The sequence below is a fragment of the Oncorhynchus tshawytscha genome, linkage group LG04, assembly GCF_018296145.1.
Source record: "Oncorhynchus tshawytscha isolate Ot180627B linkage group LG04, Otsh_v2.0, whole genome shotgun sequence".
Taxonomy (NCBI): Eukaryota; Metazoa; Chordata; class Actinopteri; order Salmoniformes; family Salmonidae; genus Oncorhynchus; species Oncorhynchus tshawytscha.
In genome coordinates, this window is record NC_056432.1 from 61,304,607 (window position 1) to 61,448,785 (window position 144,179).

The 144,179-nt window shown below is 42.4% G+C and overlaps 6 protein-coding genes and 1 long non-coding RNA gene across 11 annotated transcripts; all 7 read left to right on the forward strand.

Annotated features, from left to right (window-relative positions):
• Positions 1–49,008: 49,008 nt before the first annotated feature.
• LOC112235738 (neuronal acetylcholine receptor subunit beta-4-like) lies at positions 49,009–60,038 on the forward strand. Its single transcript, XM_024404257.2, has 6 exons — positions 49,009–49,337; positions 55,733–55,878; positions 56,759–56,803; positions 57,266–57,375; positions 57,538–58,615; positions 59,184–60,038. Exons 1-6 carry the CDS (start codon positions 49,289–49,291, stop codon positions 59,346–59,348), a joined length of 1,593 nt encoding a protein of 530 aa, XP_024260025.2. The 5' UTR covers positions 49,009–49,288; the 3' UTR covers positions 59,349–60,038.
• Positions 60,039–61,800: 1,762 nt separating this feature from the next.
• Positions 61,801–69,651, forward strand: LOC112235758 (neuronal acetylcholine receptor subunit alpha-3-like). Its single transcript, XM_024404278.2, has 6 exons — positions 61,801–62,083; positions 63,034–63,173; positions 65,832–65,876; positions 66,851–66,960; positions 67,440–68,691; positions 68,784–69,651. Exons 1-6 carry the CDS (start codon positions 62,023–62,025, stop codon positions 68,907–68,909), a joined length of 1,734 nt encoding a protein of 577 aa, XP_024260046.1. The 5' UTR covers positions 61,801–62,022; the 3' UTR covers positions 68,910–69,651.
• A 128-nt stretch (positions 69,652–69,779) lies between these two features.
• Positions 69,780–75,730, forward strand: LOC112235739. Of its 5 annotated transcripts, none has more exons than XM_042320977.1 (13): positions 69,780–71,293; positions 71,420–71,455; positions 71,593–71,895; positions 72,571–72,897; positions 73,064–73,159; positions 73,340–73,364; positions 73,458–73,507; positions 73,591–73,621; positions 73,916–73,944; positions 74,128–74,166; positions 74,632–74,657; positions 74,796–74,838; positions 75,354–75,730. In XM_042320977.1, the coding sequence occupies exons 1-13, from the start codon at positions 71,269–71,271 to the stop codon at positions 75,434–75,436; spliced, it is 1,113 nt and encodes a 370-aa protein (XP_042176911.1). In that variant the 5' UTR covers positions 69,780–71,268; the 3' UTR covers positions 75,437–75,730. The 5 variants fall into 5 exon arrangements, 4 of the variants coding, with proteins under 4 accessions (XP_042176911.1, XP_042176912.1, XP_042176913.1 ...); XM_042320978.1 differs by having other exon boundaries at positions 74,128–74,151; XM_042320979.1 differs by lacking the exon at positions 74,796–74,838.
• Positions 75,731–92,777: 17,047 nt separating this feature from the next.
• On the forward strand, positions 92,778–94,466 carry LOC121846424. Its single transcript, XR_006083314.1, has 3 exons — positions 92,778–93,083; positions 93,415–93,726; positions 93,944–94,466. It is a non-coding gene; the product is annotated as an uncharacterized LOC121846424 (long non-coding RNA).
• Positions 94,467–97,368: 2,902 nt separating this feature from the next.
• On the forward strand, positions 97,369–113,901 carry LOC112264043 (neuronal acetylcholine receptor subunit alpha-5-like). The gene is made up of 8 exons (XM_024440647.2): positions 97,369–97,813; positions 98,034–98,189; positions 103,313–103,464; positions 104,622–104,666; positions 108,404–108,513; positions 112,080–112,257; positions 112,424–113,155; positions 113,459–113,901. The coding sequence occupies exons 2-8, from the start codon at positions 98,111–98,113 to the stop codon at positions 113,615–113,617; spliced, it is 1,455 nt and encodes a 484-aa protein (XP_024296415.1). The 5' UTR covers positions 97,369–97,813; positions 98,034–98,110; the 3' UTR covers positions 113,618–113,901.
• Positions 113,902–117,051: 3,150 nt separating this feature from the next.
• LOC112235760 (UDP-glucuronosyltransferase 2A1-like) lies at positions 117,052–119,785 on the forward strand. The gene is made up of 2 exons (XM_042321286.1): positions 117,052–117,128; positions 117,555–119,785. Exon 2 carries the CDS (start codon positions 117,559–117,561, stop codon positions 119,155–119,157), a length of 1,599 nt encoding a protein of 532 aa, XP_042177220.1. The 5' UTR covers positions 117,052–117,128; positions 117,555–117,558; the 3' UTR covers positions 119,158–119,785.
• Positions 119,786–136,042: 16,257 nt separating this feature from the next.
• On the forward strand, positions 136,043–138,589 carry LOC112235740 (UDP-glucuronosyltransferase 2C1-like). The gene is made up of 2 exons (XM_042320981.1): positions 136,043–136,225; positions 136,603–138,589. Exon 2 carries the CDS (start codon positions 136,638–136,640, stop codon positions 138,216–138,218), a length of 1,581 nt encoding a protein of 526 aa, XP_042176915.1. The 5' UTR covers positions 136,043–136,225; positions 136,603–136,637; the 3' UTR covers positions 138,219–138,589.
• The last annotated feature ends 5,590 nt before the right edge of the window (positions 138,590–144,179 follow it).

A 144,179-nucleotide genomic window follows, 5' to 3' on the forward strand; every position in this document is an offset into this window, starting at 1 on the left:
TGTGTCCAAAATCACACTACCCAAATCACTGGGCAGATTGAATTGCTCTTGATTAATTTGGAGAGGAACTGAATGGGTTTGGAGTGGATGTGGCTGGCGGGGGATGAATAATTAGCATCAACACACTTGGTCCCATTCCTACATTTCATTACTTACTACTCCCGTGGTGCTGTCCTATTGATTGGAATAGCAATTTTTGAATTGACCATTCAACAGAAGGTATGTAAAGATCATATATTTTTGTTGCCTTGGGTAGGGAAAGGGGGTGGTAGTGGTCCTTGGTGTGTACATGTTTTCCTACATTATCAGGACCAGCATTTCCTGACAAGTCACCAGAATGTACTGAAAAAGTAGGAAAACAAGATCAAATCCATTGAATTTTGAATTTGTTAAAATTATATTTTAGACTTAAAGGTTCAGGGTTTGGGGTTAAGGTTAGGAGTTAGGGAAAAAGTCCAGAGAATTCGCATTTTAAAAAAGCTGTGTATGTGTGTGTGTGTGAGAGATGAATGGGCTGAAGAGGTGAGGATATTGGTCAGATAATAATTCATTTTGAGAAGGTCTTAGAATTATTACATGGGTTTGTGGGTCAGTTGAAGTAGGGGGTTTGTATTTTCCTTTTAGTTTCTCTATTCACAAAAATAATATTGGTGCCTTTCAAGAGAATCTCAGCTTTAATATTGCAGATAGATTTGGGATTTTATCAATTTAATAGTTTGCATAATTTCTAATCCCCCTTATTTTTTGTATTTTCCCAACCCTACCAACCCTACCGCCCAACAGCAATACTTCTACTGCTACTTAAATATATTTTCGCTCACATATGTATAATTATACATATATTTCTCATTTTCTCTTCCTGCAAGTGCTGGATTTTCATCTACAGTGGCCAATCCACCATTCATTCTCATTGTAAATCCAACCCTCCGATGTCCACAGATTAACCCACCTTTCCCAGTATAAGGCCATTTGCTATTTTCTCAATACATCCCTCCATTTTACTGTAATGTCTTACGAGGGTCTTGAACCTCCCTATTTGTAACATTTTTACAGATATTGCCCTAAAAATAAATACATTACCCAAGAGTATAATGATATTTCCCATTAACTGATCGTGGTTTTTCAGATCCCCTAACGATACAGTCTGCAGGTCCATCTGAACCCTGATATTATGACACAATATACAATAAGTACTGCAAGGATTCATTGATGTTGGAAAAGGTTACAAATATATGCATTCTTTTGGTGGTATTTGAGGTCGTCAATACCTTCTATGTCATGGAAAGCTGAGGTGTCCTTAATGATTTGTACGCTCAGTGTATATGGAACAATTTTCCTCTTATGTCATAATCGATTTCTTTCCTGTCTTTCACATTTGGCTGATCTTTCCAGAGACATAATAAGAAGAAGAAGAATACATATTGTGCTTCTCATTACAAGAAGAATCTCAAAGTTGCTTTAAAAACAAAACAAACAAAAACAATTAAACAAAACAAATGTAGGAGGATCGGGTCGTTGTTGGGTGATGGTCTTCTACCGATTAAGAAAATAGGCAGTACATTATTGACATTTTAAGAAAAGGTGACATTATTTGTTGCAGACGGTGAAGCCAACAGTATTTTTTTGTCTAGTTCTGCGATGCATGAACCAATACAAGTTTAAATCTGTAGGTTATAAATATATCTTTATATTGTATCACAGGGGCATCATGTGCTTAGTCTCTCACTCTCATGGTCAGCACTCTACCCCTCTCTATCCCTTTCTCACCCCACCTTTCTCTGACAAGTCCTAGAGCTGACCTGTGGTTACGGGGTGACTCAGTTGCAGGTCAAATCAATAATATTCACTCCTTATTACCATGTAATTACTCCCCATTGATCGCAGAGTAAAGGCCACTGTTCAGGAATCGGACTCCTCTGCTTGGCTTGTGACGGCTGTGGGGATACAATGTTCTTAAACCAAACAAGACCAATATAACACCATGCTTAAGCCATTTCACCTAACATGATCCCTTTTCCCTCTTCCCACTTAATCACATTTGTAGCAGCAAAGAAAATGCCCCCCACCCACCACCACCCAGCCTATACTAAAAGACAGCTTTAATGATCGCAATATTTCTCCCTCTCTTGAGCACACCGTAATTGCATGTGACCATGAAACCACTGAACCATTTGTTGTTAGAATATATGCATGACTGTGTTGGTTTATATGCTGGTCATGTATTATTTTTCCTGTGGTGTGTAACATACAGCTCACCTCTTTCCCAACAAGAGCAGATCTCCAGATCAGCACATCATTTTTAGGCAATTTGAGCCAGCAGAAAATATAAAAGTGTATTGCGAGACCGTCAAAGTGCAGACAAAAGAAAATTAATGTCTTTCTTTATGATTGAGGAGCTGATGTGTAGTTTGTCAAAGGGTGTGCATGGCGTGCTCTAATAAATAGGCAGATTGGTGTTGTCTCTGGTGATTTATACTGGGCTTCTGTGTGTACCGGAGGAGAGAGAAGTTAATTAAAACACAGACACTCGTCTCCTCATTTCAGCCTGGACAGGCTGTGCAAATCACAACCCCAGCATTTACGGTCTTTATTATTTTTTTTATGACAAAGCCCAGTACTGCTTGCTTTAAAAACAAAAATGTTATTGAGGGCCTGCGATTCCTGCTTAGGCCGTTTTCTCACCACCAGCCTATAAGAGAAGGATGAAAACACACTTATTGCTGTCCAACTCTTTTTGGTACCACAAATTCCCTTTGCTTGTGTGTAGTAATTAAAATGCTGCTTTTGAAATAGGTGCCAGCATCATTCTTGATAAACAGCTAATGACCTGGCTCAGTCTCAGTAAGTGGAATTAATAACATGGAAAAACTGCCCTGTTCATCCATTTGTCACATCGAGTCTACAGTGCAACCTTCAGGAGACTGTATTCATCAACAGGATCTGCCACAACTAAAGGATTAAAGATCATCATTCAGACAAAAAAATCTGTTCTATCACACAAGGTTAAACTCCTGTGGGGAAAGATATGATTTCTCATCACCGGAGGTGTTTCGAGGCCTGACTGTGGGTCACAAAGGCTATTCCTCAAACTTTAGTCTTAATTACTGTGGCCTGTCCTGCTGACTGCATATTCTAGAGCAGTTTGTCACAGGAGGCAGCCCCATTCCCAACAACAAGGAGGAGCAATATCCATTTTTCTTTGGGGGAGCAGTGAGAATACATCTCCCAGGGAGAGTCCAGGAGAAAGCACCCAGCGGCATCCAGGACACACGACACAAGTGTGTCCTGCTATATCCCAGGCTTGGCGTGGTGCTGCTGCCTGCACTGTGCATCAGTCTGGTGATAGAGATGGCAGCTCATTTACAAGAGAGGCTCTCAATTACTTACTCTCAGTACGGGAGCACCACCAGGCAGCGCTGTCTGGCTTCATTAGGGCTGTACATCACCAGGTAATAAGATTGATGGAAATGAACTAGCATGATTTAGAGAGAAGGCATGCAGCCTCTCATGTTGGCAGAATGGACACAGCCTGTCTTGCTGTCATGTTACTCGTCAAGAAACCTGACCTTGAGCGAGTTAAGGTTTTTCTCAGTAAATGTGATTATATGTGAGGTTTTTTTTTTTACCTTTATTTTACTAGGCAAGTCAGTTAAGAACAAATTCTTATTTTCAATGACGGCCTAGGAACAGTGGGTCAACTGCCTGTTCAAGGGCAGAACGACAGATTTTGTACCTTGTCAACTCGGGGATTTGAACTTGCAACCTTTCGGTTACTAGTCCAATGCCCCCGCCTCCGGCTACCCTGCCGCAACAATGCAGGTTGTAAGGGAAAGAGAAAGCAGGATACCTAGTCAGTTGTACACCTGAATGCATTCAACTGAAATGTGTCTTCCACATTTATTCCAACCCCTCTGAATCAGAGAGGCGTGTGGGGTTGGGGGGCTGCCTTAAATCGACATCCACGTCTTCGGTGCCCGGGGAACAGTGGGTTAACTGCCTTTAGCCTCTGTTGTATATCTTGTGCCAGGGACTTCAAATTATTTTGGAATATAGTTGAACACGACCCAGAACTGTCAGGCATTTCAGGATTTACCATGAGAATGTCTTTCACCTACTTATGTAAATAGAGAACCAGTTTTTGTTCCTGAGATCTGACATGCCCTGAAATAGTAGACTCCTGAGGGCGTTAGTTCTACTTCTAATACATTCTAACATGTGGACCTCCAGATGACCTGTCCATGCAACGACAACGTACCTTGTATGTTTTTATATTTATTTAGCCAGGATAGTCCACTTAGTAACAATTGCCACTGTTTTCCAGGGAGTATCACTGTCTGACCTGAGTGCAGGACTTATACTCCTTATACTCAAAGCACAAAGTATCTCACTCAAAATCCACTTAGAGCACCCTGTGTTTGTGATGAGCTCTCCAGAACTGGATGACAGAGGCTTGTGAGAGAGCAAGGGTCATAGAGGAGCTCAACCACCTACCCATTATCATCAGGCATTCAGCATGTCTCAGGAAAACACCCAGATCACTTGGCCAACAGTGAGAGCCAGCTGTAACGGTACTGTACCCGACCTTCTGAACCAGGATCCTCTTCACCTGATACCTAATTTTATTTTTTAACATTTTTATTTTACTAGGCAAGTCAGTTAAGAACAAATTCTTATTTTCAATGACGGCCTAGGAACAGTGGGTCAACTGCCTGTTCAAGGGCAGAACGACAGATTTTGTACCTTGTCAACTCGGGGATTTGAACTTGCAACCTTTCGGTTACTAGTCCAATGCCCCCGCCTCCGGCTACCCTGCCGCAACAATGCAGGTTGTAAGGGAAAGAGAAAGCAGGATACCTAGTCAGTTGTACACCTGAATGCATTCAACTGAAATGTGTCTTCCACATTTATTCCAACCCCTCTGAATCAGAGAGGCGTGTGGGGTTGGGGGGCTGCCTTAAATCGACATCCACGTCTTCGGTGCCCGGGGAACAGTGGGTTAACTGCCTTAGCCTCTGTTGTATATCTTGTGCCAGGGACTTCAAATTATTTTGGAATATAGTTGAACACGACCCAGAACTGTCAGGCATTTCAGGATTTACCATGAGAATGTCTTTCACCTACTTATGTAAATAGAGAACCAGTTTTTGTTCCTGAGATCTGACATGCCCTGAAATAGTAGACTCCTGAGGGCGTTAGTTCTACTTCTAATACATTCTAACATGTGGACCTCCAGATGACCTGTCCATGCAACGACAACGTACCTTGTATGTTTTTATATTTATTTAGCCAGGATAGTCCACTTAGTAACAATTGCCACTGTTTTCCAGGGAGTATCACTGTCTGACCTGAGTGCAGGACTTATACTCCTTATACTCAAAGCACAAAGTATCTCACTCAAAATCCACTTAGAGCACCCTGTGTTTGTGATGAGCTCTCCAGAACTGGATGACAGAGGCTTGTGAGAGAGCAAGGGTCATAGAGGAGCTCAACCACCTACCCATTATCATCAGGCATTCAGCATGTCTCAGGAAAACACCCAGATCACTTGGCCAACAGTGAGAGCCAGCTGTAACGGTACTGTACCCGACCTTCTGAACCAGGATCCTCTTCACCTGATACCTAATTTTATTTTTTAACATTTTTATTTTACTAGGCAAGTCAGTTAAGAACAAATTCTTATTTTCAATGACGGCCTAAAAACAGTGGGTTAACTGCCTGTTTAGGGGTAGAACAACTTCTCAGCTCGGGGATTTGAACTTGCAACCTTCCGGTTACTAGTCCAACGCTCTAACCACTAGGCTACCCTGCCACCCGTAATGGCTACCGTTTTTACGGGCTCCTAACCAACTGTGCTATTTTGTTAGTTTTTTCATATTGTTTGTAACTAATTTTGTACATAATGTTGCTGCTACTGTCTCTTATGACAGAAAAATAGCTTCTGGACATCAGAACAGCAATTATTCACCTCGAACTGGACAAAGATTTTTCTTTAACTTCTTCGATATAGGGGGCGCTCTTTTAATTTTTGGATAAAAAAACGTTCCCGTTTTAAACAAGATATTTTGTCACGAAAAGATGCTCGACTATGCATATAATTGACAGCTTTGGAAAGAAAACACTCTGACGTTTCCAAAACTGCAAAGATATTATCTGTGAGTGCCACAGAACTGATGCTACAGGCGAAACCAAGATGAAATTTCAAACAGGAAATGGCCCAGATTTTGAAGGCGCTGTGTTCCAATGTCTCCTTATATGGCTGTGAATGCGCCAGGAATGAGCCTACACTTTCTGTCGTTTCCCCAAGGTGTCTGCAGCATTGTGACGTATTTGTAGGCATATTATTGGAAGATTGACCATAAGAGACTACATTTACCAGGTGCCCGCTTGGTGTCCTCCGTCGAAATTATTGCGTAATCTCCAGCTGGGTGCATTTTTCCATTTGCTCCAGAGGAGAAACCCAACTGCCACGAATGATTTGTCATCGAATAGATATGTGAAAAACACCTTGAGGATTGATTCTAAACAACGTTTGTTTTTGTCGATATTATGGAGTTAATTTGGAAAAAAGTTTGGCGTTGTAATGACTGAATTTTCTTTTTTTTTTTTTTTGCCAAACGTGATGAACAAAACGGAGCGATTTCTCCTACACAAATAATCTTTTTTGGAAAAACTGAACATTTGCTATCTAACTGAGAGTCTCCTCATTGAAAACATCCGAAGTTCTTCAAAGGTAAATGATTTTATTTGAATGCTTTTCTTGTTTTTGTGAAAATGTTGCCTGCTGAATGCTAGGCTTAATGCTATGCTAGCTATCAATACTCTTACACAAATTCTTGTGTAGCTATGGTTGAAAAGCATATTTTGAAAATCTGAGATGACAGTGTTGTTAACAAAAGGCTAAGCCTTGTGAGCCAATATATTTATTTCATTTCATTTGCGATTTTCATGAATAGTTAACGTTGCGTTATGGTAATGAGCTTGAGGCTATGATCACGCTCCCGGATACGGGATTGCTCGACGCAAGAAGTTAACGAGTCCGACTCGAAGGATATACTGGATAGACCAGGACCAAATCCCCGTCATTCGCGTGAAGAAAATATGGATAAAAAGGGGGCGGAGGTGGGGGGGCCTTGTTAGAATTCGTAGGCGAGTGAGTAAACCTCCACTACCATCCATACTATTGGCCAACGTGCAATCATTGGAAAACAAACTGGATGATCTATGATTAAGAATATCCTACCAACGGGACATTAAAAACTGTAATATCTTATGTTTCACCGAGACGTGGCTGAACGACGACAAGGATAATATATAGCTGGCTGGCTGGACAGAACAGCTACATCTGGTAAGATGAGGGGCAGTGTGTGAAAGCTTCCGCTTTCAAGGAGCGGGACACTAATCCGGACCCTTATAAGAAATCCCACTATGCCCTCAGACAAACCATAAAACAGGCAAAGTGTCAATACAGGACTAAGATTGAATCCTACTACACCGGTTCTGACGCTTGTCAGATGTGGCAGGGCTTGCAAACTATTATGGACCACAAAGGGAAACCAAGCCGCGACCTGCCCAGTGACTCGAGATTACCAGACGAGCTAAATACCTTTTATGCTCGGTTCGAGGCAAGCAACACTGAAGCATGCATGAGAGCACCAGCTGTTCCGAACGACCGTGTGGTGTGATAACGCTCTCCGTAGACAATGTGAGCAAGACCTTTAAACAGGTCAACACTCACAAAGCCGCTGGGCCAGACAGATTACCAGGACGTGTACTCAAAGCATGCTAGGACCAACAGGCAAGTGTCTTCACTGACATTTTCAACCTCTCCCTGACTGAGTCTGTAATACCTACATTTCAAGCAGACCACCATAGTCCCTTTGCCCAAAAAGCGAAGGTAACCTGCCTAAATGATTACTGCCCTGTAGCACTCACGTCGGTAGCCATTAAATGCTTTGAAAGGCTGGTCATGGCTCACATCAACACCATCATCCCGGGAAACCCTATACCCACTCCAATTCGCATACCACCCCAACAGATCCACAGATGACGCAATCTCAATCTCACTTCACTTGGATAAAAGGAACACCTATGTGAGAATGCTGTTCATTGACTACAGCTCAGCATTCAACACCATAGTGCCCACAAAGCTCAACACTAAGCTAAGGACCCTGGGACTAAACACCTCCCTCTGCAACTGGATCCTGGACTTCCTGACGGGCCGCCCCCGGATGGTAAGAGTAGGCAACAACACATCTGCGACTGACACTCAACACTGGGGCCCCTCAGGAGTGTGTGGTTAGTACCATTCTGTACTCCTTGTTCACCCACGACTGTGTGGCCAAACACTACTCCAACACCATCATTAAGTTTGCTGACGACAAGAGTGGTAGGCCTGATCACCAACAGCGATGAGACAGCCTATAGGGAGGATGTCAGAGACCTGGCAGTGTGGTGCCAGGACAACAACATTTCCCTCAATGTGAGCAAGACAAAGGAGCTGATTGTGGTCTACAGGAAAAGACGGGCCGAACAGGCCCCCATTCACATTGACGGGGCTGAAGTGGAGCCGGTCAAGAGTTTCAAGTTCCTTGGTGTCCACATCACCAACAAACTATCATGCTCCAAACACGCCAAGACAGTCGTGAAGGGGGCACGACAACACCTTTTCCCCATCAGGAGTCTGAAAAGATTTGGATATTACCCAGATCCTCAAAAAGTTCTACAGCTGCACCATCGAGAGCATCCTGACCGGTTGCATCACTGCCTGGTATGGCAACTGCTCGGCATCTGACCATAAGGCGCTACAGAGAGTAATGCGTATGGGCCCGTACATCACTGGGGCTAAGCTTCCTGCCATCCAAGACCTACATTAATAGACTGTGTCAGAGGAAGGGCCAAAAAATTGTCAAAGAATCCAGCCACCCTAGTCATAGACTTTTCTCGCTACTACCGCACGGCAAGCGGTACCGGAGCGCCAAGTTGTTATGAATTTTATGAATAATGACTAAATGATGTGTACATTTAAGGTAGAACTATAACTAACAGAATTCTACCCTGTCTCTGTATAATGATAAATAATGTTTGCCCATAAGAAAGAGGGACTGTTAGCAGGCAAGGAACTGTGGCAGACAACTTGTGACCACTGTGAAACTGATAACAGGGAAGGAAGTCTCCCCACCTAGGGAGGGGAGAAACCTTGGGCTTGCAGTAGATTGTGTAACATGTTGTAGGATGTGATAAGCAATGTATGAAGACTTGTAAACTATATCGTCATTGTCTTAGAGGAGGAGGGACAGTTATGACGAAATGAGAGGTATATAAACCAATGTACATGGAATGATTGGCAGAGCTCTCATAAATAAACGTTGCTGACTATTGTAGACGGGCCTCTGTCTGTTTCATTTCAACAAGAATCTTACAAATTCTTGGTAGCAGACCGAGTAGTTTAATTGAAGTTCAGTTTATGAACATTGAGAACATAATTCTCTTAACACAAGTCTATGACCAAAATGCTCCTTAACAGCTTACAGCAGATAGTAAGTTATGCCTTCTGTCTACATAAGTCGTTTTTCATTGACCTGAATCCCCCTTTACTTCTCATTGGGAAAGCATACATGGGTTAGACCTGGCTACCATATAATGAATGGCAACAAAGAGAAAAGCTACATCCCAACTATTCAAAGTCATCGCATGCAACAAAATTCTGGATGGACATAAGAATTGAAGTACTATGCTATCTATCTATGACAAAGTTAAGGCAGTGATTTGGCACTGAGAATATCATCCACAGAGCATTAAAATGGTAAATAAAGTTTTAAAGAGATGACTCAAGGCACTGATATTACACAAGCATAGCAACAACAAAAATACAATTAGAGTAAAAACCCACTAATCATTCCAAGTATCACCCGGTCGGCTTAAGTGCTTCCCCAAATGGCCCCCCAGAGGACCATTACTCTGTTAAAGTACATAACTAAAGACTGTCACCTTGAACTGCAGTGGCACTATAGCTGGTGCCAACTGCCAGACACCTTTTCAGAGCAGCAGTTTTCTCCAGTTTTCTGCTTGCTGTTTGGGGTTTTAGGCTGGGTTTCTGTACAGCACTTTGAGATATCAGCGGATGTAAGAAGGGCCTTATAAATACATTTGAGGGGTGAAGGAGAGCTGTTGGTGAGCTAGCTAGTTTATAGCTTTGGTAAGCTAGCCTTTATTTGTACATGGCAAATAAAAACAGATCAGTAATCTGTATGGTGAGTCCATCAGTTGACTACATAAAGATGATCAACCATATGAACAACTAGAGAGCATAAATGTATGTACCTATTATTGTTATCCAACCTAATACAATGTCAGAGTATAAACACTGGTTAAAAACATGCATAATGCATTTTTCATGATGCCACCACCAGTGTAATGGATAAATGGACTGTGCTCTGCAGCTCTAATTGGATAAGGGTTATCTAAGGATCAGCATAGTTTAATGGGCTCTCCCTGCTGCTCCTGATCCTCTATCACTAACCAAGTAAACTGCTGCCTAATCAGATTCCAACCAAAGTCCATTTACTCTCTTGCCGGGCAGTGGCGACTGGGCAGTGGCGACTGGGCCCGGCTGTAGGGATGGGCTTCTGCTGGATAGGAGTGCAGAGAGAGCAGTGTGGACAGTGTTGCCAATCTATCAGTTATATGCTAATGCATTTCTACAGGGCCAGACAGAGGACCTGATAGCCTGACAATAGGGGAAGGAGGCCCATCCTAAATCAATTAGCTTAGAGCACAAATATAATCTAAATCATAGCCTGCATGCCCCAGCTAGGCCCCAGGCAGTAGACCTGCAAATGAAAAGAGCAGGGAGGCACAGAGGAGAGTGCTTACTCAGGCCTGGCCAGAGAGTTATGACTGTAGAGCTGACATTTAAGCACATCGCCACTTTTCCACCAACTCACAGGAAACTCACAGCAGCAGAGAGGAGAGAGCAAGACAGCAGCCAACCCTGAGATCAAACTTCATGTAAACCTTTCCCTCTGTCAATCAAGGTATTGTTAAAGTCTGCTGCAGTACAGCTTAATAGGTATAGTAAGATGCAATGAAAAGGCAGGAGATTGCAATAGAGGTCCCCCACTTACTGTATTTTGCAAAGCTAAGCCTTACTTTTCATTTTTTATTTTTTTTATTTTTTTTATTTCACCTTTATTTAACCAGGTAGGCCAGTTGAGAACAAGTTCTCATTTGCAACTGCGACCTGGCCAAGATAAAGCATAGCAGTGTGAGCAGACAACACAGAGTTACACATGGAATAAACAATTAACAAGTCAATAACACAGTAGAAAACAAAGGGGGGAGTCTATATACAATGTGTGCAAAAGGCATGAGGAGGTAGGCGAATAATTACAATTTTGCAGATTAACACTGGAGTGATAAATGATCAGATGGAAAAGAGCAAGTAAATAAATAAAAACAGTATGGGGATGAGGTAGGTGAAAATGGGTGGGCTATTTACCAATAGACTATGTACAGCAGCAGCGATCGGTTAGCTGCTCAGATAGCTGATGTTTGAAGTTGGTGAGGGAGATAAAAGTCTCCAACTTCAGCGATTTTTGCAATTCGTTCCAGTCACAGGCAGCAGAGTACTGGAACAAAAGGCGGCCAAATGAGGTGTTGGCTTTAGGGATGATCAGTGAGATACACCTGCTGGAGCGCGTGCTACGGATGGGTGTTGCCATCGTGACCAGTGAACTGAGATAAGGCGGAGCTTTACCTAGCATGGACTTGTAGATGACCTGGAGCCAGTGGGTCTGGCGACGAATATGTAACGAGGGCCAGCCGACTAGAGCATACAGGTCGCAGTGGTGGGTGGTATAAGGTGCTTTAGTGACAAAACGGATGGCACTGTGATAGACTGCATCCAGTTTGCTGAGTAGAGTGTTGGAAGCCATTTTGTAGATGACATCGCCGAAGTCGAGGATCGGAAGGATAGTCAGTTTTACTAGGGTAAGCTTGGCGGCGTGAGTGAAGGAGGCTTTGTTGCGGAATAGAAAGCCGACTCTTGATTTGATTTTCGATTGGAGATGTTTGATATGAGTCTGGAAGGAGAGTTTGCAGTCTAGCCAGACACCTAGGTACTTATAGATGTCCACATATTCAAGGTCGGAACCATCCAGGGTGGTGATGCTAGTCGGGCATGCGGGTGCAGGCAGCGATCGGTTGAAAAGCATGCATTTGGTTTTACTAGCGTTTAAGAGCAGTTGGAGGCCACGGAAGGAGTGTTGTATGGCATTGAAGCTTGTTTGGAGGTTAGATAGCACAGTGTCCAATGACGGGCCGAAAGTATATAGAATGGTGTCGTCTGCGTAGAGGTGGATCAGGGAATCGCCCGCAGCAAGAGCAACATCATTGATATATACAGAGAAAAGAGTCGGCCCGAGAATTGAACCCTGTGGCACCCCCATAGAGACTGCCAGAGGACCGGACAGCATGCCCTCCGATTTGACACACTGAACTCTGTCTGCAAAGTAATTGGTGAACCAGGCAAGGCAGTCATCCGAAAAACCGAGGCTACTGAGTCTGCCGATAAGAATATGGTGATTGACAGAGTCGAAAGCTTTGGCAAGGTCAATGAAGACGGCTGCACAGTACTGTCTTTTATCGATGGCGGTTATGATATCGTTTAGTACCTTGAGTGTTGCTGAGGTGCACCCGTGACCGGCTCGGAAACCAGATTGCACAGCGGAGAAGGTACGGTGGGATTCGAGATGGTCAGTGACCTGTTTGTTGACTTGGCTTTCGAAGACCTTAGATAGGCAGGGCAGGATGGATATAGGTCTGTAACAGTTTGGGTCCAGGGTGTCTCCCCCTTTGAAGAGGGGGATGACTGCGGCAGCTTTCAATCCTTGGGGATCTCAGACGATATGAAAGAGAGGTTGAACTGGCTGGTAATAGGGGTTGCGACAATGGCGGCGGAAAGTTTCAGAAATAGGGGGTCCAGATTGTCAAGCCCAGCTGATTTGTACGGGTCCAGGTTTTGCAGCTCTTTCAGAACATCTGCTATCTGGATTTGGGTAAAGGAGAACCTGGAGAGGCTTGGGCGAGGAGCTGCCGGGGGCAGAGCTGTTGGCCGAGGTTGGAGTAGCCAGGCGGAAGGCATGGCCAGCCGTTGAGAAATGCTTATTGAAGTTTTCGATAATCATGGATTTATCGGTGGTGACCGTGTTACCTAGTCTCAGTGCAGCGGGCAGCTGGGAGGAGGTGCTCTTGTTCTCCATGGACTTCACAGTGTCCCAGAACTTTTTGGAGTTGGAGCTACAGGATGCAAACTTCTGCCTGAAGAAGCTGGCCTTAGCTTTCCTGACTGACTGCGTGTATTGGTTCCGGACTTCCCTGAACAGTTGCAGATCCCGGGGACTATTCGATGCTATTGCAGTCCGCCACAGGATGTTTTTGTGCTGGTCGAGGGCAGTCAGGTCTGGGGTGAACCAAGGACTGTATCTGTTCTTAGTTCTGCATTTTTTGAACGGAGCATGCTTATCTAAAATGGTGAGGAAGTTACTTTTAAAGAATGACCAGGCATCCTCAACCGACGGGATGAGGTCAATGTCCTTCCAGGATACCCGGGCCAGGTCGATTAGAAAGGCCTGCTCACAGAAGTGTTTTAGGGAGCGTTTGACAGTGATGAGGGGTGGTCGTTTGACTGCGGCTCCGTAGCGGATACAGGCAATGAGGCAGTGATCGCTGAGATCCTGGTTGAAGACAGCGGAGGTGTATTTGGAGGGCCAGTTGGTCAGGATGACGTCTATGAGGGTGCCCTTGTTTACAGAGTTAGGGTTGTACCTGGTGGGTTCCTTGATGATTTGTGTGAGATTGAGGGCATCTAGCTTAGATTGTAGGACTGGCGGGGTGTTAAGCATATCCCAGTTTAGGTCACCTAACAGAACAAACTCTGAGGCTAGATGGGGGCGATCAATTCACAAATGGTGTCCAGGGCACAGCTGGGGGCTGAGGGGGTCGGTAGCAGGCGGCAACAGTGAGAGACTTATTTCTGGAGAGAGTAATTTTCAAAATTAGTAGTTCGAACTGTTTGGGTATGGACCTGGAAAGTATGACATTACTTTGCAGGCTATCTCTGCAGTAGACTGCAACTCCTCCCCCTTTAGCAGTTCTATCTTGACGGAAGATGTTATAGTTGGGTATGGAAATCTCTGAATTTTTGGTGGCCTTCCTGAGCCAGGATTCAGACACAGCAAGGACATCAGGGTTAGCAGAGTGTGCTAGAGCAGTGAGTAAAACAAACTTAGGGAGGAGGCTTCTGATGTTGACATGCATGAAACCAAGGCTTTTTCGATCACAGAAGTCAACAAATTAGGGTGCCTGGGGACATGCAGGGCCTGGGTTTACCTCCACATCACCCGCGGAACAGAGAAGGAGTAGTATGAGGGTGCGGCTAAAGGCTATCAAAACTGGTCGCCTAGAGCGTTGGGGACAGAGAATAAGAGGAGCAGGTTTCTGGGCATGGTAGAATATATTCAGGGCATAATGCGCAGACAGGGGTATGGTGGGGTGCGGGTACAGCGGGGGTAAGCCCAGGCACTGGGTGATGATGAGAGAGGTTGTGTCTCTGGACATGCTGGTTGTAATGGGTGAGGTCACCGCATGTGTGGGAGGTGGGACAAAGGAGTTATCAGGGGTATGAAGAGTAGAACTAGGGGCTCCATTGTGAACTAGAACAATGATAACTAACCTGAGCAACAGTATACAAGGCATATTGACATTTGAGAGAGACATACAGCGAGGCATACAGTAATCACAGGTGTTGAATTGGGAAAGCTAGCTTAAACAGTAGGTGAGACAACAGCTAATCAGCTAGCACAACAACAGCAGGTAAAATGGCGTTGACTAGGCAACGGGGCCGACAGATAAAACATAAACAAGCAGAATGGAGTACCGTGATTAATGGACAGTCCAGAGTGCATCAGCTATGTAGCCAAGAGATCAGTGTCCAGGGGGCAGCGGTGGATGGGGCAGGGAAGCTGGACTGGCGAGTGTTATCCAGGTTGAAAAAAAGTTAACAATGACTAAATAGCTTGTAGCTAGTTAGCTGGTTAGCTTCTGGAGGTTCTTGAGTGTGTTCTAAAAATTAAAAATAATAGCGATTCCGTATCACATTGGGTGAGGCAGGTTTCCGGAAAGGTATAAACAGATTAAAAATCAAGAAGAGATAGAAAGTAAATATGGGTCCGGTGAGTGTTTGGGACGCGGCGATTCAGACGGTTAGCAGGCCTGTGCTAACAAGCTAACAGTTCGTAGGCACGGGCTAGACAAGCTAGCAGTTAGCAGGCCTGTGCTAACAAGCTAACAGTTCGTAGGCCCGGGGTAGACAAGCTAGCAGTTAGCAGGCCTGTGCTAGACAAGCTAGCAGTTAGCAGGCCGAGTTTAGCAAGCAGGGAGATAGCGAGGGCTAGAGAGTTGGCCTTTAGGGGACGTCGCGATGGATCACCAGTATTTCATCCCTTCTGAAAAAAAGATTGTAGTCCAAAATACTGCAGTTACTGCACTTTTACTGCAGTTTCAAAACTGTAAGGGTGTGTGTTCTTCGGGGAAGTGCAATCCCCTGTGTTGCAGCCCAAATTAATGTATCATTAGGCCTGCACAAAGAGTCATGATAAAATTTCATGCTAACTTTTGTTTTGGATTTACATTTCCAAGTGAACAGCCTTGCTGACAAATGTTCGATATAAAGCCACTGACTTGAACCGAAAAATGTTTAAAAAGAAAGCTGTGTGAGTATTTGTTAGTTAGTGTTATTGCATTGGTGTGAGAGTGAGAGAGTGTCTAAGTGTGTCGGGATGGTGTTGAGGGCCTTGCAACAGGGATTGGCAGGAACATATGGTGAATATGCTGGGAAACGATATGTGGCAGATAGTATTTTCCACATATAATTCAGATCTCAGTGGAGGATGTGAGGAGGAGAGGCCAGTCATGTGGGTCTTGTGAGTCCTGGGGGCATCACTCCACCATCTGGAGCCCAGAGAGCTGTGTGACACATTCAATTTACCTCTGCTGCTTAGCAGTACGACACCGCTCCACCTCTCCACCCAGCACACAGACAGGGCAAAGGACTATGGAACACGGACGCTGTCAAAAATTATAAGACAGACTCGTCAGCTTGGCCCTGACAAATCCTGTCATAATTCTCCTGTGACACTCTGAAGGATCAGGTTACAGTGGGTCCGATCTACAGCGTGTTCTCTCTCATAGAGAGGGAGAGCGGGAAGTCGACTGTTTTATGGTCGGTCATAAAATACGCTGCCCCTATGCTCTGTTGTGTTCGAGATTGGAATGTAAACTGTGGAACACAGAGATCATTTGGTGATCTCATGAAGGACAGCAAACACACATATCTGTATATCTTAAAGTGTACATTTCCCAGCTGTCTTGTTTACATCTAAATATTGTGAAACATATGGGATTAAACTACTCCCTTGTTTAAGGGGACCTATGTTATGCTTGAAACGAGATGCTAGAGCTAACAAAGTTGAACAGCCATTTTGTTTTTTTCTGTGTCATATTGAAATTCCACCGTTTTGGGCGACGGAAGTCCGCCTCTCTTTACTTCGGTTTGCTTTCAGCTTTCTGCGATCAGTGACCCCTAGTGGTGAAGAATCGACAGTTATATAATTTAAAAAAATAATAATTAGTTTTATGTGACATCGACCATATGCTCACGTCTATTGAAACGGGGTACACTGTATGTTATCCAACCAATTTAAACTGATTGGATATCGGTCTCATTCAATATAACTAAGAAGTTAAAATTGTCTAACAAATCTTTTCAGGTGGATCATTTAGATAATATATATATATAATATATAATAATATCCAAAGTGATTTGTTTCTACAAATGAGACAATTTAAACTTTTCCATTTTAACCTAGAACAACAAGGCTGTCAGGTTAATCAAAGTGAAATTCCCAAATAGCTTATACAGGTTTGATTTATCGTTGACATTAATTTATCAGTAAACTTAGCTTTTGCCAAGCTCATTCAGTACAAACCCACAGTACTGACGGAAGTCCCGCCTTCACGGGAATCCCATGTGGCTTCGGGCCTTTGGGATAAGTGAACCTAGTGGTGAATGTACCATAACATTTGCTCTACTGGTTACACTTATGATAACCCAGACAATCTCAATTGATTGGATATCATCGTCTCATTCAATTTAATAAGTTAAATTGTTGAACATACCTTTTCAGGTTCTTCCAATAAAATGAGACATTTTAAACTTTCCCATATTAACCAACTTCTCAGGTTAAATAATTGTTAATTCCCAGTTGCCTATACAGGTATGATTAATTTTTATAATTGATTAATCAGGGCAATTTGCTTTTGCAAATTCATTCACATCCAAATCCCACATTACTGATACAGTACTGATGGTTCATTAACGTCTATAAATACATTAAAATAGTCTTTGCAACTTCCAAAGAATCCAAAACCAAACTTTGGAAAAATAAACATGTTTCTCCTTTCAAATGTTGTAATAATGTGCAAGCTATCAGAGTGGTCCCCACTCCCTCGTTAATTAGTGAACCCTCAAATCAAACCACAAAACGATTGATCTCTGACCTCAGCTGCGATACCAATCCTAACTATGCCATTAGCAGAAAAACTCACGAAAAATGCTCTCCATAATCAATCATCGGGCGCAGGTCTCAACCATCGGGCGTAAAGGTTCTGTCCAGTTTAGCCCTGATGTCTTGCCATCCACGATTGGCATCGGTCCTGTCATGTATTGTCATATTATGTCTTGTTCCTGTTCTTTCTCTTCACTCCGTTTCCCTCTGCTGGTCGTATTAGTTTACCTTCTCTTCCTCTCCTTCCCCCAGCTGTTCCTCATCTTCTCTAACTACCTCGTTCACCCTTTTCCCACCTGTTCCCTTTTTCCCTCTGATTAGGTCTCTATTTCTCTCTCTGTTCCTGCTTCTTTCTTTGTCTGATTCTCGTTTGAGTTTCTCATGCCAGAACCAAACTATCGTCTCGTTTGCCTCACCCTTGTCCCATCCTGTCGGAATCTGCCTGTTCTTCTGATGCTACGTGTGATCAGGTACCTCTGTCCGCTACGACCCGCGCCTACCCAGAGAGACCAGCAGTCTGTCGCCGCAACCCAGCTATTCTCCTCTGCTGCTAAGAAGGGGACTCTTTTGTAAATATCAGAAGGACTTTCTGTTTCATTTGTCGCCCTCTCTGAGGGTTGTCTATTTTGCCATTTTCTACATCTGAAGAGGATCTATGTCTTCCCTGTGTTTTTACATTAAAGGACTCTGTTTTTGTTAAACCGCTTTTGGGTCCTCACTCAAGTGCACAACAGAAGAATCTGACCAAGAATGGACCCAGCGATTTCGGATCCTTTCCACTCAGCCGTCGAGATCCAGGGAGCGATGCTAGGCAGACACGAGCAGGAATTGTCTGTTGCTCGACATGCCGTTGAGACCCTGACCGCCCAAGTCTCCGACCTCACAAGACAGGTTCACCATCTCCGCCTCGATCCACCGGCCACTTCCAGGGCTTCCGAATCTCCGGAGCCCAGAATCAATAACCCGCCGTGTTACTCTGGGGAGGCCACTGAATGCCGCTCGTTCCTCACCCAGTGTGATATTGTGTTTTCTCTCCAGCCCAACACTTACTCCAGGAGCACAGCTCGTATCGCCTACGTCATATCTCTCCTTACTGGACGGGCTCGTGAGTGGGGCACGGCTATCTGGGAGGCGAGGGCTGAGTGTACTAACCAGTATCAGGACTTTAAGGAGGAGATGATACGGGTTTTTGATTGTTCTGTTTTTGGGGAGGAAGCTTCCAGGGTCCTGTCTTCCCTATGTCAAGGTAATCGATCCATAACAGATTACTCTATTGAGTTTCGCACTCTTGCTGCCTCCAGTGACTGGAACGAGCCGGCTTTACTCGCTCGTTTTCTGGAGGGTCTCCGCGGAGGTAAAGGATGAGATTCTCTCCCGGGAGGTTCCCTCCAGCGTGGATTCCTTGATTGAACTCGCTATTCGCATAGAGCGACGGGTTGATCTTCGTCACCGAGCTCGGGGAAAGGAGCTCGCGTTCTCCGTTGCCCCCTCTCCGCATCACTACCATCTTCCTCCGCCGGCTCGGGTGCTGAGCCTATGCAGCTGGGGGGTATCCGCATCTCGACTAAGGAGAGGGAACGGAGAATCACCAACCGCCTCTGTCTCTATTGCGGTTCCGCTGGTCATTTTGTCACTTCATGTCCAGTAAAAGCCAGAGCTCATCAGTAAGAGGAGGGCTACTGGTGAGCGCTACTACTCTGATCTCTCCTTCAAGATCCTGCACTACCTTGTCGGCCCATCTACGCTGGACCGGTTCGTCAGCTTCCTGCAGCGCCTTGATAGACTCTGGGGCGGAGGGCTGTTTTATGGACGAGACCTGGGCTCGGGAACATGACATTCCTCTCAGACAGTTAAAGGAGCCCACGGCCTTGTTCGCTCTGGATGGGAGTTCTCTCCCCAGGATTCAGCGTGAAACGCTACCTTTAACCCTCACTGTCTCTGGTAATCATAGCGAAACCATTTCTTTTTTAATTTTTCGTTCACCTTTTACACCTGTTGTTTTGGGTCATCCCTGGCTAGTTTGTCATAATCCTTCTATTAATTGGTCTAGTAATTCTATCCTCTCCTGGAACGTCTCTTGTCATGTGAAATGTTTAATGTCTGCTATCCCTCCTGTTTCCTCTGTCTCTTCTTCACAGGAGGAGCCTGGTGATTTGACGAGGGTGCCGGAGGAATATCACGATCTGCGCACGGTGTTCAGTCGGTCCAGGGCCACCTCTCTTCCTCCGCACCGGTCGTATGATTGTAGTATTGATCTCCTTCCAGGAACCACCCCCCCCCGGGGTAGACTATACTCTCTGTCGGCTCCCGAACGTAAGGCTCTCGAAGATTATTTGTCTGTAGCTCTCGACGCCGGTACCATAGTCCCCTCCTCCTCTCCCGCCGGAGCGGGGTTTTTTTTTGTTAAGAAGAAGGACGGGTCCCTGCGCCCCTGCATAGATTATCGAGGGCTGAATGACATAACAGTTAAGAATCGTTATCCGCTTCCTCTTATGTCTTCAGCCTTCGAGATCCTGCAGGGAGCCAGGTTTTTCACTAAGTTGGACCTTCGTAACGCTTACCATCTCGTGCGCGTCAGGGAGGGGGACGAGTGGAAAACGGCGTTTAACACTCCGTTAGGGCACTTTGAATACCGGGTTCTTCCTTTCGGCCTCGCAAACGCTCCAGCTGTCTTTCAGGCATTAGTAAATGACGTCCTGAGAGACATGCTGAACATCTTTGTTTTCGTTTACCTTGACGATATCCTGATTTTTTCACCGTCACTCCAGATTCATGTTCAGCACGTTCGACGTGTCCTCCAGCGCCTTTTAGAGAATTGTCTTTATGTGAAGGCTGAGAAGTGCACTTTTCATGCCTCCTCCGTCACATTTCTCGGTTCTGTTATTTCCGCTGAAGGCATTAAGATGGATCCCGCTAAGGTCCAAGCTGTCATTGATTGGCCCGTTCCTAAGTCACGCGTCGAGCTGCAGCGCTTTCTCGGCTTCGCGAATTTCTATCGTCGTTTCATCCGTAATTTCAGTCAGGTGGCAGCTCCCCTCACAGCCCTTACTTCTGTCAAGACGTGCTTTAAGTGGTCCGATTCCGCCCAGGGAGCTTTTGATCTTCTCAAGAATCGTTTTACATCCGCACCTATCCTTGTTACACCTGACGTCTCTAGACAGTTCGTTGTCGAGGTTGACGCGTCAGAGGTGGGCGTGGGAGCCATTCTTTCTCAGCGCTCCCTCTCTGACGACAAGGTCCACCCTTGCGCGTATTTTTCTCATCGCCTGTCGCCGTCGGAACGTAACTATGATGTGGGAAACCGCGAACTGCTCGCCATCCGCTTAGCCCTAGGCGAATGGCGACAGTGGTTGGAGGGGGCGACCGTTACTTTTGTCGTTTGGACTGACCATAGGAACCTTGAGTACATCCGTTCTGCCAAACGACTTAATGCACGTCAGGCTCGTTGGGCGCTGTTTTTCGCTCGTTTCGAGTTCGTAATTTCTTATCGTCCGGGCTCTAAGAACACCAAGCCTGATGCCTTATCTCGTCTCTTCAGTTCTTCAGTAGTCTCCACCGACCCCGAGGGGATTCTCCCTGAGGGGCGTGTTGTCGGGTTGACTGTCTGGGGAATTGAGAGGCAGGTAAAGCAAGCACTCACTCACACTCCGTCGCCGCGCGCTTGTCCTAGGAACCTTCTTTTCGTTCCCGTTCCTACTCGTCTGGCCGTTCTTCAGTGGGCTCACTCTGCCAAGTTAGTCGGCCACCCCGGCGTTCGGGGTACGCTTGCTTCCATTCGCCAGCGTTTTTGGTGGCCCACTCGGGAGCGTGACACGCGTCGTTTCGTGGCTGCTTGTTCGGTCTGCGCGCAGACTAAGTCCGGTAACTCCCCTCCTGCCGGCCGTCTCAGACCGCTTCCCATTCCCTCTCGACCGTGGTCTCACATCGCCTTAGATTTTATCACCGGACTGCCTTCGTCAGCGGGGAAGACTGTTATTCTTACGGTTGTCGATAGGTTCTCTAAGGCGGCTCATTTTATTCCCCTCGCTAAGCTCCCTTCTGCTAAAGAAACGGCACAAATCATCATCGAGAATGTTTTCAGAATTCATGGCCTTCCGTCAGACGTCGTTTCAGACAGGGGTCCGCAATTCACGTCTCAATTTTGGAGGGAGTTTTGATTGGAGCTTCCGTCAGTCTCTCTTCCGGCTTTCACCCTCAGTCTAACGGTCAAGCAGAACGGGCCAATCAGACTATTGGTCGCATCTTACGCAGTCTTTCTTTTCGTAACCCTGCGTCTTGGTCAGAACAGCTCCCCTGGGCAGAATACGCCCACAACTCGCTTCCTTCGTCTGCGACCGGTCTATCTCCTTTTCAGAGTAGCCTCGGGTACCAGCCTCCGCTGTTCTCGTCTCAGCTCGCCGAGTCCTGCGTCCCCTCCGCTCAGGCTTTTGTCCAACGTTGTGAGCGCACCTGGAAGAGGGTCAGGTCTGCACTTTGCCGTTATAGGGCGCAGACTGTGAGAGCCGCTAATAAGCGTAGAACTAAGAGTCCTAGATATTGTCGCGGTCAGAGAGTATGGCTCTCCACTCAAAACCTTCCTCTTAAGACAGCTTCTCGCAAGTTGACCCCGCGGTTCATTGGTCCGTTCCGTATTTCTCAGATCATTAATCCTGTCGCAGTGCGACTTCTTCTCCCGCGATATCTTCGTCGCGTCCACCCGGTCTTCCATGTCTCTTGTGTTAAGCCCGTTCTTCGCGCCCCCGTTCGTCTTTCCCCCCCCCATCCTTGTCGAGGGCGCACCTATCTACAGGGTCCGTAAGATTTTGGACATGCGTCCTCGGGGCCGTGGTCATCAGTACCTAGTAGATTGGGAGGGGTACGGTCCTGAGGAAAGGAGTTGGGTTCCCTCTCGGGACGTGCTGGACCGTTCGCTGATCGATGATTTCCTCCGTTGCCGCCAGGTTTCCTCCTCGAGTGCGCCAGGAGGTGCTCGGTGAGTGGGGGTACTGTCATGTATTGTCATATTATGTCTTGTTCCTGTTCTTTCTCTTCACTCCGTTTCCCTCTGCTGGTCGTATTAGGTTACCTTCTCTTCCTCTCCTTCCCCCAGCTGTTCCTCATCTTCTCTAACTACCTCGTTCACCCTTTTCCCACCTGTTCCCTTTTTCCCTCTGATTAGGTCTCTATTTCTCTCTTTGTTCCTGCTTCTTTCTTTGTCAGATTCTCGTTTGAGTTTCTCATGCCAGAACCAAACTATCGTCTCGTTTGCTTCACCCTTGTCCCATCCTGTCGGAATCTGCCTGTTCTTCTGATGCTACGTGTGATCAGGTACCTCTGTCCGCTACGACCCGCGCCTACCCAGAGAGACCAGCAGTCTGTCGCCGCAACCCAGCTATTCTCCTCTGCTGCTAAGAAGGGGACTCTTTTGTAAATATCAGAAGGACTTTCTGTTTCATTTGTCGCCCTCTCTGAGGGTTGTCTATTTTGCCATTTTCTACATCTGAAGAGGATCTATGTCTTCCCTGTGTTTTTACATTAAAGGGCTCTGTTTTTGTTAAACCGCTTTTGGGTCCTCACTCAAGTGCACAACAGGTCCAATACCACAGTGGATAACTGAAGCATGAGCAGGAAATGGTAGACATAAGGAGACAGTTGGAGAGAACTGGAAAACTAATGACAAATGCAGAAAAGGGAAAAATCCTGCTAGCTATGGAACTGCGTTTGAAAACTTTAATTTTTAATTTTTTAATTTCACCTTTATTTAACCAGGTAGGCTAGTTGAGAACAAGTTCTCATTTACAACTGCGACCTGGCCAAGATAAAGAAAAGCAGCTTGACACATACTGTACAACAACACAGAGTTACACATGGAATAAACAAACATACAGTCAATAATACAGTAGAAAAAGTCTATATATAGTGTGTGCAAATGAGGTAAGATAAGGGAGGTAAGGTAATAAATAGTCCATGGTGGCGAAGTAATAACAATATACCAATTAAACACTGGAGTGAATAGATGTGCAGAAGATGAATGTGCAAGTAGAGATACTGGGGTGCAAAGGAGCAAGATAAATAAATACAGTATTGGGGTGAGGTAGTTGGATGGGCTATTTACAGATGGGCTATGTACAGGTGCAGTGATCTGTGAGCTACTCTTGACAGCTGGTGCTTAAAGCTAGCGAGGGAGATATGAGTCTCCAGCTTCAGTGATTTTTGCAGTTCGTTCCAGTTATTGGCAGCAGAGAACTGGAAGGAAAGGTGGCCAAAGGGGGAATTGGCTTTGGGGGTGGCCAGTGAGATATACCTGCTGGAGCGCGTGCTACGGGTGGGTGCTGCTATGGTCACCAGTGAGCTGAGATAAGGCAAATAAGGCGGGGCTTTACCTAGCAAAGACTTGTAGAAGACCTGGAGCCAGTGGGTTTGGCGACGAGTATGAAGCGAGGGCCAGCCAACGAGAGCATACAGGACGCAGTGGTAGTATATGGGGCTTTGGTGACAAAACGGATGGCACTGTGATAGACTGCATCCAATTTGTTGAGTAGAGTGTTGGAGGCTATTTTGTAGATGACATCACCAAAGTCGAGGATCGGTAGGATGGTCAGTATTACGGGAGTATGTTTGGCAGCATGAGTGAAGGATGCTTTGTTGCGAAATAGGAAGCCGATTCTAGATTTAATATTGGATTGGAGACGATTAATGTGAGTCAGGAAGGAAATGTTTACAGTCTAACCAGACACCTAGTTATTTGTAGTTGTCCACATATGCTAAGTCTGAACCGTCCAGAGTAGTGATGCTGGACGGGTGGGCAGTTGCGGGCAGCAATCGGTTGAAGAGCATGCATTTAGTTTTACTTGTATTTAAGAGCAGTTAGAGGCCACGGAAGGAGAGTTGTATGGCATTGAAACTCGTCTGGAGGTTAGTTAACACAGTGTCCAAAGAAGGGCCAGAAGTATACAGAATGGTGTCGTCTGCGTGGAGGTGGATCAGAGATTCACCAGCAGCATGAGCGACATCATTGATGTATACAGAGAAGAGAGTCGGCCCGAGAATTGAACCCTGTGGCACCCCCATAGAGACTGCCAGAGGTCCGGACAACAGGCCCTCCAATTTGACACACTGAACTCTATCAGAGAAGTAGTTGGTGAACCAGGCGAGGCAGTCATTTGAGAAACCAAGGCTGTTGAGTTTGCCGATAAGAATGTGGTGATTGATCGAGTCGAAAGCCTTGGCCAGGTCGATAAATACGGCTGCACAGTAATGTCTCTTATCGATGGCGGTTATGATATTGTTTAGGACCTTGAGCGTGGCTGAGGTGCACCCATGACCAGCTCTGAAACCAGAGAATTTTCGGTGGGATTCGAAATGGTCAGTAATCTGTTTGTTAACTTGGCTTTCCAAGACCTTAGAAAGGCTGGGTAGGATAGATATAGGTCAAATCAAATCTAAGTTTATTTGTCATGTGCGCTGAATACAACAGGCTGTAACCAATAGTGCAAAAAAGGTATTTGGTGAACAATAGGTAGATAAAGAAATAAAACAACAGTAAAAAGACAGGCTATATACAGTAGCGAGGCTACATAGAGACACTGGTTAGTCAGGCTGATTGAGGTAGTATGTACATGTAGATATGGTTAAAGTGACTATGCATATATGATGAACAGAGAGTAGCAGTAGCGTAAAAGAGAGGTTGGCGGGTGGTGGGTGGCAGGTGGCGGGACACAATGCAGATAGCCAAGTTAACCACTGTGCGGGAGCCCTGGTTGGTCAGCCCAATTGAGGTAGTATGTACATGAATGTTTAAAGTGACTATGCATATAAGATAAACAGAGAGTAGCAGCAGCATAAAAAGAGGAGTTGGGGGAGGGCGGCACGCAATGCAAATAGTCCAGGTAGCCATTTGATTACCTGTTCAGGAGTCTTATGGCTTGGGAGTAAAAACTGTTGAGAAGCCTTTTGTCCTAGACTTGGCACTCCGGTACCGCTTGCCATGCGGTAGTAGGAAGAACAGTCTATGGCTGGGTTTAAAAAATATTTTTAGGGCCTTCCTCTGACACTGCCTGGTGTAGTGTACTGGGCCGTACGCACTACACTCTGTAGTGCCTTGCGGTCAGAGGCCAAGCAGTTGCCGTACCAGGCAGTGATGCAACCAGTCAGGATGCTCTCGATGTTGCAGCTGTAGAACCTTTTGAGTATCTCAGGACCCATGCCAAATCTTTTTATTTTCCTGAGGGGGAATAGGCTTTGTCGTGCCCTCTTCACGACTGTCTTGGTGTGTTTGGACCATTATAGTTTGTTGTTGATGTGGACACCAAGGAACTTGAAGCTCCCAACCTGCTCCACTACAGCCCCATAGATGAGAATTAGGGTGTGCTCTGTCCTCCTTTTCCTGTAGTCCACAATAATCTCCTTAGTCTTGGTTACGTTGAGGGATAGGTTGTTATTCTGGCACCACCTGGCAAGGTCTCTGACTTCCTCCCTATATTCTGTCTCGTCATTGTCGGTGATCAGGCCTACCACTGTTGTGTTGTCTGCAAACTTAATGATGGTGTTGGAGTCATGCCTGGCCATGCAGTCATGGGTGAACAGGGAGTACAGTAGGGGACTGAGCACGCACCCGTGGGGAGCTCCAGTGTTCAGGATCAGCATGGCAGATGTGTTGCTACCTACCCTCACCACGTGGGGGCGGCCCGTCAGGAAGTCCAGGATCCAGTTGCAGAGGGAGGTGTTTAGTCCCAGGATCCTTAGCTTAATGATGAGCTTTGAGGATACTATGGTGTTGAACGCTGAGCTGTAGTCAATGAATAGCATTCTCACGTAAGTGTTCCTTTTGTCCAGGTGGGAAAGGGCAGTGTGGAGTGCAATAGAGATTGCATCATCTGTGGATCTGTTTGGGCGGTAAGCAAATTGGACTGGGTCTAGGGTTTCTGGGATAATGGTGTTGATGTGAGCCATAACCACTCTTTCAAAGCACTTCATGGCTACAGACGTGAGTGCTACGGGTCTCTAGTCATTTAAGCAGATTGCCTTTGTGTTCTTGGACACAGGGACTATGGTGGTCTGCTTGAAACATGTTGGTATTACAGTCTTATTCAGGGACATGTTGAAAATGTCAGTGAAGACACCTGCCAGTTGGACAACACATGCCCGGAGCACACGTCCTGGTAATCTGTCTGGCCCCGAAGCCTTGTGTATGTTGACCTGTTTAAAGGTCTTACTCACGTTGGCTACGGAGAACGTGATCACACAGTCGCCTGGAACAGCTGATGCTCTCATGCATGCCTTAGTGTTGCTTTCCTTGAAGCGAGCATAGAAGTGATTTAGCTCGTCTGGTAGGCTCGTGTCACTGGGCAGCTCGCGGCTGTGCTTCCCTTTGTAGTCTGTAATAGATTGCAAGCCCTGCCGCATAAGACGAGTGTCTGAGCTGGCGTAGTATGATTCCATCTTAGCCCTGTATTGACACTTTGCCTGTTTGATGGTTCGTCGCAGGGAATAGCAAGATTTCTTGTAAGCTTCCGGGTTAGAGTCCCATACCTTGAAATTCGGGCAGCTCTACCCTTTAGCTCAGTGCGAATGTTGCCTGTAATCCATGGCTTCTGGTTGGGGTATGTACGTACAGTCACTGTGAGGACGATGTCCTCGATGCACTTATTGATAAAGCCAGTGACTGATGTGGTGTTCTCTTCAATGCCATTGGAAGAATCCCGGAACGTATTCCAGTCTGTGATGGCAAAACAGTCCTGTAGTTTAGCATCTGCTTCATCTGACCACTTTTTTATAGACTGAGTCACTGGTGCTTCCTGCTTTAATTTTTGCTTGTAAGCAGGAATCAGGAGGATAGAGTTGTGGTCGGATTTACCAAATGGAGGACGAGAGAGAGCTTTGTATGCGTCTCTGTGTTTGGAATACAGGTGATCTAGAATTTTTTTCCCTCTGGTTGGACATTTAACAGGTTGATGGAAATTTGGTAGAAATTATTTAAGTTTTGCTGCATTAAATTCCCCGGCCACTAGGAGTGCCGCCTCTGGGTGAGTGGTTTCCTGTTTGCTTATTTCCTTATCCAGCTGATTGAGTGGTGCGGTCTTCATGCCAGCATCTGTCTGTGGTGGTAAACAAACAGACACGAAAAGTATAGCTGAAAACTCTCTAGTTAAGTAGTGTGGCCTGCAATTTATCACAATATACTCTACTTCAGACGAGCAAAATCTAGAGACTTCCTTAGATTTCGTGCACCTGCTGTTGTTTACAAATATGCACAGACCGCCGCCCCTCATCTTACCGGAGTGTGCTGTTCTATCTTGCCGGTGCAGCGTGTATCCCGCTCAGCCACGATTCCGTGAAACATAAGATATTACAGTTTTTGATGTCCCATTGGTAGAATATTCATGATTGTACCTCGTCTAGTTTATTATCCAATGAATGCACGTTGGCGAGTAGTTTTGACTGTAACGGCAGCTTTCCAAGTCACCTTCGCCGGGTCCTGACCAGGCATCCGGCTCTTTGTCCTCTGTACCTGCGTCGCTTCCTCTTGCAAATAACGTAGATGTAGGCCCTGCCAGGTGTTTGGAGGATGTCTTGTGCCTCTTGTTTGTTGAAGAAAAAATCTTTGTCTAATCCGAGGTGAGTGATCCCTGTCGTGAAATCCAGAAGCTCTTTTTTGCTGTAAGATACGGTTGCAGAAACATTATGTACAAAATAAGTTACAAATAATGCAAAAAAAATACCAATACATAATAGCACAATTGGTTGGGCGCCCGTAAAACCATTTCTTCCGGCGCCATTTGTGTAGCAGTTTGGGTCTCCCCCTTTGAAGAGGGGGATGATCGCGGCAGCTTTCCAATCTTTGGGAATCTTAGACAATACGAAAGAGAGGTTGAACAGGCTAGTAATAGGGGTTGCAACAATTTCGGCAGATCATTTTAGAAAGAGTGACCAGAATGTCTAGCCAGGCAGATTTGTAGGGGTCCAGATTTTGTAGCTCTTTCAGAACATCAGCTATCTGGATTTGGGTGAAGGAGAAATCGGGAGGCTTGGGTGAGTTGCTGTGGGGGGTGTAGGGCAGTTGACCGGGGTAGGGGTAGCCAGGTGGAAAGCATAGCCAGCCATAGAAAAATGCTTTTTGAAATTCTCAATTATAGTGGATTTATCAGTGGTGACAATGTTTCCTAGCCTCAGTGCAGCGGGCAGCTGGGAGGAGGTGCTCTTATTCTCCATGGACTTTACAGTGTCCCATAACTTGTTTGAGTTTTTGCTACAGATGCAAATTTCTGTTTGAAAAAACTAGCCCTAGCTTTCCTAACTGCCTGTGTATATTGGTTCCTAACTTCCCTGAAAAGTTGAATATCACGGGGGGTGTGTATTTGATGCTATTTGATGCTAATGCAGTATGCCACAGGATGTTTTTGTGCTGGTCAAGGGAAGTCAGCTCTGGAGTGAAACAAGGGTTCTATCTGTTCCTGGTTCAGTTTTTTTTTAATGGGGCATGCTTATTTAAAATGGTGAGGAAGGCACTTTTAAAGAATAACCAGGCATCCTCTACTGACAGGATGAGGTCAATACCCTTCCAGGTTACCCAGGTCAGGTCGATTAGAAATGCCTGCTCGCTGAAGTGTTTTAGGGAGCGTTTGACTGAGATGAGGGGTGGTTGTTTGACCGCAGACCCATTACAGATGCAGGCAATGAGGCAGCGATTGCTGAGATCTTGGTTGAAAACAGCAGAGGTGTATTTTGAGGGCAAGTTGGTTAGGATAATATCTATGAGGGTGCCCGTGTTTACGGATTTAGGGTTGTACCTGGTAGGTTCATTGATAATTTTTGTGAGATTGAGGGCATCAAGCTTAGATTGTAGAATGGCTAGGGTGTTAAGCATGTCCCAGTTTAGGTCACCTAGCAGCACGAGCTCTGAAGATAGATGTAGGGCAATCAATTCACATATGGTGTCCAGGGCACAGCTGGGGACAGAGGGTGGTCTATAGCAAGCGGCAATGGTGAGAGACTTGTTTCTGGTAAGATGGATTTTTAAAAGTAGAAGCTCGAATTGTTTGGGTACTCTGCAGGCTATCTGCAGTAGATTGCAACTCCGCCCCCTTTGGCAGTTCTATCTTGTCGGGAAATGTTCTTGTTAGGGATGGAAATTTCAGGGGTTTTGGTGGTCTTCCTAAGCCAGGATTCAGACACAGCTAGGACATCCGGGTTGGCATAGTGTGCTAAAGCAGTGAATAAAACAAACTTAGGGAGAAGGCTTCTAATGTTAACATGCATGAAGGCTTTTACGGTTACAGAAGTCAACAAATGAGAGCACCTGGGGAATAGGAGTGGAGCTAGGCACTGCAGGGCCTGGATTAACCTCTATATCACCTCAGGAACAGAGAAGGAGTAGGATAACGGTATGGCTAAAGGCTATAAGAACTGGCCTTCTAGTACGTCCGGAACAGAGAGTAAAAGGAGCAGGTTTCTGGGTGTGATAGAATAGATTCAAGGCAAAATGTACAGACAAAGGTATGGTAGGATGTGAATACATTGGAGGTAAACCTAGGCATTGTGTGATGATGAGAGAGATATTGTCTCTAGAAACATTTAAACCAGCTGATGTCACCACATGTGTGGGAGGTGGAACTGAAGTGTTGGCTAGGTCATATTGAGCAGGGCTAGATAAGTGAAATAAGACAATAATCACTAACCAGAACAGCAATGGACAAGGCATATTGACATTAGGGAGAGGCATGCGCAGCCGAGTGATCATAGGAGTCCAGTGAGTAGTTAGGCTGGCTGGAGACACGGCGATTCAGACAGCTAGCAGGCCAGGGCTAGCAAGCTAGCAGAAGGGCCTTAGAGGGACAATGCGACAGAGGAAGTCTGTTATAGCCTCCTCATGCAGTTACGTCGAATATACCAGTCGTGATGGAGTAGTAGGGTTCCGTGTAGCAAAGGGGTTCAGTCCAATTGGCAAAATAGATATAGTGGCCCAAGAAATTGGCCGATGGATCTGAACAATTAAACAATTAATTGAACAATTGAACAACAATTGAACAATTAGATGTAATTGCAAAAACTTATGACAACGAACGTGCACAAAATCTTCAACAAAATCATCTTTTACAGTAACAAAATCGTATTCTACAGGAACAACTCAATTTAGCCAAAACTAAATACGACAATGTTCACGCCAAACTAGATAAATCTGACGAGTTATCTATTAACAGGAAAGCTCAACTTGATAACATGCATGCAGTTTTATTGAACATTACTCAAAGTAACACTGTTCTACTCCAAATTCTGCAGACCAAAGACGATCAAATAATGAACACAGTGACAAAGTTGGATGACAAATCAGCAGAACTCATTGAAGTCGCTGACCCAATGAATGATGAGAGAACTCAGGTGATGAAGATGGAAATATTGATTTCTAAGCTGGATGAAATCTCATCACTGAATCTCTCGCTCCAGACTCAAGACCTCTATCTGCAAACCATGACAGATACGTTTGAGACTGAAAGGAGCAAGTGCGACACTCACGTGTCCATAACTCTAAGCGCTCAAGTGGACTTTGTAATGCAGCAGAATACCACCCGTAGGTACAATCTTACTATCATAGGCTTCATTCAGCTTACTTTGGCCTAATCACTGAAACAGGAATGGATGAGCTGTTACCATTCAAACAAATGTTTTGTCGAACATGTATCCCACCTTCATTACATACTTGGGCCCTACAGCCTAAGTTGGCTTGCCTACCTTACAACTCAGAGAGCTTGCATGCACAGCTTTTAAGGCATCAAAAGCTCACAACGCTAAGAGCCCTGACATATCGGTTTTGAAGTTTGACCAGGACCACTCACTCCAGTTAGAGGGTGCATTATCAGGTATTGGAGCGTTGAAAGATGACGTACAACAGTGTTTTCTACCACGAAACCATGGATCCAATAACCACCGTGGTCGAAATAACTGTAAAGTACGTCGCCATCAAAATGACAACCGCTACAATCATCCTGTTCGCTACGTTCCTGCACCAAACCCACACAAAGTGTCAGAGCACAAGGGTAACAAATGGTTAAAGGACGATCAAAACATAGACCAATGTTCTCTAGGAGTTCCACTATGTGAAGAACTAAAGCTAGAAAAAATTGAGAAAAGGTTCAAAGATAAGTCACAAGGACTAGACAGGGAATTTCCAGACACCAGGTCCGCAGGAATTAACACCCTTAGCAAGGACATTAAAAATCTAATTTCTCCCGCAAGACCCTATCCAAGGCCCACTCAATCAAGAAACAAACCCACAGGCTTTGTCTAAAGACTCTGAAACAAAGGTTGCAAAGAAAAAGGTCAAAAGCTTCGCTAAAGCCAAGCCAACTCAAAATCCAAAAAGTTGATCTGCCTTCACCTTGAACAGAAATGGCACATCACGTCATGTGAACGACCACTCCACTCTGTGGAGAATATGTCCACTAAATTCAACTCTAAACGGCCATACCTGGAAACAGTCCTGGAGGACTGCTTAACTTGTCATGCCCTAAATGATTCGGGTGCGAAAATATCGCTCATCTCTCAAACATCTCGGTGATCTCAAAAGGACTTTGAAGCCAACTGAACGTTGGTTAAAAGTGGAACGATGCGACACTACACTTTGAGGTTTCACTCAGACTATCTCGCCTCTCACATTGAGAGTCATGCAAAAACTACACTTCCAGGACGTATCGCTTGTTCCCCCTGTGTATGTTACCAGCCTCGAATCTGAACCCCTGCTACTCTGAGCAAACTTGATGGATCGGTTACTCCCACTGATGGATTGGAAAACCAACCATGTATGGTCACAGGTCACAGCGCCTTCCCCACTGACCACACTGTCTTCCCCTAACGCTAGCTGCAACGCAGTCATCCTAGAGGAGTATTTGTCGAAACTACCCCCTTGGAAAAAGACGTTTTGAAACTTCTTGGTGCAGAATCCGATCCAAGGAAATATTACAAAATCTCGACACATTCAATCAGCAAACCTGATTGACCATTCTCTTCATGATTTCGAGCCAGCAGTCTCTGTGGATGAGCAACTTCTCTCCTCCTTGCAGCCGTGCAAATCTGTAGTTGAGATGAACTTCTCTTGCCCTTTGGACACTTCCGTAAGCATTACGGCAGTCTCAGCAAGTAAAACATTGAGGCGCAGAGTGTACTCTGCTTCCGATGATACATCTTCCACTTTGTGGGGGACTGTCACCCCTTACAATGACACTAATGGTGCCAGTCCCGCAACTGACCAGATGACTCCCACTGGTGAAACACTTTGCGATATCACAGACAGATATCCTTGTCTCAGTTCGCAGGTACTGAAGAGGTTGCCACACGCGGACACTGTGGTGAATGACAAGCCTCGACAGCCACTGAGCGTTTTGAAGCACAAACATAAGAAGATTTGGTTGAAAGGTTACAGCCATTCTCATAATGACAACTGACACTGACAACTCGTACAATAGGGTTCGACCTTTTCATTCACGCCTCGAATGTCAACACCACATGCTGGTGGGGGTGTCGAGACTACATGCAACACCGTATGAGGTCGCCAGAGCAGAAAACAAATCTAGTTGTAAACTCCCCGATGAGAATAGTGAGGAGCAGACAGGCCCCTAGACAGGGATAATCTTAGAACACATCTAAGATATTACTGAGGTGTACCACACTGGTCGTATAATAAGTCCAGTGGACTTCCACCTCCAAAACAAAGGAAAAAAATAATGATGCCTTGCCATGTGTAGGTTCAACTACAAGACAACTAGTAAAATTCTCTAATCATGTGTTCCGGTAGGATAATATTTCAGAATAAATCAGTAGGATAACTGATCCCCTAGAGTACCAGTACCAATGCCAGCACAGTCAGTCCAGCAACAATCAGTAAGAGGATTAGAGACCTCACAAATCAAATTGCTATTGATAACAGCGACAGAGGAGTTAGTAGTCACTCAGATTGCAACACATGTAAGGGAATCTCCAGAACACTCTTCTGATGGTCAACACACATGCCACTAATAAATAGAACCCTCCATTCAGGAGGAAAGTTATTAGAAGTCATGAACTATAATCACACCGAGTACGACTGGTTCAGTGCTTAAAGAGTACTTCCATCGTGAGGTTAGCTCCTCCGTGGATAACATCATTCCTATCACCGCTACAATAGTGTAAGACACATTGACTTGTAGTAAAACTACTACAGGTCCCCTTAACATATGTCTTGAGGTCGACATCAATTCTTACTGACCTCCAGGCATCGACCTGGAAATGATCTGATTATGTCATACTCATTCTGAACAGGTTGCAACCTACCAGGATACTTGGTTCTTTCCCTGGCATGTGCGCTTATGTAAACATGAACGCACACGTACAACAAAACATTTAATGAAGATTTATGCTCGGATCACTTAAGGGTCCGAACAAAATACCAGCCTTAGTAAAGTAGAACATTTACTCTGAGGCCTTTGACTCTACAGGACTCACCAGTTTCTCCACAGAGGTCCATAGGTCATCCCTGTAGACTGCCCGAAGCTTGTGCCTTACAGCTGTAGACTTATCATGTAGTTATCAACTTAGGATAGTGACCTAAGCAACACACCTCAAATTAGGAACGCCCTAGATATGACTTTAGACAATGCCATGATAGGGTAATTTTGCCCGGAACTTGTACGTATATAGAATACGGCCCAATTAGATGATTTAGGTGTGATAACTATTTTTTTGTATATCTTTTGTTTATGCTTTCATTCCTTTTCGTTTCAGTTCCTTTGACACTTAGGAAGTGCATTGTTAACATCTGCCTAAATTACTGCCCAGATCTTCCAGTCTGGTCGACCAGACGACAGGTACGGAACAGCGATCACCAACCGGACATCCACTGCCCATTCTTGTGGTGGACTGCTCCGCTTTCAGAAAGCCTGCCAAGGTCAACCACCAGAGGGGGACTGCAACGATGACCCACAACCAGGACATCACATGGTAGTTATTTTTATGTTGGTTTGCAACTTGCAGAATCCTTCCATGTCGAATCCTTCCAGGTCGAATTCACCAGAGGTGGACTGTCATAACTCTCCTGTTACAATCTGAAGGATCAGGTTACAGTGGGTCCGCTCTACAGCATGCTCTCTCTCAGGGGGAGAGTGGGAAGTCGGTCATAAAATACGCTGCCCCTATGTTCTGTAGTGTTCGAGAATGGAGTGTAAACTGTGGAACACAGAGAGACCCTTGAACATCAAAAGTTTGAATAATTGAACAATATTTATATTTTTGAGAATGTGGGAATGGTCTGTGGACACTTAAGGGACAGTCATGTTAAGTGTGTTTCATTTGGTGATCTCATGAAGGACAGGAAACACACATATCTGTATTTTCCAGCTGCCAGGTTTACATCAAGTATTGTGAAACGTATGTGATTAAACATGAAACTATTTGTGAAAAGATGTAATGTGATGTTAACCTTCTAAATGAGAATATGGATTTTCATATAAAGTTTGACTATTCAGTGACCACAACCCAGACATCACATTAGGCATCATAGAACCGCCCTTTTTTCCACAGAGTAGATAACCACTTCCTACAAAATTTACAGTCAGAGAATGCCGGGACGGGGTCCCCACGTTGGAATGGTTACAATTCTATAAATCATTATACCAGAAAATATGGAGCTGACGCTATATGTTGAAATGGTTGAGAACTACAACTCTATAGGCCACAGAGACCATACAGCTGTAGTTTTGGCTACATGGCTGTAAATGTTTAAACTCTGAGACTATCGATCACTACAGAATAAGAGCAAATCCTAGACGTATAATTACTAGTCGGCAGCTAGAAATTACGCAAGTCGAGTACGAGAATATCGACAACCGCGGAAGCATCTATTCTATGCAACGACCATCTGTAGGTCTGACGTATCCATTACAACAGACACTATCCAGATCCACAAAGAAAGCTACAACCATGAAGGACATTGTGACTTCTGGGGAACCAGAGACTCTCTGATGAACTGACCCTCCAGCAGACGGACAGGCGATTCCAACAGAGAAGACAACGACATGTCGGCGTAAATATATACATTGCAATTATTCTCGAATTAGCGGCCGTGCAAAGGATTAGCATTTCAGTGAATATAATTATCACCTGTGTGTCGTGAATCCTTTTAGTCTTTCCTGCTCTTTCTCAGTCCCCACCCCTTTCCTTTGTCGGCTTCGTCCGCCAGGGACTCTTTTTTGTATCATGTAGTAGCCCAAATATCTACTGTTTGTTTGTTATGTATTTTTGTGATTATTTAGGTGGTTAGTAAATAAATAATTAAGCCAATTTACATATCGCTTTTCTTCTTTTGTTATGATTGAATGCCTCAGTCAATTTGGTTCATCCTAAGACCCAAGTTATTCATTGTTACCTTACAGTACCTTCTCATTGCGGCATTTTTGTTAATGGAAACTTTTGTCTTTAGTTGGGTAACACAACTGGATAAAAACATAGTCAAGCCATCAGGTATTTCATAACATTATTATTTTGAGTAATATCTTGCCAAATGGCTCCATTGCTTCCAAACGGACCCTTGTTATTTACATTAGACTACCACATAGACTTGGATGTCCTCCACATCAGCAAACCAGCAGGTAATTCACCTCTTGATTGGCAGGAGGACCTAGCAGGTTAGGAGATGGCAGGCATCCAACACATCATGACCCAAGCCAAGGAGACGGCCCATCTCTCTGGTCAAGAGCCAATACTGGGCTGTTTGTATTCCATGTCACAGACAGATCAATAAGCACAGGATAAAATATTAGAACTTTCAAGGAATCGTGGGAGGGACAGAGAACATTAAAAACAGATTTTATGGAGGGAATGTCTCTAACCTATAATGAATCGAGGCTGGCAGAATTAGTATTCATTGAGGCAAATGTCTCCATATTGGAAGAATAAATGGACGCTAATGCAATAAAAAAGAAGAACTGAATCAGCCGTGAGCTGAATTAAACGGGGAAGTGAATCAAGGCAATAAATTTAGGTACAAGGGCATGTACCATATGCAATTAAATATAGAGGGAATGACTTCCACCTGCACTTGAGAGTAAACAGCCAACATTAGCATAAACCCTGGGATAATGACTCACAGGACATGGAAGGAGAAACTCATTGCGTTTGTTGTTGTTGGTGACTGTGGTTGTTTAGGGGAAATCCAAGCCCCATGACATGCTTTGTATGGTCAGTTGATTCTCTCTGGCATACATCATTAGTGGTCAGTCCAGATCCACAGCTATCACTCACATAGTGTAGCCAACCCCATCTGTACTGATGAGATCCCTAAAGAAGGCTTTGCCTGCGGACTTCCCCTCACTGTGGCTAACAAAGGGCCTCACCTCTCCAATCACACCTCCCTGGGGAAGGGTAACATGGACACCAAATTGAATCACGAAGATGATGAAACTGTCCAGATGATGTCAGGGATAGACTACTACTATCCACACTCCCTTGTTAACTGTAAACAAGTGGATAAAAAGATACTGTTGCATCATTGACAGCTGCTGTGGGTCAGTCATGGGGGAATATTACAATCTGTGTTTCAGTTCAATTAAGGTTTGTGTTACTCCAGATTCTTGGTCCAGTGGTCCAGAGTTCCTATGGGGATATAGAAATACCCAGACCCATTTGTTTGTAACATAACACTGTGATCATGACTTTGACCAGTTCACCCAACTTCATCGTAAGTACCTGTGTTCTCTCAACTGGTGTAGTGCTACCTAGAAGTTGAGTGCAGTCATTAAAATGCACTGTAGAAAATTATAGGAGAGCATCTATTATTCTGCATATGTACTTCAGTAAAGTTGTCACAACCTGATCCATTTCACCTGTCTTTGTGCTTGTCTGCACTCCCTTCCAGGTGTCGCCCATCTTCCCCATTATCCCCAGTGTGTTTATACCTGTGTTCTTTGTTTGTCTGTTGCAGTTTGTTTTGTTTGTCAAGCCTACCAGTGTTTTCCCCCCTGTTGCTGTCTGTTTCTAGTTTCTGTTTTCTAGTTTTCCTGGTTTTGACCATTCTACCTGCCCTGGTTCTATACCTTGTCAATTCACAATGGATTACCGACCTCTGCCTGCCCTTGACCTGTCGTTTTTCCTGCCCCCAGTTCGAGTAATAAACTTTTGTTACTTTGACTCTGTCTGCATCTTGGTCTGTCCTAAAACATGATAAAAATGAAAAAAATCTTGATCATTGAAATGTATTTTTACAGTTATTTTCATAGATCCACATGAAACGGATTCAGAGCTGATTCCAGTTGCAGTTGTCCCATACTGTTCTACACAACTCTTTTGTTCTCTCTCCATCACGGAAACATGAATAATGGTGGGTGAGAAAGTGCAAATACAACCAAAAACCAATTAAGGGTTAGCAGCACTTCGTAAAACCCAATCTTAATCTTCGTAAAGCAATATTCCTTTGCCAAGCACACTATCGATCTGCCAAGCCTTGGTTTTGTGTTTTAAAGCTTTATGTCAAGGTTCACCCAAACACACAATGGAGGCCAGATTCATCCCACATTTTAATGACTCCTATTCCTCTAGGTTGTGTTGTCAGTGATGAAATGTATCTCTGTGGTAGTAGATAATGTGCAGCGGTGCTTATCATTTCTTCAGGCAACGTTGGTTCACCAGACCACCTGCTAACACCTCAGTAATAGTATACATCCATTCCTGGAGTGTATGAGTGATAGTATATGTTTTCCTCCAGATGTATCTAATCTCTGTTTGGTATCAGTCCTGTTCCCCCCCAGACAGATGATTCCACTGGGATCCCATGGCCCCAGGGTTACCCCTTCACTCTCCAGACCAGTGGATCAGGACCTTGGAAGGTAATTTTCATGTCCAACATTGATAGGCATTTATTAGATATGCACAGCCCGACCCCCATGCACTACGAGCCCCAGAAAGGAGCTGCCTGGGTTCGATTAGGGCAACAACCACACCAGTCACACATATACAGCATGGACCAAATTTGCGAATGTTGTTTCACCCAAGCATCCCAGATGTTTCCAGCTATGCCATTATCCAACCCTGATAATGTGCCGTGTCCTACATCCCGATGATTTAGACCAGTGATGGGAAACTCCAGTCCTTGTGGGCCTGATTGGTGTCACACTTTTGTCCAAGCCCCAGCTAACACACCAATAATCAACTAATCATCATCATAAGTTTAGAATACAATTAGTTGAATCATATGGGTTTGCTAGGGAGGGGGTAAAGTGTGACCCCACTCTGGCCCCAGGCTCAAACTTCATTTAGACTTTTTTGTCTTAGATTCACACAGTGTTTTGAACTCCATCATAATTAGCAACATGCCTTGTGAAGGCCTTCCTCCTGATTTCTCTGTCAACTTCATCTTCATACACTGTCTAAATAAACTAAGTTAAAGAACTGCAAACCTTGTGATGTTATGGGTAGGCCAATAGCCTGTGATTTCTTCTATCATCAAAGCAATGTCTTCGTCCTCAGACAGCTGAGGTTAAGCAATGAAGAGCTCTATCTGCCTCCGTCCCATTCAGAACGGGTAATTAATCACACACATACACACATGTACAAGCATAAACATACACATAGTCACACTCAGGATTGAACCCCTGATCCTCAGAGCCGGGTCGCGGCTTACGCCCATCCGCCATCCCCGTCCACAACGCCCCAGCAAGCTGCGAGCCTACTTGATGGTAATATCGTTCACGGTTGCCCCTAGTGGCTGGTATTGAAGGTATCTCCCAATGTCCTGGGGACCTGGACGAATGTTGAATACTGCATTAGATCTGGTGGTGACCTGGCTGCATTAACACCTCAACTATAATTTGCATAAACAGTGATATAGTACTATTGCTCAATTCATACAACAATGGCCAGTATATTTACATTTTTAACATACACATTTATTAAAACAAAGACATATGCCATAAACATGAGCATTTCCAAGAGAATCTGAAAACACCCCTAAACGAGGGAAACCAACAAAAAGGAACGCAAACTATGGATAAACGATAAATGGATCGTCGCTTCGCTAGCCTGGATACCAGTCTTTTTAGCTAACATTCTTTACGGCCAACTCTGTAGTAGAAGTTGTGGAATGGTAGCTAAAAAGACTGGCACCCAGACTAGCGCTTGGCAAGGAACAGCGTTTAAAGTTGAGTAGGCCTAAAACAGTTTGACGTTTCAACAAAAGGAAGACAATGCTAAACATTTATAAAGAAATTGTATGACAACCAGACTCTGGCGTTTGTTGTTTTGTGATACAAAGCAGAAGGTTTTAGCATGACTAGCAGCATAAACAAACTTTAGAAAACAATGAGATCATCTGGAGAGAAAATGAAGGGAAATAGGCTATCCCACATATAATACAATTTGATCTATTAATGAAACATTCCTTGAATTAAAATAATGCTGCATAAGTGATTAGTGTCCTTCTTATGCATGACTGCATTGATAATGAACATTTTCTCATTGACAATGTCAATGTCCTTGAAATGCATGTGCTGAATGAGGAACCGTCATTAGGCTATCCCAAATGAGTTGAATGATTCTTAATGAATCTCTCTCCTTGGCCTGTCAGCCAGATGTGGCCTATGTACGTGAGGCATGAGAGACCGCTGGGCCACTTTGCTCCATTCCATCTGTAAGAGTTAAAGCTTCCTCTACTCTTTTTTTCCCTTTACCAGTATAAGGCAAAGACCCTCATTTGCTAGAGAAAACTGTCCCATACAATATTTTACAATTAGTTACATGTTTAAATCCAGTGGATTTCCAGAATTCACCTTCACTGCATTTGATGGCTGCATGGAACCTAAGCTCTCTACTTAGAGGACCATGGTCCATGTACATTGTGTAAGACAGGCTACCTCCTCTAAATCAGGTTCCCTGATGACAGAGGATCATGGACGGGCTTCTCCCATGATCCCAGGGGGATTTGTGGGCTGTGCTTCAAGGCAGGTGCAGTTTTATGTCTAGGCTGAGGCTGAGCAGTAAAGAAGGGCCCTGCAGAGCACCAGTCATCAGGTTATGGAGAGTTCCATCCCATCAACGGGTGTCCCCCAGGCCCACTCAGCCCCACCATCCATCCAACTCTCCCTGGGTGAAATACAGGCCACCTGCCTGTCTATCAACTAGGACCATGGCACATTAACGATGAGGCTGGTCTATCTGTCTTCTTTAGGGGCTGTTCATTACTGCTTACCTGGATGTATGGCAGAATGTTTCAAGTGTCGAGTTTCAAGTTTATTTGCTGTGTGAAATGAACAGATTTCTAAATCTTACTCACTCCAGCTGTAGGTGAGTCAGCATGAATACAAGGATCCCAATATGTTCCACTCATGGTGCCATTAGTAACAGACAGTGATGTCACGGGAGGTTGGTGGCACCTTAATTGGGGTGGACAGGCTCGTGGTAATGGCTGGAGCGGAATCAGTGGAATGGTATCAAATACATCAAACATGGTTTCCATGTGCTTGATGCCATTCCATTTGCTCTGTTTCTCCCTTCAGCAGACTCCTGTGAGTGACGTAGTGTTAATGAGTCTGGCAGTAATAATACACACTAATGCATTTCAAATTGTGTTTTTACTGTAGTGATACCATGTTCATTGCATCAGACAGACATCGATGAGAGCAGGTGATCTCAACAAGCACATACTGTACCTGCACACACAAACACACACTCTGTAAGAATATATTCACTGACCCCAGCAACATTACAACACCCAGGAAAGATATGAAATGGTCGTCCCTCTGAAGGTAATGGACGAGGGGCAATCAATACCTTCACATGCAGCTGAAACGCTCCACTATAGGAACCAAGCACTTCAGGTGACGATCTGCCTGGTTGCAGGGTGGGACTGCAGCGGCGCAACACGGCAGTGCTACAGCAGCAATTCTTTGATTAGTCATACTGACAAATCACCTGTCCTCACTGTCCCTCCATCCACCCATCAACCCCTTCCCCAACCTTACTTTCCTCTGAGTCAATGTGTGCACATCCACACTGTCATACATACCACTGCATGCTGCCTCCCATAACTCATCTGACACTGACAGGCCTTCATTTGTTGAGTGACTAGACTGTACAAGTCCCCAGACCGTTTTTTATGTACAGCAAGGCCGCCCTCCTGGGCTTTTCATGCACTACAGTGTCTAGGGATAACCGAGAAGGATGCAACAAACAAAAAACATCCAGTCAGCGGCAGTCCTAAGGGTGAAAACAGCTCTCTGATGAGAAAGGTTGAAGGAGAATGGCAAGAATCATGCAAGCTAACAGGCGGGCCACGAACAGACAAATAACACCGCTATACAACAGTGGTGTTCAGAACGGCATCTCAGAATGCGCAACTTGTTCATCCTTGTCACGGACGGGCTATTGCAGCAGACGACCACACCGGGTCCACTTCTAGCAGCTAAAAACAAGATGAAGCGGCTCCAGTGGGCACGTAATCACAAACATTGGAGAATTGAAGAGTTGAAAACATTGCCTGGAACATGACAGCGAGTTCAGTTTACTTGAGTGACCTGCGCAGTCCCCAGACCTCAACCCAAAAGAGCATCTTTGGGATGAGATGGAACGGGCTGTTCGCAGCATGAATGCACCGCCGTCCAATCTGCAGCAACTGCGTGATGCCATCGGGTCATCATGGACCAATATCCCTGTGGAATGTTTCTGACACCTTGTAGCATGCCCCGAATAATTCAGGTTGCTCTGGTGGCAAAGGGGGTCTGACCCGGTACTAGATGGTTGTACCTAATAAACTGTCTGGCTGGGTGACTGACTGACAATGAGAATATGTTCAACTGATGGACTCACACTATATGAGAGTTTCCAGTAGGTGTGTGCTTTTAGCTGGGCTCTTCTGAGGTTTTGCATTCTCATCTAGTGGCTTGACAGCCTAGCATCCTGGCTGTTCTCCAGCGTGGGCTTGGTTAAACGAGTGTAAGGATGAGGTCCACTGATAACCCAGAGTGCTCCTCTACAGCCCTGCCAAAACCCCAGCATCACAGAGAAATTAGACGCGGCTAGCCATCTATATATTTCCCCTCCAAACAGTTTAGAGTTTAGACAGTGGTCTAAATAAAAAATCAGAGACACACAGATCTACATTATGAATGTAGACAGAGAGAGAGAGCGGGGGAGAGCGGGGAGAGAGAGAGAGAAAGAGAGAGAATGGGGGAGAGAGAGGGAAGAGAGAGAGAAAGAGAGAGAATGGGGGAGAGAGAAGGAAAGGGAAAGAGAGAGAGAAAAAGAGTGGTGGGAGAGAGGGGGAGAGAGAGATTTTAGCTAGGTTAGAGAGATCCTATAATCAGCAGTATATCTCATTAACTCCATGCCTGTTCTTTGTCAAAAGGCAAATCTAATCAGGAAATGTTGTTTTTCATTTGAGGTTTTACTGAAACATAAGACATGCGATTAGGAACTGTCCATGGTCCCGAACGAGTATAATTGGAGGTAGTGCTGGATGAAAACCCATTCAGCATGTGTTTTCCTTCCATTTGAGCTTAAAAGTGTTTTACACAAATATTACAGGTATCTATGTTAGTTCTTCAGCTGGGATATGTTTTTGTTATGGGCTGTGATGTTTTCATCCTGCTTTGTGTCAAAGCATTAGTACATCATGGCATCTGAAATGGTCAAAGCTTTCCTTTTGTGGTCAGGCCTTCACTCCCAAGCACTCAAGCGTTTAAAATATCGGGGCAGTTTGATAAGAACCTGTTATGTAATTCAGAAAGAGCAGAGAGTATTTCTCCCAAGGGCCTTGTTACTACGGTTTGAAAAACGGAATACCAAGCAGTCTTGCTAAACTATAATTCACCCAGAGATAGCACTGCCTCTAAATGTCCATAAAAGCCAACCCACTGGGCACAGATGTCGATTCAATGTCTTTTCCACATTGGTTCAACGTCATTTCATTGAAATGATGTGGAAGCTGAGTTGATTCAACCAGTGTGTGCTCAGTGTGTGGGAAATATGATCTATCAGCAGGAATATGTTTTATGCATGACTACACCCTCTGACAGTGATGTATTCCAACCAGATGTCTCTTCTACCGTTCCAGAAGTTGAAATCCATCACATATAATGAACTTCATAAAGGATTACTTTCACAAGATGTTGGACATCTCCGTATGATATCCAGAAAGGAAGGTTAACACAGAAACAGAAAGTAGGGGAAGGAGAGTGACTGAATCAGGCCTCTAATGTAAAGGAGAATTCCTGACTGGACACCATTCAGATCTTGAGAGACAACAGGCTCGGGTCTTCCAGGAAGCTTATGGAAATTAGACCCAGGAAAAACAAACATAGCAAATCAGGTTGAACACATTCTCTTGGCCCTGGAGTAGTGCGATTTCATCCAAAGAACAAACGGTCAACCTAAGAACATTTTGAGTGAGAGAGGCGTTGTCACACAGATACTACCAAGGTGTGCGCTTTCAGACTTCTTGTTTTACTTCAGTTTCAAGGTAGAGCTCTAAATACACAAAGAAACAGGGTTTTTATTGAGTTGAAGAACATGCCAAGTGTTACTGGAAATGAGGGCAGTAGACTTCCCTGTCACAGGGAGAGGGGGAAGGGGAGAGAGAGAGAGAGTGAGATAACAAAAACAAAGCGTCTTGTAACCATTCTCAATTGCATAGATAGAGCCATGGATGTAAGGACTGACCATCCAAATTAAATGTATAGTTTTAACCATGTTTTGAGGCAGTACATTGTTTGTTTAAAATTATGTTGTTTACAAACATTGGAGTAAAACAAGCTTATATTTTAGGTTCTGATTGGGTATAACAGTTTAGGATGCATTTATAAGTTATATTCCTCAAACATCCATGGGTATATATATATCATTAATTTAAGTCCAAAAATTGATGAAGCCACTAAGGATTCTAGCTTTAACATAATTAACTATGGATCCGTTTGTAAAATGAACTGGCTCGTTTTGGGGGACACCCATTTGGTGGAACCTCATAATCAATCAATCAATCGTATTTATAAAGCCCTTCTTACATCAGCTGATGTCACAAAGTGCTGTACAGAAACCCAGCCTAAAACCTCAAACAGCAAGCAATGCAGGTGTAGAAGCATGGTGGCTAGGAAAAACTCCCTAGAAAGGCCAGAACCTAAGAAGAAACCTAGAGAGGAACCAGGCAATGAGGGTTGGCCAGTCCTCTTCTGACTGTGCCGGGTGGAGATTATAACAGAACATGGTCAAGATGTTCAAATGTTCATAGATGACCAGGAGGGTCAAATAATAATAATCACAGTGGTTGTCGAGGGTGCAGCAAGTCAGCACCTCAGGAGTAAATGTCAGTTGGCTTTTCATAGCCGATCATTCAGAGTATCTCTGCCGCTCCTGCTGTCTGTAGAGAGTTGAAAACAGCAGGTCTGGGACAGGTAGCACGTCCGATGAACAGGTCAGGGTTCTATAGCCGCAGGCAGAACAGTTGAAACTGGAGCAGCAGCATGGCCAGGTGGATTGGGGACAGCAAGTAGTCATTAGGCCAGGTATTTCTGAGGCATGGACCTAGGGCTCAGGTCCTCCGAGAGAGAGAGAGAATTAGAGAGAGCATACTTAAATTCACACAGGAAACCGGACAAAACAGGAGAAATACTCCAGATATAACAGACTGACCCTAGCCCCCCGACACAAACTACTGCAGCATAAATACTGGAGGCTGAGACAGGAGGAGTCGGGAGACACTGTGGCCCCGTCCGTCGATACCCCGGACAGGGCCAAACAGGCAGGATATAACCACACCCACTTTGCCAAAGCATAGCCCCCACACCACTAGAGGGATATCTTTAACCACCAACTTACCATCCTGAGACAAGGCCGAGTAAGGCCCACAAAGATCTCCGCACGTCACAACCCAAGGGGGGGGGCGCCAACCCGGACCAGAAGATCACGGCAGTGACTCAACCCACTCAAGTGACGCACCCCTCCTAGGGACAGCATGGAAGAGCACCAGTAAGTCAGTGACTCAGCCCCTGTAATAGGGTTAAAGGCAGAGAATCCCAGTGGAGAGAGGGGACCTGGCCATGCAGAGACAGCAAGGGGGGTTCGTTGCTCCAGTGCCTTTCCGTTCACCATCACACCCCTGGGCCAGACTACACTCAATCATAGGACCTACTGAAGAGATGAGTCTTCAATAACAACTTAAAGGTTGAGACCGAGTCTGCGTCTCTCACATGGGTAGGCAGACCATTCCATAAAAATGGAGCTCTATAGGAGAAAGCCCTGCCTCCAGCTGTTTGCTTAGAAATTCTAGGGACAGTAAGGAAGCCTGTGTCTTGTGACCGTAGCGTACGTGTAGGTATGTACGGCAGAACCAAATCGGAAATAAAGGTAGGAGCAAGCCCATGTAATGCTTTGTAGGTTAGCAGTAAAACCTTGAAATCAGCCCTTGCCTTAACAGGAAGCCAGTGTAGAGGCTAGCACTGGAGTCATATGATCACATTTTTGGTTCTAGTCAAGATTCTAGCAGCCGTGTTTAGCACTAACTGAAGTGTATTTAGTGCTTTATCCGGGTAGCCGGAAAGTAGAGCATTGCAGTAATCTAATCTAGAAGGGACAAAAGCATGTATGAATTTTTCTGCATCATTTTGGGACAGAATGTTTCTGATCTTTGCAATGTTACGTAGATGGAAAAAAGCTGTCCTTGAAACAGTCTTGATATGTTCGTCAAAAGAGAGATCAGGGTCCAGAGTAACACAGAGGTCCTTCACAGTTTTATTTGAGACGAATGTACAACCATCAAGATCAATTGTCAGATTCAACAGAAGATCTCTGTTTCTTGGGACCTAGAACAAGCATCTCTGTTTTGTCTGTTTAAAAGTAGAAAGCGTTTCATATACATTGTTTGTCTTCAGGAAGGCAGTGAGTTGCTGCGCAACAGCTTTTTCAATTTTTGGGAATGGGAAATTCGATATAGGCCGATAGTTTTTCATATTTTCTGGGTCAAGGTTTGGCTTTTTCAAGAGAGGCTTTATTACTGCCACTTTTAGTGAGTTTGGTACACATCCGGTGGATAGAGAGCCGTTTATTATGTTCAACATAGGAGGGCCAAGCACAGGAAGCAGCTCTTGCAGTAGTTTAGTTGGAATAGGGTTCAGTATGCAGCTTGAAGATTTAGAGGCCATGATTATTTTCATCAATGTGTCAAGAGATATAGTACTAAAAAACTTGAGTGTCTCCCTTGATCCTAGGTCCTGGCAGAGTTGTGCAGACTCAGGACAAACAAGTTCATAACGGCTTCACACAATGCTGGTGTGAAGTGTAAGGTGTAACTATTGTGTAAACAGGGGTCTCATGTTTTATCTTACCCACCTAAATGCTAAAATGTCTTGTATACCACAGTATATTCTGATTTACCAGGGACGTAGAGTGCATTCAGAAAGTATTCAGACACTTTGACTTTTTCCACATTTTGTTACATTACAGCCTTATTCTAAAACGGATTAAATAAAACATGTTCCTCATCAATCTACAAACAATACCCCATAATGACAAAGCAAAAACAGGTTTAAAAGTACAGAGAGATCCTTGATGAAAACCTGCTCCAGAGCGCTCCGGACCTCAGACTGAGGCCAAGGTTCACCTTCCAACAGGACAACGACCCTAAGCACACAGCAAGACAACGCAGGAGTGGCTTCGGGACAAGTATTTGAATGTCCTTGGGTGGCCCAGCCAGAGCCCGGACTTGAACCAGAACGAACATCGCTGGAGAGACCTGAAAATAGCTGTGCAGTGACACTCCCCATCCAATCTGACAGAGCTTGAGAAGATCTGCTGAAAAGAATTGGAGAACTCCCCAAATAGTGCTGCGTAAAGGGTCTGAATATTTATGTAAATGTACATTTCTAAAAACCTGTTTTTACTTTGTCATTATGGGGTATTGTGTGTAGATTGATGAGTGGAAAAAACGATCTCATCCATTTTAGAATAAGGCTGTAACGTAACAAAATGTGGAAAACGTCAAGGGGTCTGAATACTTTCCGAAGGCACTGTATATATAACAGCTCCATTCTCCTTATGTCCAGATCATCTATGGAACAAATGAAGGTTGTTGAACTCTTATCATCAATAATAAGGAAAACAATACCAGGATGTTACATGCAGTGTGTTTGTCGTTCATTACAACGAGGTCTTGCTCTCTCTGATACAGCTTCTTCATTGGCCATAATAATGAGGGGTTGAGCAGTGTGCAGACGGTAAATCTACTGGGCTGAGAATGCTCTGTCATTGGACTGACTTGGGTCCACTGCTGTAATTCTGTCCCATCCAGAGACACAGGGTTGTGTATCACCCACCAGACCTTGTAAACATCCTCACCAAACTTGTGTGACGTCCCTGAATCACCCAACTCATCACACAACCACCATGGTAGCCAGAGAAGATATGTAGGAGGAAACAAACAATTTGAATTAGCTGTGGTTATCTGGCCAGGGCATCCAGACATGGAAGCCATGGAACTGAGGTCAGAGTCTGTGTCAGTGTTGGATTAGTGAGTGTTTGTGCTGTGACTGAAAGAGGCAGGTAGGCTATAGGCTGGTACAGCTAAGTGCATGTTGGAAAAATCAGAGACAATGAGAGATGGGGGAGAGAGAGAGTGTGAGAGAGCGAGAAAGAGGGAGCGAGAGTGAGAGAGCGAGAGGGAGAGAGAGCGAGAGAGAGGTCCCACCAAGTGCAGCACACTCATGCCATCTGATGAGGGGACAGACACTCTTCTGATCGTCTAACACAATATGGACACTAATACAAAGTGTCATAAAGGGCTCCAGTCCACTTGATTGTCAGTTAAGTGAGAAATACTCATTTAGGGTAACTTACTGTAGGTCATCCTGTGACCTAATTGGTGTTTTGGTGACTTATGTGGCAGGTTTGATATTGGGAAAATAATATAAATATATATTTTTTTTTTAAACTAGCATACATATAGTGGTCTAGATTCAACCCATGGCACTATGGTCACATATGGTCATATGAATATAGATTTGATAGAGGACTGGCTACCCCTCATAACCTGGTTCCTCTCTAGGTTTCTTCCTAGGTTCCTGCCTTTCTAGGGAGTTTTTCCTAGCCACCATGCTTCTACACCTGCATTGCCTGCTGTTTGGGGTTTTAGGCTGGATTTCTGTACAGCACTTCGTGACATCTGCTGATGTAAGAAGGGCTTTATAAATACATTTGATTGATAGATTTTGTTGTGGATTAATACATGAAGAAAACAAAACATTTTTATTGTCATAAATGTTATTGTTTATAGCCTAAGTAGTATCACCGAAATCTGCCTATAACATATAACAGATCACATGGTTAAGTATCAACATTGAAGGAAGAATGGAAAATAGCAATTAGTCGATCCAAGATTTGCGCTCAGGAGATCATGGTGTGTGTGAGAGCGATGCGCAACGAGTAAGGAATGTGGAACGGTGTATGTTGGGGAAAGGGTCTCGTTTCTATCGCAACGCTGCTGCAAATCTCAACCTGGTACAGACACACCGTTTTCAGTAAACATTTGTTCTAACTAATGCGGGTGTCGTTATTTGTAGAGCCGGACAGGCGCGCGTGTCTGGAGCTTTTTAGGAGTTGGGAATGCTCGGTAAATACGTTAGATCCTATTATTATTATTAGGCTTCCTGAATGAGGACACGGATGGATTTCGTGGCACTGTTGTCAAAATGACTCGGACTCTCACTCTCCTCGCTTTCCTTTTCACTTTGTTAAAACGTAAGTATGTAATGTATGTGACTTTCGATTGCATAGTCAGTTCAGTTGAAAAATCTCTCTACAATGGGTTGTTGTTCTTGTTGTTATAACTGTACATATTCAGAAAGGAGGTTAACTTTTGTAATTCACCAACAGTGCATGTAAGAAATGATTTAATTTAATGCCAAATGTCCATGAGTGCATAAAGGTGTTTATTTTATTATCAAAGAGGAACATCGTTCAACATGTATTGATGCATTAATTTCAACAATCATATGTCTTAAATAAATTAGATACAATACTGTCAAGAGAATAAAACAATATTTGTATTACCCTTTATTGATTCGCACATAGGACAAGCAGTGAAGAACATTCACAGGCTAATCAGCCAACCTGGCCTAAGAGCGTTTCTTATTATTTACTTTAATCAGATACACTCCATTCAGTATGATACATTACGTTTGGTATGGAATGTATTAATTTATGGATATCCATCCTCCATTTCAAATGATATATTATGAATTACAATGTGTATGATATATTACCAATATTCAAAACCTACAATATGATACGATTTTGCAAATGTACAAAGTGTTACGAATCTTCAAAAGGTATGATATGTTACGAATTCCAATTTGTTGTGGTAACGTAGCTAACACTAATGCTAGCTAGCTGGCTAACATTAGCTACGCTAGGGGTTAAGGTTAGGAGTTCGGTTAAAGGGGAAGGGTTAGGTGAAATGGTTAAGGGAAGGGTTAGCTAATATGCTAAGTAGTTGCAAAGTAGCTAAAAAGTAGTAAGTAGTGGAAAAATTGATAATTAGCTAGTTGTTCGTGATGAGACTGAAAATTCAACCTTTGGGTTGCTAACGTAAACTCATACATCGCCTTGGTCCGTACAATTGCCCTTATTTTAGCGCCCCAAAAACGTAATACTTCCAGATCAACTGCAATGTCAATACCATTGTAAAGCACAATTTATCCCCTTTCCAACTAAATCAATTACATGACCTAAACGCTGCCCGTTTCTGCACAATTCAAGCAGGCAATGAGCCCCAAATATCGGGTGGGGAAGCGAAACTAATGTGTGGTAGTGAGAAGGAGAGATGTGTGGGAAAATTGCTTTTTTTCACTCGATCTGTCCAACTTATCACCTTATCGCCTCTAAAATGTAAATACAACACTATAAAGAGTTTATATAATGTGTCATTACATACCTATTTGAAGGTTCGTGTTGAATTTGAATCGGGTTTTTGGGGCGGCGCTTTGAGAATGATGATCGCATGCAATGATGACTCAAAAATGTCGATCAACGCTTGAGTAGAAACCTAGTTCACACCCCCGATTTTGACGTCAACACAGTCGCTACAGTCCTATTAGTTTTCTTTTTAGCCTCGTTTGAATGTTGCGGTTGCGCACATTTGTACAGAATGGGGTGAGTTTATGTTAGATGTTCGCATTATATGCCCACCCACCTTTCATTTTTTTGCCTTAAATAACCTTCTGTCTTATGTAACCATACCACACATAACATATATATATATATATATATATATATATATATATATATATATATATATATATATATATATATATCCCCCCCCTTTTTTCGTAACATCACTTCTCAAACATCTCATTCCAAAATCATGGGCATTAATATTGAGTTGGTCCCCCCTTTGCTGCTATAACAGCCTCCACTCTTCTGGGAAGGCTTTCCACTAGATGTTGGAACATTGCTGCGGGGACATGCTTCCATTCGGTATTAGTGAGGTTGGAGGCCTGGACAAGTCTCTGAATGTCCTTGAGTGGCCCAGCCAGAGCCTGAACTTGAACCTGATCGAACATCTTTGGAGAGACCTGAAAATAGCTGTGCAGCAATCCCCATCCAACCTGATAAAGCTTGACAGGAACTGCAGAGAAAATTTGGAGAACATCCCCAAATACAGGTGTGCCAAGCTTGTAGCGTCATACCCAAGAAGACTTGATGCTGTAATCCCTGCCAAAGGTGCTTCAAACAAAGTACTGATTAAAGGGTCTCAACTTACCTGGTAAAATAATGGTAAAATAAATTAAAAATTGTCAAAGACTCCAGCCACCCTAGTCATACTGTTCTCTCTGCTACCGCACGGCAAGCTGTACTGGAACGCCAAGTCTAGGTCCATGAGGCTTATAAACAGCTTCTACCACCCAAGCCGTAGGACCACTGAACATCTCGTCAAATGGCTACCCAGACTAATGGCATCTCCATAGACAAACATTGGCAGTAGAATTGCCTTACTGAAGGGCTCAGTGACTTTCAACATGGCACATTTCTGCCCTGCTATACTATTTGCATTCCCCCCTCTCTCTTTTATACTGCTGCTACTCTCTATTGTCTATGCATAAGTCACTTTAATAACTCTACCTACATGTATATATTACCTCAATTATCTCAACTAACTGGTGCCCCCGCACATAGACTCTGTACCGGTACCCACTGTATATAGCCTCGCTATTGTTATTTTACTGCTGCTCTTTAATTATTTGTTACTTTTATTTCTTATTTTCCTTTAGGTATTTTTCTTAATACTGCATTGTTGGTTAATGATTTGATTTGAATTTTAAAAAATTATAATATTTATTTTCTTCTAAAAACCTGTTTTTGCTTTGTCATTGTGGGGTATTGTGTGTGGATTGATGAGAATAAGGCTGTAACGTAACAAAATGTGGAAAAAGGCAAGGGGTCTGAATACTTCCAGAAGGCACTGTATATTGTATATTTCAATGCAAATGCTCTCTCTTATCCTGAAGCACAAACCTGTTACAGTAGCCTTTACAACCAGTCAGCAAATATAAGGGCATTCTGGGTATTATCATAGAAAAAACGTGTGTATTCACTGTGCTGTGGTTAGAGGTGGAGTTTGGTTAAAAGGTTTCCAACAAATGGGCATCAATTGGCCACAATAACAATGATTAAGGAGCTCTGACCGGCCCTTCTCAAGAAGAGAGGGAAGTCACTGGGAGAGTAAAGGATCATATATCACACTTTGCCTATACAGTACACTGGCCATTTACAGCACCTTCTTGCAAGCGAATTTGACAGCTGGGATAGATGCTATGTGTAGCATTTTACTTGTCCACTCTGTCTTGTTTGGTTCGTTGTTATAACATGTATGGCCTGAAAATAAAGCCAGGGCAAATGGCTAAAGCACACAGACCTGGCTGGTGACCAAGCTACATAGTCTGTCTGTGCTCAGCGTGGAGAACCTGGCAGTAATATTCTAACCATACAGCTAAATGCCACAGTGTTCTGTAATCAGTAGGACCTCTGGCATGTCTTGAGGGCCAACACTGAAATCCAGATAACAGGATGTTTTTTGCTTGCTGTTTTCTATTGGGTCAAAAGACAGGGTGCATTATGCACCTCCAAATCTCGTCATAGATGCAATATTTGAGAATGCAGTATTCTGGAGCGTAGAGCAGAGTAACCTTTTTAAAAGTCAACCATTGCTGATTCAGTCACTCTATTAACACCGCTGCCCTCTCCTGCCAATCAACATAATGTCAACGCCACACTTTTAAATGGTTGCCATTAAAAGGAATGTATATTCAAATCAAATGTTATCTGTCACATGCGCCGAATACAACAGGTGTAGAGCTTACCGTGAAATGCTTACTTACAAGCCCTTAACCAACAATGCAGTTCAAGAAATAGAGTTAAGAAAATATTTAAAAAGTAAAATAAAAAATAACACGAGAAAATTACATAACAATAACGAGGCTATATACAGGGGGTACCAGTACCGAGTCAATGTGCGGGGGTACAGGTTAGTCGAGGTAATTTGTACATGTAGGTAGGGGTAAAGTGACTATGCATAGATAATAAACAGTGTCAATGTGAATAGCCATTTGATTAATTGTTCAGCAGTCTTATGGCTTGGGGGTAGAAGCTGTTAAGGAGCCTTTTGGAACTAGACTTGGCGCTCCGGTACTGCTTGCCGTGCTGTAGCAGAGAGAACAGTCTATGACTTTGGTGATTGGAGTCTTTGACAATTTTGGGGGGAATTCCTCTGACACCGCGTAGTGTATAGGTCCTAGATGGCAGGAAGCTTGGCCCCAGTGATGTACTGGGCCGTACGTACTACCTTCTGTAGCGCCTTCTGCTCAGATGCCAAGCAGTTACCATACCAGGCGGTGATGCAACCGGTCAGGATGCTCTCGATGGTGCAGCTGTAGAACTTTTTGAGGATCAGGGGACACATGCAAATCTTTTCACTTTCTTGAGGGGGAAAAGGTGGTGTCGTGCCCTCTTCACGACTGTCTTGGTATGTTTGGACCATGATAGTTCGTTGGTGATGTGGACACCAAAGACCTTGAAACTTTTGACCCACTCCACTACAGCCCGACAGTGTTAATGGGGGCCTGTTCGGCCTTTCTTTTCCTATAGTCGACAATCATCTCCTTTGTCTTGCTCACATTGGGGGAGAGGTTGTTGTCCTGGCACCACACCGCCAGGTCTCTTACCTCCTCCCTATAGGCTGTCTCCCCTTTTCAAGACCCTGTTGATACACGCACGCACACACACACACACACACACACACACACACACACACACACACACACACACACACACACACACACACACACACACACACACACACACACACACACACACACACACACACAGGGACAGTGTAATAGCCCTTCTCAGCAGGTAGTGATTATTAGTTTGAGTTGCCTGCTCTCCCACTGGCCAGTGCCCTTCACCTCTGGGTAAGGAGTGTGGATGTTTGACAATATGGCATCTGTCTTGTAGAGGACCCATTGTGTTTGATGGGAGTCCAGCCAAGTGACTAATGATAGGGTACCCATGAAAACATGCACCAGTCTATTGTCTGTTGAACACTCCTGAACTCTCAACTCTACATGAAACTATTCCTCAATAATTAGGATTTATGGTAATTGCCTGGCACAAACTGGCACATGGGCCTGTCTGATAATACACTATTGGGAAGAGATCTATAGTATAAACATGTATCTTATTTTTACCTACCATAATCTGTACATTTGAAACTATACTATGCATGCCAATCTCCCTTGGCTAAAATTAGGGGAGAGTCTGACTGCATCACTTCTTGTTTTTATAAGAAACAATGTGTTCAAAATTCCAAATGGTTTGCATAGTCAATTTACACATAGCACGGACACACACACACTTACCCCACCAGACATGCCACCAGGGGTCTTTTCACAGTCCCCAAATCTAGAACAAATGTAAGAAAATGTACAGTATTATGAAGAGCCTTCCATCCAAGATTGCTCAAGTAAACAGGTTTTAAACAAACCTGGTTTTAAAAAAAACAACTCCTCTCCCCTATTTGATATTGATATTGTGTGTATGTCCTAAAAATCTAGGCTACGTAACATTTTAAATGTATGTATATCTGTCCTTGAGCAGTTCTTGTCTATTAATGTTCAATATTATTTCATGTTTCATGTTTTGTGTGGACCCCACGAAGAGTAGCTTCTGCTATCGCAACAGCTAATGGGGATCCTAATAAAATACCAAATATCAAACCATGACTCTTCAAATTAATATTTTTCAGTGCAACAGTCTTAGCAGCTATCGTAAAGATTACTTCAGGGTATGTACCATTTGACGAAGCATTTTTCTCCAAAACAATTTCTCCTGACTGTTCTACTCAGCTACTCTCTGCTACTGTATGTCAGAGCATTACTCACTATAGAGGAGGGCTGGTGGGGGAAGAAAGGGTTGTTGGTGGAAGAGAGAGCGTTTTATCATCTATGCCTCCCTGTCCTTCCTCTTTCGGGGAAGGGGGGTAAACTGACTTGCGCATCGTGGTGGTATTCATGGCTGGAGCTCATGGCTGGAGCTCATGGCTGATCATGTGGCTTTAGGCTCTGGCTCTGCAACAGCAGAATTGTTAACATTCTGCAGAAACATCTTCCCTCCCATATCGTGGATATAAATGATTCTGCAGAAAAGCTCCAAAGCCCTCATATATTTTGTTCTTATCTATTTAACACAGCCCAAGCCCTATCAGACATTCAGTTTGTTTGGAGTGATATTAAACACTTCCAGGTGAAAGGGTATAAAAACCAGGAAGTGTCACATTAGGTGTTTTGATCTGCTCCTCTTTGTCCTGGGTTGGGGAGCTGAAAGACTGAAGTCAGCAACACAGTCTTCATCCAGTCCAAACAGGGCTATGAAACATGCTCCATTAAACAACATAAAAAGACAGGCGTGACAGTCCAGCTATAAAACCAGTGACTAAACACAACAGATACAGCCAGTGGGTCTTTTTTTAATCACACAGTAATCTAGTTTTTTCATTGTCATACCACAATTGCAATAAAGGTACCAACTCTGACTATTTCCCGCAATTATCTCCAAATCACTGTTGAATCTTTCCACAGGTTGCAGTTGTGCAGACTCAGAGGAGCGTCTGATGAACTGGCTGCTTAGAAACGATCGCTACAACAAGCTGATCCGCCCAGCTGTGAACAGGACAGAGCGAGTCACTGTCAAACTACAGGTGTCCCTGGCCCAACTCATCAGTGTGGTCAGTCTCATGATAGCCATTCCATAGAGCCAGGTAGAGGCCCTGAGACGGAGAGGAGAGATGGGGCAGATGAGGGAGACCACAGAGGAGAGGAGAGAGCAGAGATGAGAGAACAGAAAGGGAGAGCAGAGCTCAGAGGAGTCAGTGGCAACCATGTTAATTACTTACACACATTCTACTGAAAGGCCCTGGCCCCTAATGACAGCATGGGTATAGGATGGATCTGGCAGGGCTCTCCGTCTCTGTCATGTCCAGATTGAAACTTCAGCACATTGCCTAAGAAAGAGCTGTAAAGCTGCCTCAGGAGAGGACGTTGGGAGTCCCACACTGATTTACAGGGTCCTCCCTTCCTCCCTGCCCTTGCATGGCCCAGAGAATATCACCAGAACACATACATTCTCTGTTTATGGCTTCTTATTGTCCTTATTGTCCTCCTCTTTGGTAATTGAAATTTGAATGTCCTGTAAAGTGTAATGGTATGAGAAGTGTGACATATTTGTTTTAAAGCATTGTGCTGCTGCGTGCATTGGAGGTTTGCCCACTCTGCTGCCCACTCCTATTTAGGGGTGTTCGTTTTACTTGCTGTTCAGAGTTGATGCAAGCGCTCTGTGGATTTATCAACAGGTCCAACGGCGCTCAGATGGCAGATGTGTCCCAGGCGAGGGTGTCATTTATCTTAACAATTGACCCCATGTGCAGGGAATTTATTCAGCGTGGAAACACATCTCTCACTTTTACTCTCTTCTAAATCAAGCATGTGCACTAGAGGAATGTGTGCTGGAGTCTGTATGTGTGTTTTGTCATTCAACATGCTTTGTGTATTGTATAGTAAATAATCTGTTTTTAAATGAAGCTAACACTCCGCCTTTTTAATTTCCAGAATGAGAGAGAGCAGATTATGACCACCAATGTTTGGCTCACACAGGTAATTGTGAAGATTATGGTCCTATCCTATTAATCATTCATTACTTAGTCTGTCCCCCTCGTCCGTCTCCAGCTCCAGTGTCCTTCTCATTGAACCTGAATTGAAGCAGAACTATGCCTCTGACTCAGACAATCCGGAACAGAACAGAATGATAATTGTGCCCACACCCTTCACCACTTTTCATTTCAATGATAATTAATTGTGTAATTGGAAATGATCTGGCAGAAAGTCCTTATGTGACTGAGTGTAACAGTCAGAACAGTGAGGGTAGCCTATCAGTTAAGAGCGCTGGGCCAGTCACCGAACGGTCGCTGGTTCGAATCCCTGAGCCGACTAGGTGAAACACATCTCTATGTACCCTTGAGCAAGGCACTTAACACTAATTGCTTATCTAAGTTGCTCTGGATAAGAGTGTGTGCGAAATAACTACAATGTAAAATATGTAACCCCCTGTCTCTCCAGCACTGGGATGACTACAGGCTATCATGGGACCCTTCTCAATATGATGGCATTGACAAGCTTCGTATTCCTTCCAGACACATCTGGTTACCTGATATTGTGCTCTATAACAAGTAAGTATTCATTGTCCAGATATATTTTCCAAATGATGAACACATTTTCTCATGTAATTTACAGATCACGAAAATCTAACTTGTGATTGTAATACATTTTCTCATAAAGACATAATTCGTTTCTGTCCTCTCCCCCTACCTCCCTCATCACTCTCTCCATAGTGCGGATGGAACCTATGAGGTAACAGTCTTCACCAATGCCATTGTCCAGTTCAACGGCAGCATCGTCTGGCTGCCTCCGGCCATCTATAAGAGTGCCTGCAAGATCGAGGTCAAGCACTTCCCCTTTGACCAGCAGAACTGCACGCTCAAGTTCCGGTCATGGACCTACGACCACACCGAGCTCGATTTGGTCCTGAAGACAGGGGTGGCCAGCATGGACGACTTCACTCCCAGTGGGGAATGGGACATCTTGGCCCTACCGGGCAGGCGGACGGTTAACCCTCTGGATCCTACCTACGTGGACCTCACCTATGACTTCATCATCAAGAGGAAGCCGCTGTTCTACACCATCAACCTAATCATCCCCTGTGTCCTCATCACCTCTCTGGCCATCCTGGTGTTCTACCTGCCGTCTGACTGTGGGGAGAAGATGACACTGTGTATCTCAGTCCTCCTGGCCCTCACTGTGTTCCTCCTCCTGATCTCCAAGATCGTCCCTCCCACCTCGCTGGACGTGCCTCTGATCGGGAAGTACCTAATGTTCACCATGGTGCTGGTGACCTTCTCTATCATTACCAGTGTGTGTGTGCTCAACGTACACCACCGCTCCCCCAGCACACACACCATGCCCTCCTGGGTCAAGGTAGTGTTCCTCAACAAGCTGCCCCATCTGCTCTTCATGAGACGCCCGCAGAATAACTCTGCCCGCCAGCGGCTACGCCAGCAGAGACAACTCCGAGCTCGCAGGTCCATCCTGGCGGACCTGGGCTACCCTGCCACCACCACATCCAAAACAGCCACCGCTGCCGCCATGTCTTCCTCTTCTGCCTTCCTCTCCTCTGCCTCGGCCTTCGCCTCCCCGGGACACTTTTACAACAAAGTCACAGCTCCGCTGGGGTACACCCACACCTTCAGGAAGGGGGAGGCCCGCTCCACCGAGTTCCTGCCCAACAGCTTCCCCTCCTCCCAGGACCTCCGACAGAGAGGCAGCCCAGACTGGGGGGGAGATGTCCAGGAGGCAGTGGACGGGGTCCGCTTCGTGGCTGATCACATGATGGGGGACGATGATAACCAGAATGTAAGTGAACCATGACCGTGTCCATGGGGTTAGTGTTGTGAAAGGAGCTCAAAGCAGTTTTTTTTTATCCTTGGTCCTGGAGAGACGTAGTGTGTACAGCTTAGTACTTTAACACCTGGCTCCACTAATGATCATGACCTTGATCAGCTGGACCAGTTGTGTAAGTGCTGGGCTAGGACAAAAGCCTGCACACGCTGTGGTCCTCAAAGACCAGGAATGAAGAATACTAGGATGTGAGGTAGTTGAGAATAAAATCCAGTAAAATAACCCAGACTGTTGTAATAGGTCGTTTTCTTAAACAAATCAATGTAAAAGTGAGGTGACCAGGCTTGAAAAATGTCCACTTTCAAAAACTGCTAACAGCAGAGGAGAGGGGTGAAAGGGTCAATAGCTTCTACAAGGTCTGGCTCAGTAATATTTAGACTGGTGATTTCGCTTTGTCTCTTCATCTTATATTACATTTGCATAATTTTTTACTCAATCACATATTGTGCTCCATACCCAATTTCTGCATGTCACAGGTGCATGACAGTAATGTGACCATACCTTGTTCTCTGTGTGTTCCCAGGTGATTGAGGACTGGAAGTATGTGGCAATGGTGGTGGACCGTATGTTCCTGTGGATCTTTATAATAGTGTGTGTGACTGGAACCCTGGGTCTCTTCCTCCAGCCTCTATTTCAGCATTCAATAGTCCCCATCCAGCAGCCCAGCTCAGACACACCCCGTACCTGAACCCCACCAAGAGGTATGGGGGTCATAGAACATAGAAACAAGGGTCATAGAACATCAACCAATGCCATTTGGCCTACAGCAATACAAGTCTCTGTATCTCTTTCTGTTTCTATTTCCTGGTCCTAACGTGACACAACGGTACAATGAAGACTTTTTCATGTAGCTGAAGCAGAGATACAAAGATGTCCCTCGAAAACTAGAATGAAAAGCATTACCTGGGTGGAGTAATAACCCACATAATACAGAGAGATATGTCAGATATCATTTGACTCCTATCCATGTTATGTCACCCTGTTGTTGAGATGTAAAAGTGTCATGAAAAAAAATCTATAAATGTATAAAAAAAAGTTCAGTGAGTTTGATTAAATTCATTAACACCCAATCAAGTCTAAAGTGGTGGAGTACTTCATGAAATTATGTTCAGTGTGATTAGATAAAATAGCTTGACTCAGTTAAAGCAATTTTCAAAGTGCAAATTAGAATATTAGGTCACATTGATAAGATGGATATTGGGCAAAATCATGTAGCTCAGAACATTATGACTCAAGCTAGGGTGTTATAAAGAGGCCTCCTAACTGATACACCCCATATATAAAATGAGTTGGTGTATGAGTTACAAGTCTATAACCTGTGAATTACGGGGGATATTCCCCACAGATGTAGGATTTTGATGCAATAAACAGTTCCAGTTTAAAAACATATTTGTACTTTTTATTTGGTTATATGTAAGTTTCCTGATTTATCCATGGACAGAAACATAAAGACAGAAGCATAAAGACAGAAGCATAAACCTAAAGGCAGTAAGCCTAATTGTGAAACATTGACAGCCACACGAGAAGTTACATATTGTGCCATCTACTGGCCACATTGTAGATGCCCACTCTGGCAACACATCCGTTGACATTGCACGGACTCTCTTGCTATAGGTATCAATCTCTCCTTTGATCAATCGCCAGAGCGCTGTTAATCACCGACTTTCTATCACATCAGCTGCTAATGACAAGGCAAAGCAGCTTTGTTCCTGACTCATTAAACATGTGAATCTCCTACCTCAACAGATGATATGTGATTACACTAACAGTTTAAACAGCAGCCTGCCTGCTGGGGTGTTTAGGTATATCGCACCGACTTCTAGGAAGTGTGCAAGCTGGGTGCTTTTGACCTAATGACGTATATATATGTTTTATGCCAATAGAGTTACTTACACCTCTCCGAAAGAGTAGCCTCTTTTATTAAATGGGATCTTTATCATCTTTGTTGGTCTGTCTTGCCAATGTTTGTAGTATTATACCTATGTCCTGATGTTAATCTTTCTGGTGTTTGTTTTGTCTGAATATTTGGGGGTGGAATTACAATAATAGTGTTCAAATAACTGTAAATAATGCTTTATCTATACAGCCACACTGGCATGACAATAACATAACAGCACACATCTGCTTCATCAGCTCGATAAGCACAGATGTAACATGTTAACACAGCACACAGAATTGTTTACAGCAGCAGGCCATTGTTATTTTTGACATACCTTAGGAGAGACCTTGGCAATAGGCAGGATTCCTACTCTTAATGAAGGTGGATTGATAGTTTGAAGCTGCATCCAAAGTAATACATTAAAATGGGGTTGCAGGTTAATGGAAGTCTAGCCTCCGATATGAGGTGTGTGAAGGTTGTTTGTCAAGAGGGGGTTGGGGGTGGGGGTGGGGGGTGCCTGGCCTGGGCTTTGTGTGGGCTTTGGTGTGAGTACAGTTGAGAGCGTCTTTCAGACTCAATCGATGACCTCTCTTGGAACTACCCCCATCATATTTTTCCAGGAATTTTGCTTGAATACCTTGCACACACTTTAAAACACATTGGTGCGTTGTACGTGTTTTATCGTAACGCTGCTGTTTCATCTTTTTCTTCTGTCCATTGTGACTTGAAGAACAATAGTAGATTGTATAATGCCCGTAAAAGGTTAACAGTCAGCACAAGACGTCGATGACTGATGGTGCAACAGTATACCCCTGTCCATGGTGAGGAAATCTTGCTTCGCGTGAATTGAAGTGGTCTTGCCTTTGAAACCCCAGATACTGTACTTTTCCCCTCAGTTCTAACACTCACATGGTGTGCCACTTTACATTATACAACAGACTACACCAAGTCTGCCAGGTATATTCAGCTGCTTTCATACATCTGAACGAATCATTGATTCACTGTCAACAAGAAATTTCGTTTGAATTTGTAAACTTAACTCCAGTAACCTCCTCATACCTCCACCCAAATAGTCTCCTAGCCCCACCCAAATAGAATTGAACGATCAGTTATCGATTCTGTTGAGTTGACAGACTGCATTCTACAGGCCTACGCCAGAAATCAAATACATGACGTTCGTTATTAGTGATACATACAGTATATACAAACGTCGAATATGAAAGCAGTCTAATGGCTTGGTGACTCCAATTCCTGAAATTACCCGGGCGTGGGGGTTAAAGTGGCGACGTTATGATTGACTACCCTGGTCTCGCACCCTCCCTCTCCTGCATCCCTCCCTCACTCGTTGCTCCCCAGCATCTGTAGCAGCTTGTCCGCACCGCGCGCTTTTATTACTTCCACTTCCCACTTTCTCTCTTCTTCTGCCTCCTTCTGTCGTCCGTGTCCTGATAGATTGAGGATTCATTTTCTGCAATCCTTAACAATGAACGCCCCATTTTTCTTCATTTTTTCCTCCTGTTCGTTCTTTTTCCCCCTTTTGTCGGGTGAGTAGTGTATAGTTTACCTTGATATGAGCCCTCTACTTGTTGCTTTAAGTGCAATCATACTGTATTCAATTCAAGTAATATCAGATACCGAACATAATGATGGCCAATAATGACAATGATAAAACGGAGTATTTGTTGCATGGATAGCCCATACTTGGAACGCCTATAAAGGGCACAATTAATATAAATTAAATATTATATTTTAGTTATTGGCCTATTGTTTTTTACATTTGTTGGCGTGGATGTCATTGATTAAGAAGTAGACATTTTAAATATATGATTTGTGTGGTTTCCTGATGTTTTTAGTGAACCTCAAAATCAGGAGAACTGACGTTTTGTTCGTCATGGGCTATATCCTAATACTTTCAGCAAAGACGTCAACGTTATAAACCATTCCCATATTTGTCGCACCTATTTTATTTTATTTTAAACGGTACGTGTCATTCATTATATATAAACCATTGATGGTTGTACATTTATTTGTTTCATTGAAAAGCAAAGCATGTTGCTGACATTTGATGTAAATCTACGGTCACTCAGATGTGTGATATCTTTGATTCCAAGGTAACCTACTGTCTGAGTCGTTTGCATTAGGCTACTGTATGAAATCTGACCTTCAAAGAAAATAATGCCACTCTCCCTGCTTGGCAATCTACGCTGGGAAAAAACTGTCTAACTGAAAAATAATAAACTAACCAACCTGTTGAATTAACTCAGGGACGAAAATATAGTATATAGTTAGAAAATAAGGACAATTGAGGGATTGTCATTGGCTAAGGAGAACACCAAATAAGGCCAAAATAATTAGTCACTCAGGATCAGTCTACTCTACAACAAGAATACTGAAAGATGACTTGTCCACTCCATCACCATAGGCTACAACAGGTGCTTTAAGTTTTACTGATGCTGTCTATGTCTAACCCTCCACCCCCACCTCTCTTATTCAGGAGGCTCCTGCTCTGAGGCAGAACACAGGTTGTTCTCAGTGATATTCTCCAGCTACAATCAGTACATCCGCCCAGTGGAGAATGTGTCTGAACCAGTTATCGTGCAGTTTGAGGTGTCCATGTCCCAGCTGGTCAAAGTGGTGAGTGTGTGTGTGAGCGTGTATGTGTGTGTGAGAGAGAGAGTGTGTGTGTGTGTGTGTGTGTGTGTGTGTGTGTGTGTGTGTGTGTGTGTGTGTGTGTGTGTGTGTGTGTGTGTGTGTGTGCGTGTGTGCGTGTGCGTGTGTGTGTGTGTGTGTGGGTGAGAGAGAGAGAGAGAGAGAGAGAGAGAGATGTTGACTGCGTCCTCAGTGCCTCTGCTGTGCTGTATGTCTCCCTGGGGTTTGAGAGTTCCACTCTCGGACAGTGGAGCGTATATATCACACAGTACAGTATGTGAGAGGCCAGGCTCTGACAGGGAGAAACAATTCATTCCATAAATAACGTATTGAGCACAGAGCCTCTGTGCATTCTCTTAAATGAATATGCATTGATTCAGGGTGATGAAAGCCCATGTTGAGAGCAGCTGTATGGGAGGATGCAGGGGTCAAACTCAACTATATGTGAATGGTCTCATATGAGGGACCAATGTGAAGAGTTGTTCATGGTTCGGGTGCTATCCAGGACACCTGAGATGTGTCCTGCTGTAAATGAGACTCTCTGGGGCCAGTGGGTGATATCAGCCTGAGCCTGGACCCAACGGAGCCTGTTTACAGCGAACGGCTGCGTGGGTGTGTGGTTGGCCAAGAGAAGATGGGAAATTTCAGCTCTTCTCTCACTCCTCCCATCTCTGAGTAGGCAGCCCCTTTCACTCAATCACTGCCACTTCGAATGAGTGCCCCTGGTTTTAATGCCTGGTTTTGGCCGGGCGCACTGTGAGGAGATTGGACGAGGAGAGCGGCAGCTGTTTCGCCAGCCTCAAACTGCCCCAGAGTGGATTACTTTAATTACACAAAAAAGGGGAGGGAGGAAGGGCGTCATTCACAAATAAACAGATGTATTATTCTAGCACAATACTGTCTGGACCCTTATGTAACAGGGATCTTGATGTGCTGGGTATTGTCACATAAAATTACTCAGGAACTTACTCCCTGTGTATACTTTATAACATAGAAGAACAACACATTTGGGCCACTTTGTGCTACATCAAGCCTTATACAACTAGCAGTGGAATAACCTGTGTGATTAGTGTAACAGATAGAAGCTAGGTACATTCAGTCAAGGACCACTTATCCATGTCTTGTCAAGATCTGTGTTTATTACGGTTCCACATTGTGAGCAAGTTCATGTTAAATATAGAATAAAACAGGACCATAACGAGTCGATTTCATTACAATAAAGATCCTCTGTAGAGCTTTCCTTTGGAGGAACTGGGCTCCAAGCCAGAACCTCTCTTTACTGAACATAACACAGAGATAAGAGTATTTCTCATATTTCCCTGACCTCAGCCCATTTAACAGCACAGAAGAACTTCCTGTTTTGATGGATTACCATTATTTCCTCCCCACGCCTCACACCCCTCTACAACTGGGATACTTCAGTCTACTTACAGCTGGACTATTAGCTTATTTAAAACGCCCATTCTTCCAGGTGGCTCAGACATAATCTCTCATTTAAATAATATACAGTCACTGGTTCCACAGTCTGCCTGGAGGGACATACAGGGCTGGCCTAGTTCTGCTACCCCAGAACCACCTGTACTGTATCGACCTGCAGCAGTCTTCCTCATCTTAGAGCCAACACCTGGAGTGTCTCCTGGGAGCTCATCAGGACACATGAATGGTTAATGTTATGAGCTGGGTTCTGTCTGTCTGTTTGGCCGTCGGTCTGTTGGTCTGTCTGTCTGTCTGTCGCTGTCTGTCTGGGAAAATCGAATATGTTTTTGTTCGCCTCCTCTCCTCCGTCCTCAAAGGTAATTGAGGAGCGAAGGTGAGGAGAGGAAACGTGGAAACAAATGCGCTTGTATGAAATGAGACTCGCCTTCTCCACTCAGGCAAATAACGTTTATAAGGGTGGAATCTCTAAATACATGTGTAAAGTGGTCAAAACTGATTAAGATGGTTGTAGAAAACATTTTATAGATAAGAAGATACTTTCCTCCTTGTAAAAAACAGCAGATGATTCAAAGGGTGTGTCACAGATTCTAAAACACTTCCACACTAGCCACCGAAAGGTATCCTCTGTGAGAGGAGGATATAGAGGAGTAGAGGACACTTCTGCGTTCGCCTACTAACCTATTGACACTCTCCTCGACCACTCAACCATTTATCGGTTTCTGGGTCATGGAGGAGAGGAGGACAGGAGTCGAGGAAAGGACAGACTTTTGCCCAATTGAGAATCTCCCTCTCTCTCCTTCTTTCTCTATTTTTTTCTTTTTCCATACTCCCCTCTTCCCTTCCACCTGAGCTGAGACAGTGTCAGGCCCTAACTAGCACATCCTGAGAGACAGCCTGGAGCCTGAGGGCCTAGAGGTTGAAGCCATCATATAGTGTATGGCATGCCTCTGGGCTGGAGGACCCAGGTGTTCCTCTCCTCTTAGTGTAGTGTCCTCCTCCCTGTGTAACTCCAGCCAGAGTTAGACCCAGGACAGAACGCTCTGTTCACCCTGCCATCCTGTATGGAAGATGATTTCTCCTGACAGTGTGCCCCCTTTCTAACTCTGAAATATTCCTACAGTTCATGAACCCCCGCATTTTGCCTCTGGTCAACTTGTCCTTCTGAGAGTAAATTCTGAGAGTAAATTCTTCTTTTCTGTTTCTCAGGATGAAGTTAACCAGATTATGGAGACAAACCTGTGGCTGAGACATGTAAGTACAATCTTCATCCATCTCCTACTGTAGGTGTATATGAATTACTGTTTAAACAAATCACTCCACTACATCTACCTGACCTACTGGGCTCTCTACTGGGCTCTCGAGTGGCTCAGCGGTCTAAGGCACTGCATCTCAATGCTAGAGGCATCACTACAGACCATGGTCTGAATCAAGGCTGTATCACAACCGGCTGTGATTGGGAGTCCCATAGGGCGGTGCACAATTGGCCCAGTGTCGTTAGGGTTTGGCCGGGGTAGGCCATCATTGTAAATAATAATTTGTTCTTAACTGACTTGCCCAGTTAAATAAAGGTTTCAAAAAATAAATTAATAATAATAATTAAATTAACTATCATACGTGATTCCTGGAGGCCATAATGATTTCTTACATTATTCAACAGGAAAATGCTTTTAACCCTCCGGATATTAACCTCATGACAAAGGTTTATGAGCCATAGATTTACCCTGCCATGACTGGGTTACATTTCTATCCAGAGATGAATTGAATGGTAAATTAGATAAAATAGTAGCTGTGGACCTGGAGGTCATGGATCAGGTCTCAGGGGAGACACAACCTCTCTGCTGTGGGACTGTGTCACTTATATATTCTCCCTCTTAGGTCAAAGGAAAGCCATAACTGTTTCGTCTAATTAACCATTCAATTAACGGATGGCCACATTTTTCGATTAAGTGGTTCTTCACAACCCTCTTGTGACTGGCTCGGCTGTATTGACTGTGACTGAGTTGTTACCATATACACACGGTCCCTTATACTAGGTATGTTGACAAACAGATGGTCATGTATAAGATGAATGAGGGTTAAACACAGATGTGGATATGTGGTTCAAAAAAGGTGACCATCCGTTAATTGTCAATGGATCAAACATATAGAATGTAGAATTTGAAATGTGTGTGGCTTTTATAAAATACTATTATCTAATGATATGAGACAACCTATTACCTCTTCAGATCTGGAATGACTACAAACTGAGGTGGGATCCCAAAAACTTTGGAGGAGTGGAGTTCATTCGAGTGCCTTCTAGCAGGATATGGAAGCCAGATATCGTGCTGTACAATAAGTGAGTTAAACAAGAGTTACGTCTACACAACAATATTGATCCATGCAATTGCAATAATAATATGTACCGTGCATAACTGAGTTCCAAGGATTTCTTTGATGACGTTGAAATGACAGAGTAGATGATCCAAAACCAGGACATGACACTAATTTCTTATATTACACCATCATATACTGTAGATCATTTATGTAGTTACTAAATATTCTTAATGGTGTGCATGTAAAGTCTATTAGACAGTGTTATCAAATGATGGAGCCTCAGGGCTTCTTTCTGATTCATTTAGCTGAGGGACAAGTCTGTTGTCTATATTACATCCTTCCAGTGTAATCTTCAATGATTCATCCACCCTCTTCCATCCCTGTTGTCTCTCTCTCTCTGTCTCTCTCTCTCTCTCTCTCTCTCTCTCCCCCCCCCCCACTGTTTCTTTCTCTCTCTCTTTCACTGTCTCCTCCCCCATCCCCTCTCTCTCTGCGCCACAGTGCAGTGGGAGATTTCCAGGTGGACGATAAGACCAAGGCCCTGCTTCGCTACAATGGGGATGTGACCTGGATCCCTCCGGCCATCTTCAAGAGCTCCTGCAAGATTGACGTTACCTACTTCCCCTTCGACTACCAGAACTGCACCATGAAGTTTGGCTCTTGGACGTATGACAAGGCCAAGATAGACCTGGTTCTGATTGGCTCCACCATCAACCTCCATGACTTCTGGGAGAGTGGCGAGTGGACGATTATCAACGCCCGGGGTTACAAACACGACATCAAGTACAACTGCTGTGAGGAGATCTACACAGACATCACCTACTCCCTGTACATCAGACGGCTGCCTCTCTTCTACACCATCAACATGATCATCCCTTGTCTACTCATCTCCTTTCTCACTGTGCTGGTCTTCTACCTGCCTTCTGACTGTGGGGAGAAGATCACCCTCTGTATCTCCGTCCTCCTCTCCCTCACTGTGTTCCTCCTGGTCATCACCGAAACCATCCCGTCTACGTCTCTGGTCATCCCCCTCATCGGGGAGTACCTCCTCTTCACCATGATCTTCGTCACCCTCTCCATTGTCATCACCGTGTTCGTGCTGAACGTGCACTACCGCACGCCCAAGACCCACACCATGCCGTGCTGGGTGCGCAGTGTCTTCCTGGGGCTTCTACCCAGGGTCATGTTCATGACCCGGCCGGAGAGGGACCCTGAGAGGCTGCCTGGGGGGGTGGTTCAGCAGCTGATGCCCCCAGCCTCGCGGCCCTGTGTGGTCTACACCACAGGAACCATTCAGGGGCAGCAGAAGCCCCAGGCCCTGGTCTCCACCGTGGCTGCCAGTGTGCTCCCAAGCCTGGCCCAGCGACAGCGCCTCTTCATCAGCACGGAGCTCACCAACCTCAATAACCTTAGCCTTGGTGGGGGTGGTGGTGGTGACTCGGTTAATGCCGGCTCCAGCTTCCTGTGTCGCGAGGGCCGCTGCAACTGCTGCTGGCGCCAGAGGTCCACCAAGCTGCCCACTGAGACGGGAGGAGGGAGTGGAGGGGTGGGGAGCATCGGGACCCACAGTGGAGGAGGGTCTGTTGGGATTGGGGTGGTTTGTGGAGGCGGTGGAAGCTCCTGCTCCAGCTCGGAGTCTCTGGATGGCAGGCTGAGGACTCTGTCCCCTCACTTCTCACCGGAGGTCAGGGAGGCCATGGAAAGTGTCAAGTATATCGCAGAAAACATGAGAATACAGAACGAAGCCAAGGAGGTAAGTCGAGACGTATCACATGTGTATCATTCGCAATAGCTAAGAAAATATTCAAGGTCTATCATTTAGTGTCTCTGACAACTGTCTTTCAGGTCCAGGATGACTGGAAGTACGTTGCCATGGTGATCGACAGGATATTCCTGTGGGTGTTCATCTTGGTGTGTATTCTGGGGACCGCTGGGCTCTTTATCCAGCCCCTCCTATTGTTCAATATGTGACCCACTCATACACACAGCAATTACACAGTGACTGAGTGTTTTAAATCATACATGCACAGTCATGTTGTGTATCACCCAGTGATGCGGACCAAAGAAGCTGAGACGAACCAATACTGTGAACGGAAGGGAACCAGATTATGGAGGAAGGCAAGCTGCTGCCAGCTGTTCCATGTCACTTCTCAGTATGTAGATACGTTTCTTATTGCTAAAGTGTGGTGTAGTAGTGGTCACTTAGCTCCTGAGGACCAGACTCTGAAACCATGGCAACGTATAACTCCCGTACTGCTGCCTACCCATTCCCTTTTTGTTTGCTTTGTGTAAATGACTTCATCATAGTGTCACTTGATTATGACTGGCACAAAGAACCACACTATCGTCAACAAAAGGACCGTGGCTAAAGGAACATCTATTGGACCAAAGGATCCCAAACAATGACTGCTTAAAGGGGGCTTTCTAAAAGTACATAACAAGTATCTCAAGTCAATTTCACAGCTTATTGAAGTCATATCATGTTTTCAAATGTTGAATATCACCGAGTCATTTTGATATTGTTTATTTGTGAAATATTAATGTATTTCTAAAAACACATGCTGTATGTTCTTATTTACTACAACTATACAGCACCATTTCAATCTGATTCTAATGCTCATTAAGGTTTCAATGAACCACGGTGTCATATAATATACAGATAAGCTATTCATAGAAATCACAAACTGTTGAACATTAAAAGGCTATGATGCAGGATGGGTAACGTTATTACACCATATGGGTGAATGTGGAAAAACTCTGAAAGCAACCTGAAATGATTTTCATTGTGCTGTGAGGGGTGACACCATGTGGTTATTATCTGCTACTACAAGTGACCACAATATGATCCAGTGGTCACTTAACATATGTTGCAATCAAAGACACAAGATTTTGTATCTTCATTTTCAGTTTTTTAAAATTTGGTCTGGAGAAGCACACACAACTTTGAAAACAGCTCTCCAAAGGCTCTTTCAACAGAAACATCTGTCTGCCATGATCCATGGTCATAGGATGAAGTGACTTCTGCAGTGGACTGAACACATGTTTACCTACCTGTAAACTCATTGCATTCCCAAATCGATATTTCTCTCCCTTATGAAAATTGAGTTTGGAGGTCCAGCTGGCAGGCAGGATGTAGATGTGATTATCAGTAGCAACAAGGCCATGTAGAGGTTGGGTATAACCCTGTTACATCCTCCCTGCCTCTCTGCCTCCTAGCCTGGCCTCCCATCCCTGCCTCTCTAGCTCCCTGCCTGCCTCCCCTCTCTGCCCTGGGCCCCCTTCTGCTTTATTGGACCACAATCAATATGGAGACCTGGTGATGAAGTACTTCATTAGTCTGGGGCCTGGGCTACGGTCTTCATCTCACCATCCTACCGCTATGCCAAAGAGCACTTCTGCTTTAACTTGACACTACTTATACTCTCTGTTAATAAGGAGGATGTGGTTGAGATCTCATTATGTTGTACAATCATTCAAAAAACAGTTGGGTGTACAAGAGGAGTAAATGCACAATTATGAGTTATAGATATCTATGGCCTGTGGTATCTATGATAGAGAGCGATACATTTTAAAGAGGATTTTTGGGGAGCATTTCAATCCCACATTTGGGCAGACGAGGAATCTCTGGATGTTGTTTCTGTGGCTGTATGTTGTAGTCAGTAAACTGTAATCAGGTTGTCACTGAATCATAACTGGATGTTAGCCAGGAAGCACAGTCACATACTGTAGTACTCCATCCCTTCTGATAACATTCCCCCTGCTGATTGATTGAATTAAAGCTCACTCAGGGCTCATTTCAGTGAACTAGTTATCTGAGGGGGAGATCTGTAACAGACACAGTACTAATGACTAAAGGTTGTGTGTGGGGCTGAGGGGATGAATGCATTTATAGAACAGCGATGGTTCCATGACCACACTTATGTGATGAGCATCCTTGTCTGAGACCTGAAGAGTTGCATTGCATGCAGGTATACATGCATGTGTTCTGTCCCTGTCGGTCACACTTAAGAATTGTCCCAGTGTTTTTTTTAGTCAGTATGATATCATTTAGCATATTTTCATTTGAGAGGAAAGCAAGTTGAGATCATTGATTCCGTGCACCTGTTGTTCTTTTGAGTTACACACAGTTAATGTTAAATAATACATACCATCCTCCAGGTCTGTGGCGCAAACATATCCTGTAGCTGCGACAGTCCTACAAATACAGGAAATGACGTCATTCGTATTCACTGTTCTTAGTTAACATGTCTCAACTAAAAGAATCCCTGTCTAGTTTCAGGTCCACAAAGACACAAGGTAGAAAGAAGTGTTTCAACAAGGCTTGAACACAATGATCATGTTCATCCTCATCCTGTGTGAGTATATTTATGAAAATGAACCTGATATTGATTTAGTTTGAATTGAATTCATGTGTATTTCACATTTTGCTATTTAAATTGGTCTATGTTGTATCTTTTGAATGTGTTTTCTCCTCTTTTAAGGTGCCTTGTCAAGAGAGACCATGGTCCAAACCACAGGCAGGTCAAAGTCCATTAATTATTGAAGATGATTGAATTCTCTTTTAGATAATTACAATATGATACTCTACACATAAACGGTTTACATGTTGCAGATATTTTATGAGCCAAATACTTTTTATTTTCTGAAATATTAGCCAAGAAGATTTTTCCAGCAAAGATCTATTGGACTTCTACAGGAACGATAGTGGAGGGAAGTGACCTTGTGGTAAAATGTAGTACACATGGGCGCAAGGAAGACAAAGTGGCATATGTTTACTTGTGCATTAACGGGGTTGCAGTGGAACAGAAGAGAACTATACAAGAAGACACCTCTTTCACCATGAAAAGTGTTACTGGCCAACAGAGTGGCAATTACAGCTGTGTGTTCTCTAAAACCCAATATCCACTCTCTGAAATGCAGGGAAAAGGAGATAATTCCCTTTCCATCCAGGTGATGGGTAAGGATCTTTTCACTGTCTGGATATGTTATTGCTCTTAGACATTATTTGACACACATTGAGTGGACAGAACATTAGGAGTTGCACAACCTTTTGCCCTCAGAACATCCTAAATTGGTCAGGGCATGGACTCTACAAGGTGTCGAAAGCGTTCCACAGGGATGCTGGTCCATGTTGACTCCAATGCTTCCCACAGTTGTGTCAAGTTGGCTGGATGTTCTTTGGGTGGTGGACCATTCTTGATACACAAACTGTTGAGTGTGAAAAACCCCAGCAGTGTTGCAGTTCTTGACACACTCAAACCGGTGTGCCTGGCACTTACAACCATACCCCGTTCAAAGGCACTTAAATATTTTGTCTTGCCTATTCACCCTCTGAATGGCACACATACACAATCCATGTCTGAATTGTCTCAAGGCTTAAAAATCCTTATTTAACCTGTCTCCACCCCTTCATCTACACTGATTGAAGTGGATTTAACAAGTGATATCAATAAGGGATCATAGCTTTCACCTGGTCAGTCTATGTCATGGAAAGAGCAGGTGTCCTTAATGTTTTGTACACTCAGTGTATATGGATATACTATCCTTTTCAATGTTTTTGATACATGTATATTTCAATGTGACTGCAATATTTTACACCTTACATGATTCCTGTCTCTTCCTGCTGATACAGACCGTATACTCCCTGCAGACATATCACTTGCAGGCTCAAGAACTGTGAGAAAGGGAGATGGTGTGGAGTTTAAGTGTACAATCTCAGACCCAAGTTTTCAAACAAAAAATACCAGTGACTTAGTTCACGCTTACCTCTGCAAGTATGGCTCTGTTGTTCAGATCCAGGTGTTTGACGTAAAGAGCACGGAGGTGACTTTTACGATTAAAAGTTTTAATAAGAATGACGCAGGTAACTACAGTTGTGTGATTGATCTGCAATCAAAAACCCTCAAAGATAAAGACAGAACATTATATGGAAATAATGCAGTATTTCTACAGGTTAATGGTAAGAATGTATGGTGTTTCTCTAAATACTTCTATATTTAAATAATATCGTCACTTCATACGTAACTAATTTTGTTATTAAACAATCATTGTTGATGGTTCATGGTTGTAGTACGTTGTTACTATAGAAGTGAGATGTTTAACAACATACCTGTTTTGCTTTCCAGTGTCCTGGAGTCACTTAATCACACTCGTGTTCTGCGTCTGTTTTCTTCTGGTCTTATCACTGATAGTGGGCATATGGTGGCTGTTCATTAAACAAGGTCAGGCCATTTAACATGGACATTACTCTGGATATACAGGTCTAATTCATATAGAATGATGTTTATCAAACTAATGCATTCCGTATCTGGATTGAATGCACTATCCGGAGCTGTTCTAATATCATTGTTATGATAGTTAGCTTGAGTTTAACCAATAATGTTCCATTCATTTTATGACAGGAGCTTTACAATGTTATTGTGGAAGGTAAGCGTATAGTTTTCATTACATTTTCATAGCTAGTTTGTTTAGCATGATAATGTATAATGATTGAACGGTTCACATGTATATTTCCTCCAGAACACCACAACAGGAGGAGAACGATGCGCCAATGACAGGGGAGGGTGACGGTATGTTTTTTAACCTTTCCAAAATAACTATTGTTCTATGAATGAACATTTATTTCACATTCTGAGATATTTCTTTGTCTTAGACGGAACGTCAAACATGGAGGAAGAATCCAGGTAGGAAAATCATGTATATTTGACATTTTACTTAATTATATCAAAATTATGCATTTGTATCTATTTGTATTAGTTTCTTTGAATATAAATGTCACAGACTACATTCTGTATTTCTACTGCAATGAAGCAATGGAGAAACACAAAGGTGTTAGATTACTTAAATACAAAAACAATCATGTAAAGTGTGCTGCTTCTATATAAAGGTGTATATGAATTAGATTAATATTTCATGTAATATGACAATCTAACAACAACAACCAATGTATAATAATCTGTATCTCGTTTATTTCTCAGTGATGAATTTGCCTGTGACAGTGAGGCCAGTAAGATAATCTTTTTTTGTTTGTTTGGATAATGGTTAGCTGCATTAACTATGCTTTAAATTAAATGTGTGTTTTAAAATACTGATGCTGATACTAAGTAAATCGTCATGAATTTAGTTTCAGTGCCTTGCTTTAAAACATTTCTTATTTTAAAATATAATTTGAATCTTATCCCCCAAACAGGTGGGGAGGAGTACCAGAATCTGGGTGAGAAATGTTTAGGTAATATGATGCTGCACAAACATGTACTGCTTATGATGAAAATTAAAAACGGGTATGTTTTTTCATTCTTACATTTGCAATACTGGGTAAAAAAAAAAGGATATTTAAATACATTGCTTTGTTAAGAAAATAAGATATTTAATCTTCTAATCTCCCAAACAAATGATTTAATGTACCAACATGTGGGTGAGAAATGCTTAGATAATGGTCATGACTGAAATATTATACCAGGCCCTGAGTGAAAATAATTAATTGTTTTAACATCTTCTAATCAAGTGTTGAGATTGAGACATACCATGAGCTGGGTGAGAAATGCTTAGATATTATGAAGCTTCATAGAAATTCAATGATTATATTGTGACATTTACAGTACTGGGTGAATGGTGATCTAACAGATTTCAGGGCCTTGGGTGATTGTTTTTGCTAAATAACTTGTTTTAATGATATATATTTAACTTCCATCAGAGGATACCACCTACCAAGAAATTCTGGTGAGTTGTGAGTTCCAAATGAGCTTTGACTAACGATAACTAATGATTATAATGACTCTTAGTTATAGAGGCTTACAGGGCTACACTCAATTTCTTCCTCTTTTACTTTTCCACGCCTGTTGTAATTTTATATTTCAGTTTGAAACACGGAAAATTAAACACGTTTTGGTGCGTGTTCAAGGTGAGTTCAATATGTTGAAATAGTAATAATAGTACGTTAGGTGTATTTTTGGGATTTCCATACGTCAGGCAGAACGAGTCAGGTTTTGTTTCACGGTATCTATCTGACCATGGAAAATATCTTGTCTCACTTTCTATGTCAATGGTGTAATTTCTGATGGTTAGTAGTAGTTTGCATATGAAACTACAGACGCATTCAGTCACATTTTCTTCACATAAAGCAAACCAAGATAAGAATGGTTTATATCATGATCTGGGTATATATCCTCTGTGCAGAGAATACAGACTTGAGAACTTGTCCTCGGAGCTGTGGTGTATAATGTGGTGTACACTCTCCAATTCAGCATTGCTTCTGTGATTAACCTATTTAATCATTGTCTTAATGTCATTGTCCCACCTCATCTTGGATGAAAACTGAAACATTTCTGATATAAGAATGAACACACAGCTGTCATATAATGTGATGAAGGATTTTGTCGGACCAGATATAATATGTTGGGGACTTTTCATACGCAGATGCAGCAAATAAAGGCCCAGATGCAGAAGATATGTATGCCAAGTCATGCAAGAAGACCGGACGTCATCAATACATGCCTTAATCATTATTAGATCTGCAATATTTCAACGCAGTACTGCATGTGTACTTCATGGTTACAGTATCTATAATGATGTATTTTATGTATTGTGTATTCAATGTGTGTCTTCCGTTGGACTACTCCCTGCATGTTCAAGTTGACGATGATGCCAAATTGTCTGGTGACCTGACATTTGCGATGCATTTTATTAAATCTTCCGTGGAAGATATTTAAAAAACGGAGTCATTTTAAAGTACCACATTAAGTATTATTGCTGGATATACTGTTGTATTCTCCCTCTTATAAAATATGTTTTAATGTTCTCGAACTGTGAATGTGGTGTACTTCTTTCTTGGAACTGAAAACAAATACAATCGTCTTATAGGCGCAGTTTCAGTTGGGACATCAGTTTAGAATATCACCCTTGATAACCAGGAAGACTGTGGGCTCACTTGGTCTAACCAATATGTAATGCTGTCACCAATTCTACAGCCTCCACTAAAACATACAAGGATATATTGAAGTTTAAAATAAGGCATTCTTAAATATGTGAATCTTACAGACAGTTTTTTGTGTTTTCTTCTATGCAACTAGAAAGCCTGCTGATAAATAATACATATATTAACATATGGACTTATATTTGCATATCCACTGATGTACCACATATACATAGTCCAACCACAACGTACAGACAACTATATCAGGAAATTACACTGGCACTACAAGGCTAATCATTAATTACACTGTATCAGACACATTTCAATGTTGCTGATGTGTACACCATAAACAATGAAGAAGAGGTCAGAGGACTGATGTGTTTCTTCAAAATGAGCTGCCTAGGACTCTGCCTAAGCTCTGTAATAAAGCTTAGCATTAAGGTTAGACGCTTCTAATTCGGTCCCTATTCAGTTTCCCATAATTCACATAGCTACATGGTTATAGACACAGTATGTTATGTGTGAAAATCATAACAGGCTGAAGATCACACCATGAGTCCTATCTTATTCACAATATGTGAGTATTTTCACAATTTTGATCAAGGTAAAGCATACTTATGGCCACATATTGTCCCCAATATTCAACCTGGTTGTACAAACTGTTATCTCTATCTGTTTCTAAATGCAGATTTACTGGTTAACTTGGCAGAGACAGGTACACTTACATAATGGAATTCTAAAACACAAATAGTCAAATCTGTAATTTTGTTACAGTACAGCTAATGTCTGAGAAGATTCATTCTAAACATTGGAACTTCTGAAACTTAAGTTTTAATCATAAATTGTATTTTTCACTCTCCAATGATGAAGCTAATATCTACCCAGCAAAGCTCTTTGGAGCTAGTACCCACAGAAGGAAAGACAGTCCATGTGAAGTGCAGCACTACAGACACCAGTAAACCGTTGAGCAAGGTCTATTTTATCTTTGCAAGAATGGAAGTGGAATGAGAGTAAGAGAGCTGGAGAGAGGTGAAGATGACACCATTTTCACCATTAAGGATGTAAAATGAGAGGACTCAAGCCATATAATGCTGTGTGTACAGCACATCACATTGAAACTAAAACTCAGTCAAGTGAACGCAACAAGTGTCAATCTAGCCATCATTCAGATCTACAAGGAGGGAGAAGGTAGGACCTACTTTGTGTTGTATATGGATGGATAATCAATTGTTTATACTGACTATATGGCAACTTCTGCATAAATACGTATGTCTCTCTGTTCTGTATTTCAGAAGAGGTTCATCAAGAGGTCCATGAAGAAGCTGCACATGATGTGAGACTGGTCACTGTAATCCGACTGATAAATTCAGTTGTTGTGGTCATACTTCTTTTGTCTGTATTATATGTTAGTTACTACTGTCCAAACATATAATGATCTGTTTCCTGGATGACATACAGTACAGTAGTGATGCACAGACAGAATAACACTACTATTTTCTTGACAATTATTACGTGTAATCTACAGTATGCCTAAATTTCCCTGTGCTCCTCACTCATGACACAATTCTAATTTCACGTAAAATGATGTTCATTGAACCTACCAGACTAGGTTGTTGTCGATATCAATCAGGCCTTTTGTTTTGTGGTGGGGAAGATGTTCAATAAACTGTACATAACGTCATTTATTTTGTTCAATGAATGTATGGTGGTAGGCAAGTAATACATATTGTGTATTTCATTATAAACCTTCCTGTTGTCTGTGTTTTGAGTCATGCAGACCAGAAAGTCACACAATTAAAGATGCGTTTGGCCTCATCCTGTGGGGAAAGGGTATCTAGTTTCACTCCAAATGAGGAAATTACATCACTCAGTAGACTACACTCTGCCCGTATTTGGTAAAGATGTATGTCTCGATAGAAAACTGGTCTTTAGGTCCACACCACAAATACACAAGGTAGAGAGAGTTATCTAATGTTTCAACAAAACTTTAACACCATGATCATGTTCATCTTTATCCTGGGTGTGATATTAACAAACAAACAATTAACCTATTTTATCACATTTTTGTAACAATATTAACTTTCAATTTCTTTCACGTTTTGCCATTTATTGCCAAATGTATTTTCTCATCAAAGGTTCCTTGTCAAAAGAGGCCATAGCCCAAACAAAAGGTATGTCAACTTTATTTCATTAACATAGGTATCGTTAACAAAAAAGGTTCTAGTATGTTTTTGACATTTTTTAAGATTGAAATCTAATTTAAAGGTGCTACAACATAGGATTTTTTGTTGTTGAATTTTTGTATTTTAATTTTTGAAAATGCTCATAATATATCTGGCGCTAATAGTGTAATGATGGTGTTTCACAGTATTACTTCCCCGCCAGTGTTGTGATTGGCTGTGATATTCGCCTATTGATTTTGTTCTGCTGTCTGTTGTCAAACCGGGAAAGCTGTTCTGACTTTGTGGCTGTTTCTAGCAGCAATTGCGCATTTCCTGGTTGCTATAACTCTACACTGTTCGCTCAGTTTCAGTTTGTGACAAAACAAGCACTGAATAGTGTACGTAATCATTGTACCATCTGAATCGCTGTGAAATATACTTTTAATAACCAACCATATCATTTTTACAGCTGTTTGAAGCTTGTGGACCAAAACAAGTTTGTTTCGGTCTTGGTCCACCAGCTTCAAACAGCAGTTTTGGTCTACACAGCCACAAAATCAGAACAGCTTTCCCAGCTTGACAACACATGCCGCTCTGGCGTGAGGAATCAATAGGCAAATATCACAGCCAATCACAACACTGACGTGTAATTAATACTGTGAAACAGTATCATTCCACTATTGGCTGCAGATATATTATGAAATTACAATGCCAATGTTTTTTTTCTTTATAACCTATGTGTAGCACCTTTAAATAACCAACAGGAAAGATGTTTTCAATATAATATGGTACACAAAAATACTGTACATGCATGTTTCACTACTTTTCCTTTTTTCAAATATTAGTTAAGGACATTTTTCCAGCAAAGATCTATGGGACAGAAACAAGAATAATGGAGGACAGTGACCTAGTACAAGCATTTCACAAGCATTTCGCTACACTCGCATTAACATCTGCTAACCATGTGTATGTGACAAATAAAATTTGATTTGATTTTTAGTACTAAAATGTAGTACATTTGGGCACAAGGATGAAACAGAAGTGGTACATGTGTACTTGTGTTTGGATGGGGTTGCAGTGTATGTGGACAAATGTGAAAAATATGATACCCTTTTCACCATGAAAAGTGTAACTAGCCAACAGAGTGGCAATTACAGCTGTGTGTTCTCTAAAACCCAATATCCACTATCTGAAGTGCAGGGAAAAGGAGATGAATTCCCTTTCCATCCAGGTGATGGGTAAGGATCTTTTTACTCTCTGGATATGTTATTGTTGTTAGAAATATTGAACATATGGATACAATACATGTAGTGGCGATTTCCTATGACACGCCACGAGCACAGGAGAGAGCTGTCCATAACACGTCCACCAAAAAAAATGAGCTTTCCAAACGTTACTCTTTTTGGGTGAAGTTCCCATTTATTGCGCATATAAAATATAAATAGCTCAAAAACTCATATTCCTATAGAAAAGTTGCAGAGGCATGCATTCTTTGAGCTATATCTGTGATACAGTAACAACTGTATGTTCTCTCCTCTCACCTGTGTTAACCCTTCCTGGTCACCTGTGCTACCTCTATGCACATGTGACCAGTGACCCATGACCCCATCATATAGTGCCCTCTAGTGTACAAAACAAGTAAAAAATAACGCTTGACAGAACATACACACAACACATAAACAGGCCAAAACGGCTCCTACAAAATACTTTCAAATATTTTTGATACACATATTTCAATGTGACTGCAAACACACCTTTCCTATTTCTCTCTTTTCCACCTCATGCAGACCGGATTCTCCCTGCAGACATATCACTTTTGGGCTCAAGCACTGTAAGAGAGGGAGAGGATGTGGATGTCCAATGTACTATTATTAGAATCCCCCAGAGAATAGAAATGACCAGTCACTCTTACCTCTGCAAGAACGGCACTGCTGTTCAGATGGAGGAGTTTGATGTGAATCTGATGGAGGCAACTTTTACAATTAAAAGTGTTATTAACAATGACACAGGCAACTACAGTTGTGTGCTTGATCTGCAATCAAAACCCCTGGATAATACAGACAGGAAATGTTATGGAAACAATTCAGCCTTTCTTCAGGTTAATGGTGAGAATGTATAGCTTAAAACTTTTGCACTATATGAAAGGAAGTTGTTAAGAGACCAAAGAAATTGACAAAAATGTGAATTAATCCATCCACTCTGTATTTCAGAGGCTGCACATGATGTGAGACTTGTCAATGTAATCCGATTGATAAATTCAGCTGTTGCGGTGCTACTTCTACTGACTGCAATGGCTGTTAGTTACTACTGTCCAAACATGGTGAGTTCAATGTCTTGAAATTTGGGACACACTTTGGTATAGTTTGGGGATTTTCATTACCTTTATTTAACTAGGAAAGTCAGTTAAGAACAAATTCTTATTTTCAATGACAGACTAGGAACAGTGGGTTAACTGGCTGTTCAGGGGCAGAACGATAGACTCATACCTTGTCAGCTCGGGAGTTTGAACTTGCAACCTTCCGGTTACTAGTCCAACGCTCTAACCACTAGGCTACTGTGCCGCCCCAAAGTCATGAAAGTCAGGTAGTAAGTTTGAAGTTTCTCTGTTGGGTGGTGTTATTTCTGATCATGAGAGGTCGAGGCTGTTTGTATAGAAAACCTGTCCAGATGTAGACCTAGTCAGTCACATTCCTATTTTTAGCCATGACCTCTGTCTCACAGTATTTCACCCGCAATGCTGTTTACAGAGAAGCACTGAAGTGAAAATGTATAATGATGAACACAGGAATATAAATAGGACTCGGGGTCTCTCCACACATAGCTTCCATCTACATGTCAAGTCACAATGAAGGATGTGGACCTGACGTTCTCTGTGGGTTTTGTTCTCAGACGCAGCAACTGAAGGGCCTAAAGCAGAAGCCGTGTACCAGACCACACACATAGACAGGCTGTTGTCAGTACGTTTAACAACGGCAAACTGCAATCTATTTTCAAGCCACACATTACATGTGGACTGTTGATCTTGCGCAAACATACAATATCTGTCTTGTCTACTCACTCCTGGCATGCTGTAGTTTAATGTAGTGGACATTACTATTTGTCAACTCCACATTTTCATTATGTTGTTGACTGACACACTCAGGATTCCATTTCATGTTTTACTCGTGCACTAGTTGAGCTACTGAACTCGTGAACAACAATGTATGGATCCCTGCAATGGTTTCAATAAAGTTCAAATGATATCAGATGCCCCGACTTCCATTCTTATAACCACAAGACACACAACATAAAGAAAGACTTAACACGTGCTCTCTTGCAAACTCTAGTTGATGTGATTGCCTATTTTTGTGGACTTCGTTTTATGAAGTAGTGGAACTTGAATGAGAGTTTTGAAAGGGAAGACATTTTCTAGAGTACTACATACTACAGTACCATTGTTGGGTACCATTGTTGGAAATGTTTCTACTCATTATAAATGTGTTGGTGTTAGCTTTTTCGAAGCTCAGTATCACAGGCCTGGGGAGTTTGGAACCCCACATTTGAAAGTTAATAGGAAGACCGGGTGTTACACATTTCAAAAAGGCCTAACGTAACACTGTTACTCCCCATAGCTTACAAAGCCCTACCTAACACAGACTCAACGATCAAATGTTGTTTAAAACAAATGTCCACTTGAGATACCCAACCTGCACCACTAGTCACTACATATGAATCCCACAGCCTCGAGTCTCTAACTGTAATGATACAGTAATCAAGGTGACAGAGTACTAGAAAGTCAAAGAAGATGATAAAGTAGTAACCCATTGTAATTGATTGAACAAATACATGTTTGGTTTGTATTGTAATCAGAACATCATGTCATAGAAATTGTCCAAGTCACTGCTTCCTAAAAGCTGCTGCATTAGCGAGCATTTACCATAGATACATTTTGTTGTTAAATTCATCACAATATATTCATGCACACAGGTTCTCTCTTGAAAGATGTATAGCCATTGTAATATATTATTTTCATGATCTCTTTTCTACTGATATGTGTGTGTAAACAATCACATAGGTTATAAAAAGCAGTTGTGCTGCGTCCAGCTATCTCACTCAATGTATTAGAGAGCATCCTGTCAGGCTGTATCACAGCCTCGTACGCCAACTGAACCGCCCTCAACCGCAAGGCATCACCGGGGGCAAATTATCTGCCCTCCAAGACACCTACAGCTCCCGATGTCACAGGAAGGCCAAAAAGATCATCAAGGACAACAACCACCCGAGCCACTGCCTGTTCACCCCGCTACCATCCATAAGGCGAGGTCAGTACAGGTGAGAGACTGAAAAACAGCTTCTATCTCAAGGCAATCACACTGCTAAACAGCAATCACTAACTCAGAGAGGCTGCTGCCTAGATTGAGACCCAAATCACTGGTAACTTTAATAAATGGATCACTAGTCACTTTAAACAATGCCACTTTAATAATGTTAACATATCTTACACAACCCATCTCATATGTATATAATGTACCTTATACCATCTATTGCACCTTGCCTATGCCGCTCGGCCAATCGCCCATATACTTACATGTACATATTCTTATTCACAACTTTAGATTTGTGTGTATTAGGTATTTGTTGGGGAATTGTTAGATAACTTGTAAGATACTACTGCACTGTCGGAACTAGAAGCACAAGAATTTCACTAAACTCGCATTAACATCTTCTAACCATGTGTATGTGACCAATACAATTTGATTTGATTTGATTACCTGGTATTCATCAGAAAGGTGTGTGGTACTTATGGGAGAGAACTCAAAGGTAATACCTAAGTGCCAGTGCTTATTATAGTGAATCACACATGAGTAACAACCAGGTAATTATTATGTAACTACTAGATGAAATGACCTAAGACATTTGACTATGTGTGTCTTTAATATAAGCAGGGTGACATGGGTCATTGGAAGCTCTGTGATGCAACCTCTCATCATGATCAAAGACGCTTCTAATAGGCCCCTATTGTTTCCCGGATATTCACACTTAAAAACTCTACATGATGATACCTACCTACCCCCCCAGTCTTTTCTAGTGTCAGATAGGCCTAGAGAATCACAAAAGGCTACAAGTCACATCATGGTTTCCATCTTTCTTATGATATGTGAGTATCTTAAGAAATACAGATTAGAGTAAGCATATGGTCTCAAAATGATCCATACATACGGTACATACTCAGTATGCAGTCAATCTACTACTAATAGTTGTATGTTTTATGGTTTTCTATTGAAACTGCCTGTTGTGTAAATCTCCCATTATTTCTACACAGTCACAGTAACAGCAGGTGTACTGACCATCTCAGAGGAAATAAAATGTAGAGTTCAAATCATTTGCGTTCCTCTACAGTTTAAGCCGTTTTATTCCAAATGTTTATTGCAAAGACGCTTAATTGTCCTTAATGCTCTCTTTCACTCTCAAATGATGTAGCTGTCTACACCCCAAATATTTTTGGATCAAAGTCTCAATTTAGAAAGGGAGATACTATAGACTTGAAGTGTAATATCTCTGGCATCAAAATATGTATTTCTATTAGAACTACATGTGGTGTAAATCTCCCATTATTTCTACACAGTCACAGTAACAGCAGGTGTATTGGCCATCTCAGAGGAAATAGATAAGACATTTTAATCCTAAAATGCAGAGTTCAAATCATTTTTGTTCATCTACAGTTTAAGCCATTTTATTCCAAACATGTTTATTACAAAGATGTTTAATTGTCCTTAATGCTCTCTTTCACTCTCAAATGATGTAGCTGTCTACCCCGCCATGCTTTTTGGATCAAAGTCTCAAGTTAGAAATGGAGATACTATAGATTTGAAGTGTATTATCTCTGGCATCCAAGGATCCTGGGACAAGGTTCATGTGTACATTTGCAAGAATGGAGTTGGGATGAAAATGAAGGTTCTGGAGAAAGGGGAAGATGACACCATTTTCCTCATGAAGAATGTTACAAGAAATGACTCAGGCACCTACAGCTGTGTGTACACCAGAGATAAACTCGCACCCAGTCAGGTGTTCTCAACAGGCAAGGATTTAGTAGCCATCCAGGTCTACGAAGGTAGGATTTACTTGTGACTGTTTTTGTAAAATTAATTAATTTGGCCTTTTGGGAGGGGGGGGCAGTTAATTAATTGTCTGAATAGGTTAGAGTTCATGGCTCTTATTGATATGTATTATTATTTAGACTTTCTCTGAACTGGAGGACATTAGGCCAATATCAGGCTTTCCATAGACATTTGAAATATCTTCATGACTAGAAGAGTCTCCAGGCTTCAATTATAACTGAATTTTGAATGAGCAAAAAATAATAATTACACGGGCTGTTTAGTGAAACTAATCCCATCCGAATCTTCCACTGGAAAAACGTATATGCTGGTGTAATAATAACCAACGTTCTATAGTATTACTAATCGTGTGTGAGTAGGGCTACAGGCGGATGAGGTGGATTGAGACAGCCCATGCAAAGAAACAGATAACTCTACTTTAAACTGACAGATTTTGCTGGGGATTTTTTAATGATGTTACTTAGGGGGTTAACATCAGAGGAGGCTGGTGGGAGGAGCTATAGGAGGACGGGCTCATTGTAAAGGCAGGAATGGAATAGGTGGAACGGTATCAAACACATCAAACATATGAAAAACACGTTTGACTCTGTTCCGTCTATGCCATTCCACCCATTACAACGAGCCTGTCCTCCTATAGCTCCTCCTACCAGCCTCCTCTGGTAACATTGACAATTCCTCTGGCCGATTATATACTTTCTACTTCCATTGAAGTTAGATTTGTCCTGTTGATGTTAAAGGGGAGGTTTAAGGGTGTGTTAGATGGTGGAGGGTTTATACCATGGCATTGACCACATGGATACACTTAGAATAAGGTCTGTCTAAATGATGATGCATCCATCTACATTTGGTCTCTATTTCAGAGGCTGCGCATGATGTGATACTGGTCAATGTAATCCGACTGATAAGTTCAGCTGTTGTGGTCATACTTCTGCTGACTGTAGTGGCTGTTAGTTCATGCTGTTCAAAAAGAGGTAATTATGATGATGTCTCTTTTCTGAATGACATAAAGTAGTGATCTACTGACAGATAACAACTTTTGGTAACCCTTCCTATGAATACTCTCTTTATAATGCATTACAAGCATACGTACACTGAGCATTCAAAACATTAAGAACACCTTTCCATGACATAGACTGACCAGGTGAATCCAGGGGCCCTCAATATTAGGATGTTGTTCATAATGTTTGGTATACTCAGTGTATAACGCCTTATGAGACATTATAATAAAGCACATTATAATTGCAGTCGCTAATAACTGCTCTTACATATAACTACATTCATGAAGCATTAAACACTAGTTCTACTGTACTCCTCACACATGGCATCATTGTAATTGAACCTACAACAAGGGATTATGCTGTTACATTTTAGTGGGAGAAAATGATCAATAGGCTTTTATTTGTCTTTTGGCCAAAAGTTATTAACATGCTAAGATATGTGTTAATATATTGTAGAGAAAATAGCCAAGCAGCGAGTGCCCAAGGAAGATACTTGAGGTAAGCCTAATAATAGTTTATTATCATATCCATACTAATGTGGCACAACAAGAGATATTGAACCAATGGACTTTGTTTCATTTTCACAGGTACTGAAGCTAAAAAGGACCACTGCAGTATGTACTGTAATCTGCCAACCTGGTCCAATGGTACAATATGACGGTGACCCCCTGGGGCAAGTTAGCTTTACAGGGCCAGCCTTTTGTCGAGAAAATGTGGGAAATGAATGAGCAACCTACAATCAGTAACCAATGTTACTTTTCTCAATGGCTATTTATAGTACTGTGTTTAGCTTTAGCTGCTATACATTTGTTGTAACATTACCTGATGCTATGGGGTAGTGACGTTCACTATGAAGGAATTAATTTGGAATATATTGACAGAATGCTTAAGAATGTATACAGTTTGTTTATTGGTATAATTAAGCAATAAGGCACGAGGGGGTGTGGTTTATTGCCAATATACCACGGCTAAGGGCTGTTCTTATGGATACGATATGGTCATATATCACAAATCAATGAGGTGACTTATTTCTATTACAAACTGGCTACCAGTGTAATTAGAGCAGAAAAATAAATGTTTTGTCATACCCATGGTATACAGTTTGATATATCACGGCTGTCAGCCAATGAGCATTCAGGGCTGGAACCACCCAGTTTATAATTCATCTTAAGATACAGGAGTATAAGGCTTTTTTTTTGTATATTTAAGGAAATCTCCACCCAAAAACTATATTTTGGTATTTGTTTCATTAGTCCATTGTTGATATAGTCCCAAAATGTTTTGCATGTCATCAATAGGTTTTGAAGATATGTAAAAATACAGATATCTGGCCCATATGATACATTTTGCATCATATACTGCAAAATGCCGCATCTGATACAAAACGCACCATACGGGCCAGAGTTCTGTATTTTGAAAGTTATATATCTTCAAAACTTTATTGCTGACATGCAATGGACTAATGAAACAAATACAAAATATAGTTTTGGGGTGAAGTTTTTCTTTAATAGCCATTTATTTCCCTGTGTAGGGTGCTGTCTTTCGGATGGGATGGTTAAAGGGGTGTCCTGACTCACTGTGGTCACTAAAGATCCTATGGCACTTACTGTAAGAGTAGGGGTGTTAACTCTGTTGTCCTAACTCTGGTGTCATCCCAATCTGGCCTTACTACAATTTTGGCCACCTAATCATCCCCAGCTTACAATTGGCTCATTCTTCTCCCCTGTAGCTATTCCTTAGATTTTTTGCTGAGAATATGTTCTCAGTCAACTTACCTGGTAAAATAAGAATACAAAAGTGTCCAACATTAGCAGCCTGCTAGTGCTAGCTGAGCCAGTCAGTGAAACGATGCTGCAAACCTACCTGGTTAGTGCTGCACACACAATGTTTAATGCTTTCAACAAAAGCTTGCTAGCTCATAAACTACTGTAGTAGTGCTAATTCAAAAGTTATTCTGAATTTTCATGAAGCAGCTGTTCTGCCGTGAGTCATTGAGTAGCCTACCTTCCCGAGTCAGCCATTGTGCTCAGCTGACCCAACAAAGCAAGGTAGAGCTATCTCACTATGTCAGAAAACTAGCTAGCTAACATTTACAACAGTAAACTAGCAGCTGATCAACTTGAAGTCACTGCACTGGAGGCCATTGTCTTTGCATATAGTTTTGCAGGAGATAGCCAACACTTTGTTTTAATTTTCTCACAACGACAAACTATTAAATCACCATCATAACTTTTGTAATAAAAAAATGTGGAACTATGTTTTCATTATTTGAATGGCGGATGCTCAATATTTGAATATGAGTTCCACATCCTACAAAACAGATTGATTGAGGGACAAGCGTCGCATAGAAGTGACACAATCTGACATAAGACAATGCTCTGATAGTACATCAAGTGAAACACCAGAGTCTAATATATCAATGGTCTTTACAGAGGGGCCAGAGACTGGAGAAGAAGTTGGGGAAGCATATGGAGTTGAACATGTGAGACTGGTCAATGTAATCTGATTGATAAATTCAGCTGTTGTGGTCATACTTCTACTGTAGTGGCTGTTAGTTCATGCTGTTCAAAAAAAAGGTAGGCTGATCACGATGTCGCTTTCTGGAGGAGAGAAACAGTAATGCACTGTCAGATAAATATATTTTATTGAGAATTAGGTGGTTATACCATATAAAATACATGTTTTACTGTACATATGGAACAATTGTAATTGAACCTATAAAGGGTTATGTATTTAAAACTATTAATTCTACAGTGGGATCATAAAGTACCAAATGGTTGCAGTCACAGTCAGTTGAATCTCTGACTGGTAGGATGGGTGATGTTCAATAAACGTTAAATAAACTATACAAATTGAGAATTTAATCATATCAACTGTATTGAACTTGTAATTTGCCAAATTGGTTTACTCTTTGGAATGTGGCATATGGAATTTTGATAAATTAATCTGTTAACAGTAAATTTTATCAAATTTATGGGCCTTTATGTACCAGACTGTCTTCATTAATGACACTGCTCTTCAACATAAGGTGTGACCACTGGCGTAGGGGAAACCTCAGCAGCCCCCGTAAGGCGGGCGGGGGGGGGGGCACGAGCTCTGGGGACCGCATCACGCCTCGGCCTCCTCACCTATTCGGTGTCAAAGTTAAAAAATGTTACGTGAAACAGGTCGTACTTGGATGGAGAGACAAGACCATGTGGCAGTGGCGGTGCGTGGGTAAAATCACCGGGGAACCCAAACATGTTTACTCACCCTACTTGTAGAGAAACGCCAATGCCATCATTTTTGACTCTGTCATACAGTACACGCTTTCAGTTTTTGTTGTCCTTGGCAACCTGACTAAAATGCTTGCTTGCAAGCCTAACTTCCTTTCATGGGTAACGATGCACCAGGCCAGCGTGTTAATATTAGCACACTACATTTACTGTAGCTACATGTTGAACTTCTATAAAAAAAAATATTTGACCTTTATTTAACTAGGCAAGTGTCACGCCCTGGTCTAAGTATTTTGTGTTTTTCTTCATGTATTGGGTCAGGCCAGGGTGTCACATGGGGTTTTTGTATTGTGGTGTGTATGTATTGAGATTGTAGCTAGTGGGGTTATCTAGCAAAGTCTATGGCTGTCTGGAGTGGTTCTCAATCAGAGGCAGGTGTTTATCGTTGTCTCTGATTGGGAACCATATTTAGGCAGCCATATTCTTTGAGTTTGTCGTGGGTGATTGTCCTTAGTGTCATTGTTCCGATCTCTTTATTTATTTACACAAGTATAGGCTGTTTTGGTTTTTGTTACGTGTTTTGTAGTGTTTTGTGTTTATTCGTGTTTCACGTTGTTCATTAAACATGGATCGCAATCTACACGCTGCATTTTGGTCCGACTATCCTTCACACCTAGAAAACCGTAACAGTAAGTCAGTTAAGAACAAATTCTTATTTTCAATGACGGCCTAGGAACAGTGGGTTAACTGCCTTGTTCAGAACGACAGATTTTGACCTTGTCAGCTCGGGGATTCAATCTTGCAGCCTTTCAGTTACTAGTCCAACGCTCTCACCACTAGGCTACCTGCCACCCCTATCCTCTCAGGTCAAGGGAACAATGTATAAATGTATGGTTGGTTCACCGTTTTAATCATTGGTCAGTACGGAGAATTAAGTAAAACCACAAGTCCAAATCCCTATCTCCATCCATGTTTAATTTAGGAAAGGGATGATTTTAGCTAGCTAGCCAGCCACCGGAGAACAACGACACAACGAGATTCAACAATTCAAGTTGATTTTTTTATGTCAATGACGTTTGGCTTCTGATGTGATTGGTCTGAAGCCAAATCCAAACTGGCTTTCCTTGACATAGTTTTTATTGATGCGTCAGGACCATTCACAGCAGAGCTCACTCAGTTTAACTCAATGCTGATTTGCTATTATTTATTATTTATTTTTTATCAAGGGAGGCCAAATGCTCGCTGGCTTCCCTTGCAGTGAGATAGATACTCTACACATACTGAGACAGAGGGGCACTGTTTCGTTCGTGCAGATGCTTTCTCCGGTGAAATACATTCAGACGAATTCAAGGAAATTGATGAAACAGCGAGAAATGAAAGATTCAGTATTTTATATTTATTAGATTTTTTTCTTGGCACATTTTTTGGGGAAGCCTGGCTTCCCTTGGAATCCATGAAACATGCCAAGTGGTGCACAAAAATGTAGCAAAAAAGCTTTACCTGATCAAGCTCGTGCCAAATTAACGAAGATAACTCTCTAGAGACAGCAGGAGCGGTAGAGATACTCTTAATGATCAGCTATGAAAAGCCAACTGACATTTACTCCTGAGGTGCTGACCTGTTGCACCCTCTACAACTACTGTGATTATTATTATTTGACCATGCTGGTCATTTATGAACATTTGAACATCTTGGCCATGTTCTGTTATAATCTCCACCTGGCATAGCCAGAAGAGGACTGGCCACCCCTCAGTCTGGTTCCTCTCTAGGTTACTTCCTAGGTTTTGGCCTTTCTAGGGAGTTTTTCCTAGCCACCGTGCTTCTACACCTGCATTGCTTGCTGTTTGGAGTTTTAGGCTGGGTTTCTGTACAGCACTTTGTGACATCAGCTGTGTAAGAAGGGCTATATAAATACATTTGATTTGATTTGATAACCACATCAGCAAAGATACAACCACGTGCTCAACTGATGAAACACCATCGCAGCTGGAAGCTAGTAGGCCTATTTTTATGCAGCAGCCTCCCAATCTCGACGGAGACATCAATGACAGCGGCTTTGCTCCTCCTCTTTTTCTTCCCCTCAAGTATAATTACAGTTGGCCTACCGGGTGGCGCAGTAGGCTAAGGCACTGCATCGCAGCTGTGCCACTAGAGATTCTGGGTAAGAGTCCAGGCTCTGTCGCAGCCGGACGCGACTGGGAGACCCATGGGGTAGTGCAGATTTGGCCCAGCGTTGTCCGGGTTAGGGGGAGCGTTCGGCCGGCAGGGATGTCCTTGTCCTGTTGTGCACTAGCGACTCCTGTGGCAGGCTGGGCGCAGTGCACGCTGACATGGTCACCAGGTGTATGGTGTTTCCTCTGACACATTGGTGTGGCTGGCTTCTGGGTTAAGTGGGCATTGTGTCAAAGAAGGAGTGCAGCCTAAGATCACCATGTGCATGTCAAGCGTCGGCTGGAGTGGTGTAAAGCTCGCCACCATTAGACTCTGGAGCAGTGAAAATGCGTTCTGGAGTGATGAATCAAGCTTCACCATCTGGCAGTCTGACGGACAAATCTGGGTTTGGTGGATGCCAGGAGAATGCTACATGCCTGGATGCATAGTGCAGGAATAATGGTCTGGGGCTGATTATCATGGTTTGGGCTAGGCCCCTTAGTTCCAGTGAAGGGAAATCCTAGCGCTCTATACTATTCTGTGCTTCCAACTTTGTGGAAACAGTTTTGGGGATGGTCCTTTCCGGTTTCAGCATGACATTGTCCCTGTGCACAAAGAACATGACTGGCTTGCACAGAGCCCTGACGTCAACCCCATTGAACACCTTTGGGATGAATTGGAACTCCGACTGTGAGCCAGGCCTAATTGCCCAACATCAGTGCCCAAGCTCACTAATGCTCTTCTGGCTGAATGGAAGCCAGACCCCTCAGCAATGTTCCAAAATCTAGTGATTGAAGAATGGAGGCTGTAACAGCAGCAAAGGGGGGGACCAACTCCATTTTAATGCAAATGATTTTGTAATTAGATGTTCGACGAGCAGGTGTCCAGATACTTTTGGTCATTTTAGTGTATGTGGTTATACCATAAAAAATATATTTGTTTTACAGCACTTACAACACATGGAACAATTGTAATTGAACCTATAAAGGGTTATGTATTTAAAACAGTTACTTCTACAGTGGGATACATACTATAACAGTTTTCTTCCTGGGAAGGAGAGGACCAAAGCGCAGCGTGGTGAGTTCATCTTATTTAATAATAAATTCAAACTGAACACTTCAAATTACAAAAACAACAAATGTGAAACCCAAAAACAGTCCTATCTGGTGTATAGACACAAAGACAGGACACAACCACCCACAAACCCCAACACAAAACAAGCTACCTAAATATGGTTCCCAATCAGAGACAATGACTAACACCTGCCTCTGATTGAGAACCATATCAGGCCATACATAGAAACGGACAAACTAGACACACAACATAGAATACCCACCCAGCTCACATCCTGACCAACACTAAAACAAGGAAAACACAAAAGAACTATGGTCAGAACGTGACACATACAGTACCAAATGTTTGCAGTCACAGTCAACTGTATTGAAACCCTTAAATTGCCATATTATATACCATTCGGAATGAAGAATTATTATTATAAACTAATCTGTAAAGTCAAGTTGAGCAAAACATTTGTTTATACAGTATTATAACTGCAGATTAGTCCACTAGCAGTTCTGTAAGAAAAACCTGTAAATGTTAATGAAAGTATGATATTTAATAAATAAACACATTTGATATAAGGTTCTACATGTCACTGACTATTTCAATTGATAGCTTATGTACCAGGACCCTTCTCCTCTGCAACATAAGGGTGTGCATAAAGTATGCCTAAAAATGTCCTAAGTATTTGAGAAAGCTCACCAAACAGACCAATGTTCCGGGTTTCGATTCGTTCAATGTGTGGTTACCATCATTAGTCTGAAAAGGTGAGGTACAGTATGTCAACAATGCATTTCCATCACTCCACACCAATGAATCCGTCACTCCACACCACTGAAGTCTCAGCCAACATCATGGCAGCAGTAGGACTCCTCTGGCTTGTGATCGGTGAGTATTTTGTACCGTTCAAGTAATACAAACCTTTTCAGAGAAATATTGATGTTCATTTCCTGAACATAATACTTTCTCTAAGTGTATACATTTTTCCACGCAGCCACAGCCTCCATCCTTGTCAAATGTGAGGACGCAAAATCTGAAGACAAAAGTAAAGTATTTCTGTATCTTTTTTGTAGTGATTATTGATTAGTGCTTCATCACTACTTAATTACATCAATGTATAACATACAGTATATACCTTTAAAACACAAATGACCTTCTTAATAATAAACACACTTACATTTAGGGGAAATCCTCATTTCCACTGAAGTTCACCCCTTATTGGCATTTGTTTCTATGCAGACATCTACCCAGCAAAGATCTTTGGACCATCTAATGTGACTGAAGGAGTAAATGTCAATTTTAAATGTAGCATTACTGGCATCAGAGGACCTGAGGACAAGTTAAATGTTTACCTTTGCAAGAATGGAGTTGGGATAAGAATTGCGAAGCTGGAGAAAGGAGAAAATGATGCTATTTTCACCATGAAGAATGTTACAAGAGAAGACTCAGGCAACTACAGCTGTGTTTACACCAGAGATAAACCTGTACCCAGTCACTTGAAGTCAACAGGGGAGAATTTAATAGTCTTTCATGTCGATGGAGAATGGAAAGGTAAGATTCTGTCAATATTTGTGCATAATGTATGTTTGTAATGATAAGATTGCTATCCATACTGTATATTTGTCAATTTGTTGCAGTGCAGTTTGAATATTTGTCATTCAGACATATTTTCAGCCGATATATTGCTTTGTAATGAAAGGCTACATACTCCGACTCAGCAACAAGTTAAACACCAGTGTGTACTGTACACCAGAGTCTATTATATCAATGTTCTACACCTTTAAAACACAAATGACCTTCTTAGTAATAAACACACTTACATTTAGGGGAAATCCTCATTTCCACTTAAGTTCACCCCTTATTGGCATTTGTTTCTATGCAGAGATCTACCCAGCAAAGATCTTTGGACCGTCTAATGTGACTGAAGGAGTAAATGTCCATTTTATATGTAGTACTACTGGCATCAGACGGCCTGAGGACAAGTTAAATGTTTACCTTTGCAAGAATGGAGTTGGGATAAGAATTGCGAAGCTGGAGAAAGGATAAAATGATGCTATTTTCACCATGAAGAATGTTACAAGAGAAGACTCAGGCAACTACAGCTGTGTTTACACCAGAGATAAACCTGTACCCAGTCACTTGAAGTCAACAGGGGAGAATTTAATAGTCTTTCATGTCGATGGAGAATGGAAAGGTAAGATTCTGTCAATATTTGTGTATAATGTATGTTTGAAATGATAAGATTGCTATCCATACTGTATATTTGCCAATTTGTTGAATATTTGTCATTCAGACACACTTTCAGCCAATATATGACTTTGTAATGAAAGGCTACATACTCCGACTCAGCAACAAGTTAAACACCAGCGTTTACTGTACACCAGAGTCTATTATATCAATGTTCTTCACAGAGGGACTAAAGAATGTGGGAGGACAAGGCAGAGCAGGACTGGCAGCAGCCTTGGTCCTCCTGTTCATGACTCTGTCGTTACTGCTGTTACTGTGGAGGTGCTGGGGGATCCTGAAACCAAGTAAGTGAAGTGAACCTTTTCTGTTTGGTTTAGGCCAGTAATCAATTCTTAACACAGTGCGCTGGACAGCTGAAAATTCACTTTTAAAAGGCATTTTCACTGCCGTTTGCGGAGATCGCATTCACAAAATGCTGCAGATGACGGCCCAATCGGAAATTCCCTTTACATGTCAAACAATTCATGTGGAATTTGGAATTTTGATAAACTAATCTGTTAACAGTCAAGTTTAGCAAGATATTTGTTAATATATTGTAACTGTAGATTTGTACACTCGCAGTTCATATTCACGAAACGTTGCAAATGACAGCTCAATCGGAAAGCCCCTTTAAATGTCAAGCTGTAACAAAAATCCAACGCGGATATGATTGAATCCCAGCCTTACAATCACCATATGTGACATGGTGGGAGAAAGTGAGCAAATGCTTGATGTTAATCTAAGTGTCTATGTATTGTAACACAATGGCTTAAGTCATTCCTTACTGTTGCTTTCTGTTACAGTGATAGGCATTGACCATCAACCAAGGTATATCAAACCTACCAAATGAAAATAAAATACTACTACTTGATTTATCAATGTCCACATTGTTGAGACAGGAAATACAAATATTTGTATTCTTCCCTTAGTGAGACTCAGGATACGGATCAAACATACAGTCTAATCTCAGTTGTACCAGGTACAATATATTAGTTCATATTTTTACATTGCAAATTTAGCATCACATATTGTTCATTTTCTTAAGTTATTTAAGTACTAAGTTATACTGCATGTTTTCTGTCTTTGATTTTCATATGCTGGATGTTCTAGTCGCGGCTGGTGTAATGTGAGTTTCTCTTTGTTTGCAATCCCGCTCGTACATTTCCTTCAGTATCAGGGACATGGATGAGGCTTATTGTTGATATTTCTCTAATTATTACATATTTACATTTATGAGTATGAAGTTCATTTTCTGTTTCTGCAGCTCTCCAACTGATCCTACAGGAAATGAGGCACTGCACAGTGTAATAACTAGAGGTGGGTACTAAAAAAGAAACAAGTAGAATAGAATACGTAACATGTACTGTCTGATGGGTTACAAAGGTAGGTTCATGTCATACCTATTTTTATCTGTTGTCTGTTATACTGACGTAGAGGCACTCCTGAGCATCCCACGTAACCAGATACTACACAGGTTGATGAATGTTTAGCCACATACACACAGAGACCAACAGGCCTGCAGACAGAGGAAGGCAATGTGAGCAAAGACTCATAACACAACTCAAAGTCCCACAAAACTCAAACTACAGTGCACTGAGGTAGCTATATTTATATAAAGATACATTTGACTGTAGCGATTTGGTTTCCCACAGACACTTAATTCTCAGAACACTCAGTTAACTTTCTCTACATTCAGTATCCAGCATGATTGACTAAATCTAGCAACCTCTCCCCTCAGTGAAAAGACCAGAACAGCAGGGTGAAACTGCCATCTATGCCAAAGTGACCAAAACAAAGAAAGAGAAAGAAAAACAGGACCCTGTGTACAGTCTGCTGAACAGAGAAGACACCATGATACTGTAGTAGTGCTATACTGTAGTGCTATATAGTAGTGCTATACAGTAGGGCTATTGTCACGCCCTGACCTTGGATATCTCTGTTTTCTTGATATTTTGGTTAGGTCAGGGTGTGACTAGGGTGGGTACGCTAGTTTTCGTATTGTCTAGGGTTTTTGTATGTCTAGGGTTGTTGTAGGTCTAGGGTTTTTTGTATCTCTATGTTGGCCTGATATGGTTCTCAATCAGAGACAGCTGTTTATCGTTGTCTCTGATTGGGGGATCAGCCATTTCCCCTTTGTGTTTTGTGGGATCTTGTCTATGTGCCTGTCAGCACTCGTTTGTATAGCTTCACGTTTCGTTTTGTTATTTTGTTAGTTTGTTCAGTGTTCATTCTTTAAATACATAAGAATGTACACATACCACTCTGCGCCTTGGTCCGATCCTTATAATGAACGTGACAGCTATATAGTAGTGCTATACAGTAGGGCTATACAGTAGTCCTATACAGTAGGGCTATATAGTAGTGCCTTACAGTAGTGCTATACAGTAATGCTGTACAGTAGTGCTATACAGTAGTGCTATACAGTAGTGCCATACAGTAGTGCCATACTGTAGTGCTATACTGTAGTGCCTTATAGTTGTGCTATACAGTAGTGCTATACTGTAATGCTATACTGTAGTATATGACATGTGAATAGAGTCTGAGGATATTAATACTGTACACCTAGGCGTATGCCAAGATGTGTTTTTTAAATACTGATTTGGTTTTGAACTTCATTTGATGCAGTCTGCAGTCTGGGTGCTATCTTTGAGCCTAGCAAAGATGTAGATGACATTATTTGACCTTTTATTCAATAAAAACAAACCAAGCTTGAATAAGCTATATTAAAGCTATATTTATTCAAACAAAGTGTCAGCCAATTATTTCCACTGGTTTGTTATGCCAACATGAAAATATGAACTAAGACACACAAATGAATAATAAGACAAGACTGAGGCATACATAGAGAAAGAGAACAAAGAAGGAGAATATGTGGCAGGCTAATTTGGTTAGTGTTTCTATAGAAAGCTCAGTCTAATGGAAGAGGGAGACAGAGCTTAGTAATAGACAAGCCGCCATCATCATATCTCCCAGCAGAGGGGGAGAGGGGAGGAGGAGGGGAGAGGAGGGAAAGAGTGGTAGGCTGGCTGCACCATACAGTATTACCACTTCTCCACACACACCATGACCCATGGGCTAGGCAGAAGAGGTTTTTTCCTTCCAGTATTTTCCATTTGCTGTCCCTCTCACAAGGCGTAATCATCATAGACCCGTGTCTCACACTAGATGGCGTCACTCCTACACAATGCTCGTCCCTCAACCCATCAGTGCAGACGACTGTCAAATATATGATGTGAGACAATGTGACTCACAGACATGCATACACACACACACACAAAATAACATCTCAAAATCCGAATATTCTCTTCCCACAGGTACTCCAGCTACAGTAGTATCAGGGGTATGGATGCTGTTTATTAGAGAAGCTCTCAACACACATACAGATACACACATGCTCCTCCATCCCTATTAACCCTGCCATTAAACCTGAAGCAACAGCCTTAAGTTACCTTAGTTAGACGTATGGCTGAGGCAGACTCGCTGCTAGCCACTGTCTGTGGGGAGAGAAAAAGAGAGAACAACATCAGTGTGCTGGATCTATATAGGTAGTGCTGCTAGGGCAGGGCTTGCAGTGTAGACACTTGGCTGTGGATAGGCTACAGGCTGCAGGCAGTGTGCTGCTGGGGAAGATACCTGATAGTGATTAGTGATCAGACTCTTCTGGGAGAGAGAGGGGGGTTGGCTTTCTGGAGGAGGTTGAGGAGGAGGAGGAGGCGAAGGAGGAGAGAGAGGAGAGAAAGGGGGGCTGGTTTTCTGGAGGAGGTTGAGGAGGAGGAAAAGGAGGAGAGAGAGCGTGCTACCGTTCATTTAGAGGCAGCAGCAAGAGACTGAAGCATCGTCTGTCTGAGCTGAGGCAGGGCTGCATGGAATGGAGGAAAACTAGAGAGCAGCGCTGCTTGTCTGTCTGCCGACACACTGTCTGGACTCTCACGCTGCATTCAGGATAGATTGTGTGTTGAGTGGATAGGAATAGAGGATGCAGGTGTGATATGCACAGTATGTCTGTTTGTGATCAAATGTGAATGGGTTTGTGTGTGTTCACTACATCCAAGCAGGTGAGTGTAATGTGTTTGCATGTACACTGTTGTGCATGTGTGTATTTGTGAAATGTGTAAGATGAAATGTGTGTGTTTGCAAATGTGCAAATTAGTTTCTATGTGTATGCAGTGCGTACCTGTATCCATGTTTGTGTGTACATGTAAGGTATCTAAACGGATGCATACATATCCCATAACTTCCTCTGTTTGTGCACTGTGTTGTGCTGTGTTTTCCTAGACTCTAGTTGTGTTGTAGTCATGGCTGCCTGAGGGACTGCTCCCTGGCTGTGTGGATCTGGAGCCCCCTCTGATATCATGCTGAGAGTTGGGCCAGCGGCCACCACTCTACTCCTGCTGCTGTCATACTGCTGCTGCCACCTGTGTCACTCTCTGGGTAAGTTCTCCTCACAGTACCACCGTGGAGGACATGAAAGACACTCTCAGAGTGATGGGCCATCAGAGATGTTATCAGACTGAGAGATACCCACTCTGCACAACTAGGATCATCTACTGGGAACAGGATGATAAGGAGATGAGCTGCAGGGAAGATGGGAAATCTGAGGGTGGGAGATAGTGAAGAGGCAACGCCAGCTGAGACGAATATTAAATTAAAAGAGGAACTGATGAGGGATGGTCATTAACAGATGGGCTGAGTAATGTCAGTATGACCACTCAATATATTCCAACCTAATTTCCCTTTTAAGTAGATTTCTAATCAAAGTGTATGGTCTCAGAGACTTTGCCAACCTTTGTTATGACAGTGAGTGATTTGGTTTCCTGTTCTCAGTTAATTCAGTATATATGATACGCAGCCCTGTCTGGTTTAGTGCAGTAATTTCCTGTGGTTGGTGACCTTCTGTTCAGCTGGGAGAGGTGATGAGCTGAATAAGGGAAGAAATATCTCTATTAACGACTTGGGGAAAGAACCTCAGAGTTCTAATAACTCTGTCCAGACAATATCAGAAATATAAGCCCAGATAGCTGGCCAGCCCAGATAGCTCCACACGGCTGCCTCCTCCATGCCAACCTGTGCAGAAACAAGATTGATTCTCGTTTGACGCTCACTGTAATTTGTTTTGAATAAGAGCGTGAGCGTCTGCTAAATAACTAAAATGGAAACATGTAATGGAGCTCCTCTTATGAAATTCCGTCCTTCGTTAGCGGACTGGGTTAAATAACATGGGCTGTGTAGACAGCAGAAGAGGGTTAGGAGATGTGTAAGGTGACAGATTTTATTCTGTCATCTCTTCGGGTGTTTTTGTAAACCCCACATTTTCGAGGTGACTCATAAAATATTCACATCTTTCATCAGTACAGTACACAGCCAGGGATCCTCTGGAGAGATAGACTGGCCTAATGCCTCACTGGCCACACAATCAGGTTACACTAATTGTAGATACACTACCGTTCAAAAGTTTGAGGTCACTTACAAATGTCTTTTTTTTTTAAATAAAAGCTTTTTTTGTCCATTTAAATAACATAAAATTGATCAGAAGTACAGTGTAGACATTGTTAATGTTGTAAATTACTATTTTAATGGAATATCTACATTGGCGTACAGAGGCCCATTTTCAGCAACCATCACTCCTGTGTTCCAATGGCACGTTGTGTGAGCTAATCCAAGTGTATTATTTTAAAAGGCTAATTGATCATTAGAAAACCCTTTTGCAATTATGTTAGCACAACTGAAAACTGTTATTCTGATTAAAGAAGCAATAAAACTGACCTTCTTTAGACTAGTTGAGTATCTGGAGCAACAGCATTTGTGGGTTCGATTACAGGCTCAAAATGGACAAAAACAAATAACGTATTCTTCTTCTGAATCTCGTCAGTCTATTCTTGTTCTGAGAAATGAAGGCTATTCCATGCAAGAAATTGCCAAGAAACTGAAGCTCTTGTACAACGCTGTGTACTACTCCCTTCACAGAACAGCGCAAACGGTCTCTAACCAGAGTAAAAAGAGGAGTGGGAGGCCCCGGTGCACAACTGAGCAAGAGGACAAGTACATTAGAGTGTTTAGTCTGAAAAACAGACGACTCACAAGTCCTCAACTGGCAGCTTCATTAAATAGTACCCGCAAAACACCAGTCTCAAAGTCTACAGTGAAGAGGCGACTCCGGGATGCTGGCCTTCTAGGCAGAGTTCCTCTGTCCAGTGTCTGTGTTCTTTTGCCCATCTTAATCTTTTCTTTTTATTGGCCAGTCTGAAATGTGGCTTTTTCTTTGCAACTCTGCCTAAAAGGCCAGCAGAAGAAAGGTCTTTGTTTCTGGCCAGTTTGAGCCGGTAACCGAACCCACAGATGCTGATGCTCCAGATACTCAAACTGTCTAAAGAAGGACAGTTTTATTGCTTCTTTAATCAGAACATCAGTTTTCAGCTGTGCTAACATATTTGCAAAAGGGTTTTCTAATGATCAATTAGAACGCCTATGTAGATATTCTATTAAACATTTTTATTTATTTTATTTCACCTTTATTTAACCAGGTAGGCTAGTTGAGAACAAGTTCTCATTTACAACTGCGACCTGGCCAAGATAAAGCAAAGCAGTTCGACACATACAACAACACAGTTACACATGAAATGAACAAACATACAGTCAATAATACAGTAGAAAAGTATATATACAGTGTGTGCAGATGAGGTAAGATAAGGGAGGTAAGGCAATAAATAGGCCATTGTGGTGAAGTAATTACAATATAGCAATTAAACACAGGAATGGTAGATGTGCAGAAGATGAATGTGTAAGTAGAGATACTGGGGTGAAAAGGAGCAAGATAAATAAATACAGTATGGGGATGAGGTAGTTGGATGGGCTACACATGGGCTATGTACAGGTGCAGTGATCTGTGAGCTGCTCTGACAGCTGGTGCTTAAAGCTAGTGAGGGAGATATGGGTCTCCAGCTTCAGTGATTTTTGCAGTTTGTACCAGTCATTGGCAGCAGAGAACTGTAAGGAAAGGCAGCCAAAGAGGAATTGGCTTTGGGGTTGACCAGATATACCTGCTGGAGTGCGTGCTACGAGTGGGTGCTGCTATGGTGACTAAAATCTTCCATTTCCAGCTACAATATTAATTTACAACATTAACAATGTCAACACTATATTTCTGATCAATTTGATGTTATTTTAATGGACAAAAAAAGTGTTTTTCTTTCAAAAACAAGGAAATGTCTAAGTGACCCCAAACTTTTGAACAGTAGTGTAAGACTGAGCATTTATAACACAATCTATACACTGGATTAGATATATTGTAAAGGGTTGGGAAGGGGTCTTTAGATTGTGTTTATCATTCTATCATGACAATGCATGCTGAATTGTTGCTCCACTACAGAAATCAAAGGAAGCAACTATAATGTAGTCCATGTATGTAATGTCCTTGTTCTGTGAGGATTTTCCAGTTGGGCAGACTCTTCCCCTCTGATTTGATATAGATGTCTATGCTCAGTTTAAATCAACAGTGTCCCGTGGTTCTCAGCATACTTGCTGGTGTTAGTCTAATGAAGGACAACAGAGTCAGCTGCAGAAGAGATTTAGCACGAGTTGTCTTTACCTACTTAAATGATTTGTATTTCATATAAATCTTATTTAAAAAGTATTACTTAGCTCATTGCTAAGTTACTACTTGTAATGACATACAATAGATGATGGTTGTACTGTAGGTGTTATATGACACATTGTTGGATTATATTTATATTGGTTTTCACAAAGGGTAGTGTTCAGAATCTCCCAGAGAAGCCAGACATGAAGCAGGATTTTCTGCAGGAAGCTGTGCTGAGAGACAGAACGTGTAAAGATGATGAATCTGCTAATCCCAGTGATATTGACTGAGGAGGTCTCAGAATGCTGCTATTGATCCTGAGCCTGAGGATGACACAGGGGTGTTAACTGTAGTCGGCCCCGCATTGGGCCTGTCATCCTCAGGTAAATTTACAGCCATATTGAACGCACATAAAATAAGCCCATAAGCACGTGGGGAATGATTTAAGAGCATTATGTCCCTCAAGAATTTAATCAATACTTCTTCGTTTTCTCTGAGCTGGAGAGCTGTTTCCAGCAGTAATACAGCAACGTTACATCCTTCGTTTGAACTAAAGTGCTGAATATAATAATTGAATCCTGAGATTTGCTTGTGCTTAATTCTGCATTTACAGAGGCTAACTCTAGATTTCCCTCCCAGTCAGCAGTTGTATGTGGACTAGAGTGACGGCTGATGTCTTTAATATGAAAGGTGCACCTTCGGTCTCTCTCTGTCTAAAAACCCAGTTAGTCCTTAGGGGGCACAAAGACCTCACCTAATCTAAAGCTTCACCCTCTAGCCTTTCTCTCCATCATCAACTCCACTAGGGCCTACACCACCAGGCTGTCATGGATACCAGCATGCCACAGAGGCCAGCTGATGCACTGATACAATGAGGTATCCATCAAGCACAGTCACAACATCAGATCCATCTGTAATGAAGTTATGGAGAGTGAAACTCATTGGGGCTTCCTTCCTCATAATCCAGATAGAAAACACACGGAGACAAATTCAATTAGACCAGAGCGGGGGATGACTGACTGAGGATGTACAGAGAGAGACACTAAATAGAACAGAGCTGATAGGAAGAAACACATTAGTGTTGGATGATGGTAGGAGGCTGACTAGGCAGCCCACACTATTGAAACCTTCCCACCTGACACTAGTGGTGGCATCACACACATGGAACAATGGAGTCATATTTAATCTCTCCATGTCTATGCAGCCGGCAGACAGTGAGTCATCAATTACGGAGGAAATTGGTGCACAAATGCAACTATCTTTAGTTTATACTGTGCCAAACCTTCATTAGCTTTTAAAGGTTTGGACAGCCTTTATTGCCTGAACCCCAGCCAAGTGACTTTTACCTTTAATCACTGTTAGATTGTTTATAGGCCTACTTCCATGGTGAAGAACTGGGGATGAAGCACCACTCTGTATTGGTAGCAGAGGAGTCTTGTCCAGGGAGGAAGAGGATGATTCATTTGATGGAAAAAACAATAAAACATATTATTCAAAAATCCACCCTGTAAATAGAATTATACCTCTGTTATACACACCAACAAATCTGATCAAACATACTAGTTTGCAGAGAATTCTAACAGGAAGGACACACTTGACCTTGGTCTCCTTCCATGAGGAGTGGAAAACACCAAATCATGAATAAAAGGTATTGACGATGTTGCCATGGCAAAGTGACAGTTAGCTTTCTTCCTCTCTAGATAGCGAATGTCTGGTCCTGGTCTGAGGGTAAACAGGGACCAGAGATGTGATTGATGATGATGCTGATGATGATGCTGAGAACCCTGGGGTGATTTCCTGCACGTTAAACTGGAGATTGATGGGGTTATTGGCAAAGTGTCAGGTGCCAGGGACTATGAATCATTGTCAATGTGCTTTAGCTGGGCTGAACAATGGCCATGAGCTGTTACCAGGATAATACCCCCTGTTAACACGTCGCTGACATGATGCAGGCTAATGTGGTGTTTCCCTGCCTCTATAGGAATCCCTAAACTGTCCTCCTATGCCAAGACAGAGGACAAACTGTTCAAGAACCTCTTTAGAAACTACCAGAAATGGGTGAGGCCTGTGGAATACCTCAACGGCACAGTACGGGTCAGATTTGGACTGGCCATCTCCCAGCTAGTGGACGTGGTGAGAAAAATATGAATATTATGGGATATTGTGGTTTGTGTCTTCCTGATGATTATTTTGATGTTTGTCAATCCAAGCTGGACTTTCAAGGCAAAGAATCAGTGGAGGAAAAAGTACTCAATTGTCATACTTGAGTAAAAGTAAAGATACCTTAATGACTCAAGTAAAAGTGAAAGTAATCCAGTAAAATACTACTTGAGTAAAAGTCTGAAAGTATTTGGTTTAAAATATACTTAAGTATCAAAAGTATAAACCATTTTAAATTGTTTAAATTAAGCAAACCAGACAGCACCATTTTCTAGTTTTTTTAATTTATTTATCAGTAGCCAGGGGCACAATTCAACACTCAGACATTCCTTACAAATAAAGAATGTGTGTTTAGTGAGGCCGCCAGATCAATGGCAGTAGGGATGACCAGCGATGTTGTCATGTTCATCATAACGAGGAGACCAAGGCGTGATAAGAATACATTCTTCTTTTAACAAAACGACCGTGACGCTACACTAACAAGTGCTGACAGGCAACTACACATAGACAATAACCCACCAAACCAAAATTGCAAATGGCAACCTTAATAGGATCCCCAATCAGAGACAACGATAAACAGCTGTCTCTGATTGGGAACCAATTCAGGCCACCATAGACCTATAATAAACCTAGACTGACAAACACCCCTAGAAAAACAAAAAACCCTAGACAGGACAAACAAGCATACCCATCCTCGTCACACCCTGACCTGACCAAACTAATACATAAAACATAGACAACTAAGGTCAGGGCGTGACAGATCTTTTCTTCTAAGTGTGTGCATTGGACCATTTTCCTGTCCTGCTAAGCATTCAAAATGTAATGAGTACTTTTGGGTGTCAGGGAAAATGTATTCTGTAAAAAGTACATTATTTTCTTCAGGAATGTAGTGAAGTAAAAGTAAACGTTATCAAAAATATAAACAGCAAAGTACAGATACCCCAAAAAACTACTTGAGTAGTTTAAAGTATTTTTTACTAAAGTACATTACATCACTGCAAAGAATATATCACTATAAATACATTTAGACTCATTTACATTCTGTTTTTTAACAAATTTACAAACATACTGACTGTATAACAACACAAAGGTACAGATAAAACCTTTACAGTATGCTCTCTCCATTACAGGACGAGAAGAACCAGTTGATGACAACCAATGTGTGGATGAAACAGGCAAGATCTTAAAAATATTTGGGGGGTATAGTATAATTAAGTGATATTTCCTGAGAAGCCAGTGTTTGGAGGATAAATTAGCATGGGGGTTGTTAGGCCCGAGACGAAGTCGAGTGCTGGCAAACCATGCCAATATGTCCTCCAATCACCGTCTTTGAGGGCATTGTCACCTTTATACAATGGGTTACCAACATATTTATATTATGATTATATATATTATTTTAATAAAAAGTTATATATTTTAATTAAAAAGTTATTTTGAGGAATTTATTCATACTATTTCATCGTTCCACAAGATATAGTCCTGACACAAATCTAGGTGTTTCTACCCAAGCCGGCTGGTTGTTCATTCTATCGGTTTGGTTCTCAGAGATGGGACCCAGTTGTTAAGTATTTTTGTTCTGTATCTATGGACGCGACCCAGTCGTGACATTCATTTGGATACATCCATAACAATGATGATGCGCGATTTCACCTGCCATAGAAAATGTGCTCGCTCGTCAGAACACTGTTGTTCAGAGGAGTTAGCCAACAACAAAGCTAACACAATCACTTCAAACTGAAGCTGGAAAGACCGCAAACTAGCTGCACTTCATTTATTTTACCTGTTTCTAATGACATTTCTTTGTATATATCCCCCCAAAAATTGACTGGCTGAGAAAAGCTGCCTGCTTGTCTGTCTTGTCCCTACTCCCGACCCCTACAAGTTCATTACTATGGCACAGCTGGAGATCAAATTTCTAAATTAAACAAAGGTACAAATGTCAGAGAGACAGACAGCAAGGTTTATACAAATATCCACTATTGAAAACCAAATGCTAGTCTAAAAGAAATGGGAGACAATGTCTAGGTGCTTTTTACATTGGAGGTCATGTTTATAAATTGTCTGGCTGGGCTGATGAGACAGTGGATTGCACAGTGAGATTGAACAGTGCAAATAGGCATTTCAACGTCACAGCTTTAGCCGGTGGTAACTTGTGGAATAGACACCGACTGGAATGCGGTTTTAACCAATCAGCGTCCAGGATTAGACCCACCCATTGTATAATTCACAACACTCTACAGCAGTGGTTCCCAACCAGGGGTACTAGGACCCCCGGGGGTACTTGGCCTATCCAGAGGGGGTAATTGAAAAGACTCATAAGTCCACAGGGTTACATGCACATAAGCGGGTACTTCAGGGGTACTCCAGGCAAAGCAAAATTCAGTTGTGAGTACAATAACCAAAAAAGGTTGGGAACCACTGCTCTACAGCAGCGTCAGCTAGACATACAAAGGCGACATGGCATTTAGAGTAACAATCAACCTCCCTTCCCCCTGCATGTCCCCTTGTTCTGGTGGCATTTCACGAAAAGCTCACATCTTCATTTCTCCCCACCCTCCTCCACCTTCCCTTGTGCCCACACGAGCCACCCACTTTGCAACTCCCGCCCCCCGGCATCCTGCCTTGCCACCCAGCCCTCTTGGCAGCTTAATTCATATCCTCTGACTGCATCGGCTCTCTGCAGCCAGGGAATCATCACTCCAGACCAGGGTCTGCAGGTCAGCCTCTCCCAAGTCTGCCACAATGACAAACAACTCCATGCAAATCAGAGGACAGAGGGCAATAGCTAACATGGCCACAGTGGTGGAAAAAGTACTAAATACTCATACTTGAGTAAAAGTAAAGATACCTTAATAGAAAAAGACTCAAGTAAAAGTGAGTCACCCAATAAAATACTACTTCAGTAAAAGTCGAAAAGTATTTGGTTTTAAATATTCTTAAGTTTCAAAAGTAAATGTAATTGCTAAAATATACTTAAGTGTCGAAAGTAAAAAGTATGAATAATTTAAAATTCCTTCTATTAAGCAAACCAGATGGCACAATTTATTTTACAGATAGCCAGGGTCACACTCCAACACTCAGACATTGTTTACAAATAAAGCATTTGTGTTTAGTGAGTCCGCCAGAGGCAGTAGGGATGACCAGGGATGTTCTCTGTTTAGTGAGTCCGCCAGAGGCAGTAGGGATGACCAGGGATGTTCTCTGTTTAGTGAGTCCGCCAGAGGCAGTAGGGATGACCAGGGATGTTCTCTGTTTAGTGAGTCTGCCAGAGGCAGTAGGGATGACCAGGGATGTTCTCTGTTTAGTGAGTCCGCCAGAGGCAGTAGGGATGACCAGGGATGTTCTCTGTTTAGTGAGTCCGCCAGAGGCAGAAGGGATGACCAGGGATGTTCTCTGTTTAGTGAGTCCGCCAGAGGCAGTAGGGATGACCAGGGATGTTCTCTGTTTAGTGAGTCCGCCAGAGGCAGTAGGGATGACCAGGGATGTTCTCTGTTTAGTGAGTCCGCCAGAGGCAGTAGGGATGACCAGGGATGTTCTCTGTTTAGTGAGTCCGCCAGAGGCAGTAGGGATGACCAGGGATGTTCTCTGTTTAGTGAGTCCGCCAGAGGCAGTAGGGATGACCAGGGATGTTCTCTGTTTAGTGAGTCCGCCAGAGGCAGTAGGGATGACCAGGGATGTTCTCTGTTTAGTGAGTCCGCCAGAGGCAGTAGGGATGACCAGGGATGTTCTCTGTTTAGTGAGTCCGCCAGAGGCAGTAGGGATGACCAGGGATGTTCTCTGTTTAGTGAGTCCGCCAGAGGCAGTAGGGATGACCAGGGATGTTCTCTGTTTAGTGAGTCCGCCAGAGGCAGTAGGGATGACCAGGGATGTTCTCTGTTTAGTGAGTCCGCCAGAGGCAGTAGGGATGACCAGGGATGTTCTCTGTTTAGTGAGTCCGCCAGAGGCAGTAGGGATGACCAGGGATGTTCTCTGTTTAGTGAGTCCGCCAGAGGCAGTAGGGATGACCAGGGATGTTCTCTGTTTAGTGAGTCCGCCAGAGGCAGTAGGGATGACCAGGGATGTTCTCTGTTTAGTGAGTCCGCCAGAGGCAGTAGGGATGACCAGGGATGTTCTCTGTTTAGTGAGTCCGCCAGAGGCAGTAGGGATGACCAGGGATGTTCTCTGTTTAGTGAGTCCGCCAGAGGCAGTAGGGATGACCAGGGATGTTCTCTGTTTAGTGAGTCCGCCAGAGGCAGTAGGGATGACCAGGGATGTTCTCTGTTTAGTGAGTCCGCCAGAGGCAGTAGGGATGACCAGGGATGTTCTCTTGATAATTGTGCGAATTGGACCATTTTCTGCCCTACTAAGCATATAACGTGTACTTTTGGGTGTCAGGGAAAATGTATGGAGTAAAAAGTGTATAATTTTCTTTAGGAATGTAGTGAAGTAAAAGTAAAAGTTCAGATACACCCAAAAAATACTTAAGTAGTACTTTAAAGTATTTTTTACTTAAGTACTTTACACCACTGCATGGCCACATCTATTTGTCAGCGGTGAATGAGGACATAAGGTTGAAGATATTGCTCTGTCCACGTCAGTGCTTCTCTCCTACTATCTACTTTATTTGTTTCTTTAACCTGTCTCCTCCCCTTCATCTACACTGATTGAAGTGGATTTAACAAGTGACATCAACAAGGGATCATAGTTTTCACCTGGATTCACCTGGTCAGTCTATGTCCTGGAAAGAGCAGGTGTTCTTAATGTTTTGTACACTCAGTATATAGTGTAGTGCAATCAAATGTATCTCATGAGGAGAAAAGTAATTCATGGCGAGCTCCAGCAAAAGTCTTGTCAAATGGATCCGCTTGTAAAAAGAGATGACTCATCCCTCTCTCTCTCTCTCTCTCTCTCTCTCTCTCTCTCTCCTGTTTAGGAATGGTTGGACATGAAGCTACGCTGGGACCCTGATGACTACCTGGGCATCACTAACATCAGAGTCCCCTCGGACTCCATCTGGATCCCAGACATTGTGCTCTATGATAAGTAAGTACCATGCCCGACAGACTGCCAACAGTAGAACAAAAGATGGCACTGATATTGAACTAACACTTTCGGTTCAATATAATCTCCACATTAGGGTTGCAAAGGGAGGGTATATTACCAGTGCCTGACTTGGGCCGTAGCTGTCCGGAACGCCGTACTAGCACAACGTACAGCTCCTCTTTAAAAACAAAGTTGCCTTTCGCTGGCCCAGATTCACACACCGAGCCAAAAAATGTTGATAAAATCTGAATGAAGGTGGGATCGTCATTGAATAGCAATGGCGAGTTTCTGCTTTGTTCAAGTTTATTTGTCGCTAGTCTCTGAATCTGTGAGTGCCAATATAGGCTGTTCGAGATAGCGCAGATTGAAAAAGTGCTAGGCTGAATGGCATGAATCCTGCTCCAAACTGTCAAATTAGGGTTTGTAAGGTAATGAAAATTAGTTGAATAATTGTTTCGAATGTAATTTAAAAAAGCACACTTTTAAATATGGTCAATCAATAAAAATAACTACATATCAGCCATTATCGGAATGACTCTTTAGTGCATGTCTGTGGTGTTGCGTGTGTGTTAGTGTGGTGTTGCGTGTGTGCCAGTGTGGGGTTGCGTGTGTGCCAGTGTGGTGTTACGTGTGTGTCAGTGTGGTGTTGCGTGTGTGCCAGTGTGGTGTTGCGTGTGTGCCAGTGTGGGGTTGCGTGTGTGCCAGTGTGGGGTTGCCAGTGTGGGGTTGCGTGTGTGCCAGTGTGGGGTTGCGTGTGTGCCAGTGTGGGGTTGTGTGTGTGTGCCAGTGTGGGGTTGCGTGTGTGCCAGTGTGGGGTTGCCCGAGGAGAGAGAGCGCAACATTCCAGCAGCAGGTATTCCATAATGACAGACAGACTAACTAGATCACCAATTCAAAATATAACTTGTAGCAGTTATCTCGCTAGTTAACTAACGTATAGCTAACTAAGCATTCATTTCGTTGTTGCCTTTCCACCGGCACTGTAGAGCCTATCTGCAATGTTAAACAACTGGGATTCCCCCCTATTAAACAGTAGACATGTAATTGCGACAATGTAAAAATATTCTAAGAAATTGACAAATACATTTTTGTGCATAGATCTCCCTCAAAACATAAATATTTGTGCCTTATATATAAACAGGTCTAGTTAATACCTTGCTTTGAAGAAGCCTACCTTATCCATTTGTTGAATGAGAGAATCATTTTTATAGAGACAAAAGTATTTGGTTGTAATGTTGAAAAAGCCAAGCCTGCACACCCTGCTCTCCAGATAGAGAGTTGACCACATGTTGACAACATGTGACTAACAGTCCATTTCTATCTGGGGGGCTAAGTGCCTTGATCAAGGGCACACCAGCAGGACAAAGACATGGTAGGTCTACATGGAATCAGACACTTCATCTTTCCAGTGTCAATAATGCTTACTTTTTCATGTAGGCTATAATAATAGTCCTGAATTTTTTTTAGTTAAAGGTCATATAGAAGTAATGGAAAATGAGTTTAATCCACTAACAGTGAATAATCAGAGGTCTCTATAACATAATCTCTAATGTACCGACTTGGAATAATACAGCTCCTCCACTACTTCCATCCCAAGTCAAGCACTGCATAATACTGGAAACTTTCTAAGTTTACCAGTAAACTACCAGAATTTTGGTATGTTTCATGGATTTGATGTAATCTATTACAAGACATCTAGTGGCCCTTTTGGGTACTTCAGATTATCACAGGTGTCTGTAACAATCTCTGGCCCTCTGTGGCTGTTTTTACACAGGAAGCCCAATTCTGATCTTTTTTCTACTAATTGGTCGTTTGATCAATCACATCAGATCTTTTCACATCAGATCTTTTTCAGAGTTGATCTGATTGTTCAAAATACCAATTAATTAAAACAATCGGAATTGTGTAAATGCAGTCTTAGTGGCCTCATCACAGAAAATATCTTAAATCATTTAATAAGATGATTAAAAAAATTCATAAAATAGAATGAAAAAGCTGTAAAACATTAACCTAAATATAAACCATCAATTTAGTGAATACCATTGGTGTTTAATATGAGGGTTTCAACATTTTTTACTATGTCAGTATGTGTTTGTTGTCAGTGTTTTGGCGTCAAACTGGTGGCAGTTGTGTTGCAGAGTTAATTGAAAAGAATGCTTTTGTTGCTTAAATACTTTTTAATGACTTAGGTTATTTTCTCTTGAACCGTATGGTCTATCTACTAGAAACTCATGGACAATATGGACACAGATATAATACATTAATACTATATATTCATTATTTTGTTTAAATACGTTTTTCAAGTATAAATTACAAAAGTTACGATAGATTGCCATAGATTGTCTGTTAAAACCTGTTAGGGATGATGCGAATTTTCGCAGCTTTTCGCAACTTTTTGTTAAAAATCGCGCAACATTTCAACGTCCTGTTACTCATGCCAGGAATATAGTATATGCATATGATAAGTATGTGTGTATAGAAAACACTCTGAAGTCTCTAAAACTGGTTAAATCATGTCTGTGGCTATAACAGAACGTGTTTAGGAGTAAAAATCCCAGGGAAAACTGTTCACCAAAAACACAAAAAAAATATTAATCCCCCAGTCTTTGTATTGTCTAAGGCGATAGAAAATAGATGAGGTTCCGTTTACAATGCCTACAGCTTCCACACGATGTCGCCAGTACTGGCATTTCATTGCAGGTTTATCCTTGGTGGGATGACGTATAGGCACTTCCTGTCTTGGGGTGCACCGAGGAAGTTATGAAAGTGAAAAAAATGGACGATGATTTCAAGTCTTGCTGCTATCGAATACAGATCGCCCCGTGATCATTTTGATCGATTATTAACGTTTATTAATACCTAATGTTGGTTTACAAAAGTAGTTTAAAGTGATTTGTAAAAGTTTATAGGCAACTTTTTTAATTTTAAAAAGTGACGTTGCGTCTTGTAAAGGTGAATTTTCCTTGGATCAGACGGCCTTCATAAATTTACATTTTGGGTATACAATGACGGATTTAATCGGGAAAAAGACCCAATTGTGATGTTTATGGGACATATAGGAGTGCCAACAAAGAAGCTCGTCAAAGGTAATGAATGTTTTATATTTTATTTCTGCGTTTTGTGTAGCGCCGGCTACCGCTAAATCTTTTGTTTAGGTCTCGTTCAGGTATTTCGGGGGGTGCATGCTATCAGATAATAGCTTCTCATGCTTTCGCCGAAAAGCATTTTACAAATCTGACATGTTGGCTAGATTCACAACGAGTGTAGCTTTAATTGAGTACCTTGCATGTGTGTTTTAATGAAAGTTTGAGTTTTATCGAGTACTACAGATGGCGCTCTGAAATTTCCGCTGATTTTGGTTCCTGTACAGGGACCACAATACGTAAGATGTTTTAAATACCAAAATTGAAGATTCCAGTAACTTTGGGAAATTACCGGTAGCTTTGCAACCCTACACAGCATAGACTATATTTTGAACAGCACAAATTCAATTAATCCAACACATCAAGAAAAGCCCGATTCAACCCCGTAGAAGATAAATAGATGTTAACCCTTTCCTCTAACAGTGCCGATGGACGTTTTGAGGGCTCTGTTACCAAGGCTGTTGTCAAGTATGATGGCACCATCATCTGGACACAGCCCGCTAACTACAAGTCAGCCTGCATCATTGATGTCACCTTCTTCCCCTTTGACCTGCAGAACTGCTCCATGAAGTTTGGCTCCTGGACCTATGATGGCTCACAGGTTGTAGCCTACACAGCATTGTGAAACAGTCTACAGTATAGAAATGACCATACAGTCTTTAATTGATGTTAGAAATGTGTTAATCTCTTGTTTATACTTTGGGGAGTTGAAGGGAAGACACGTCTGTTGATGTTTAATATTTTCTAACCTTCTATTCATTCAATAGGTTGACATCCTCCTGGAGGACTTCCATGTAGATAAGAGGGACTACTTTGACAATGGTGAATGGGAGATAGTGAAAGCGACAGGCAGCCGTGGTCTGAGGATGGACGGTCCCTGCCACTTCCCCTTCATCACCTACTCCTTTATCATCCGTAGACTGCCGCTCTTCTACACACTCTTCCTCATTATCCCCTGTATCGGCCTTTCCTTCCTCACCATCCTGGTCTTCTACCTGCCCTCCAACGGCGGGGAGAAGATCTCCCTGTGCACCTCTGTGCTGGTGTCCCTCACCGTCTTCCTCCTCGTGATCGAGGAGATTATTCCGTCCTCCTCCAAGGTCATCCCTCTTATCGGGGAGTACCTGGTGTTCACCATGATCTTTGTCACGCTCTCAATTGTCATCACCGTCTTCGCTATCAACATCCACCACCGCTCCTCATCCACGCACCAAGGCATGGCGCCATGGGTGCGCCGTATCTTCCTGCACAGGCTGCCTAAGCTGCTGTGCATGCGCAGCCACGTGGACCGCTATGCTACCCCAGGCGGGGCCAGGGAAGGACTGACAGGGAGAGAGTGGGCAGGACTGGCAAGAAGAGAGGGGGTAGTAGGGGCCATTACGCAGGGTTCTTCACCAGAGTCCACCCCTCATCTCTCCTCTAGGAATAACCTGCAGGCTGCTTTGGACTCTATCCGCTACATCACCATGCATGTGGTCAAGGAGAACGAGGTCAGAGAGGTAAGATCCCATTGAGTTACAGAGAATCAGTCTGCCCCTCAGTATCAATGACAAAGTTGGCATGAGAGAATATTGTGTTTGCTTGTTATGACTTGAACACCATTCAAAATCAATTCTATAGTACTGAATTTAGGTTTTTGAAGTCTTACTGTAATTCTCTCTATATATTCATCATCTCCATACTGTATATTTGTCTCCATCCTCTGTCACATGCAACTGCACCTCTGAGTGCAAAGCCCTCCCAGCCTGTGTCAACGAGGTCATGTGTTGGTGTCTAAAGGGCGTTTTGGTCTCTCTCTCCAGGTGGTGCAGGACTGGAAGTTTGTGGCTCAAGTTCTGGATCGTGTGTTCCTGTGGACCTTTCTCCTGGTCTCAGTACTGGGCTCTGCTCTGCTCTTCATCCCTGTCATCTACAAATGGGCAAACATCATCGTCCCCAACCATGCAGGTGGCAGCGGATAAGACTAAACTGAGACTAAGTGCACTGAGCACAATAATTTCAGAGACACTACAGTCAGTGCAGATAAAGAGACACTTATTCACGTGGGTGTGGGAGACCAGTTATAATTGCAATGGATTCTAGTTCCATCATGATTTTTGATTTGTGTAAATGAATGAGGGATTATTGTCTCTATGTTGCTGTATCTGTTTATAGATTAAATTAACAATCAATTGTTTTATATTCTGAAAGGAGGATACCTCCCTATAGGCATATCTCACAAAGTAAAGTATAACAATGAATACAATTCTACAGGTTAGTGTCTTTCTTGCCTCTGAAAAACAGGCTTCTCACAGTTAAGGAGACAGGATTATGGAAGGCTGGCCACATGAGACTAGCTAATAGTTAACAGGTGTTAATTCATAACTTTTAATCCACCCCTTTGTAAATAAGTGTACAGTACCCTTTACCATTACCCTTTTATATATATGACCCATTACCTTTTATGTTTAAGTCAACATTAACCTTGTAACGGCTTTCCTCCTCTTCGCCTGAGGAGTAGCAAGGATCGGACCAATACGCAGCGTGGTAAGTGTCCATGACATTTTAATAATCACTGAACACGACAAAATATAAAAATAACAAAGTGAATGAAAACGGAAACAACAAAACAGGAAACAATCACCCACGAAACACAAGTGGGAAAAGGCTACCTAAGTATGGTTCTCAATAAGAGACAACTAACGACACCTGCCTCTGATTGAGAACCATACCAGGCCAAACACAAAAACACAACATAGAAAAACGAACATAGACAACCCACCCAACTCACGCCCTGACCATGCTAAAACAAAGACATAACAACAAAACTAAGGTCAGAACGTGACAGTACCCCCCCCCACCCCAAAGGTGTGGACTCCGGCCACAAAACCTGAACCTATAGGGGAGGGTCTGGGTGGGTGTCTGTCCACGGTGGCGGCTCTGGAGCGTGACATGGACCCCGCTTCAGCATAGTCTTTAACCGATTCTTAGCCCGCCTCCATGGCGCCTTTCGAGCGGCGACCCTCGCTGCCGACCTCGGACTGGGGACCCTAGCAACGGGTCCCGAATGGACGGGAGATTCCGGCAGCACCGGACAGGCGGGAGACTCCGGCGGCGCCGACGTGAAGGGCGACTCCGACAGAGCCGGCGTGACGGGCGATTCTGGCAGCTCCTGACTGACGGGCTGCTCTGGCAGCTCAGGACAGACGGGCGACGCTGGCAGCTCAAGACAGACGGGCGACTCTGGCAGCTCAGGACAGACGGGCGACTCTGGCAGCTCAGGACAGACGGGCGACTCTGGCAGCTCAGGACAGACGGGCGACTCTGGCAGCTCAGGACAGACGGGCGACTCTGGCAGCTCAGGACAGACGGGCGACTCTGGCAGCTCAGGACAGACGGGCGACTCTGGCAGCTCAGGACAGACGGGAGACTCTGGCAGCTCAGGACAGACGGGAGACTCTGGCAGCTCAGGACAGACGGGAGACTCTGGCAGCTCAGGACAGACGGGAGACTCTGGCAGCTCAGGACAGACGGGAGACTCTGGCAGCGCTGGACAGGAGGGAGCACCTGGAGGAAGGAGACGGAGAGACAGCCTGGTGCGTGGGACTGCCACCAGAGGCCTGGTGCGTGGAGGAGGCACCGGATAGACCGGACCGTGGAGGCGCACTGGAGGTCTCGAGCACCGATCCTGCACAACCCTACCTGGCTGGATACTCCCCGTCACCAGGCCAGTGCAGCGAGGTGGAATAGACCGCACTGGGCTGTGCTGGCGAACCTGGGACACCATGCGTAGGGTTGGTGCCATGTACCCTGGCCCAAGGAGATGCACTGGACACCAGATGCGATGAGCCGGCTTCATGGCACCTGGCTCGATGCCCACTCTAGCCCAGCCGATATGAGGCGCTGCGATGTAACGCACCGGGCTATGCCTGCGCACCGGGGGCACCGTGCGTCTCACGGCATAACACGGTGCCTGCCCGGCCCACCTCTCTCCACGGTAAGCACAGGGAGTTGGCTCAGGTCTCCTACCTGACTTAGCCACACTCTCCGTGTGCCACCCCCCCACTAATACATTTTTTCTATTTTATTAACTCTAGGGGCTGCCTCTCAAGGGCTTCCTTGACCGCCGTGCCAAAGACCATCCAAAGTCTGTGAGTCTGTTAGAAACTGGGGGACATAAGTCAGTCAGAGTCTACCTGATACAAAAACAAGAGTTGTTGTTTTGCATTCTGTTCATCCCGCCTTCTGATTTCACCTATCATTCAGATGAAAGATGGTAAGCCATAATGGAAGCATAAACTCATACCTTCTCATATCTTTACTGGTTGTTTCTTGGAGAACCTACGATGGTGGGAAAATTCTACTATTTCCCGTAGAAGGTAGTCACTGGTTGAACATGGACAATCTGATCAAGGCTCTTCACTCTCAGGGACACACCGTCACAGTGGTACTGACAACTAAAGTTGGTATATTAAAGAAGGGTCTCTACATTACAGTTTTATTACAATACCTGTCACTGATGATGTGGAATATGAGGAATTTGTAAAGCCAATCGTGAAGAAAGTAATTGATATAGAGAGAGGAAAGAGCTCTGTATTAAACTTTATACATTTTCAAATCAAGATGTTCTCTGCAATGTCTAAGGTTCATGGACTGGAATGTGACACGGCAACTGCTGTATTGGAAGACAAGGATTTAATGAAGACCCTAAAGGAGAGCCAGTATGACAGTATGGTGTTTACTGACCCAACATGGGGAGCTGGTATTTCGGTGGCTCACTATCTTCAGGAACCTCTAGTCTACAATGTACAGTGGGTAAACAGTGGAGAGGGACGTTAAGCCATTGCACCATCCTCCATGTCGTATATTCCAATGACTGGATCAGGGCTCTCACACAAAATTATCTTCACAGAGAGAGTAAAGAATGTGCTTTTCTATTTGCTTTCAGGAAGCTCAAGACAGATTTTTTATTCAGCCACATTACCAAGATGTTTGTAATGGGTTTTTCCAACCAGGTGTGGACTTCTATGAGTTATTACAGGGGCTGGTCATTGGCTCATGAGAGTTGACTTTGTGTTCGAGTTCCCTCGTCTCATCATGCCTAATTTTATCTATAGAGGGTTCCAATTTATGGGAGGGTTCCAATTCTCCCTATCGTGTGGGGTAGAAAAAGCACGAGGTAGTTCTATATGGGTAACTCTGAGGGCTTCCTTGAAATGTTTGGACGAGAAAATATTGTTGTTTGACATTGTGAAATGTGTCTGCAATGTTAAACAGTATTTAAATGTGTAATTTTATGCATCCAAATTATAATCATGTTCACTCACTGTGTTTTGAGTAACCATCACTGTGACTTTAAGAAGTGGAAAGGAAATCATAAAAGCAGTACTTTGACCTTAACTTAACCCTTATAAACCAACACGCCACACAAAAGCCAAAGTTAACTGCACATTTTACACGTGGCTTCCATACACATAATATGAAGATCAACTGGTAAGTAATATTGCACTGCATCTCACCTCCAGACTGAATAAGCGAATAATATTTACATTAATTTAATGTTCATAAACAAGGAGGAAAGGTATTGTGAGATATTGTTAACATTCTGAATCAAATGTGAATCTAAATGAAGAATAAAGTTTAATCTTCATTGTCTCAAACTCTCAAAACCCTAATGGGAATTAATAAGGCACTATTGAGAACAGCTTTCATGGTCTTTCATGATTTGTATCAAATCAAATTGTATTAATTGGTCGCATATGGATATTGAGCAGATATTATCGCAGGTGTAGCAAAATGCTTGTACATAAATGAGAATATATATATATATAATCAGCTAACTGACAATATGTCAAAATCCTTTCAATGTGTTATTAAATCTGAATATGATTTCCTATCTCTGTTTGTTTTATATTTCAGATAAATGATGACATACATTGGAAGCATGACTTTGTGCCTTTTATTATTTCTGTTGATTATGTATGGTTCAGTTTGCCATGGTGGGAAGTTGCTGGTCTTTCCTGGGGAGGGAAGTCACTGGGTTAACATGGACATTTTGATCAAGGCTCTTCACTCTCAGGGACACACCATCACAGTGGTACGAATGACAAAAAGTTGGTATATCAAAGAAGAATCACCCTACTACAGTTCTATTACAATACCTGTCACTGACGGTATGGATGAGGAATTTGTAAAGCCAATTTTGAAACAAGTAATTGATATAGAGAGAGGAACGAGCTCTGTATTAAACTTTATACATTTGCAAATCGAGATGATCTCTGCCAGGTCTAAGTTTCATAAATATGCTAGTGACTTAGCAACTGCTGTGTTGAAAGACAAGGATTTAATAAAGACCCTAAAGGAGAACCAGTATGACCTGGTGCTTACTGACCCATTATGGGGAGGAGGTCTATTGGTGGCTCACTATCTTCAGCTACCTCTAGTCTACAATGTACGGTGGACAATCAGTGGAGAGGGACATTTAACTATTGCACCATCACCAATGTCGTATATTCCAATGATTTTATCAGGGCACTCAGACAAAATGACTTTCACAGAGAGAGTAAAGAACATGCTTTTATATTTGCTATTTACTGTTCGGGACAGGTTGACTGTCTGGCCACATTACCAGGCCGTTTGTGATGAGTTTTTCCAACCAGGTGTCGACTTCAAAGAGTTATTACAAGGAGCTGATCTGTGGCTCATGAGAATTGACTTTGTGTTTGAATTTCCTCGTCCCACCATGCCTAATGTTATCTATATGGGAGGGTTCCAATGTAATCCTGCCAAACCTCTTCCCCAAGAACTGGAGAAGTTTGTTCATAGTTCTGGGGAACATGGAGTCATTATCATGTCTTTGGGGACTTTCGTTACTGAATTTCCACATGATATAGCTGATGTGATTGCTACTGCTTTTTCTCAACTGCCTCAGAAGGTAATCTGGAGACACAAAGGAGACAGGCCAGCTTCTCTGGGCAACAACACCTTACTAGTTGACTGGATGCCTCAGAATGATCTGTTAGGACACCCTAAGACAAGGCTGTTTGTAGCTCATGGAGGAACAAATGGGGTTCAAGAGGCTATTTACCATGGAATTCCTGTTGTGGGTCTACCTCTGTTTAATGATCAATATGACAACCTCCTTCGTCTGAAAGAGAGAGGAGGAGCAAAGCTTTTATCCATGGCAACAGTAGACAAGAACAATAACTTCCTAGAGGCCTTACAGGAAGTTCTGGATGAGCCGTCCTACAGGATGAACATGCAGAGACTCTCCAGGCTACACCGGGACGTGCCAATGGAACCCCTGGACACTGCCCTCTTCTGGATTGAGTTTGTCATGAGACACAAAGGTGCTGCTCACCTGCGTACAGACTCCTATAAAATGCCTTGGTACTCCTACCACTCTGTAGATGTTGTCCTGATGTTGTTGGGTGTTGTGTCAGTGCTTCTTCTTCTTCTTGTTGCAATAGTCAGATATTTATGCATTAGAAAATGCTTGAAAAGAAAGATTAAAAGTGAATGAGCAGATCCAATTCTCCACATTCTGGTGCACACGAATAGTAGGATATGTATGACTTAAAGCTGTTATATGGAACTTTTAGAGCGACCCAACAAAACTCCTATAGATATGCAAGTTATGGATCTGTCATTCTCATTGAAAGCAAGTCTAAGACGCCGTAGATCTGTTCTATGTGTGCTATCTCTATGCTTCCCACGTTTAAGTATCTTTTTGCTTCTTTTACTTTCGGTTTTGTACACCAGCTTCAAACAGCAGGAAATACAACATTTTTGGTTATGGAAAATATACTTCACAGTGGTTTAGATGATACAATGATTCTCTACACTACACTTGCTTGTTTTGCCACATAGACTGAAATTAGGCAAACGATTACAATTTTAGCAACCAGGAAATGGCAGAGTGATTTCTGCATAGTACATCATTAAATCATGAAAATGTATAATGTTAAATTGATGCCAACATAATAAAATGCTTATGTATAATTTAGTGTGGAATATATTTGTTGTCGAGTATTTCCAGATGGTTGTGCATTTTGTGATTCAATTCTACACTGCAAATATTTACTGTAAGTGTTACATTCACAGTGTTAAAGATTTTTTACACTGTGTAGTGTAAAAAAAATCAAAACCTCATCCATCATTATCATATTTACCATCATGCTCTATTGCAGGTTGATGTTTAGTATTGTTTGTTTCAATATCTGTGTTTTTGCATGTACATTGATCTTATTCTACAGAAAGATACATACTTTGCCAGCCTGCATAATGTAATTTGCAGGCCTGATGTGGCTTGCGAGCCACGAATTTCAGATCACAGTGTTAGGGAGAAACAAGCCCATCAAAGAAAGGCCATATGATGTATGTAATGTATTGTCATAAAGGGTTTAATCTTAATTAAACTATAAGACATAGGCACTCACTTCGTGAAGGCTACAGGCCTGGAAGTGAATGAACAAATGCAACAAACTCTGTCACTAACAAACACAGTAATGGGTGGTAACTCGATCATTCCCTCAAAAGGCAGACTGGTAAATATACAATTAAGGCTTTACACCCTACAGTGTTAAAATATAATAAACTTCTAGAGTACAAATGTTGTCTGATGGAGTTGACTGTTAACATCTGCTACAGAGTTCACACTTTCAAAACTGTTATTTTAACACCAGTTAAGTTGGACTCATATATACATTCTGATATAATACAATGTACAATCTCCGAGTTCAATGTACACTCATGATTTTGCTGTGTGCAGCTTAAATTGACAACCTCATAGCCTTAAATAATAACATAGCATTTAGAAGACGCTTTTATCCAGTCACGTACAGTCATGGGTGCATACATTTTTTGTATATGAGTGGCCCCAGCTCTCACAAACACATATTGCATATTCCAAACATGTACAAGTTGGTGAAAGTCCACAAACCCAGGAACATTGTGTTCACTCAGATTAACTCACTCACTCTCATCAAGGGATTTTTACGTTAATGATGACATCTGTCAAATAATTGATTAGGGTAGGTCTATTTGTGTGTTTAAACAGAAACAATGTGAATGTTAAAAAGCCCACGAAACACCTGAACACCTTCCTAATATTGAGTTGCCATTTTGTCCTCAGAATAGCCTCAATTTGTCAGTGCATGGACTCTACAAGGTGTCGAAAGCATTTCTCAAGGATGCTGGCCCATGTTGACTCCAGTGCTTCCCACAGTTGTGTCAAGTTGGCTAGATGTCCTTTGGATGGTGGACCATTCTTGATACAAACTGTTGAGCGTGAAAAATCCATCTATAATATGTAACTTTTTTAAACTACAGTTCTATTACAATACCTGTCACTTATGCTATGCATGAGGAATTTGTAAAGCCAATCACAAAGAAAGTAATTGATATAGAGAGAGGAACAACCTCTGTATTAAACTTTAAACATTTACAAATGGTGCATTCAACCCAGTGCATTAAAACTAAAAGCAGATTTACGTAGCTTTGGAGACCCTAGGAACCTCAACAGTAAACCAATCCTGTGAACGGTTAGGCAAGTCAGGTGTGTGTACTTCAACAGCAAAGTTAGATAAGACGGAAGTTTAGGAAGTAGGGCCTTGTAAACAAAGTAATGTAGAGATCTACGGGTCTTTAGTTACGTTCAGCCAACCTTTTGATACAGGATACAGAGATGAGTATCAAAACTGTTGCCTGTAACAGAACGAAGCGCTCTATGGTAGATGGCATCCAAAAGTTTAAGAGTCGTAGCAGCTGCACTTTGATAAATAATATCATCATAATTAAGAACAGATAAAAGGTTGACTGAATCACCTGCTTCCTACTGCTTAGAGAAAGGCACAATCTGTTTCTGTAGAAAAAGACAACTTGAAACCTTAGCTTCTTAACCAGCACATCTACATGTTTTATTTAAATGTCAAATCACATAAATCAAAAGGCCTAAGTATTTAAATATGCGGGAACACGTTAGATTGGAGAATGAGTGAACATGTAGTTCATCTGAAACATCCAGAGTGTTTACAAACAACATGTAGGTGAACGTCCACAAACACAGAAACATAGCGTTCACTCAGATGAGCTCATTGAACTCTCTCTCATTGAGGGATTTCCTGTTCACGGTTACAACGTCTGTCAAATAATTGAGTAGGATAGGTCCGTTTATGTGTTAAAACAGAAACAAGGTGAATGTTAACAAGGCCACTCTAATGTATTGTCTATAAGACATCCTATCCCTGGAGGAGAGCCAGTATGACCTGGTGCCTACTGACCCAGCATGGGGAGCAGGTCTTTTTGTGGCTCACTATCTTCAGCTACCTCTAGTCTACATTGTACGGTGGGTAAACAGTGGAGAGGGACATTTAACTACTGCACCATCACCAATGTCGTACATTCCAATGACTTTATCAGGGCACTCAGACAAAATGACTTTCACAGAGAGTAAAGAATATGCTTTTATATTTGCTATTTACTGTTCATGACAGGTTGACTCTCCGGCCACATTACCAGGCTGTTTGTGATGAGTTTTTCCCAACTAGGTGTGGACTTCTATAAGTTATTACAAGGGGCTGATCTATGGCTCATGAGAGTTGACTTTGTGGTCGACTTTAAGTTTAAGCTCCCTCCCACCTTGTCCATCATCCATTTCGTATGATATGTTACGAATTACAATTCGTATGATAAGTTACAAATTGTAAATCGTCCAATATATTACAACTTTGTCAAATGTATGATATGTTACGAATTCAAAATTGTTGTTTCTCCCGTCTCCACAGAGGAACTCTAGAGCTCTGTCAGAGTGACCATCGGGTTCTTGGTCACCTCCCTGACCCAGGGCCTTCTCCCCCGATTGCTCAGTTTGGACAGGACACCAGCTCTAGGAAAAGTCTTGGTGGTTCCAAACTTCGTCCATTTAAGAATGATGGAGGCCACTGTGTTCTTGGGGACCATCAATGCTGCAAAAAAAATGTGGTACCCTTCCCCAGATCTGTGCCGCAACGCAATCCTGTCTCTGCGCTTTACAGACAATTCCTTCGACCTCATGGCTTGGTTTTTGCTCTGAGGGACCTTTTGTTGGCAGTTGTGTGCCTTTCCAAATCACGTACAATCAATTGAATTTACCACAGGTGTCACGCCCTGACCTGAGTATTCTTTATATTTTTGGTTAGGTCAGGGTGTGATATGGGTGATTATATGTTTTTCTTGTCTAGGGGTTTTGTATGTTTATGGGGTTGGCACCAGTTTAGGGTTTTTTGTATGTCTATGGTTGCCTAGATTGGTACTCAATTAGAGGCAGCTGTTTATAGTTGTCTCTGATTGGGAACCATATTTAGGCGGCCATATGCTTTGGGTATTTTGTGGGTGATTGTTTCCTGTGTCAGTGTTTATGCCACATGGGACTGTTTCGTTTCCATTCACTTTGTTATTTTGTATTTCTGTCGTGTTCAGTTTTGTGCTATTAAAACATGGACACTTACCACGCTGCGTATTGGTCCGATCCTTGCTACTCCTCTTCAGACGAAGAGGACGATATCCGTTACAACAGGTGGACTCCAATCAACTTGTAGAAACATCTCTAGGATGAAGAATGGAAATAGGATGCACCTGAGCTCAATTTCGAGTCTCACAGCAAATGGTATGAATACTTATGTGAATGAGGTATTTCTGTTTTTTATTGTTAATAAATTAGCAAACATTTCTAAAAAACCTGTTTTCACATTATGTTGTATTTTGTGTAGATCGCTGAGGACATGTTTTTATTTAATACATTTTAGAACAAGGCTGTAAAGTATCAAACTGTAGAAAAAGTCAAGGGGTGTGAATACTTTCAGAAGGCACTGTATACAGTGTATTCATACCCCTTGGATTACTTCACATTTTATTGTCTTACAAAGTGGGAATGAAATGGATTTAATTGTATTTGTCAACAATCTACACAAAATATTCCGTAATGTCAGAGTGGAAGAAAAAAATCTTAATTTATTTCAAAATGAATACAAATGTAATAACTAAAATATAGTTGTTACATAAGTATTCAGCTCCCTGAGTTAATACATGTTAGAAACATCTGAGTCTTCTTGGGTAAGTCTCTGAGCTTTGTACTCCTGGATTGTGCAATATTTATTATTTTCAAAATTCTTCAAGCTCTTAAAAGATGTTGGGCATTTTCAAAACATGCCATGGATTTTCAAGCAGATTTAAGCCAAAACTGTATTCAAAACTGCCATTCAGGAACATTCACTGTCTTCTTGGTAAGCAATTCCAGTGTAGATTTGGCCTTGTGTTGAAGATTACTGTCCTGCTGAAAGGGGAATTCCTCTCCCAGTCTCTGTTGTAAAGCAAACTGAAGCAGGTTTTCCTCTGGTATTTTGCGTGTGCTTAGCTCCATCATGTTTCTTTTATACTGAAAAACTCCCCAGTATTTGCTGATGTCAAGTATACCCATGCTATGGTGTGTTTGAAAATAAGGAGGCAATTACTTTGTTGTGTTGGAATTTCCCCAAACATTATGCTATGCATTTAGGCCAAAAAGTGTTTTCCTTTGCTGTGTTTTTTTTGCAGTATTACTTTAGTGCCCTGCTGTATACAAGATGCATGTTTTAGAATATTTTATATTCTGTATATTTGTATTCTTTCTTCCACTCTGTCATTTAGGTCATTATTGTGAGTCACTGCAGTGTTGTTGATCCATCCTCAGTTCTCCTATCACAGCCAATGAATTTTTGTTTTTATTTATTTTATTTTAGCATTTTCCAATTAAGAACATTCAAAACAAACGTGAAAAGATATTAGACAACGACAGGACAAAGTGACAGTAACAGACGAGCGTAACAAAAATAATAATTATAATTATATATACAAACATACAATAAGAAAAAAATAATAACGAGACATTGGATCACCTGCCGTAGGCTACATATTATACATTACATGTGAAACATTATGTGAGGATTATATATAGATTCAATCAATGAGATGTGGGGGGAGATTCTCCATATAGTCAATAAAAGGTTGCCAAATTCTGTAAAATGTCTTTAACTTATTCCTCAAGCAGTAAGTGATTTTCTCCAAAGGGATACAATTATTAACTTCCGATAGCCACAGTGCAACTGGCAGGGAGGAATCCAATTTCCATTTCAAGGCAATACATTTCTTGGCAATCGCTAGCAATATTTCTGTTAGCTTTATAGTATGGATTTGCATAAGATTGGTGTTAGTAAAATTACCCAGTAGACAGACCTCCGGATCTAAAGGGAATGCAACCCCGTGAATTGAGGATATGGTATCACATACCCCCTGCCAGAAACGGTGTAGTTTTGAACACTGCCAAGTGGAATGGAGGAATGTTCCTTCATCTGAGCCACATCTAAAACATAGGGAGGAGATATCTGGGTTGAACTTGTGCAGTCTAGATGGGGTGATATAGAGCTGATGGAGGAAATTAAACTGGATCAGTCTGTATCTGGAGTTCAATGTGGATGTAACACCATCCCTGCATAGGTCACTCCATAGATCCTCATCAAGATCAATACCCAGATATTTTCCCCATCTAAGTCGGGGTTTATCTAGCCCAGGCAGTGTTAGTCCTGACATAAGAGCATCGTATACACGGGAAATGGTCTTGAAAAGTGGTTGGTCTGCGTGGCAGAGTTGTTCAATCGGTGACATCTTAGGTAGGTTCCATTGTCCCTTGAGAGTCACCCTAATAAAGTTTCGTAGTTGTAGGTAGCTAAAGAAGTCCCTGTTAGGCAAGTGGTATTTCTGTTTCAGCTGATCAAAAGACATAAGAACTCCCTCCTCGTAACAATGTTCCAGAAGAGTGATCCCCTTATCAGACCATGGTCTAAAGTTACTATTCTGGAAAACATAGGGATCAATCTATTGTTCCATAAAGGGGTTTTAGGGGAAAGGAATCCCTCTCGTCCGAACAGCTCATGCAGTTTGCACCATGCCAGGACAGAATGTATGATTAAAGGGTTGTCTGTGATGGTTTTTACAGATTTTCTGTCCCATTTGTAAAACAATTCTGCCCCAGTGTCATCATTTACCTCAAGCTTTTCAATGTTCAACCATGAAGGAGAGAGACCATTGTCAAACCTCTGAGCCAGAAACCTAGACTGTGCAGCCCAGTAGTACATTCTAAAATTGGGGAGGTTTAAGCCCCCTTGACTGTAATCAAGGGTCAGTTTATCCAGGCCAACCCTAGGGGTTTTGCCGTGCCAGATAAACTGTCTGGTCAGCTTGTCGAGAGAGGAAAAAAATGCTGCGGGAACAGGGATAGGGAGAGATTGAAACAGATATAGAAATCTGGGCAGGACATTCATTTTAATTACGTTGATTCTACCCAGTAGAGTGAGAGGTAAGTCCATCCATTTACAAAGGTCAACCTCCACCTTTTGCAACAAACTGACCAGATTGAGTTTATAGAGGTTGTTCAGATTACCATCCACCATTATGCCCAAATATGTGAAGCCTATAGGCGACCATCTAAAAGGAAACTTGTGCTTGATGATATGATGGTCAAAGACAGACAACGGTAAGATTTCGCTTTTATCAAAATTGACCTTATATCCAGAGAAAAACTATAACACTGTAGTAGAATCTGCAAGTGAGAGAGGGAGTGTTCTGGGTTTGTTAGAAATAAGATAAGGTCATCCACAAAGAGTGATAATTTATGGGTATGGGGGCCCACCTCAAAGCCATGTATGTCAAGGCACGTTCTAATAGCCTCAGCCAACGGTTCGATGGCGAGGGCAAAGAAGTGGGGGCTAATTGGGCAACCTTGTCTGTTCTCCCTATAAAGAGGGAAAGAGGAGGAAGTAATCCCATTGGTAGCAATCCTAGCTTTAGGAGATTTGTAGAGTGATTTTCAAATTTACAAACACGGTACCTAAACCAAACTTTTCCAAGACGCGAAAGAGGTATGACCATTCAACCCTATCAAAGGCCTTTTCAGCGTCGAGGGAGACTGCGACACCAGGTATTTTGTTTTTGTTAGCAAGGTGAATTATATCAAAGAACCTTCTGAGATTATTGGAGGACAATCTATTAATTATGAAGCCAGTCTGATCTGGGTTGACCAACAGGGGAAGACATGACTCCAGTCTCTTAGATAGCATCTTGGTGACCAGTTTACAATCTGTGTTAAGGAGAGAGATTGGTCTATAGGAGGCGCACTTTAGCGGGTTTTTCCCTTTCTTGTGGATTACAGTAATCACTGCTTGAGAGAAGGACTCTGGAAAGCAGTTGTCTTCTCTGGCTTTTTTAAGTACCTCCATAAGGTAGGGGACCAACAGCTCCCTAAATTCTTTATAGAACTCTGGAGGGAAGCCATCCTCCCCAGGAGATTTATTAGAAGGTAAGGATTTAATGGCCTCCAACAATTCAGGAACTGAGAAGTGTTCACTCAGGCGCTCGCTGTCTTCCCCTGACAGGCATGGGAGGTTGAGAGAGGAGAGAAAGGAGTCGATCTCTGATAGATCGTCGCTTGATTGGGAAGTGTAGAGGTCTTCATAGTATTTCTTAAAAGTATTATTAATTTCAGTAGGGTTGAAAGATATCTCATTAGTAAGAGTTTCTATGGCATTAATTGTCCTCTTACTTTCCTCTGCTTTCAGTTGCCATGCCAATACTTTGTGAGCTTTCTCTCCAAGCTCGTAATAACGCTGTTTTGATTTAGTGATGGCCCTCTCAGCTTGATATGTGTTCAGAATATTATATTTAAGTTTTTTATTTACCAAAAGCCTGGGGTTTCGGAGCTGATGTTCTGTGGGCGTGTTCAATTTCCAGCGGCTTGGTGAAGTGGATTATGCCTAGGACCTCCGGGATCCATTGAGTGAAGAAACGGACCGGGTCACGGCCCTCGCTGTCCTCTTTCAATCCCACCACACGGATATTACTAGGTCTACTCTGGTTCTCCATCTGATCTACCTTGTTTTTGAGGTAGGCATTGTCCTTTTGCAGTTGTATCAAGACCTGGTCATGTCTAGCGATGGTATCTTCAACTGTGCTAATGCGCAACTCTGCCTCAGTCGTTCTCAAAAGGAGATCATTCATGGAGGATTTCAGGTCGTCAATGGAAGAATGGAGTTCAGATGATTTCTTATCAATTTTCATAGAAAGACCTCTGTTACCATCCTGAATTTCCCGGAGGAGAGTAGCCAGCATGTCGGCAGGCTCGCAAGAGGCTGAGTTATGAGGGCTAATGCTAATCTTGCTAGCTGTAGCGTTATTGTTATCTTGGGAATCAACAACGTTTTGGTCGTCCTTCTTGCCTCTCGGTCGGAGGTCCATGGCTCTTTGGGAAGGTAAGTACTTGACAATTTATCAGCCGATGTTAGAATATTGTTTCAACGTTGTTATTTAGGTAAAAGTAGAATAACTTTGAAGAACTCGGTTTGTCAACATCTGCTCAGCTCCGCGGCATCACATGCTCGTCAATGAACTTTTAGCTGTTTTAAAATCACCAATGGTAACACCATGGTAACATCCCTGAGCAGTTTCATTCCTGTCCTGCAGCTCAGTTCAGAAGGATGACTGTATCTTTGATGTGTTTGGATGTTTTAATACATCATCCACAGCATAATTATTAACTTGACCATGCTTAAAGAGATATCCAATCTCTGATGTGTTATTGTTACCCATCTACCAATCACTGTCGTTCTTTATGAGGCTTTTGAAAAGCTCCCTAGTCTTTGTAGTTGAATATGTGCTTGAAATGTAATACTTGACTGAGGGACCTTACAGGTGTTGTATGTATGGGGACAGAGGAAGGGTCATTCAAAAATCATGTCAACCCCTATCCATGTAACTTATTATGTGATTTGTTAACTTCATTGGGATAGGGAGCACTATTTTCACGTTTGGATGAAAAGCGTGCCCAAAGTAAACTGCCTGCTACTCAGGCCCAGAAGCTAGGATATGCATATAATTGGTAGATTTGGATAGAAAACACTCTAAAGTTTCTAAAACTGTTACAATCATGTCTGTGAGTATAACATAACTTATTTGGCAGGCGAAACCCAGAGGACAAACCATCCAGGAATTTTTGTTGTTGTTGAGTTCACTGTGTTTTAATTTGGTTTCTATGGGAATCTAGATTTCTGAGGCATCTGGTTGCAGTTCATATGGCTTCCACTCGATGTCAACAGTCTATATAAATTGGTTGATGTTTTTCTTTTGAGTAATAAAGAAGTAACCCTTTCCTTTCTGAGTGTCGAGCCAAGTGGACTGTTTTGTTTGGGGCGCGCGACCTGAAGCTATTGAACACAGTATATTCCGTCTTAAATTTGATTGATTATTTACATTTTAAAATACCTAAAGTTGGATTAGGAAAGTTGTTTGAAATGTTTGGACCAAGTTTACTGATAATTTATTCGATCATTTGTAGTCATGTTGGGCAAGTTGGAACCTGTGTTTTTCTGAATCAAACGCGCCAAATAAATTGACATTTTGGGGATATAATGACAGAATTTATCGAACAAAAGGACCATTTCTGATGTTTATGGAACATTTATGAGTGCCAACAGAAGAAGATCTTCAAAGGTAAGGCATGAATTATATTGTTATTTCTGAGTTTTGTGTCGCGCCTGGCGGGTTGAAATATGATTGTCATGTGTTTGTATGATGGGGTGTTGTCCTCAGATAATCGCATGGTTTGCTTTCGCTCTAAAGCCTTTTTGAAATCTGACAGGTGGCTGGATTAACAAAAAGTTTAGCTTTATTTTGGTGTATTGCACTTGTGATTTTATGAAGGTTAAATATTTCTAATTTAATTTGAATTTGGTGCTCTGCCATTTCACCGGATGTTGTCAAATCGATCCCGCTAACGGGATTTGATCCCTTTCAGACACATTTTACTGAACTAATTTATGCAACAACTATTTTAGTTATGCTTTTTTTATAATTATTTATTTGTATTCGACTTTGACATTACATAGTATTTTGTGTAGATTGCTGACAAAAAAAATGGCATTTACATCAATGTTAATCCCACTTTAACACAGTAAAATGTGAAGAAATCCAAGGGGTCTAAATACTTTTTCAAGGCACTGTATATATATTTTTAGGCAGGGACATCACTAGAGATTCATGGATAGGGGGGCTACGCCTCTTTTAGGGGGGTCTGGGCATACTCCCCAAGGATTTCTTTTTAGACACTGATCAAATATGACTTACTTAAATTCTATCCAAATAAAGAAATTAAAGTCCACTCTGTCCCCATCCAACACCAACAAAAGGCAAAAATGGCAGTACTATGTAATGGCTGTACCATGTAGCCAAAATACTTTTGGGGATTTTATTTTGTGTGAGTGAGTGAGAGAGAGGAGGAGACCTGCAGGTCATATTATAACATTAGAAAAACATCTTTATTTAAGTTTCACCCTTTTGTTAATTGTTGCTCAAAATTTACCCAATAATTCAGACACATGTACCTCTTATTTTTAAAGGTTGCAAATCGGTCAATGACATTCTGACCCATTATCTTACGCAACCAGGAGTGCAGCCGGCGCATTGCACTAAAGGACCTTTCACAGGAACAGCTGCTCACAGGAATTGTGAGGGCAACCTGAATGATTTCCTTCAGAGAAGGAAACATATCACCATACAAGAGGTTATGCACAGCAAGCATATCTTTGGGAGGACGTCCAGCCTCTCTTTTCCAGGCAAGAAAGTTTCTGGCCAGCAACATCTCTTCTGTTTTAACATCAATACCGTGGTGCTTGGCAAACTCAGTTAAGCATGATGTACCTAGGATGTTTTTTGAGTTGGGGCTGCATGTCTGTATGCCTTTGAGCAGACCTGCATCTACAGTTGAGAATCACTGGTCAAGCTCACACACCATCATGTCTAAGCAGGGGAGCAACAACTCTGTTTTCATTGTTTGGGAACATGTCAATTCTGTGCCTAAACCCAAGGAGGTCTCCACCACAAAATCTCCCATTTCCCTTTGTTTGCGCTTTCTTGCTGCATCTGCCTCTGGAATATTATGAATTTCACTGAGTGTTCTGTGCCAAATGCATCTGTGCGTTTGATGATCAGTGCGTTTGACGATCAGTGTTTCACATACAGCTTGTTTGCAGAAATAAGCTTCTGCCAGGTCTACAGTCTCTTTCTGGAGGAACTTAGGAAGTCCCTCAGTTATTGAAAGAGGAGACTGAAACATCAGTAGCAAATACACGGTGGAGAACTGATGAAGCTTTGCTCTCAGACCAACAGACATGGGGGATCCAATGGAAGATAGACAATCAAAAATAGCAGTTAAAGTGTCCAGGACTGCATTTATGGACCGCAGCTTGCATACCCAGCGAGTGTTTGAGAGCTGTACAAGTTCAGCTGATGCTATTCCAAGTTTGGACTGAGGTTCTTTGAACTTGTGGGGGTTAACTAGGTACTAATACACATTCTCCAAGAAACTGAAAAACTCAGCAGCCTCCGGAATAGCCCTGCAAGAATGACACAACACCGAATTAAGCTCATGAGCATAGCAATGTACATAAATTGCCTCCAGATACAGGACTCTGAAATGTGCTTGCACACCTCCTTTGGACCCACTCATGACTAGACGTCGACCGATTACGTCGACCGATCAACGCCGATACTGATACCGATTTATTGGGGGACCAAAAAAAGCCGATGCTGATTAATCGGCCGATTTTTGTTTATTTATTTGTAATAATGACAATTACAACAATATTGAATGAACACTTATTTTAACTTAATATAATACATCAATAAAATCAATTTAGCCTCAAATAAATAATGAAACATGTTCAATTTGGTTTAAATAATGTAAAAACAAAGTGTTGGAGAAGAAAGTGAAAGTGCAATATGTGCCATGTAAGAAAGCTAACATTTAAGTTCCTTGCTCAGAACATGAGAACATATGAAAGCTGGTGGTTCCTTTTAACATGAGTCTTCAATATTCCCAGGTAAGAAGTTTTAGGTTGTAGTTATTATAGGAATTATAGGACTATTTCTCTCTATACCATTTGTATTTCATATACCTTTGACTATTGGATGTTCTTATAGGCACTTTAGTATTGCCAGTGTAACAGTATAGCTTCCGCTCGAACCAGGAACACATCGATAACAGCCATCCTCGAAGCAGCGTTACCCATTGAGAGCAAGGGGAATAACTACTCCAAGTCTCAAAGCGAGTGACGTTTGAAACGCTTTTAGCGCGCACCCCGTTAACTAGCTAGCCATTTCACATCGGTTACACCAGCCTAATCTCGGGAGTTGATGTGCTTGAAGTCATAAACAGCGCAATGCTTGAAGCACAACGAAGAGCTGCTGGCAAAACGCACGAAAGTGCTGTTTGAATGAATGAATGCTTACGAGCCTGCTTGTGCCTACCATCGCTCAGTCAGACTGCTCGATCAAATCATACTTAATAATAACATAATAACACACAGAAATACGAGCCTTAGGTCATTAATATGGCCGAATCCGGAAACTATCATCTCGAAAACAAGATGTTTATTCTTTCAATGAAATACGGAACCGTTCTGTATTTTATCTAACGGGTGGCATCCATAAGTCTAAATATTCCTGTTACATTGCACAACCTTCAATGTTATGTCATAATTACATAAAATTCTGGCAAATTAGGCGGCCCAAACTGTTGCATATACCCTGACTCTGCGTGCAATGAACACAAGAGAAGTGACACAGTGTCTCCTGACCCCTCCTGTCTCAGCCTCCAGTATTTATGCTGCAGTAGTTTATGTGTCGGGGGGCTAGGGTCAGTTTGTTATATCTGGAGTACTTCTCCTGTCCTATTCGGTGTCCTGTGTGAATCTAAGTGTGCGTTCTCTAATTCTCTCCTTCTCTCTCGGAGGAGGACCTGAGCCCTAGGACCATGCCCCAGGATTACCTGACATGATGACTCCTTGCTGTCCCCAGTCCACCTGGCCGTGCTGCTGCTCCAGTTTCAACTGTTCTGCCTTCTTATTATTCGAACATGCTGATCATTTATGAACATTTGAACATCTTGGCCATGTTCTGTTATAATCTCCACCCGGCACAGCCAGAAGAGGACTGGCCACCCCACATAGCCTGGTTCCTCTCTAGGTTTCTTCCTAGGTTTTGGCCTTTCTAGGGAGTTTTTCCTAGCCACCGTGCTTCTACACCTGCATTGCTTGCTGTTTGGGGTTTTAGGCTGGGTTTCTGTACAGCACTTTGAGATATCAGCTGATGTACGAAGGGCTATATAAATAAATTTGATTTGATTTGACACAATTTCACCTGGTTAATATTGCCTGCTAACCTGGATTTCTTTTAGCTAAATATGCAGATTTAAAAATATATACTTCTGTGTACTGATTTTAAGAAAGGCATTGATGTTTATGGTTAGGTACACATTGGAGCAAGGACAGTCCTTTTTCGCGAATACGCACCGCATCGATTATATGCAACGCAGGACACTCTAGACAAACTAGTAATATCATCAACCATGTGTAGTTAACTAGTGATTATGATTGATTGTTTTTTACAAGATAAGTTTAATGCTAGCTACCAACTTACCTTGGCTTGCTGCATTCGCGTAACAGGCAGGCTCCTCGTGGAGTGCAATGAGAGGCAGGTGGTTAGAGCGTTGGACTAGTTAACTGTAACGTTGCAAGATTGAATCCTAGAGCTGACAAGGTAAAAATCTGTCGTTCTGCCCCTGAACAAAGCAGTTAACCCACTGTTCCTAGGCCGCCATTGAAAATAAGAATGTGTTCTTAACTGACTTGCCTAGTTAAATAAAGATTAAATAAAAGGTGTAAAAAAAAAAATTAAAAAAAGAAAAACGGCCAAATCGGTGTCCAAAAATACCGATTTCCGATTGTTATGAAAACTTAAAATCAGCCCTAGTTAATTAGCCATTCCGATTAATCGGTCAACCTCTACTCATGACAACTGTACAACTCTACTCCTCTCATATGGAGCTGCCGTTGCAACTCATTAGCTATCATTTGGACATCAAATGACTTGATTTCTGCTAGTGCTAGTAAAGGCTCATAAACTGCCCCTCTGTCAAATACCTAACACACAGAGCCAACTGTTCAGACTGCCCATCCCTGGCCTCATCTGCCATAATGGCATACATTCTAGACTTTGTAATCTCTTGAGCACAGCATTCGATCATGTCATTCTGAGATTCTGGACAGAGATACATTGCATTTGATGGAGTATTGTACCTTTGCAGGAAAGGGTCAAACTCCTTCAAAAGCTCAATTTATTCAAGAAATGTCCCTCTATTTGTGCTTTCACTATATTCATCATTGGCACGGAAAGAGAGTCCCTGTCTTCCTAACATTGAGGTGACCACAACAATTCTCCTCAGATACTCCCTTCTCTCTGCAATATCACTAGCATGGGCAGATGTTAAAATCTGAGCAATTTTCCCATGATTGCTAGTTGCCTGGTAGCTTTGACATGCCACAACACTGTCTCTGTGTGTTTGTGCCATCTCATGTTTACCGAAGATAAACTGCGCCTTTTCTCCAATTTTTGCATTCATTACTGACAAAATAATCAAATTTGATGTTTTTTGCCAAAAACACTACATGGAAAGCAGAAATCTGTGTTTTTGTGGACAGAGTACTCTACCTAATTGTATTTCTCAAACCAGCAGTGCTGAAATGTCCTTTTCTGCGTACCAAAACTTTCATGTGGGTAGCTATTCAGCCCAGTATCTTTGTCACCTAAATCGCTCTCATTTCTGGAAGGAGTTACTGCAGCAGCTTGATCACTTTCTTTCTCTGGATCTGTTTGTTGTCCCTCCCTGTCTGAATCTGGTTGTTGTCCCTCCCTGTCTGGATCTGGTTGTTGTCCCTCCCTGTCTGAATCTGGTTGTTGTCCCTCCCTGTCTGGATCTGGTTGTTGTCCCTCCCTGTCTGGATCTGGTTGTTGTCCCTCCCTGTCTGGATCTGGTTGTTGTCCCTCCCTGTCTGGATCTGGTTGTTGTCCCTCCCTCTCTGGATCTGGTTGTTGTCCCTCCCTCTCTGGATCTGTTTGTTGTCCCTCCCTCTCTGGATCTGTTTGTTGTCCCTCTCTCTCTCTCTGGATCTGGTTGTTGTCCCTCTCTCTCTCTCTGGATCTGGTTGTTGTCCCTCTCTCTCTCTCTGGATCTGGTTGTTGTCCCTCCCTCTCTGGATCTGGTTGTTGTCCCTCCCTCTCTGGATCTGTTTGTTGTCCCTCCCTCTCTGGATCTGTTTGTTGTCCCTCCCTCTCTGGATCTGTTTGTTGTCCCTCCCTCTCTGGATCTGTTTGTTGTCCCTCCCTCTCTGGATCTGTTTCTTGTTCCTCTTTCTCTGGGCATGCTTGCTCTCTCTCACTTATACAGCTCGCATGTTGATCCCTGCCTTGCATAGAAGCCTCTCTTTCTGCATGACCCTTTAAAATATCATGAACATCATTCAGTTATGCCTAACAAAAGTAAGACATATGCTGTCATATGCTGTATAAATGTAACTGAAAGCTTAAACATCTACTCGCTTATTTTATCACTAACCTTCATCAGACATGCTTCCTCAGCCCCGTCAGCCTCCAGATTATTTTCCTCATTCGTGTCTGCTGTGTTTTGACATGCATTGTTATTAAACTCATATTTACTATAACTCCAGGCTCAATATGTGATTAATCAGTTGAAGTTGTCATTTGTTTGAACTGGTAAAATCTTCCTTTCTCCCTGAATTGGCCTTCGGCATAGCTGCTGGCCCTGCCTCTCTTGAAGAATTTCCGTATATCCATGTAACTTTAGTCCTTAGCTAGCCTATAGTTTAGAAATTAAGGATAATACAATGACATTGTGATCAACACAATGTCACATTTTCTACACATGACCAACTGAATTGAGTATGATTGAGTATTGAGTATGACAATATATGTACATGATGTTACTTAATCTGTCTCATTTATAGCATGGCACAGATAGCAAAACTACATTAAATACAACGTTAATTAGATATCATATTAGATACCACATAATTTATGTCGAATTTAAAAGACACCGTTAACGTTACTGTCTGTTACACTGTAATCTACAGACAGCCTAACATAAAAACGTATTGGTTAACAAAGCCTTTATTATGACCAAAGTCTATAGTGGTCTAGCGACGTCCCTGTTTTGTATCTACCCACTGTTTACATGAATCGTGCAAAGTTGCCTGTTTTAGTCATGTCTTTGGTCACGTTTGAGTGGGTCAAACAAAAACACTCCAATGATGGTTGATAATAGAGCCTCACACAATGGAGGAGATGGCTGCAGGATGAGATTGGTGAAGAGCAACTGCAGAAACTTGCAGTCAAAACGTGTTATCCCTGTAACGCAACAAGGCGGTGACCGACTTGACAAAAGTGATCTGCTCGAACGCGTCCATTCTGTATTATGACAAGTGACCTTTTCTTGAAAAACCGGAGCGTTTGAAAATTGCGGGTGGGGCAACACGGATGTCAAGAGACTATACTATACTGACTTCGCCTTTCCGCTCTGGTTTCCGAGATTATTACAAATATCGACGAATTTATTTACAACCATAATAGGCTTTGAAATAGTCTTCACTAACAACTCTTTGGATGAAAACCGGAACGTAAGCCTACAGTTAAATTCGTTTCGAATGTATGGATTCTGTCGTGACTTTGGTTGTTTACACTGTCAAGACATATCGTTTCTTTCTGAGCTGCTGTAAAATATAATACAATGTTAACGTGTACCCTAACATTATGATGTAAAATAGGTTTCTCATCGGAAAAATCTACAAAATTTGACAATTTCCTATGGTTGAAGACAAATTTATATCGGAGAAAAAAAGGATTTATCTCAGGAATTAAAGATTATACAGTATTACGTAATCAACCTTTTGGCATAACTTGTCTAAACTTTAAAGTAGGCCAATCAGGCCTGTTTTCATTATTCTCATGTCAAAACATGATTTGATTTATTTTACCTGATTTTTCTATATTTCAGGTAAAATTAATGCATGTGTGAAGCACCTAGTGAAGATGTGTCTTCCTGGTATCTTCATTGTTACCCTGTTGACGCTCTCAATTCCTGCTGTCCATGGTGGGAAAGTCCTGGTGTTTCCTCAAGACGGCAGTCACTGGATCAACATGAAGGTCATTATTGAAGCGCTGCATTCAAGAGGTCACAGTGTGTCAGTAGTGCGGCCATCAGACAGCTGGTACATCAAGGAAACCTCTCCTCACTACAGTTCAATCCCAATTGATATTCCAGGTGGAGCTGATGAGCAATTCTTTAGCTCATTTGTGTCAAGACAAATACAGATACAGAGAGAGGGAAAGTCTGCTTGGACTCGTTTTAGTTTGGACATGGAGTTGAAGGACAGATTTTCTGAAATGCACCGCAAAGTGTGTGAGATGGTAATCCAAATGTTAGAGAATGAACCGTTGATGCAGTCTATTAGAGAAACCAAGTATGACTTGGTTCTGACAGACCCAGCCAATGGGGGAGGTGTTGTGCTGGCACACTATTTAAATGTGCCCCTTGTTTTCAATGTTAGATGGACTATACATGGTGAGGCTCATTTTGCTATTGCTCCCTCTCCACTATCGTATGTTCCATTTCCTGTTGCAGAGTTAACAGACAATATGAGTTTTTTTCAGAGGGTCCGTAACTTCTTAGTTTATGTCATCAGGCAGCATCTGTACAAACAGACAGTGGGGCCTCATTATTCCGCTTTGGTTAGTCGTTACTTTAGTCCTGAGGTCGACTACTTCTCATTGTTTCAAGCTGCTGATTTATGGCTCATGAGAGTTGACTTTGTGTTTGAGTTCCCTCGTCCCACCATGCCTAATGTTATCTATATGGGAGGGTTCCAATGTAAACCTGCCAAGCCTCTTCCCCAAGAACTGGAGGAGTTTGCTCAGAGTTCTGGAGAGCATGGAATCATTATCATGTCTTTGGGGACTTTAATTGGACAACTTCCACATGATATAACTGATGAGATAGCTGCTGCTTTTGCCCACCTGCCTCAGAAGATAATCTGGAGGTACAAAGGAGACAGACCAGCTACTCTGGGCAACAACACCTTACTAGTTGACTGGATGCCTCAGAATGATCTTTTAGGACACCCTAAGACAAGGCTGTTTGTAGCTCATGGAGGAACAAATGGGATTTTCGAGGCTATCTACCACAGTGTTCCAATAGTAGGCCTTCCTCTGGTGTTCGACCAACATGACAATCTTTCTAGAATGAAAGTGAAGGGTGTAGCAAAGGTTGTGGATTTAGCAACTCTAGACAGAAACATTTTCACCCGAGCCTTACAGGAAGTTCTGAATGAGCCGTCCTACAGGATGAACATGCAGAGACTTTCCAGGCTACACCGGGACGTGCCAATGGGACCCCTGGACACTGCCCTCTTCTGGATTGAGTTTGTCATGAGACACAAAGGTGCTGCTCACCTGCGTACAGAGTCCTACAGAATGCCCTGGTACTCCTACCACTCTGTAGATGTAATGGTGTTTTTACTGGCTGTTGTGTTATTTACTCTGCTGGCTTTCATTGGCATTATCAGATGTTTCTGTTGCAGGGCATGTTTGAAAATAAAAATGAAAGAGGAATGATTGTGGATTTCATCTGTACAGAGAGTGGTACATACAGTATATGTACAAGGTGTGGTACATACAATATCTGTACAGAGTGTGGTACATAATTGTTTTCTCACTAATTTGACTTTTTGTTCACTTGACAAATACAGTTGAAATTGGAAGTTTACATACACCTTAGTCAAGTACATTTAAACTCAGTTTTTCACAATTCCTGAAATTTAATCCTAGTAAAAAATTCCCTGTCTTAGGTCAGTTTGGATCACTACTTTATTACAAGAATTTGAAATGACAGAATAATAGTAGAGAGAATTGTTCATTTCAGCTTTTACTTCTTTACATCCCATTCCCAGTCGGTCAGAAGTTTACATGTATTTGGTAGCATTGCCTTTAAATTGTGTAACTTGGGTCAAACGTTTCAGGTAGCCTTCCACAGGCCCATTCCTCCTGACAGAGCTGGTGTAACTGAGTCAGGTTTGTAGGCCTCCTTGCTCGCACATGTTTTTTGAGTTCCGCCCACAAATTTTCTATAGGATTGAGGTCAGGGCTTTGTGATGGCCACTCCAATACCTTGACTTCGTCCTTAAGCCATTTTGCCACAACTTTGGAAGTATGCTTGGGGTCATTGTCCATTTGGAAGACCCATTTGCGACCAAGATTTAACTTCCTGACTGATGTCTTGAGATTTTGCTTCAATTTATCCACATAATTTTGCTTCCTCATGATGCCATCTATGTTGTGAAGTGCACCAGTCCCTCCTGCAGCAAAGCCACCCCACAACATGATGCTGCCACCCCCGTCAGTTGGGATGGTTTTCTTCGGCTTGCAAGCATCCCCCTTTTCCCTCAAAACATAACGATGGTCATTATGAACAAACAGTTCTATTTTTGTATGATCTTTGTCCCCATGTGCAGTTGCAAACCGTAGTCTGGCTTTTTTTATGGCAGTTTTGGAGCAGTGGCTTCTTCCTTGCTGAGCGGCCTTTCAGGTTATGTCGATATAGGACTCGCTTTACTGTGGATATAGGTACTTTTGTACCCGTTTCCTCCAGCATCTTCACAAGGTCCTTTGCTGTTGTTCTGGGATTGATTTGCACTTTTTGCACCAAAGCACGTTCATCTCTAGGAGACAGAATGCGTCTCCTTCCTGAGAGGTATGACGGCTGCGTGGTCCCATGGTGTTTATACTTGCGTACTATTGTTTGTATAGATGAACATGGTACCTTCAGGCGTTTGGAAATTGCTCCCAAAGATGAACCAGTCTTGTGGAGGTCTACCATTTTTATTCTGAGGTCTTGACTGATTTCTTTTGATTTTCCTATGATGTCAAGCAAAGAGGCACTGAGTTTGAAGGTAGGCCTTGAAAACATCCACAGGTACACCCCCAAATGATGTCAATTAGCCTATCAGAAGCTTCTAAAGCCATGACATCATTTTCTGGAATTTTCCAAGCTGTTTAAATGCACAGTCAACTTAGTGTATGTAAACGTCTGACCCACTGGAATTGTGATACAGTGAATTATAAGTGAAATAATCTGTCTGTAAACAATTGTTGGAAAAATGACTTGTCATGCACAAAGTAGATATCTTAACCAACTTGCCAAAACTATAGTTTGATAAGACATTTGTGGAGTGGTTGAAAAACGTGTTTTAATGACTCCAACCTAAATGTATGTAAACTTCTGCCTTCAACTGTATATGTGGCATTTATGTAGATATACGCTATTGTTGACAGATGTTTTATCTATTTGCTTTTTGAAGATTTTGATAGATAAACAACTGCACATTAACTGTTCAGCCCATTTAAGGAAAGTCCAAATGTGCATTTTAAAATGTATGCTGTTATAGTTGTGTGTAGCTGCTTTCTTTGTGTGTAATCGTTAAACTGATGTAGATGTTTATTCTCCAGAAGACCGGTAAGGAGCTCTAACCTTTAATAAAGTTATGCATCTTAGATGTTTGGCAAAAACACTTTGTCCCTCATTGGTTTCTCTATTGTGGAGGTCATTTCAAAAGAACAAACAACTTTCAATCTGTCATTATCCAGACTAACGACAACATCATTCTTCAGTCATTCAAGAAGCGTTGATAATTCCGAGGTAATATGATCCTGTGAGATCTGAGGAGGAATGTGAAGGGCTTTTCATACTGATGCTTATAAAATTACAGCATTGAACTACAATACAAAAGCCAACCAAGGTGGTCTGCATAGAGCAGAAAGAAGTATTTGCTATTGTCTGACTTTTCTCTAAAGGACTCTGCTTGGAAGCCTCACTTAGTTTTTGCTTCACTTAGAAATAAACAGAGTATATTTCCCCCCCTTTGCCCTCAGAACATCCTCAATTCTTTGGGGCATGGAATCTACAAGGTGTTGAAAGCATTTGACAGGGATGCTGGCCCATGTTGACACCAATGCTTCCCGCAGTTGTGTCAAGTTGGCTGGATGTCCTTAGAGTGGTGGACCATTCTTGATACATGGGAAACTGTTGGTTGTGAAAAACTCAGATGCGTTGCAGTTTTTGACACAAACCGGTGTGCCTGGCACCTACTACCATACCTGTATGGTAACAGATGTTCAAAATGTTTTGTGCACTCAGTGTATTATAGGACCTTAGGATAATTGTTTAGTTGATGCATGCCAGCAAAGGCACTAAACAACACTAAACAATACATTATATCCGGACTGTTTTACCCTGTGTTTTGGGTTGGTCAGTGTTTTCCGCCCTGTGTTTGGGCATGACCGTTTGTGCCAGAATAAAGTGCCTATTTTTCTCAAACTCTCTGCACCTTACTCCTACCTTTCACTCCTATTCATCCGTGACAACAACATACACTTAGTATTACTTTCTTAGCTGGCATATTACATAATTTATGCAACAGCATACAATACATTTTTGGAATCACCTTGTTGTTCTGTGGTCACTTGAAAAGGACGGTGGTGCGGCAGTCCTTCTTTTGGCCAAATTTTGTCATCCAACTTTGTCATCAAAGTCTGGCATTCTCTGGATTTATGGTGCTTTCAATATAACTGGGAACTCTGGAAAAAAAGGTTGAATCATGATGTCAGTGATATTCAGGTCGGAGCTCTAGAAAGTGGCCAGAGTTCCCGACTTGGAATTCCGAGTTGGATGAGCATTCAAAACCAATTTTCCCAGTCTGAGCTATTTTTTCCCCCCAGAGTTCCCAGTTGTCTTGAACTCACTAAAGTCTGAGATCTACCAGTTCAGAGTTTCCAGTTGTTTTGAACGTGGCAGAAATCATGCTGGATTGACAGTATGGCCAATGTATTCAACCTTTTCTGGCCCATGGTGTTGCATGTGAATGCTTTCTTTTAAAGCTTGGAAAAGAGACTCTTAAACTCAGACTTGGACCACACACCCACTCCACTGAATAGTAGGCTAATGATTGCTTTGCAATGCTTTCAGTTACCCACTGATTCCTTCCAAATCACTCATTGTTGAATTTGCGTTGTCCAACTTGTTGTGTAAAGTTTATGTCCAATGACCGATGAGTACAGATACATTTCATCTATAATTTTTCTTCATATGACAATGATTGAAAAGGATTTGCCAGTAGATAGATGACTGCTTGTCTAGCTTGCTAGCTAAGATTTTGAAGGTATGATGTTGACATGATGAGTCCAATCAAAGCTACGGTAGATATAACGTCATTTGATATAATTTTATCTGTGGCCAATGACCTTGAACCTTCTTGGATGGGCACTTCTAATGTAAATCTATGGCAGCACCTAAGGCGCTTGAATTTTCGATCTGTCCCCAGTAGATTTTGCAGTGATTTAGTGTCCCCATGCTTGACAGAACACTGAGCCAATCATGGCACAACTAGAGAACATTATCAACCCCTTCGCTCAGTATTTTCCGTTGGCTGCCCCACTACCACAGAAAGCACTGAGCTAGGCTGAAACACTTGCATTTTGGAACTGCCTTACTCAAGAAAGCAAAAAAGAGACCATGTTTGTATGTGACTTTATTAACTCTATTATTATTATTTTTTTTTTACATTGTTTGCAAACTGATATGTGACACGTATTAATGGCAAAATAGCATCCAAAACAGCCAACAACAACAAATAGCCCTTACACAGCCTGGAGGTGTGTTGGGTCATTGCCCTGTCGAAAAACAAATGATAGTCCCACTAAGCGCAAACCAGATGGGATGGCGTATCGCTACAGAATGCTATGGTAGCCATGCTGGTCAAGTGTGCCTTGAATTATAAATAAATCAGAGACAGTGTCACCAGCAAAGCACCCCCACACCATAACACCTCCTCCATGCTTCACGGTGGAAAACACACATGCGGAGATCATCCGTGCTCCTACTCTGCGTCTCACAAAGACACGGCGGTTGGACCCAATGATCTCAAATTTGGACTCATCAGACCAAGGACAGATTTCCACCAGTTTAATGTCCATTGCTTGTGTTTCTTGGCCCAAGCAAGTCTCTTCTTCTTATTGGTCTTCTTCTTATTGTGTCCTTTAGTCGTGATTTCTTTTCAGCAATTCGACCATGAAGGCCTGATTCACACAGTCTCCTCTGAACAGTTGATGTTGAGATGTGTCTGTTACTTGAACTCTGTAAAGCATTTATTTGGGCTGCAATTTCTGATGCTGGTAACTCTAATGAACTTATCCTCTGCAGCAGAGGTAACTCTGGTTCTTCCTTTCCTGTGGCGGTCTTCATGAGAGCCAGTTTTATCATAGCGCTTGATGGTTTTTGAAACTGCACTTGAAGAAACCTTCAAAGTTCTTAACATTTTCCAGCTTGACTGACCTTCATGTCTTAAAGTAATGATGGACTGTCCTTTCTCTTTGCTTATTGGAGCTGTTCTTGTCATAATATGGACATGGTCTTTTACCAAATAGGGCCATCTTCTGTATACCACCTCTACCTTGTCACAACACAACTGTTTGGCTCTAATGTATTTAGGAAAGAAATTCCACAAATTAACTTTTAACAAGGCACACCTGTTAATTGAAATGCATTCCAGGTGACTATCTCATGAAGCTGGTTGAGAGAATGCCACGATTGTGTGAAGCTGTCATCAAGGCAAAGGGTGGCTACATTGAAGAATCTCAAATATAAAATATATTTTGATTTGTTTAACCCTTATTTGGTTACTACATGATTCCAAATGTGTTATTTCATAGTTTTGAGGTCTTCACTATTATTCTACATAATAAATAAATAAAAAACCCTGGAATGAGTAGATGTGTCCAAACTTTTGACTGGTGCTGTATTTATTTTTTGTTAGCTAAACAGGTGGAGCTCAGAACAGGTGGGGGCTCTGCCCCACCTGCCCTGAATGACAGGTCGCCACTGAGTAATGCATAATTAAAATAATTAAAATCCTCCTCAGACATAGCATAACTTAGCTGACTAAGTTTCATTCAAGTTTACCATGTAATTGATATCCCAGCCTTTACCCTCTTTTGTATTTGTCATACACGAGTGTGTGCAGTTTACTGCCCAGCCAAAGTAACTTGACCAGGCACATTTTTCTAGTGGATTTTGTGCTACTCCATTATCTTTACAAGATGAAGTATGCAATAAAGAAATTAGGTTTTAGTGTGTACAAGTGTGAAAGTCCAACCCATGAATATGTTAAAAACATGGACTGCCATAAAATGACTACAGTATGCTCTCATTTTCCCTGTCAGAGTAAACAGTACATAAGAGCATGGTATACACTTAGGGAAATATCAACTTGACAGATTGTATAAAAGCAATGAAGGGTAACATAGTCAGAAGTTTACATATACAGTGCCTTGCAAAAGTATTCGGCCCCCTTGAACTTTGCGACCTTTTGCCACATTTCAGGCTTCAAACATAAAGATATAAAACTGTATTTTTTTGTGAAGAATCAACAACAAGTGGGACACAATCATGAAGTGGAACGACATTTATTGGATATTTCAAACTTTTTTAACAAATCAAAAACTGAAAAATTGGGCGTGCAAAAT

What these genes read in the sequence shown, in the direction of transcription:
- LOC112235738 (XM_024404257.2), top strand. Translation starts at nt 49,289, where the DNA reads ATGACTCGGACTCTCACTCTCCTCGCTTTCCTTTTCACTTTGTTAAAA. An exon ending in GATATTGTGCTCTATAACAA is followed by an intron (nt 57,376 to 57,537) that starts GTAAGTATTCAT and finishes CTCTCTCCATAG; the next exon opens with TGCGGATGGAACCTATGAGG. An exon ending in GGGACGATGATAACCAGAAT is followed by an intron (nt 58,616 to 59,183) that starts GTAAGTGAACCA and finishes GTGTGTTCCCAG; the next exon opens with GTGATTGAGGACTGGAAGTA.
- LOC112235758 (XM_024404278.2), top strand. Translation starts at nt 62,023, where the DNA reads ATGAACGCCCCATTTTTCTTCATTTTTTCCTCCTGTTCGTTCTTTTTC. An exon ending in CTTTTTCCCCCTTTTGTCGG is followed by an intron (nt 62,084 to 63,033) that starts GTGAGTAGTGTA and finishes TCTCTTATTCAG; the next exon opens with GAGGCTCCTGCTCTGAGGCA. An exon ending in CAAACCTGTGGCTGAGACAT is followed by an intron (nt 65,877 to 66,850) that starts GTAAGTACAATC and finishes TTACCTCTTCAG; the next exon opens with ATCTGGAATGACTACAAACT.
- LOC112235739 (XM_042320977.1), top strand. Translation starts at nt 71,269, where the DNA reads ATGATCATGTTCATCCTCATCCTGT. An exon ending in TTACAATGTTATTGTGGAAG is followed by an intron (nt 73,365 to 73,457) that starts GTAAGCGTATAG and finishes TATTTCCTCCAG; the next exon opens with AACACCACAACAGGAGGAGA. An exon ending in CCACCTACCAAGAAATTCTG is followed by an intron (nt 74,658 to 74,795) that starts GTGAGTTGTGAG and finishes TTTATATTTCAG; the next exon opens with TTTGAAACACGGAAAATTAA.
- LOC112264043 (XM_024440647.2), top strand. Translation starts at nt 98,111, where the DNA reads ATGCTGAGAGTTGGGCCAGCGGCCACCACTCTACTCCTGCTGCTGTCA. An exon ending in CCAATGTGTGGATGAAACAG is followed by an intron (nt 104,667 to 108,403) that starts GCAAGATCTTAA and finishes TCTCCTGTTTAG; the next exon opens with GAATGGTTGGACATGAAGCT. An exon ending in AGGAGAACGAGGTCAGAGAG is followed by an intron (nt 113,156 to 113,458) that starts GTAAGATCCCAT and finishes CTCTCTCTCCAG; the next exon opens with GTGGTGCAGGACTGGAAGTT.
- LOC112235760 (XM_042321286.1), top strand. Translation starts at nt 117,559, where the DNA reads ATGATGACATACATTGGAAGCATGACTTTGTGCCTTTTATTATTTCTG.
- LOC112235740 (XM_042320981.1), top strand. Translation starts at nt 136,638, where the DNA reads ATGTGTCTTCCTGGTATCTTCATTGTTACCCTGTTGACGCTCTCAATT.